We start from the raw sequence: 144179 nt of genomic DNA, 5'->3' as shown, positions 1-144179 counted from the left end.
TTAGCTGTATTTTAACATTGCCATAAAGCGCGGAGGTTTGGCTAGCCACAAAACCAGGTTCAACCCACCATTTTTTTCTTAAAATGTGCTGTTCCAAGTCAGAAATATGGCAGTTGTTATTTAATAGTTCGTTTCTATGAATGTTGCATTGTTGTTTGTTTTTTGTTGCACTTCTGTGTTCTGTTATTTCGTTGTTTTCCTCTTATAGTTGATGTGTTTCCCTCGGTTTTAGTTTGTAACACGGATTTGTTTTTTCTCTCAATCGATTTATGACTTTTGAACAGCGGTATACTACTGTTGCCTTTATTGAACATAAATATTCGCATTCTGACTTTTAAACGCCCATTTAATTAGGTGTGTGAATTTTTTTCTAGTAAGAATATGAGGCAAAGTGGTATATAGGGTAGAAAAATCGAAACTTTGAACAGATACAAAATCACCAATAAAAGCATGCAATTTATCAAGTACTTCCAACGAATTTTTGACACTCCAAAAGTAATTAATTCCACTATTTTCAAAGACCTTATTTGAACAATTCATTATCAGGTTTTTAATTGTACCAAGAGTACTAGTAAGTAGAATAGACAGTTTAGTAGTGGAACAATGGCTTGAAGACGAAATAAATCTATTTTCGTAAGATGTTTTGTGCAGCTTCAGAAGCCAGTACATAGTTTGAACTTTCATTGTATCTTGTTCTGCTTGTAAAGAAGTAGCTAAAAGTTTTTAAAATTGAGAACGGAAATGGGGAATGTGAGTGAGAAAACAACCCGACCAAAGAGCGGAAAACAGCCAAAGTCCACCACTGGGTCTTCAATACAGCGAGAAAATCCCGCACCCGGAGGCGTGCTTCAGGTGGCCCCTAAACAAAAATGTGTACTAGTTCAGTGATAATGGAAGTCATACTAAACTCCGAAATATATAAAAGAAACTAAAATTAAAAATCATACAAGACTAACAAAGGCCAGAGGCTCCTGACTTGGGACAGGCGCAAAAATGCGGCGGGGTTAAACATGTTTGTTACAGATATCATTTTCCTTTTCCAAAAATAGAGTCAGTTGGAATGTTGGTGAATTTGTGATTTCCTTTTGCAGAACCTCAATGTAAAATGTACATCAAACAATCATGATATTATTAGCAGCCTTATCAGCCACGACAAAAACAAATTCCTTGGCAAGTTCTTTTAGCTTATAGATATAAGAAGATGTGGTATGAGTGCCAATGAGACAACTCTCCATCCAAGTCAAATTTTATAAAAGTAAACCATTATAGGTCAGAGTACGGTCTTCAACACGGAGCCTTGGCTCACACCGAACAGCAAGTTATAAAGGGCTCCAAAAATTACTAGTGTAAAACCATTCAAACGGGAAAACCAACGGTATAATTTATATAAAAAACGAGAAACGAGAAACACTTATGAACCACATCAACAAACGACAACTACTGAACATCAGATTCCTGATTTAGAACAGGTGCAAACAATTGCAGTGGGTTTAAACGTTCAAACCTTCACCCTTATCTGAAACAATAGTGTAACATCACAACATAGAAAGACACACTATAAAATATCAATTGAAATGGCTTAACTCAATCAAAGACAATATTAACACAAATGAACATACACTGAACAAATAAATTTGATCTATGATACAATGCAAATACAAATGTTTGATACGAGAAAAAGGGTTATAATGGTTGTTGTTAGGAGTAAAATAATCCATTTCGAGCAGTAAGTACGGGATGAGTCGTGGATGATGTTTCGACACTCATTCCAATTGATAATTGACGGGGGACGATATTTAGGCCCTTTACTGAGGAATGATTTAAACTCTCGGTCACGAACGATGTTAAGGTCTCCAGTTATAACATGGGAAATGGGGCCATACATGTATTCGGAATTACTGCAGTTTCATGACGTAGGTGTATTGTCACTGATATTGACATCTTTACACACTTGGCTATAATTAAACACATATTTCCGGGTAGATTTGTTTGTAAACATAACAAAGAAGAGGGAGTTCAGAATTATCAAAATATCCAGGAAATTGTTCTTTAACAGAATGATCATAAAAAATACCGGCAATATTTACAAAATCAAAACCTTTATTGACATATTCAATTTGAATAAAATGTTTTTATGATCTTCAGGGCGATCAATTTTGGGAAACAGTTTAGAATAACAGTGTGCAATTATAATTTGAACGATTTCGTACTTACATGACTTAGGACTGCAATATGGAATCGTATTGCAATCCTCTAAAATTTTATGTAATTTATTTACAGGTAAAGAATATGGCTTGGTTAACAGATAATGTCTGTCGTTGTTTTTTGAAATAGAAATTAGGTCCGAAATATTTGAATTGTTGGTACGAAATTTTCTTTGAGTGCGATTTATTCTACGCTCATGAGAATGGTTTTTACGAACAGTTTTAGAAACTATATCAAAATATTAACAGACTCGGTTCTTGATATATTACCACTTCCCATGATATTATCTTGAAGACCGAGAGGATAGACTGTCTGTAATTTTTAATCCAATTTAATTCAATTATTTTCCGTGATCGTACAAACTTTGAATGAGATTCCATCATAGCATAGGTTCGCGTAATGTATTAGTCTATTGTTTTCGTTTTTTGGTTGTATTAGTATCACTTTGCTATGTAGTATGTTTGTTCTTTTGTCTAGAATATAATACTTTATATGTTCTTTTATCCATATCATTGTCATATTGCATGTTATGTTCATGAAATTGTTAATTTAAGATACTATTTCAAGAAATCCGAATATTACTTACGAATTGCTTGTTTATTAAACCTATTATCTACGGAATTGTATTTCTTTGTTGGTTGGTTTGGCAGTTAGTTTCCAAAGGCAGAAGCTAAATACAACAGACACATTAACTTGTAACTTTTACTTGTTAGGTTTTGTGTTTCTTTCATTGGTATACAACACTGATATTTGATGCAATATTTTGGGCAAAATATAAATTATTTGATATAAGTCTCTGTGATTGTGGGGGCCTCGGTGGCCGAGTGGTCTAAGAAGTCGAACAACTATATCACTAGCCTGTCAACACTGAAGTAGTAAGTTTGATCCCTCACGGGGCAGGTGCACACACATTTTAATTGACTAGGATTGTAAGTTTTCCTACAGAAGGTCGCTGGTTCTCTCTGGGCACTCTGGCTTCCTCTACCAATAAAAAGTGAACGTCTTGAAATAGCACGATATTGTTGATTGCGATGGTAAGTGTTTCTACCTTAGTTCTGATGTCTATAGACCGTGATTTGGTAAAAGTTCACCCAATTACATCAATACACATAAGAACCTTTCAAAATGTTAGCCTTTACGTTGTTTTTGCATGGCTTATTATATCTGTATACATCTAATCTCCCGGTATTCTTTTAATTCTATGTAATAGAAGATGAGTTGCATGGAACATGAACTTCCACGTTCCAAAGAAATAACAAGTTTAGACAAAGGAGAAGCAAAAGATACCAGAGGGACATTCAAGCTCATAAGTGGAAAATAAACTGATAACGTCATGGCTAAAAAAGAAAAAAAAACCAACAGGCAAACAATAGTACACAAAACACAACATAAAAAATGTAAAAGACTGAGCAATACAAACCCCACCAAAAACTTGGGATGCTCTCATGTGCTCCGGAAGTGTAAGAAGATCTTGCTCCACATGTAGCACCAAGAATTATACATAGAAGCCTTTGTAGAGTAGATATTTTAACAGAAAACAAGAAGGGTGTTTTAGACTAGCTTCGTGCAAACTCTGTATAACATAAATAAAGTACACTCATTGGCTTTTAAAATCAGCCTATTCTTTGTCTTATGATTTGTTCATACCTTAAACGTTTATAGCAGCTGTAGTTGGCATACATGAGTCGTAATTTGCATTGAGTTTAAAGAAGTCATATAACTTTGTGTTCACACGAAATGTCTTCATCATGGCCATGTTTTCTGCAATTTGTCTGTTTATATACAAATTTTCTACATAGGAATATGACAGTTGTTATCCATTCTATTGATGTTTTGAGCTTTTGATTTTGCCATTTGATTACGGACTTTCCGTTTTGAATTTTCCTCGGAGTTCAATATTTTTGTGATTTTAATTTTTGATATGAGTAAAAGAGTAAGGGGTTTCTACACGTAAACATAGATGACCGTAGTGTTCATAGTACATTTTTTTTGGAAATTTAAAGTTTGCATAAGGCGTCAACTTCATGTTCAACTATTTTTATTCGTCTACTCAGTCTAATGTAGACGAAACGCGCGTATAGTGAGCTTTGCATGTCTTATGAGATTTTATAGCAAGCTGTTTAGTGGTAATTCCACTTTTGGAGTGTGTGGGTTCCTGGTTTCTTTACGTATACCCCGCATCCCTTGTTGTTATTTTTAAAATCATCAATTAAAACCAGATGTATAAACATATATTTAAAAGACAAACTTGTTTTAATAGATTTAATTTTAATTTTCTTTCTGATGCTTCAACATCTATGGTTAACTGCATATGAGACTTTTCTGTTCACATTATATCATCAGATATTCTGAAAATAAAAACGAAAAATTAAATAAAAAAACGTAAAGTAACCTCCGTAAAATATGTAAAATAAATAAAAACAGACACACAGTAAAATGTATTTGACATAAAATGAGTTAAGATTGTTTTTTACTACCAATTTGCAGTTCTTATTATCATATTTTTAAACATAGAATCACTTCGATACACAAAGCGCATGATAAATTGCAACATAATGAAATATGCAAATGTCCAGAACATTTTTTCATAAATAAATTACATAGAATGCTGTTGAATGTGATATTCAAAGCTTAAAAGCCCAAACTAGATTATACAACTAGCAGTATGTTGAAAAATTATATCCTCGAAATTAAATATGTAATTCAAGATCAATATAGCTAGAAAGATTTGTACAAACATTGACGGTCACAAGAAATTCGGTCCAAACGAAAAATATAAAACACTTTATAAATGTTGTGCGTCCAAGATATATATATAGGAGCATAATGAACATAAGGGACAAATGAATGTTAGTCGAAATTCATCTTAGTATAAAAATATTCAAAACAATTCAAACGAGAAAACAAACGGCCTGATATATGTAAAAAGTAGTGAACGAAATACAAATATGATGTACAGCATGCAATAAAGACAATCACTGAAATACAGGCTCCTGACCTGGGACAAGCACATACATAATTTGACGGGGTTAAACATGTTAGCGGGCGCCCAACCCTCCCCTGACCTTGGACAATGGTGTAAAAGTACAACATATGAACAAACTATAAAAATCAGTTGAAAAGGCTCAACTCATCAGATCGATACAAAGCAGAAAAACAAGTAAAACACACAGACTGGACGGGGCAGGGTATTTATACATCCCTACAACAAAAAAGACACTAAGTACAGATCTGAGGGAACTCACAGTTCCTGACATCTATTTCAAAACCAATAACAACTAATGCAAAATCATATATCTAAGACTAAAATCAACTTTGTCTAAGGTAGTTTGTACATAAATTTTTTTTAAAATGTCCTCATTTTTCAACGTAGACTTTCAGAATAGTATTGTTATAAATCATGTCAATATCGAAACAACACGAGTTAAAATATCATGAACTTGTCAAATCATATACTGAAATGTCCTTGATATTTTATGCCCCACCTACGATAGTAGAGAAGCATAATGTTTTCCAGTCTGTGCGTCCGTTCGTTCGTTCATTCGTCCGTTCATTCGTCCGTCTGTTCATCCGTCCGTTCGCTTGTTCGTCCGTCTGTTCCGATCCAGGTTAAAGTTTTTTGTCAAGGTAGTTTTTGATGAAATTGAAGTCCAATCAACTTGAAACTTAATACACATGTTTCTTATGATACGATCTTTCTAATTTTAATGCCAAATTTGTATTTTTGACCCCAATTCACGGTCCAATGAACATAGAAAATGATAGTGGGAGTTGAGCATCCGTAAACTATGGACACATTCTTGTTTAAATAAGTGTTGTTTCAGTAAAACATATTTTATTTGCTTAAATAGTCAAAGGGATGAGTGTAGTTCACCAAAATCTTGCCACTCAAAGCAACAATGACCTAAATATTTTGACAACTGATCAAGACATTTTGAAAAGATTGCAAAATCAATGTTCGGACATCTTGCGTAAATGCCCCTCCCCCAGAAAATCCCCGGGTAAAGAAATCAGACCAAGTTTCTCCGTTTGAGCTGAGGTTACGACTATATATAAGAAAGCTATAATCTCAACCAGAGAATCAAAGAAGCAACAAGAGTTACACCTCATTGTAGTACACTAATTTATCATGTTTATGTCACCAATTAGGATTTGATACTAGAATCACATGTTGCTAAATTCTCAATTAGTTATCATTATCCAGAATGCTTAACTAGGAAAGAAAAAAAAAAACAGGACAAAAAACAAATGAGAGAAATTTTTATTTAAAGATGTTAAAAAATTCAAAAGCATCAATCGATTTGTGGAAATGTATTCACTCCAAACAAGAAAAAACACATGGTCTTTCAAATGAAGATAGTGTTAGAACTAAAAATGTCAATGACATTTGTAATGTTTTTAATAAGTTTTTTACGTCATGTGCTGATCTGTGAGCAATGATCATGATTTCACAAGAATAACTCAAATTGTACAAACGAAATTTTCTGATTTAAAACAATTCAAATTCTTAATTCCACCGGTCACAATACATGAGATTATTAGGGCCCCAGCGAATGGCGGTCGCCCTATAGTGATCAGTCTGTCCGTTCGTCCGTCCGTCCGTAACAAATTGTGTCCGTTCTATATCTAGAGAACCGTTATTATTTCATATTCTATACTTGACATGTTATTAACACCAGAGGGTGTGTCATAATGTATGTACAACTTTCTAAGTCAAAGATCAAGGTCAAAAACTTTGGTTTCAGTTGACAACCCCATGTCCTATGGTAAAGATTGTGTCCGCTCTATACCTTGAGAACCGTTATGATTTCAAAGTTTATACTTGACATGTATATTAACCAACACCAGAGGGTGTGTCATAATGTATGTAAATGTACAACTTCCTAGGTAAGAGGTCAAGGGCAAAAACTTTGGTTTCAGTTGACAACCCCATGTCCTATGCTAAAGATACAAATTTTTACCACACGTTATTCACAGCGGGACCCACAGAGATGGCTCCCATCTCAATGATGTCTAGTTAAACATGACATTAATAAATTCAACCGATCTGATAACATTTGACCCACATTTTTTTAAATTATGTGCTCCTTTCATAACTTGAATTTTTGATAGAATGATAGATACTAGTACATTGCCTTCTGTTCTAAAGAATGCAAGAGTAACCCATACTTTTTAAGCTGGGGGGAAATTCATGGCAATAAAATCATAGACCAATTTCTGTACTTCCTGTTATATCAAACGTTTTAGGAAAGCATGTTTCAAAACATTTGTATGAATATCTAAAAAGACTTAACCTTGTACACCCATCACAATCTGTGTTTAGACAAGAACAGTCTTGCCAAACTGCCCTTATCAATATCATCTATTAGATAAATAGATACAAGACATGAATAACGGTAACACCAACTTAGATTTTAAGAAAGCTTTTAATGAAGAAGATCATGATATTATCTGTTAAAAACTTAAAATCTATGGGTGTGATAATGCTGCTGTTTCTTTTTTTCAAGTCGTATTTGAACGAAAGAACTCAACAAGTACAAATTGGTAATGCTCATTCTAAAAATAGTTAATATCTAGTATGGTGTCCCCAAAGTTCCATATATTCTGTTTATTTTATACCTAAATGGCAATATTTGTGTGGAAAGAGTTAAGGTATCTCAAATAAATCATTTTCTGTATTTTGAAATAAAAGAAATTAATACTGATATAAAAACATTTAAAACTTGACGACATAAAACTATTCTATGATGGTTACATCTTACCACTAATTTATTATTGTTGTATAGTTTGGAATAGTTGTAGCAGTGAGGGTTTAATAGGATATTACAATTACAAAAGAGAGCTGGTAGAATAGTACTAGAAACAGACCCTTTCAATCCTTCTGATATAAAAAATGAAGATGTGGTATAATTGCCAATGAGACAACTCTCCACAAGAGACCAAATTATGACACAAAAAATTAACAGCTATAGGTCACCGTACGGCCTTCAACAATGAACAAAGCCCATACCGTATTGTCAGTTATAAAAGGCCCCGAAATAACAATTGTAAAACAATTCAAACGAGAAAACTAACGGCCTAATAAATGTAAAAAAACTTTTTTTAACGAAAAACAAATATGTAAAACAGCAACAAACGACAACCACTGAATTCCAGGCTCCTGACTTGGGACAGGCACATACATACAGAATGTGGCGGGGTTAAACCTGTTAGCATGATCCCAAACCTCCCCTTACATTGGACAGTGGTGTAACAGTACTTCTGAACCCTTATTCAAACGCTTAATAAACTGGATGACAGATAAACAGAAAACAAATTATCATAAGTTTGAGATGACATTTAAGTGCAACAAAAATGATGCCCCATCATATCTTAGTAGCAAGTTTCATTATATTTCAGACAGAAATTCATACCCATTTAGAAATGCTGTTCAAGGAAACCTCATACTCCCAAAACCAAAACATTGAAATGTTCAAGAAATCTTTTATTACTTATTAATCCAGAATATATATTATTTTCACCCCAAATGTTAACATGTTTTAGCCATTAACCAGTTCATCGAACGTATATGTCAAGAAAAGTTATCATGATTGTTTGAATTGTCGGTTGCAAGATTTTGTCTTTTGATAATTATTTATCTAGATTTCAATGCTACAAACATTTCTAGAATACTGCGGTAATGACTTAATTTTAACTATCAATGTAATAGTGATTTGAAGAATATGTCGATGAGACAGTGATCTATTACCACAACAAACCCAAAAGACGTATTGCTATAGAAATCTTCATATCTATACGTATAAGTAGTGTTATCGTTGGAAAGATTCCTGCGGCAAAAAGCCCTAGACTGTCTGTTTCCATTTATATAGAGTTTTTTTTCTGCTTTCCGTAGCTTTCAATAAATTCCCATCTTGAGTCGAGTCTACGTGTTTGAAAATTTTTCAAAAAAATCTCTATTACACATGTATATCTGTGACTAAGATAATGACAAGGGTATTTTACTGTTAATACTTTGTTTTGACAAATCAAAGGAGATTGGGTATACACCAATGAAATAGCAAACCAACAACATTATAAAACCAGAAAAGAAATCTAGACTCCAATATAAGTATTAGATAATATAGATACATTTGCTTTGTGTCGAGCATGAAAAAGTTCGTACTAACGTCCGAGTTTAAACAAATTGACAATTTGCAACACCATAGAACTGCTATTAAACTTACCACCGAGTTCCATTAGACCGTTGTTATTTCTGTCAAATCCACGCTCTGTGATCTGAACCTCAAATGCATATATCCACCAATTATAACTATATTTTGGTAAACGTTCATCGTCCATTGTACTGTAGACAAGTGCCCATTCGTGAGGTGAAATGGATCCGTTTCCATCCAAATCAGTCAAGTAGAATCCCTGAATAGATGGTTCAAGTTTAGACATTTCTCGTTTGTATGCCCCTCTTTTGTTAATGTCCTGCAAAGTACAAAGTAAGTGTATCTATTTAGTTTTAGCCCATTGTTTTCTATTCTGTAAACCCTATCCATAACCTCGTATTCCTTTTTTCTGTCCCAAGTCTGTGACCTTATCAGTTGTTGTCTTGTGTCAGATCTAAATTTGTTCTTATGTTTAATTTATTTCAATTTAAATATTATACGATCGTAATTAATTTATTCGTTCTGAATATGAACAATTTATTGGCTTGGTACCTCCAAGCTTAAACCCTCCTTAAATAACTCTTTATTAAACAATCATGTAATATGTCCCTATAAACAATCATATACTATAAAATATAAGCACAAACTGTATAAGCAATAAAAACAGTAAACAATATGTCCCGGTGAACCCTCAGTAATGCTACTGGAAGGGTGGCAAAAGCGAAGCGAAAAACATGACTTGCTGCCATGATGCGAATAAGCACCTGTAAGTATTATGGAATAGAGGGTGTCGGTACGTGGAGTTAAGAACACGTGCAGTTGGCACAAGGGAAGCGGTGATGTGGCGGAGTGGGCGGAGCTAAGACACGTGTATGAATGGAAAACATCGTGTGCTTTTTAAAAATGAAGGAATTTCAGACATTTAAGCATTAGATTTTACCTGAAGCAAAAACAAAAAAAAATTTTGAACAATTTATCCTTTTTGTCCTCATCAAAATATCTCACTGCTTTTTCATTCCATCTGTTGAAATATGTATGAATTTTGTGTTGAAATGGACACCATCGTAAGTGCACTCTATATTACAATTTCAAGACAATTGTACACGTCTCGGACCAGGAGATAAAGCTCATGTTTCGAGCATACAAGACTCAACCATGTTTATGGGTGATAATTATCGACACCGAAAAAAAAATCCATACTCAAATGATTCCCAAGATCTCTATAAAAATTGCATAAAAAAACAATTTTGAACTCGGTTGTCATTTCTTAATTTGAAAAGACAGATAGTAAAATTTTCAATTATTCTTACAATTTATTCGGTGTCGGTGTAAGTGTCTGTGTAGACGACATTCAAAAATTTCTAATACTAACTACATTTACATGATTAATGTTGAAATTAATTCGATGACATGTTTAAATCAACCCATTCAAAATAGACAATTGCATTGTAGTTTTCTATATCACTTGGTGTCCGTCCTCCTACAAAAAATCTTCTCTGAAAGTACTAGACCAAATTTAACCAAACTTGGCCACAGTCATTGTTTAGGTATTTAGTTTAAAAACTGTGTCCCATGAATCCACCTGTCAACCAAGATGGCCGACATGGGTATAAACAGAACATAGGGGGTAGAAAGCAAGTTTTGTCTAATAATTTGAAGACCGTTATAAATAGAGAAAATCTGAATTGAACAAAAATGTTCACAATGTTGAGCTGTACAAATTGTTCATTTACGTCAAAACTTTCAGGTGATCCCTTATAGGAGTAATTGCCCTTAAATGACAAATTTTACCTTTTTTTCATTTTTGCCTATTATCTTGATATCTAAAATAGATACAGAGAAACTTTAAATTTCAAAAATTACCAGCAACACAAGATCTAAAAATAAGACTAATTACAGAAATCGTCAGTCGACTCCTTATTAGAGTAATTGCCCTTTGATGATTATGTTTACCAATCATTTACCTTATATCTTAAAAATTAAAGTTGATAGATAGAAACTTAAATAAGCAAAAATGATCAGCAAGACAAGATCTACAATTAAGACAAGATAGAGGAAATCGTCCGACGATTCCTTATTGGAGTTATTGCCCTTTAATGACGAGTTTTACCATTTTATTTTTTGCGTTTTGCCTTATATGATAAAGTTATAAGAGATGAATAGAAACTTTAAATAACAAAAATGATTAGCAAGGCAAGATCTACAAATGAGTCAAATTTTGACGATATAGTTAGTAGTCACTCTTTATAAGAGTGATTTCCCCTTAAATGAATATTTTTTATACCATATCTTGTGTTTTAAGCAAAAACTAAAGAAGATAGGGAGAAACTAAACAGACAAAACGATCAGCAATACAAGGTTAATAAAAAAGAGATGTTTGTCATAAATTCTATTCTCGGTTACAATGTTGGAGAGTGTCCTTTGTTAAATATGCACATAGACCTAGGTGAGCCACACAGGCTCTTTAAGAGACTCTAGTTTCATTTTCTTACCTCTAAGCGTTAGAGACCAAAATTTCCTGTTCAACATCTGTTATTATGCCAATTAAATTCAATCCATGATTCATATTTGAAGGACAGTGAGTGGTAAATATATTATAGAAGGTAACCTAACCTCGTAAGTGTGATATATTTTTAAGTTTTTGGCTTTTTTGAAAATTAAATATTTGATGAATATCTTTGATTGTTTCTGTTTGATTTTTTAAACATTTTCATAGAATCGGGATGATTTAGAGCTGGACATGTTGTATAAATTGCTGAAGACATTAAGTTGCCCTCAGTCATATGTGCTTTGAATAATTTTGTCGTTGAATTGCTGACTTATTAAAACACGTGACATAACAAATAAATTAAAGGTGGTACCTTTATGGTGTGTTTGACTGTTTCAGATAAACTCATATCGGATATCTTCTTCGCACCAGGAAACGCAAAACAAGATGTCAATGAAATACAAACTACTATGAACTGTGTTGTAACCATTCTTAATTACCTGGAATATAATAGGTATAAAAATGGTAAACAAAATGAAAACGATTAGACGACGGATCTTGTAACTCAAAATTTGCCTTTGTTATAGATTGAAATCGTACAATATAAAGACCATTTGGTATTATGAGGAAGGAGGAACACTTTTACAAGACGATATATCTATAGTTATTTAGGCTAACATATGTTACCTTTTTTACATTTTGTTCATTGTCATCCTGTCTTTGGTGATATATGTTTTCAGTTATTTCCAGGCCAGAATATTTGTTTCCAAAATCATCCCCCGCCCCGGAATAGCGATTGGTTTTCCCCTTCTGCAAAGCGTTGTCTACAGACATTTATACTGGCTATTTTTGTATATATATAGACCACCAGTTTAATACTATACAAATCGTAGGCCAGGCAAATGCCATATCAACCTATATTTATATCAGAAAAGATCCAAGTTTCACATATTCGCGAGAATTAAACTTATTTGCGAAATGTGTTATCCCAAGGCCCGAAAAGAAGTTAGCAGTGTCCTTTAACTTAACTTTCGGCTGTATAGATGATGGTCTATCACTAAATAATTCAAAATTTGGTGACCATGTTGAACGCATCTATCCCATCGAACTTGAGATAAAGGATACAATAGATACAGTTAAGTCTGCCTCATATCTAGACTTACATGTAGAAATTGACAATGAGGGTTCGGTTGAAACCCAAACTTTACGACAAAGAGATGACTTCAGCTTCCAAATTGTGAACTTTCCATTTCTATGTTGATACAATATTTCAGGGCTTGTATTTCCTATCATGATTTCCTTGATAGAGGGTTGCTGTTTACAAGGAAGCTTTTAAACCAAGTGTTTCAAGAGGTGAAGTTGAAATCATCCTTTTGTAAATTTTACGGACTTCATCACGAGTTGGTTGACCGTTATGGAATATCTGTTTTACAGATGACGACGGATATGTTCCAATTGTCGTAACTACAATCATGTCCCCTTTTCCCCGAATGTGACCTATCGAATAAGAATTATCACCGGGTTAATACTTACATGAGCAATACGACGGGTGCCACATGCGGATCAGGATCTGCTTACCTTTCCTAAGCACCTGAGATCATTCCCAGTTTGTGGTGGGGTTCGTATTGCTCCGTATTTGTTTTTTTATGTTGTGTTTTGTGTACTGTTGTTCATCTTTTTTTCTTTTTTAGTCATGGAATTTTCAGTTTGTTTTCGACTTATGAGTTTGAATGTTCCCTTTGGTATCTGTCGCCTCTCTTTTGCATTATTTTTTCTATTCGCGAAAATTGCGAAAATAAGTCAATCGCAAATAGTATCTGGTTGGCAGTATATATGTCTGTTTATAGCAGAGAGAATTTAAGGAACAATAAAAACGAACATCAGAGAACAATATGCACCTATCAATAAATCTAGATATTAATCTATTAATTGTATTTCGGATCAGTTAGGACCGGTAATTGTTTAAGAACTTTTATTAAAAAAAAAAAAAAAAAAAATACAAAAAAAAAAAAAAAACCCGCTAAAACCTCGTTGTATTAACTCTATTGGATAACTTAAGATTTCATTTTTAAAAAAGGCATTAGTGTATCGGTAACCATAAGGATTATTGTTAATTTTGAAACCAAAATTATACAGTTTTGAACAAAATATATAATTATGGTGATCATGTTGCCGATAATAGATAAGTCTTTTACGGTAAATATTACACGTATACCAGGACGAGAACATTTTAATGAACACTAAAGTTTGTGACAGTGATATCATGACGAATAGTGTTTAAGAATAGAAAATAAATAAGCCTATTTTATATACTGTGCAAAGCAACGTCAAAGTCTTCTATTGAAAAATTCAGTATAACACTGAGTTTTGAAATCGATCAAACTTTAGATTTTAAATTGTATATAGACATAATGCATCTTCTTCACGTTATTGTAAAGTATAACGGTGTAGCACCTGATCTTATCCACAAATTCAGTTATACAAATCATAAACTAAGCTTACCAATATACAACGTGTCCTTTTTCCAAATTTTTTTATAACAATTGTAATATATGACATTTACAATTTTATAGTTAAAACTAATAAGGATAATTATGAAGAAGATTATTCACGGATTTGAACACGTTTAAACTATTAAAAGCTATTATCAATGCTCTACAACTTCGAAATTGTTTCTACCTTTCACATATGGCTGTTTCACGCTAACTGCACCTTTCAAATCAATATCAGAGCTTTGTGGTATCAAATATGATTTGGCCTGAATAACTTACCATATACGTCATTGTTTTTGCTCTATTAGTCGTGTTCCCTAGTCGTAAGGCTGCATATAAACTCAACATAGATACCAGTGTAACTGGTTATTCTGTCATGAAATTTCCTTCATAATATACGTTCCAAGTCGAAGATATATTCTATAATATTATTTCCTCTGGAACAAATATTACAGTATTTGTTCCTTACGGAACAAAGGGTATAGAATATGTGTTTCAACAGGAACAGATATTATGACATTGTTTATAACAAAGTTTCCAGGGGAACATCTGTTAGGCGGAACAGGTATACGTATTTCTTGTCTTGGGGAGGGATAAATCCTACTTTGTAAAGAATCACTCTGATTCAAACAAAAAATTCTCTGAAACTGACATTATCAAGATGCTTGATTTCTTGATTGACAACATATTTGTTACGTTTGGAGGACGTGTTTTTCAACAGACTGTCGGAATTCCAATGGGAACCAATTGTGCCCCTCTTCTTGCCGACTTGTTTCTTTATTATTATGAGGCTGACTTCATACAGGAACTTCTTAGGAAGAAAGATAAGAAGTTAGCAATATCCTTTAACTCTACGTTCCGCTATATAGATGATGTTCTCTCACTAAATAATACAAAATTTGGTGACTATGTTGAACGAATCTACCCCATCGAACTACAGATAAAGGATACTACAGATACAGTTAAGTCTGCCTCATATCTTGACTTACATCTAGAAATTGACAATGAGGGTCGGTTGAAAACAAAACTTTACGACAAAAGAGATGATTTCAGCTTTCCAATTGTGAACTTTCCATTTCTATGTAGCAACATTCCAGCAGCGCCTACATACGGAGTATATATCTCCCAATTGATACGATATTCCCGGGCTTGTGTTTCTTATCATGATTTCCTTGATAGAGGATTGCTGCTCACAAGGAAGCTAATAAGCCAAGAGTTCCAAATGGTGAAGTTGAAATCATCCCTTCGTAAATTTTACGGACGCCATCACGAGTTGGTTGACCGTTATGGAATTACCGTTTCACAGATGATATCGGATATGTTCCTTAAGTCGTAACTACTATACCCTTCCCTTTTCACGAATGTGACTTACCGAATTAGACTATTTACCGGATTTGTAATAACATAAGCAACACGACGGGTGCCACATGTGGAGCAGGATGTGCTTACCCTTCCGGAGCACCTGAGATCACCCCCAGTTTTTGGTGGGGTTCGTGTTGCTTAGGCTTTAGTTTTCTATGTTGTGTCATCTGTACTATTATTTGTCTGTTTGTCTTTTTATTTTTGGCCATGGCGTTGTCAGTTTGTTTTCGATCTATGAGTTTGACTGTCCCTCTGGTATCTTTCGTCCCTTTTTTTGACAGTTCAAGCCAACAGAGTTGATTGACAACATTTATAAATTTTTTAACTAATTGAATTATTTTTGGTTTATATATATATATAATAACTATACTTTATTTTTCCTGTTTACAATGAAGAAATAAAGGTTCAACAGGACCACAGTCGAATGTTAAAGCATAAGTACACAAAGTCTAGTGACTAGTTGAACGCATCTATCCCCTCTAACTTGAAATAAAGGATACAACATCTATAGTTATGTCTGCCACATTTATTGACTTATATCTAGAAATTGACAATGAGGGTTTGTTGAGAACAACACATCAAAAGAGATGATTTCAGCTACCTAATTGTTAATTGATCCATTTCTATGAAGCAAAATTCCAAAGGCACTTGTAAATAGATTGATTGATTGATTGTTGGTTGCTTAACGTCCAGTGGCAAATATTTCATGCATATTCAGGACGAGAACAAGTTCACAATAAATACAATAGGTAGGTTCTGTAATAGGTTAAGGGATTAAGGTCGGAGAAATTTAGACTGCCACGGGAAATGAGGGTATATTGGATAGGGACAGAAATTTTGCCTTGCAACAGGTCACCTACGGACCCCTCAAAGAGTTGTTGCAAGGGTTCTTAACGTGCAAAGAGCGTGGCACTCTCTTTACACGAGGCATCGGATTTAACGTCCCCATTCTGACCGGACGTGGCTGCAAATTTGTACATCCCGCACAGCCAAACGGACGCCCCACTTTAGCACGGGTTTTACTGCCGGTCGGAGGAAGACCAATGGTGACCATACTTCTATTCCCCAGTCACCCTTGGGGGCCTTGTAAATAGAGTATATATCTCAAAATTGTGACGATATTCAAGAGCTTGCATTTCCTATCAGGTTATATTGCTGCTCACAAGGAAGATTTTGAACCAAGCGTTCTAAGTGTTGAAGTTGAAGTCATCTCTTCGAAATGTTACGGACGCAATCACCAGTTTGTTGACCGTTAAAGAATATCTGTTCCACAGATGACGACGGATATGTTCCAATTGTCGTCAACTGTCCTTCGCATGTTACTTACCGAATTAGATTTACCACATTATTTGTACTGACATCACCATCACGATGGGTGTCATATGTGCAGAAGAATCTGCTTACCCTTGTGGAGCACCTGCGACCACCCCCTGTTTTGTTTGGGTTCATTTTGCTTAGTCTTTAGTTTTCTATATTGTGGTTTTTAGACTGCTGTTTGTCTTTTGGTCGTTTTTCGCCTTTTACAATGGCATTGTCAGTTGTTTATCGACTTATGAGTTTGAATATCCCTTGGCTATCTTCCGCCTCTCTTTTTCCAAATAAAAATTAAAAATCATCATAATATTATGTGAATTTTTTACTACTTTTTGGTGTAAAAAATTTGAAAACAAAATCACCGAACTCCACCACTGTGTAGCATCCTCACCGGATATACCAAATGTGAAGTCAGGTAAGGTCAATTTTTTCTTATTTTCATGATATTTTACGTTTTGCTGGCAAGATAAATCTTTTGATACTGATTCTGTATAATATAGCTACTATTTAGGGCTGATTATGATACTTAATTGGCTCTATCTTCAAATCGAAAAAAAAGGATAATGGTAGCCTGTTGAAAGAAGCCTGTGACGAGTTCAAACTTTTTAAAAAGAGATTCCTTCAAATATTCATCTGACGGTTTCGTGTAACAAAGTTATATCATATTTAAGCTTGAACAGCACTGTATTTCGAGATAAACACTTTCATGTAAATAAAGCGGTTCTATTGTACCGCAAATAGTTTTTTTAATACTGTACGGGGAATAGCATAGATACTTTTTCCTTTATTGTTTCTTTCCTCGGGGGTATCTATATCCGGTGGTGATGCTACAAAGTGTCCATGGTAAATTGAAAAGGGTGGAGTCCATTAAAACTGACAAAACCATAAGGCATGTAAATGACGGCACATATGTCTGTTTCATTTATTGGAGTTTTCTTATGGATTCTGCAATTTCAAAAATACTACTTTTACGTTAGATTTTACAGACAGCTCAAGCATTGGAATTTGTAACGTGAAAACATTGAAAAAGAATATCATGTAACTTGGTCTATGTTGGGCAAAAAAAAGCCAAACTGGCTTTTTGTATGCTCCAGTAAAAGATAAGAGGGGAACAAGTGATTGTTTAAAAACACCAAATAAGTAGAGCCATCCACTGTCATTCACCAAAATTCGTTACTTTATTACAACCAGAAATGAATAGAAAAGGAAAAGCTGCATTGCAACAATTTCGCGAAATCTAATTTGAGATGGACCTTTAAAAACAGCAAAAAACTACGCTCCTCAAGTATTGCTGTAGATGAAAAACATCTACGTTGTCGATTTTTTAACTGATAACGTAATAGGTGAATCAGCATTTTACAGAATTTTGCAAACACATCCTTGATCAAGCAATTCTTTTCTATGACAAATAACTTATTGATATGCAACGAATTCAACGGCTTTGTAATTCTTAATGGTTTCACTAAGCATCACTAATAGACAAAAGCAGAATATAATTAGTTCCATAGTGTGTTAGTGACCTAATATATATCATGGTAGGTCACTAGCACATTGAGTAGCGAACTTAACTTACCGACTATCTTAAAATGTGGCATTTAAACTACTTGCATGTCAAAGTGATCAAGGCTTCAATATTAAGAATCTACTTCAATTGGTCTATCCAAAAAGAAATGCAAACAATAACAACTTTTAGCTTTTAATGTGTTTTCTGCATTTATTTTCGATCGATCAGTAGGTCACTAGCACTCTGTGTAACATTTTGTCATGTCGAGGCCTTTTATAGCTGAGTATAGCGTATGGTTTTTGCTCACTATTGAAGGCCGTACAGTGATATGTAGTTGATTAAATTCGCTTCATTTTGGACTCTGTCGGATAGTTGTCTCAACTGAAATCCTACCACATCTCCTTATTTTATATAAGCTGTTTGATCTTAAAAATGCTCAAGTTCCAATTTAAGATAAAAATGTGTGCATCTGTGGCTTTAAGGTGGCTGGGGCGTCTTAACTAAAATCCATAGAATTTTTTAATAATTTGTCAAAATGAAGTTTTTATCATGCTTTTTCCAAAAATATAATAAAAAGTATGGTTTACCGGCCTTTTTTACGCTACAGGTTGTGCAAAATTGTTAGATTTTGTATAGATTATGCATGGAAAATCCAATTTTGTGTCATAAAAAGAAAACTGCATGATAGAATTTTAAGATAAAATGTGAGAAGATAGCTCTCACAACATGCTTTCAGATACGAAAAAGAAAAAATGGGGTCACCGAACTTGTTTTCTTGCTACATATCAACATAGGTAAATTCACAACACTTTCTTTTATATAATTACTTTACCTCAGTTATCTCCCCTACTATCTGAGTTAACTCCCCTTATTTTGCAAAGTTGAAAAAAATGATTCAAACACAAATATGGTGCTTTTTGGAAATTACAGCCGTAAATATGATAAAACACATAATTTTCTATATTTACATAAAAAGTCTTAAACATGAATTACATACTACTCTCAAAATTTGCACATTTCATTAAAGATCTAGACCAACTGTTATCTGCTACCTCAAAATCCAAGATGGAGGAAAACACCCGAGCCACCTTAAGTAATTACCTTCTGTAAATTTCTAGTCTACCTTTAACAACAAAATCAAAAAGGAATGAACAAACAAGCTAACAAGTTTATAACTTTATTGGTTTCCTGAACAATGAAAAACTATAATTTGGTTGTACTACATTTGATAAAGACACACACCGTAAAAAAGTACAAACATTTTGGTTAACATAAATTTTGTTAGTATAAAAATTAAAAAAAAAGATGTTGTATGATTGCCAGAGAGGCAACTATTCACCAGAGAGCAAATGATAAGCAACTTTAAAAATGTAAGCAGGCTTTAGATTCTGAAACGCGAAAAAAAGGCAAATTTCACATTGATGAGTAAAATAATTGTTGAAAATGAATTTTGTATTTGGGAAGTGTATTCTCCGTTAAAACGGACAAATGATTGAAAAACAAACACAAATTGTGTTTAAAGTCAGAACTGAAAATAGTCAATTTGGAATCAGACTTTTAAGTAAATGTCACTGTAATGACGGATGGAACGTTGTCACACTTTGCTTCTAATACCCTCTTAGTCTCATTACACGTTCTGCTAACGCACAGAATTCTGCAAAAGAAATACAAATGAATAAATATAAGCCGTAAGTATAATGGATTTTTCACAATCAAATAGAGAGTAGTCAAAAAAGTGATCAATCTATGGTTGCTTATAGTCGTAATTTAACATTCGGCTAAGCTATAGTATTATTTTCATTCACATAACTAGTTGACTTTTGTAATTATTGGTATGTTAAAAATGAAAGAAAAACCGAACACTGCTGTAAAGAAACGTGACAATGGTGAACCATGGATGATAAAGATTTTAATTTACTTTCAGCCTTTCTTATTCTTATCATCAATTACATTATTTTATCAATATTATCATTATAATGGCTTCGGAGATGTTATTTATCAGTAAAAGGAAACATTTGGTATACGCAAGAAGTCAGCACCTCAACCGAACAAATTAATACAGCCGAAGATCGCCTCCAGGTGCGAAATTTTCTAGTTGTGTAGAAGAACCATTGGTGGCCTTGGGCTGTTTTCTGCTCTTGGCCGGGTTGTTGTCTCTGACATATTCCTTGTTGCCATTCTCAATTTTTATTCTATAGTAGTATCTGTTAAATGAACTTACTTGGGCTGGGGACAATTTAGACGACATGAGTCTGTTGTTCAGTGGTTGCCGTTTGTTGGTGTGGTTCATAGGTGTTTCTCGTTACTCGTTTTTTATATAGATTAGACTGTTGGTTTTCCTGTTTGAATTGTCTTACACTAGTCATTTTGGGCCCCTTTTATACATAGTGACTTAGATGGAGAGTTGTCTCATTGGCACTCATACCACATCTTCTTATTTACATTGACTTATCTTTTGACGTTTCATCGACGTATGAATTCTGATGGCTACCACGGTATCTTCATTGTTTCAATGATTTACAAATGTCAAAACTGTATGGTAGACTCTAATTGCCTTTAATTTAAAAAACTACTTGTAACTAATTTAACCCTTTCAAAATTTAATACATTCCAAGTAATGTTTTCAAAAACGTATACCAAAGCATCGTGATCGGTAAACAATGTCATAAACAACGTTATACCAACTAATGGCGTCATGTTATATCTTTTTTGGGGTACGGACATTGAAATTAATTACCCAAAATCTTTTCGATTTGAATCGATAATTTTAAGAGATACCTCATATCTAAGATTAACACCAAATTTTAAATAGGCTTATAACTTAAAAAAACGGCGCTATCTTATTCATTAAGCATGATCAATTAACGACATATTTCAGCGGCAGATTCAGGCGGAAAAAGGGGGCGGGGGGGGGGGGGGGGGGGGGGGGTAAAATATATCACTATTTAATATAAAATCGTCAACAACCTTTTTTGCCTCGCTACGTTCGACAGTATTTCTATTCCCTGGACCCGCCCCTGGACTTAAATAGATCAACATTCTGTAAATTTCATTTTCGAAAAGTTTACAGACAAAATATTTTGGACTTATTGAATGCTTTGACAGAATTGCTAAAGTAATTTGCATAATGCCTTACAATGCCACTGTACAAGAAAACTGTGAATTAAAAAATTTCTACTTGAAAATTTGTATAACACATATCTCAATTATCAATTAAAAGAGCAAATATTTTGCTAGATTGTTTAACTCGAAACGTTGATACTACGCAAACCTAAATGACGTCATAACATGATACACGTTTTCCTTTTGGTAAGATGTCAGTATGAGTAGATCAGCATATCATAAAACTTGATTTAGTTAAACTCTCTATAAAGAAATGATGTTCAAATCCTGGATGTAACATGGAAGTAATATCAATGATATGTATTTATTTAACGTTAATACACTACTGTCCTAACTTATGTGAGCAGTTTGATCTAACAAACATTTTGACCCACCATACTCTTTGTGTGCCTGTCTAAAATCAAGAGCCTTTTATCCAATGGCTGTCGTTGGTTGCTGCCTGCCATAATTGTTTTCGTTTATTGCTTCATTGATAATCAGGGCTTTGGTTATCTTTTATGATTTTTTTTTCAAATTTTATTATGCCAGTGCTTTTAATATTTACTATTCTTTATTTTTATATAAGGATAGCATCAAGCTTACCGCCAATCTCTAGCTCTTCATTCCCGTTTGTGTCAGCTTGAGGCATGGCTAAGTAGAACAATTGTCTCCATCGAGTCCTGCTGTAGTCCAGTCCAGGTATGTTTGCATTTGCATAATATGAGGCATACTCATTACCATCAATGTGGTCATCCCTATTTGTATCAATCCATCTAAAAGCCATGGCAATGGCATCTCTCTTTACAGTGTCTCTCTTTTGTACCATCTGTTTTGAAAATTTGTATCATTTAGTATTTTATTGTGGCATTAGCAAAAAATTATGAATCATATATGAATTGGATATAAATGGCGTAAAGATTTAAGATCGGAATAAACTACTGGTTTTATCATTTGAGAAAAATCTTGACTGATAAATTCAACTGATGGTATAAATCGATTATACATTTAAAAAAAATCACTTTGGAGGATTTAACTTTCAACGGTAGGATAAGGGAGAGTGGATACAGGTTAGAATTGAATAGTTCCTTTTTTGATAACACGAAACCTGTTGTAGGCGAGATGAAACAAAATCACAAACAAAACAATGTAGATTTTGTTATCATTATAATTTGTTTTGAGAAAATACTTTTTTGTTGTTAATTTCGTTGCATTTTTTCGAGGAAAATATATATACAAAATACATACCAACAAATTGTATATTTGTTAGCAATTTTATATGGTTCTTGCATTGTCACTTTTAAATAATTTCATACATGATTTGGCTCTCATTGTGCATTTGAAATACATAAAAGTTATTAGTCACTTTGCTTATTTTTGGAAAAATAAAAAAATGCAACTTAAAATGTGATTCCCTAGTTTTCAGAAAATTCACTTTCAACGCTCGGTAAAGTTCAACTTGTCCCCCGCGGATTTTGAAGTTTAGTTCAAATGTGGACAACACCTCTGCAAAAAAAAAAAAACTGTCGTCTGTTCATATGAAGCAGCAAACAGGCTTAGTCCAAATATTTATGGATAAATTTATTCAGTTGTCTCATTTCAAGTCCAATGATTGAGTCTTTTTTTTTATGTTATAGAAAAAGTCCAAGAAACTATCTATTTCTGGAAAATAATGGAGCGCAGGCCCGTAGTCATACATATAATTGTTAACTAAGGGGCGTTGATAGTTTGTGTTGTCGGTTAGATCCCATGAAAATGTATATACTCCTCTCCAACGGAATTATTTTTTAACTCTCATCGTTGATCGCAGAATATCATTTATCATTATTTTTCAAACGACAGCAATTAACACAAACATATTACTACTATATGATCAGTAGATTTAGTTACATTTTAAGTGTATCAATTTGATCTAGATGGGCGTTGTTTAAGCAGCTTCATAAAAAAAGTATGTTCTATTTGTAAAGATCGGTAAATTGTTATTCTATTCGTTATCTCAAAATACATGTTTTAACTAGACAAATGTGAGAACTAAATATTTGCCTACCTGGTGATATTAGTTTATTTTATGTAGCATGAAATGAATTTATTAAGGGGAGTTTTCGGGGAGATAACTCTAAACGCGAAAAGTTTTTTTTCTTTGATGAAACTGTAATATCTGAAACTCCTTACCGGGCCAAAATCTGGACAATAATTCAATCCTGAAAATAACCCATTGATTGTTAATGAAACCGAAAACAAACATTTGATTTGTCAGAATTGAAGGCTTATTTTGAACTGCATCTGGATATAGGTGGGAGACGCCATTAAAATTGACGAACGTACGAAAATTATATCTAGACATATTATAGGAGTAGTCACAAAGCATTGACTTAAAACTTTGAATTTCAAATTGACAATATGAGTTGACATTCGGGGAAACATATTTTCAGAGTTTAAATAACAGAAGCATATTCACAAGAGTTTTTAGATAAATCTAACTGACTCTTTCGTTGATAAAATTACAAATCTTAGATCTTTAAATTGCCAGGAAATTAAATGAAGCTACCAAAATTCAAATTTTGAACCTAATTATTTTCGAAACAAGCACGGCAATTTGTTTTATTTTATGATTTTTCAAATATCTCAAATTAATTTACAATATACATTATTGGTAACACAGTTAAAGTATTAATTTAAAACTATTCGTTATTCCATTCTGAACTTTAATGATATGATGAAACTATTCGTTTTACTTCTATCGTCGTTAAAACTATCTCTTTATGAATCTAATTTATTTTAAATTTCTGCTAAATTGTCAGCAATTTTTAATATCCAGTATATGTTCTACTTACCGATGTTGTTTTGGCAATTGCCTCATAAATGGCAGATCCTTGCTTAAATCTAAATTTAAAAGGAGAAGCAAAACTTGCAGCCACAAGGCAACATAATACTATCAGGGTTTTCATCTTCCGAAAATTGGAGTGCAATCAATCAATGCTGGAAAAGAAAAACAAATGTTTTTGAAACTAACAATCATAAGTACATTATTTTTCTTGTTTTGAGAAACATTAGAATTAGAGGTTTTTTTAAACTACTGATCCTTGTTTTACTCTAATATGATAACAGTAAGCACAACACATGTTTTTTTTATCGAGTAACCTCTATCAAATACGCAATATACCAACATTTGCGATATTCCGCTTGAGCCATGCTGCATGTTCAGATTAAAAGTTTTTAAACATTGCAAACTTGATAGCTTGATAAATTGATCGCTAGGATGAAATAAAATGTTAACTGATTGATTGATTAGTTTGACACAACTTGGCAACGAACCTATGACCTCCCGCACTCAATGCGAGCACCCTCCAACAAAACTATTGAGATGAGTGAAAATAATATTTGAAGAATGTAACAAGACTAATTTGTTATATCCTAGTCCTGCAGACTAAATACTGCTATTATCAGAAATATTGTTCAAACAGTCAATGTTTCTTGCATCATTATCGCCTGTAGAATATTTCCGTCACTACAGGCATTATATTTTTGATTTTCAATATTTGTTATTCCTTGATCAACAAGGATCCGGCAGTTGATCATCTTCTCTCAAGAAAATAAAGAAATGAAACGAATGTCTGTTTTGATAATGCGATTGTACTATGCAATTTATTACATTACGATTGAAAAAGTTTGAAGCTGTCATTATGGCACACTATTGATGTTTTGTGGGTTTAATACTTTTAGCCTGTCTATGTAAAACATGATATTTTTCATTATTGAATCTACTGTCTTGGTCGAAAACAGTTATGCAAGTATAAAAACAATTTGGCTGTTGTTTGTAAACAACTTGTGCAATTCTGCCATGCATCAATTCATTGTATTTTTCCCTTACCGCAAAGTTCTTGTAAGGTTCATAAATTATGCATTCAGATTTACAGAATTAATATTAGAATTGAGTAAATGTAGGAAATCCTGTTAAGACTTATTTGCAAGTAAAGGTTAGTATCAAAGCACTGATAGGTGAAACTACTTTAAAAATTTAGTTAATTTCATTAGAAAAAAATTGATTATAAAGATAAAATTATAAATTCAGATATCAGGTAACATTCATTTATAAGCACCGTCAACAGTTCCTTTTAAAATGTAGTACACAATTTTATTATAAAAACCTTATCTTTCTCTGAATAAACCGCTGATCTATTCAACTCTCATGCAGCAAATTAAACGCGCATTTCTATGAAGGAGTAAGTAAAATAGCCGGCCACGAACCAATCATATTACTTCGGCAATTTTCGTTTCAACGTCGGGAACAGTCGAATATTTACGATTTATATCATTCGTCACACAACTCGGCTGATACGAACGGAGAGAAGCGGAATCAGCCGAGGCTAGAAGATTGATATTTTTATATAATCAAATTGACACTTTCAAGGACGTATATTAGACGTCCTTGACACTTTATAGATTTGGTGCATCCAAAACACTTTTCTGGGATGACCTACGAGAGAATCCCCCCCCCCCCCCACCACCAAAACAAAAGTAAAGCGGATGGTGTGTAATTAATTTAGGAGCTTAATGACCAAAAGTGACATAAAAAAAATAACATAACTATTTCAAAATTTAATTTGCTTGAAGTAGTTTGAACTTTACTATATTATAAAACTTTTTAATTCATTAACGGAAAGTTTAAGAAATGTCTCTTTTAAATCAGGTTCATGACGTAACACACTTACTATGTGGTTATTGATACTATCGACAACTAACAATCAACCTGCAGCGGCGGTATTGACCCAGTGCTAGTATATAAGAATAACTATTTATCAATTACGGACTTTTGACGAGGTCAATACGTAATATATGCACATGTTCAGATTATTTTGACCCTGGACGAAGTCTAAGTGTCAATTTAATCTTTATATATAAATTGACGTATTGACTGAGTGAAAAGTCATTAATTTATATATTACATATGTAAATAGTGTATTATGGAAATGGACTTCAATGTTCTTTCTGTGTATTTTACATTGTAATTTGCAAGATTTTTAATATTGACCGTCATTATATATATAAATATAAACATATATAGCGTCCATATACTTAAAAATAGTAACACGGCCTCAGGTACATGGAATACCCTTTGAAACAAGTGATCGTAATAACCAATGAAAAAGAAGAATGCTACACCATATGTAATATTGAAAGAAATTGTGCTTCCGGAACGCTTTTTCTAAATTTACCTTCATCAAGAATGCTAAATGACCCCCAATAAAATCAATTATGTATACATGTAAATATTTGAGGAGCTTAACGACAAAAAAAAAAGAATTTAAATTCAAGTATACACTATTGAGATTGTTTCATATCCAAAGAGATACTTCATGACCGCAATTCTAACAATGTTTTGACGTTTGGATACAGTTTCAATAGATTTGTACTTTCGGTCGGGAATTTCCATTTACAAACATTGTACTTATAAATAAAAATGACAGTAGTATTCATACGTGTATTCACATAGGCAGACCATGGGAGTTGTGGCAGAGGGGGCAATTGCGTAATTTTGTATCCCCCTTTTCAAATTAAAAAAAAAATTATAAACATGTAGAGAAGAAATGTAAGTACTTCTGTAAGCTGTAGTGAGGTTTTATACAAACTTCGATGAAAGCATCATTCACATATAGCTTCTTAATTCTTTGAAATAAACTACCAAATGATTTAATTTAGAGTCTTTAAAAAAAAGTGCCACAAATATATACACAAGGATTTGATTAGACGAAGAAGAAAAAATGATTCCTTATTCATTTGTCAAACTACCATTTATAACAAAAACGACTTGATCATTATTACATAAAAACTCTTTCAATGAATATACAAACTTTCTGATTACTACAAGCAACGACCGCACACTTGATCTACTGTGCATGACACATCCATCTCTAGTGAATAGAATAAAAACAGAACCACCACTAGGAGACCATGATATAATGTTTAGTGAAATAAACATTTCCCTGTCAATAGCAACTCAATGTATTCATCTGCGACAGAGCAGACTGGGAAAATATTGGAAAAAAACTTAAAGGAAACGTACACACATATGAAAGAACACCAGTCAGAAGATATAGACAATATGATGAATTAATTCAAATAAAAAACAACAGAAAGTTTACAAAAGCATATACCAATCAGGCTAAGAGGTAACAAAACTCATCTACCATGGATAGAGTTAAACAAATTATATGGAAAGAAAAAACATGATGGTAAACACACAAAAAAAAACCAAATTAAAACACAGTTACAGAAAGAAATGCGAAATGCCAACTGGAAATAGATTGAAAACATAATATATGACATTGAAGTACTTTTATTCAGGGGTATCAATTTTCGTGGTTTCGGCAAAAGTTACATGTTCGTGGGATTTTAAATTCGTGGATTTTAGTTGTCTGAAAAAAAAATCGAGTGACGAATTTGAAGACTTCAGAAACGAATATTCGTGATATTGATCATATGTTGTTTTATAATGATTGTGGGACATTGTAAAATAAGGTGTTCATTTTCACTCACTTGTTCGTCTTTCATTACTAACAAAATTCATAACATTTTTAATAAAATAACTGCTTTTTGGAAATAAGCTGATTCATCTATGCTTACAAATTGTCTCGATTGAAAGAAAATGCAGAGTAAACATTTTAGTTGTTGCACACGTGTAATCAGAAGTTCTGACACTTATTAACCTGAGACCAATCAATCAACAGATCACCAAAGTGTTAATTGGGCAATAAACATGCCACTTAACTAAAACGGTTACATATCAGAAAATGCTACAAATGTACTTTGAGTTGAAGAATTAATCATTATGAAATAAAAAAGCAAGCCCCAAACGAAATCATTTTATTTTTTCGTTTGAGAATTATGAAAAAAATGAACACTTCATTACCGCATATCATCACCGAAAATCTGACTTTCATCGATCAGAACTTATTTCTCATGAGAATTAAAAGGTTAACAGTCGTACATTTTAGATTTTTCACAGATTAAATGATTAAAATCTGGTCTGAATTTGTACAAAAAATGTATATTTAGTTATAGTGCGTTAGCTTATATGACCGTATCCATGTAGTCAAACCTACATGGGGATCTTTCCATGTCTGGAATTGGACAGCAGTTGTTATATTTCGCTAGACACTTAAATTCGTGTATAACTGTTACCCCACGAATAAAAGTACTTTCACAGTACAAGATCCCGAAAATCAGATTCAATAAACAAACACAATAGCTCTTTTCGTACACAACAGGTCAATAACAATAAAACCACTGGTATTGCACCCTTAGAAGTGAAGGTTTACTCTATGCAGATGCCTTAGAAAAAGCAATTATCTTAACGAATAGTTTAAATCAGCATTTACATCTGAGACTAATACAATAATCACTGACAAAGGTCCATCAACACACCCAACAATTGATTGATTGATTGATTGATTGATTGGTGTTTAACGCCACATTTAGAACTATTGTGCTATTTCGTGGCGTTCAGTTTTATTGGTTGAGGAAGCCAGAGTACCCGGAGAGAACTACCGACATTCGGTAGGAAAACTGACAATCCTAGTCTATGAAGATTGGAGTCGAACGCACCTGCCTAGTGCAGGATTTAAACCCACAACCTCAGTGTTGACAGGCTAGTGATACAGTAGTTCGACTACTTAGACCCCTCGGCCACCGAGTCCTCTCCAACAACGAAGAACATAGACATCAACAGAGAAGGTATATATAAATTAATGAACAAATATAAATCAAAAAACAAAAAGCAACAGGACCAAATAACTTTACTGGAATAGTGCTAAAAGAAAACATTAGCACATGCACAAAATACTTATTTTAACTTTTACAAAATCAATACAAACAAGAGAAGTACCTCATGATTGCATTAACGCAAGCGTAATAATCGAAGGTCTAGATGGGAGGGTCCTTAAATTTTATATTCTTATTTTTTTAGCCATTTTTCTCTATTCATTGTAAATGTTGCCCATTATTCTCTATTCTTTATTTTTTTTTTGCCTATTTTTCTCTATTCTTTATTTTTGAAGCCATTTATTCTGCCCTTTTTGTTCATTATTCCCTATCCTATAAACCCCATCTAAACCTTTATAGTTGAGTGACAAACAAGTTGCTTTCTTTAAAACAAGAAAAGCAATACGTTAACCCGAGACCACTGACTGGACATCAAACAATTGTCTCTATTAGGTATTGTGATGATGATGTTAAAACACCTTTATTGAAAAATATGTAATTGTGTGCAGATTCGTGCACAAGTCAATTGAAAGCAACGTTGGATTTTAGTTGTGAATAGAAAAGTGTATAGATATAGCTACTATTTGAAATTTACCTTTTAAGGCTTGATTATTTTATTTATTACTTGGGAGTGTACATAATTTTTTCTTAACCTTATTGCAAATCCCAGTTTCTGCAAACCGGATGTCTAATGCAAATTGCACAAACCAATCGCAATATAAATATAGGACTCAGTTTGCTTTATAATCTGGTTACATTTGTTTAATCTTTCATATCTTCTTATTTTTGTTTCATGAATGCCTTTTATTATTCTTATACTTGTTATTGAATTTGTCTGTACTCATGATAAATGTTGTTTAGATAATTTTAAAGTCAAATTTCCACGTGAAGTGACACCCTGTTTTTTGTAACTTATAAAAAATGAAAACAACACGTTATAAATTTCATGCGTCCGAAGCGCTTTTCTGGATTTACCTTCATCAGGAACGCTCAAAGCCGAATATTTGAAAGCCAAGGATGTATAAGAACCGAAACAGTTGAAGAGCTATATAACCAAAAAGGACCTAAATAAAAAATATCCAAATCCATCTAAAGTCAACTTTGCCTAAGCTTAGCCTAAGGTTTCATATATGTTCTTCAGAGTAACGGATAGGCTTCATTATATACAGTCACCGAAAATTTAAAATATAATATCAATAAACACAAACGACATGTATTTTCTGGTGAACATTCTTTTTATCAAATTAATATCTTCTTAAAGTCTAACTTTCCATTGTATGAATATATTGATATACAAAATATAAGCAGAGACTTATAAAATCATACTTAACAGTATAAAAAAATTAACGTTGTAATAAAAAGTAGTTATAATTATTGTAAAATATTAATTACGTTTTTTTGTGAGATGCAAGAATTAAAATTCATTGTGAATTGAAACTACGAAAGTATTTTTTTCATTCAATACCGTTTAAAATTTAGATACTAACTTATGTGTACGCATCTCTACTCATTGGTGCTCATATGTTGCATATAATTTTCATAAATGTATTCACTGTTGAAACCTCTTCGACCTATTACACGCATAACAATATTAATCAAATTGTATTAAGGATAAATTTCGTCTCAGTTTAAACTCAATAATTTTGATGAATATTCTCTTGGTCTGTTAGTATGTATTAATGAAATTGAATTTTTTACAGAAAAATCCTTTTGTTAGAGTATCTGTCTGCTTTCCGACCACTGTGTTTTCGACCTAATATAAATATTTATAACTGAAATATCATTTTTTAATTTTTTTCATGCATTCCGACATCTTCATAGGCTATGCTTGAAATACAAAATATCACGTGATAAACGTCCAGAAATAATCAGTTTATTCTGGGACATTATATATATATTAATAAACGATTCCACGGTTTATTGTCACTGCAAAACAGCACGCTGTATTAAAACTACACACACAACACGTACAGGGACCGTCTCAAAGCGCGCATTATATATTTGAATTATCATTATATTTGATATTTAATAAACATTCGCATTATTAAAAACACTTATGTTTTGTCAAAAGGCAAATAGGCTCCGTGTTGAAGGCCGTACTTTCACCTATAATTGTTTACTTTTTATACATTGTGACTTGGATGGAGAGTCTCATTGGCACTCATACCACATCTTCTTATTTATATCTAACATATAAATGTTTTTTGACTGCAATCTATATATAGCTAGTCTTTATTTCTTTACTATCCGATCTACAAATGAACTTTGATTGTTGAAATGTAAAATATCACGTGGTAGCCTATCCATATATAGAAGGACCGTATCAAAGACATAGATAACTACCTGTATAAATGATCGAAAATTTTCGAGAAGTTCCGAGAATCTTGTTTCCGGAAATATCCGAATGGCCCATAGAAACTACCAAAACTCACAAATATATAGGCGTGAACCCCTAAGGGGGTTCACGCGTAAATAATCAAAAGTAAGAAAAATCTCTGACGTTAGCCTTGAACTAGATGGGAAGTACTCGATAAACTTATTGTAGATGAATCCAGTGTTCCCCGGCAGAAGTCAAAAATGATATTTTCATAATCTATATTGCATTTACAGTATCTTTTAAAAACTAAATGTTATTATTAAGTGTTTATTCATTACAATGTAGATATTAAGAATTATAATAGACAACAGTGTGACAAGCTGATTTTTTTTTGTTAGAAAAAAGGAAAATTTTAAACGAACAAAATGTTTATGTTAGTTGGGGAAAAAAATTGAAAGTGGCGAAACATCTATTGTTTCGGCAAAAGAGGTGGCGAAAAAACATTTGACCCAGGGGAAACCCTGGATATGTGCTTTGAATATTTTCATCATTGACTTGCTGACTTATTAAAATTCATGACATGATAAATAGATTAAAGGTGGTTCCTTTACGGTATGTTTGACTGTTTCAGACAAATTCATATCGGATATCTTCTTCGCACCAGGAAACGTAAAACAAAATGAAATACAAACTACTATCAACTGTGTTGTAACCTTTCCTAATTACCTGGACATAGGTATAAAAATGGTTAACAAAATGAAAACGATTAGACGACGAATTTTTGAACTAGCAAATTGCCTTTGTTTTGGATTGAAATCATACAATATAAAGACTTAGAGGGCGACCATTTGGTATTCTGAGGAAAGAGGAACACTTTTACCGGACGAAATATCTATAGGTAGTTCGGCTTACCTATTTTACCATTGTACAAAATTCACTGTATCTTAACTACCCCGGCGAAAAATGTTTGGACTCAATAGTATCTAATGTCCGGTACGGTGACGGACAATCAACAGACAGAGAAATGTAGAAATTCTGTTTATTTATTTGTTGTTTTAAGTATATTGAAGAATATACATACACATATAACTATTTTCGATAGTGTGATGTAATATTTTCTACCACCGTTCTAGATTTATGGAGAAATAAGTAAAAAGGCACATCAAAATGGTGAATTGAGTGAACCTTGCCTCGAATTTGTTTGATTTCTCTTTAAATTGAGCACATTGTATGGAAAGAAAGGTACGGAAAGAAAGATATTAACACGGAGATGTCAAGACTTTTCACTATGATCGCCTCAATGTTTGCATGTCTGTGCATGGAAAGAAAGAAGTGGATCATGTCAAAATTGAAGCACCCGGTTTTGTCAATGTGTACGACCCGGTTTTGTCCTTAAATTTCACAAAGCACACCCGGTTTTGTCATAGAAAATAATGCATAATCGCATGACGAAAATAAAAATATGGCGTTCAACAGCAGTTTGAGGGATCGTTGAAAAACATTTTCTTTCAGAGGATAACTTATAACCTTTTTGAATCCGTAAACACTTGAATTCCTGCTATATTAGAACAAAGCAAATTTCAATTTTGTTTTGTATAAAAAAAAAAGGAAAAATTAAAAAGAAATGAAGGTTTTGAAACGGAATTAGATTTTTTTATATCATCTATACAAATTTAAGTGTTCAAACTTAATTAGTGAACGGCTTTGAAAATTTAAGGACGCACATTTGATATGGGATTTTCTTGGACAACAAGATGGTTATCTTAGTGTCCGCTCTACTTAAAGGAAAGACAGTATAATCGGTTGAAAATAAATATTCTGAAACTAAACGTTCATTATAAAGCAAGAGAATAAGACAAATGTATGTGCATGCAGAATCGCCCAAGAAAAGGAATTTCCATGCGGCGCAAAGGATCACAATAATAGTGCGTTAAAAATCTGTTTACCCTCTTTGTTACAATAATACTAAGTATAAATTAGTATAAAAGTCTTAGGCCATCCGGAAATTGCAATAATGATTATTTGATTAGTAATTTTTATAAATAAACGATGTTTTATCTCTCTTTTTTTTCTTTTTTTTTTTAACATTAACAAATTCTTTAAATGCACTAGTATCAAGTTGTTAACAACTGCCCTATATAGTACAACTATTATATATAGGTTTATCTCTTCATTGTATAATGATCATCGTACATTGACAAATGTTCTACAATTTAACCAATTTGGTCAAGTTTTAAATTGTCAATATGCAAGGGCGGACCGAGGCCATGACTTTTAAAAAGGGGCGTATTCATAAACGGATTTTATACCGCCGAGCGTTGCAAGGGGAACTTTTTTTTAACGATTTTATGCTAAATAAAAAATCATATATAAATCGTAAAAAACATGATAAAATAATTATTTCTAGCCACCAAAAGGGGGGAGGGGTCGGCGTTCTTCCTCTACTCCCCTGGATCCGCCACTGATATAATGTAACTATATCGTATACCATCATAGAATTTTATAAAAGACGAAAAAACAGAGACAGCCGCCAATCGCATATTTACTATAGGGGCTCTGTAATCAAATGAGTTAAGCCTTTTTCAACTCACTGAATTTTATAGTTTGTTCATATGTTGTGCTGTTATACCAGTTTTTTTCTTGTTTTTTTTGGAGGGGGAGCTGGGGGGGCTTACACGTTCAACCCCGTCATTCTGTATGTGCCAGTACCGAATCTAGGAGCCTGTAAATCGGTTGTTGTCTTTTTTTGCTGTATATCATACATGTATTTGTTATTCGTTTTTTATTTTGTACATAAATCTAGGTCGTTAGTTTTCACATTAGTTTTTTTTTTTACAGTTTTCATTTCGGGGCCTTTTTTAGCTTTCTATGCCGTATGGGCGTTTCTCATTGTTGGATGCCATACGGTGTTCTATATTTGTTAACTTTTACATCATTTGGTCTCTGATGGAAAGCTGTCTCATCGTCATTTTCACGGGCTAAATTGCCAATTAGGTTGTTCTACGAAGACGAAGACGAAGATATTGGACGTTATAATGTTGCAAACCAACTTTTATTTATAAAAAGAAATAATTCTTTCATGCCATGCTCAATGCTCATTTTAACATAGGAAGGCATTATATTTGTTAAAATTTTTAAACCAAGCGTTAGCCAGGTATAAAATATTGACAAATATAATGCCTACCTATGTTAAAATGAGCGTAGAGCATGGCATGATAGAATTATTTTGTTTCTAATGGGGAAGTTTAGAACTTGTGTATTTCGAAGCGGACATAAAATACACGTTCGAAAGGCAACCATATTGATTTGAGATATCCAAAACGTTCTAATAGATGTGGTATGAGTGCCAATGAGACAACTCTCCATCCAAGTCACAATTTGTAAAAGTAAACCATTATAGGTCAAAGTACGGCCTTCAAAACGGAGCTTTTTCTCTCACTGTCCGTCAATGGATGAACGAATGAGAAAATATATTGTAAACATAGCGTATAGTGTAGTAAAGCATACTATCCTTACTCTTTTGATAAATTGATATGGTAACACAATCATTCCACATCTTCTTATTTTTACATCATTACAGTAGTATAGAAAACAAACAAACATTTTTGAGATGTATTTCTATTTGTATCCATCTGATGACTTAAGCCTTTTTCAACTGATTTTTATAGTTTGTTCTTATGTTGTACTGTTACACCAATTTCCCAGGTAAGGGGGAGGGTTGGGATCCCGCTAAGATGTTTAACCCCGTCACATTCTGTATATATTTACCTGTCCCAAGCCAGGAGCCTGTATTTCAGTGGTTGTCTTTGTTGCTGTGTTACATATTTGTTTTTCGTTCATTTTTTTTTGTACATAAACTAGGCCGTTAGTTTCCTCGTTTGAATTGTTTTACACTTGTCATTTCGGGGCCTTTTATAGCTGACTATGTTGTATGAGCTTTGTTCATTGTTGAAGGACGTACGGCGACCTACAGTTGTTAATTTCTGTGTCATTTGATCTCTTGTGACGAGTTGTCTCATTGGCAATCACACCACATCTTCTTTTTTCTATCATAAGGAATTAATGTAAGTACATGATATAAAGTATTTATTTCCATTTAAACTTAGTTCGAAGATAAGATCAATAAGGTATACGTATAGCATTCAAAAATGTCTACTCCCTATTTCGAAAAGTTCCCGTTTGAAATATATTTTAACACATGTTTGTATTGCAATAACATCTGTATAACATCTTTTTGACTCAAATATTTAATTTCTTCCGATGGGCAATGTCCAGATCCGTGCTAAAGTAGCTTTTCATATATTTGTGGTTTCAAAACAAAACAAAACCGGGTCCTATACTGAGACAAAACAGGGTCCTTGTGTAATAAACAACATTGACGAAACAGGGTCCTTCCATTTTGACATGACCCATTTCTTCCGTTCCATGCACAGAAATGCAAATATTGAGGTGCTGATAGTGACTAGCCATGCAATCTCTGTGTTAATATCTTTCTTTCCGTACTTTTCTTTCCGTACAATGTGCACAATTTAAAAAGAAATTAAACAAATTCGTAGCAAGGTTCACTCAATTCACCATTTTCATGTGCCTTTTTACTTATTTCTCCATTAATCTAGAACGGTTGTAGAAAATATTACATCACACAATCGAAAATAGTTATATGTGTATGTTTATTCTTCAATGTCATTAAAAAACAAATAAATAAATAGAAATTCTACCTTTTCTCTGTCTGTTGATTGTCCGTCACCGTACCGGACATTAGATACTATCGAGTCCAAACATTTTTTGCCGGGGTAGTTAAGACACAGTGAAATTATATCCGGCATTTGTTCATTTTCATCCTGTATTGGGTGAGATATGTTTTCAGTTATTACCAGGCCAGAATATTCGTTTCCAAATCCTCCCCCGCCTCAGAAAATCGATTGGTTGTCCCCTAGTGCAAAGTGTTGTCTACGGACATTTCTACTGGCTAACGGTATATATATATATATATAAACGCCTAAAAAGTGTACACAACAACACCAATAACAAAAAAAGGAACTATAAATGTAATTATTTATAAATATTTCGGATAACAGATATATAAGGATATCTGTTATCCGAAATATTTATAAATAATTACATTTATAGTTCCTTTTTTTGTTATTGGTGTTGTTGTGTACACTTTTTAGGCGTTTATATAATTTATTTATTGTGTACGTGTATCGTTACTCGTAACGATCCAGCGCCCTCGTGGGAAAAATCGTTGACTATTATTCAGACGTTTTATATATATATATATATATATATATAGACCACCAGTTTAATACTACATAAATCGTAGGTCAGGCAAAGGCCATATCAACCTAAAATCAATGTCTGGGGGGATTCGGATACTTCTTAGACACGATGACGTAATTATGTGTATGCTATTTTTCTGTTAAGATAATGATTCCGTTCTATTCCATGCAATGGATCATATTCCGTTCTATTCCATGCATTTACTTATCTGAGTAGGATCATGTCGTTTCTTACCATGAAATTAATACAGTGTGAATGAATAATGCATAAATTGCGCATTCTTGCATCTTTAAGTTATTAAAACAATCGATATAATCACTTTTCTCTTGAAATTCAAATCTTAACACATAACCACTTTATATTGAAGCAAACTTAATTGTTATTTGCCATTTTCGAATTATGTTGTCTCCTTTTTAGAAATTTAAACATAGAAAAAATTATCGTATGTATAGATGTACGCTACAATTAATTCATTCCTGAATGTTTTAACACATTAAGTCTGTAAGGAGTGAATAGCTCAAAACTGCTCCATTATAGGTAATGAGGGCGGAATCGTAAATCTGATGGTAGAATAGAAGAGTAAAGTAATCGTTTCTTATGTCTGAAAAAGGACCAGTCCAAATAAATTTCGACATAAAAAAGTACGAATAGAACATTAAAATTAGGGGTAACTTTCAATTTTACATGCAGTTTTTGTTGTTTGCTTTAATGTTCTTATACATCCTTTAATTTCAAATATTTGGTATTGAGCGATCCAGAAAAGCGCATCGGACGCAGGAAATCTATAAAATGTTTTTTTTCCCTCTTTTTAAAGAAAAATGTATTAAACATTCTATTTTTAGGTAAGAACACAGATACATGATACCATGTTCCTTTTTGTATAAAGCTATGAGATTCAAATTTCCAGATAAAGATAAAATGTGATTATAGGTGTTAAGTTTTCACTACGGTAAACTGTAATCAACAGTCTTCGCAGATACTTTTTTCGCGTTTCGTACTTTCTAATTGATTTTGCGATTTTCAAACTTGGTTATTATATTCATATCAGAGAAGATCCAAGTTTGACATATTAGCGACGATTAAAACAAATTTGCGAAATGTGTTATCCAAAGGCCCGAAATATCGTCGGCCTTAATCCACCAATTGGAAACACAACTTCAAAATACTGATGAATTCAGTCGATGATTATGCCAGGCAATGGGCTAAACGCAAGAAAAAAGACGTAGATACTTTTTCCGAATGGATTAAGGCTGTGATACAAATTAGAATTTTAAAACTGAATGGGTCTATCAGTACAATTGCTATATCAATTTTTAAAAACCCAAATGTTGCAAAACATTTGTCCTACCTCCATGACGAATATGTTATTGTCACCGCAGATAAAGCCCCAAACAACATCGCTTTTGTGTGTAAATCACATTACATAATCTGCTTAATAAATGCAGATATTGACAATTCACTCAACATATAACTCCACGACACTTACAAAGGAGAAAATCCTGGATAATTATAGATCTGTTCTATGTTCCGTTGAAATTTCAACCAAAAATGAAGAACTGGATCTTCTTTCGATGTATTGTATACCTAAACTACAAAAGTGTCCTTACAAACAACGTTATATTGCTGGGTCTTCCGCCATGAATCTCTTTCAAAATTATTAACATCACTTTTATCAGCAATCAAAGCCGGACTTCAAAGTTATTTTGAAACTACCTACGGTGGCGTGAACCAGATGTGGATACTAAAAAATTCTTAAGATCTTTTGAGTACATACAATCTAAGACACTTTCATATTTGACTTTTCTACAAGTATTCCCCATTCCAAACTAAAAGACAAATGGAAAGAGTTGGTCCTGCGTTGTTTCATAAAAAAAATGGCCAACAAGTATCTTGTCCTAGGGAGGGATAAATCGTACTTTGTAAAAAATCACTCTGATTCAAACAAAAAATTCTCTGAAAATGACATTATCAAGATGCTTCATTTTTTGATTGACAACATATTTGTAACGTTTGGAGGACGTGTTTTTCAACAAACAATCGGCATTTACGTTGTCGTAACTACAATCATGTCCCTTTTCCCCGAATGTGACTTACCGAATAAGAATTATCACCGGGTTAATACTTACATGAGCAATATGACGGGTGCCAAATTTGGATATAAAAAAAAATACAAAAAGAAAACCCACCAAATCCTTGTTGTATTGGATAACTAAAGATTCGAAGAATAGTAATGGCGATTTAAGTTTAAAAAAGTATCAGTGTATCGGTAACCATAAGGATAATTGGTTATTTCGAAACCAAAATTATACATTTTTGAAAAATATATAATTATGTTGATCATGTTGACGATGATAGATTGGTGTTTTACGATAACTATTACACTTATACCAGGAGGGGAACATTTTAATGAACATTAGAGTTTGTGGCAGTGATATCATGCCGAGTAGTGTTAAAATAAAAAAAAAGCCTTTTTTATATACTGTGCAAAGCAACGTCAAAGTCTTCAATTGAAAAATTCACTAACGCTAAGTTTTAAAATCGATCAAACATTAGACTTTAGACTGTGCATATACATAACACATGTATTACACATTATTGTAAAGTACGCCAATTGTTGTGCCTGCTTTCTCTTTAATAAGTGTTACTTTGTCTCAATAGAGTTCAACCATTTCCGTGAATTTTCCAACAGAAAACAGAAATGACTTCCCTATCTATAACGTCGTACCACCTTATCTCATCCACAAATTCAGTTGTACTAATCATAAACTAAGCTTACCAATATGCAACGTGTCCTCTTCCCAAAAATGTTATAAAAAATTGTAATGTATGACAATTACAATTTTATTGTTAAAACTAATAAGGTTAATTTTGAAGAAAATTAGTATTGTTATTCACGGAGTTGAACACGTTTAAACCATTAACAGCTATCATCAATGCTCTACAACTTCGAAATTGTTTCTACCTTTCACATATGGCTGTTTCACGCTAACTGCACCTTTCAAATCAATATCAAAGCTTTGTAGTATCAAATGTGATTTGTCCTGAATAACTTTCCATTTTAAATAATTGTGTTCCCTAGTCGTAAGACTGCATATAAACGCATCATAAACACCAGGATGACTGGTTATTTAAGACAACACAGTTGATAGTCAGCATCTATATTTTTGTTATTAATCGAATCTATTTTTGGTTTATATATATTATAAATATACGTTATTTTTTCCTGTTTACAATGAAAAAATATAAGCTCAACAGGGTCACAGTTGAATGTTAAAGCACAAGTACACAAAGTCTACAAATGACTATGTTGAACGCATCTATCCCCGCTAACTTGAAGTAAAGGATACTACATATATAGTTACAATGTATGTCTGGCACATTTATTTATTGACTCACATCTAGAAATTGACAATGAGTGTGTTGAGAAGAAAACATCAAAAGAGATGATTTTCAGCAATTGATAATTGTTCCATTTCTATGTAGCAAAATTCCAAAGGCACCTGTATATATAGTATATATCTCCCAGTCTCACGATATTCAAGAGCTTGCATTTCCTGTCATGTTATACTGTTGTTCACAAGGAAGATATTAAACCCAGCAATCCAAGTGTTGAAAATGAAGTCATCTCTTCTAAATTATACGGACGTATTCGCGAGTTGGTTGACCGTTAAAGAATATCTGTTTCACAGATGACAACAGATATGTTCCAATTGTCGTAACCTCAATCCCGTCCACTTTTCTTCGAATGTTACCTACGGAATTAGACTTACCACATGATTTGTACTTACAGGAGCATCACAACGGGTGTCATATATGGAGCAGGATCTGCTTACCCTTGTGGAGCACCTGCGATCATTCCCTGTTTTGTGGGGTTCATTTGCTCAGTCTTAAGTTTCTATATTGTGTTTTGTAGACTTCTGTTTGTCTTTTGGTCGTTTTCCGCCTTTTACAATGGCATTGTTAGTTCGTTTTCAAATTATGAGTTTGAATATCCCTTGGCTATCTTCCGCCCCTCTTTTTCCAATTAAAAATCAAAATCATCATAATATCGAGTGAAATGTTAACTATTTTTTAGTGTAAAACTTGAAAACAAAACTCCAACAATGTGTAGCATCCTTACCGGATATACCAAATGTGAAGTAGGTAAGGTCAATTTTTCTTATTTTCATTATATTTTACATTTTGCTGACAAGTAAAGTCTTGTGATACTGATTCTTAAGAGTGTAGCTACTATATAGGGCTGATTATGATCCTTAATTGCCTTTCTCTCTCTTCAAATCGTTAGAATCGGACAAGGGGTACCTCTTCAAAGAAGCATATGACGAGTTCAAACTTGTTAAATAACATTTTTCCTTCAACTATTCATTTGACGTTTTCCCATAACAAAGTTATATCATATTTAAACTTGAACAACACAGTATTTCGAGATAAACACATTCATGTGAATAAAGTGGTTAATTTGTACCTGCAAATAGTTTTTTTTTGTACGGGGGACATAATAGATACAGTTTGCTTTATTGTTTTTTTTGCTTCGGGGGAACTTATATCCGGTAGTGATGCTACACAGTAACTAAGGTAAACTAAAAAAGGGGGAGTCCATAAAAACTGACAAAACCATAAGGTATGTAAATGACGTCACTTTATGACGGTCTGTTTTATTTACTGGAGTTTTTTTTATGGATTCTGCATATTCAAAAACAATACTTAACTTTAGATTTTACAGACAAATGTGTACAAAGGCATTGGAATTTGTAACGTGAAAACATTGAAGAATAATATCATGTTAATTGGTCTATGTTGGGCAATAAAAAGCCAAAATAACTTTTTGTATGCTCCAGTAAATGATAAGAGGGGAAAAGGTGATTGTTTAGAAACCCCAAATAAGAAAAACCATCCACTGTCATACACCAAAATTCGTTACTTTATTGTTACCAGAAAAACATAGAAAAGCTGCATTTGTAACAATTTAGAGCAATTTAATTTGAGATGGACCTTTAACTCTCTTGTGGAGAGTTGTCTCATTGGCAATCATACCACATCTTCTTTTTATCTTTAACAACAGCAACAAATTACGTCCTTCAAGTATTACTGTAGATGGAAAAAAGCTACGTGGTCGATTCTTTAACTGATAACCCAATAGGTTAATCAGCATTCTACAGAACTTTTCAAACACATCCTCGATCAGGCAAATATTTTCTATGACAGATAACTCATTCATATGCAACGAGTTCAACGACTATGTAATTCTTAATAGTGTCGCTAAGCATCACTAATAGACATAATACGATATATATTTATATTGTTAGTTGCACAGTGTGCTAGTGGCCTAATATATATCGTATTAGGTCACTAGCACACTGTGTAACGAATTTATCTTACCGACTACCTTAACATGCGGCATTTAGACTAGTGGCATGTCAAAGTGATACAGTCTTCAATATTAAGAACCTACTGCCATTGGTCTATACAAAAACAAATGCCATCAATAACAAGTTGTTAGCTTGTAATGTGTTCCTGCATTTATTTTCAATCGTTCATCATCAATTTCTTCATCTTATGTCCGTGAGAAACGTTTTAGATTTTCCCTCAACGCCGTATTGTTTTTATAAATTTCATAAAAGGGACGTAACACCACTAATAACCGTATATTAAAACAAAACACACACACTAAACCCATATCAAATATACAGGGTCTCCATGTGTTCGATAATCAATAATCAGCTGATTCCATTTTATAGCTATCGGCAACAATGGACTAATTAATAAAGGTGTTGATTGTATTGTTTAATGAAATGATGTGGTTAACTGGCGTCACATGTCACATAAAGGATTTATTTACAACTTTGATAAAAATCATTGTTTTGAAGTTGGTACTACACAGTCGTTTAAGCGACGCACGTGTTTGAAGTATACTTAGAAAACTGTTATGACGAAAAATGTTCAAAGGTAAATAACATTTCTGACTTTAAACTTTATCTATCCTTTAACTTGATAAAAGTTACTGTTTTGAAGTGGGTACTTTACAATCGTTTTAGCGACGCACGTGTTTGAAGCTTAGTTTTACGTCTCGACTTTTTCTTTTGATGATGGTCTGGAAAACAAAACTGTTGAAGAAATATATTTAAAAGTAATAAAAATCTCTGACTTTAGTCTTTATTCTATAACTAGACGGGAAGTATCCGATGAACTTATTGAAGATGAATCATGTGTTCGCAGAAGTCAAAAATGATGATTTCATCATCTATATTGCAATTTTACAGTATCTTTCAAATTGAAATGTTTGTTATTATTGGGTGTTTATTTATTGCAATGTAGATTAAAAAATAGATATGTGGAATTATAATAGACAACAATGTAGCAAACAGATTTTTGTTTGTTTTTTGGAAAGAATATTATAGGAAAATATGTTTATATTAGTTTGCGAAAAAAAATTGATAGTGGCGAATAATGTATTAATTTGGCGAAAGAGGTAGCGAAAAAGAAAATTGACCCAGGGGAAACCCTGGTCATGATTAAGATGTAAAAATATTTATATAGTAATTTTATGACTGCCCATATTATGAATAATGCATTTTACAGTCATGGATAATCTTTAACGTATATTTCTGGCATTAAAGATCGATTCAGAAGGATGAAATGAATACGGTGATTTTAATGAATTTGGGGAATGTACTATTTGATTTAATCTTATGTAAGACAAACTCATATTAGTTTGAAGTACAAGACGTAAACTGTAAATTGATGTTTCATTTCTGTCTATCACTGTTGATATTTTTCATAAGAATACATTTAAATGTATAGTCGCAAAAAGTTGTGTAACCATTAATCGTCTCTGATTTCTTTAAACAATAAATTTTAATTGTAAATGAATATAATATTTTATAAATTTCGCGCGTCCGGAGCACTTGTTATAGATTTCCCTTCATTATCTGGAATGTCTTTTTTATATGTATCTAAAAAATGATTTTCAAAAATAAAAGAAAACTTAAAACACCAGCAGAAAATAAAGTTTACAAAGCACTTAGAAAAAGGATGATACTATGTTTTCCTATGGACCTTAATTACGCCCCTTTTATAGCAGACATGTTCTTGTATTGTTATGAATCACTCACAGGTTATTGCAAAACTCCAATTAATCAATAAATTTGATAACATTTACCGTTACCTAGATGGATGGTGTTTTTGCTGTCAATAATCAAGAAATCAACAACTTTCTAATCATACTGCAGAAATAAACCTAAAAAACTCAATCTAATATGAACGGCCATAATTGTACTTTTCTAGACTTTATATTTTAGTTTCACACGGGGGAAAACACTTTTACTAATCTTTATTCATAGATGTAAAGATTCGATTTTGAATTGTACTTGTAGAAGCCAGATAAAAAAACGGGATAACATATACTAATTTTTACAGTAATGTTGTTTATAAAGCACGTAAATGTAGATGCGATCCAGATAAACTCATTGTTGATTTGACACCATATTAAGATCTTTGAATATTGTTTTTATCGGAACCAATATTGATTTTGTTTTTGATAAATTGAAACAAAACTAAATATGCTTCGCTATACAATAATAAAAACGTATGGTCCTACATTCTGGCGATATTATGTACTTATATTTTGGCATTGCACAAGGTCATGCTTTTGTCAGACTGTTTATGATGTCTTTACACCAAATCCGTTGGATGTGTACTGATTGATCATTTAGTCTAGAGAACATGATTATTTCATTAGTTGTTATTGGCTTTGAACTAGCCTTTGCAAGTACTCCTACATCGGTAATTTGTGTTTCTTGTCTAAATGTAGGGTTTTTTTTTTGTGGTTCGTGCCGACCTGATGAGTCAAACAATTTCACACTTTTTTTTACAGTTCACTTTTCATGTTGTGCTGTTGCACCGCTGTCCCTGTTTAAAGAGATGATTGAGCACTCACCAACATTTTTAATCCCGCCAATTCTTTATTTGCTTGTCTCAACTTGTAATTCAATGGTTGTTGTTGGTTGCTGTCTGTCGCATTATTTATCGTTTTTTGTTTATTTTTTATAAATCGGACCGTTGTTTTTTTTATCGTTTGAATTGTTTCTCATTTTGTCTTGTCGGGGCTTTTTATAGCTGAGTATAGAGTTTTGAAGGCCGTACTGTGACATGAAGTTGGTAAAAATCGCTTCATTTTGGACATGTTGGATAGTTGTTTCATTTGCAATCATACCACATCACCTTATTTTACATTAGCTGTTTTATCTTGAAAATGCATAAGTTCCAATTTAAGATAAAATGTCTTTAAGTCATTAATTTATTGAAAAGTTTTTGAAAAATAAAATGAAAATCCAACGGCCTGATTTATTAAAAACAATAAAAAAACCGATAAATAATACGACAGACAGCAACCAACAACAACCACTGAATTACAGGTTGGGACAAGCACACAAAGAATTGGCAAGATTAACAAAATACAACAAAAACAAAAAGGGATGAACTACGATGCCCCATTAAACCAGCTGCCGAAACGAAAAAAAAAAAACAAACAAGCAGGCACACACGTTTATAATTTGATTGGTTTCTGAAACAATAAGAAACTATAATTTGCTTGTACTTTATTTGATAAAGACACCGTCAACAAATAACACAGTTTTGGTTAACACTCTTTAAATTTTGTTAATATCAAAATTAATAAAAAGATGTTGTATGATTGCCAGCGAGGCAACTATCCACAAGAGAGCAAATGATAAGCAACTTTAAAAAAAAATGTAAGCAGGCTTTAGATTTTGAAACGGGTAAATAAATAGGCCAATTTCACATTCGTGTGTTAAAAAATTTGTTGAAAATTAAATTTTTTATTTCGGGAAGTGCAGCTTCCGTTAAAACGGACAAATGACTTGTTAAGCATTTTTTAAAAATAAACACAAGTTTTGTTTAAAGTCAGAACTGAAAATAGTCAATTTGGAATCAGACTTTTAAGTCAATTTCACTGTAATGACTGTGAGAATAACGGGTGGAACGTTGTCACATTCTGTCTTTAATATCCTCTCCTTCCACGTTCTGCTAACGAACGGAATTCTGCAAAAGAAATACAAATGAATAAATATAAGCCGTAAGTGTAATGGATTTTTAACAATGTTGGCTAGAGAGTATTGAAAAAAAGGATCAATCTATGGTTGCTGATTATCGTAATTTAACCTTCGGCTAAAATATAGTATTGTTTCACTCACATAACTAGTGATTTTTGATTGTGTAATTACTGGTAGGTAAACAAAAAGAAAAACACCAAACACAATCCAACACTGCTGTAGAGAAACGTGACAATGGTGAACCATGGATGATAAGGATTTTAATTAACTTTCAGTCTATCTTATTTTTATTATTAATTTCCTTATTTTTATTATCTATTTCATTATTTTTTTTATCATCTATTTCATTATTTTTTATCATCTATTTCATTATTTTTATTAATATCATCATTATAATGGCTTTTCAGATGTTATTTATCAGAAAAAGGAAACATTTGGTAAACGCAAGGAGTCAGAAACTCTACTGAACAAATTAGTACAGCTGAAGCCCGCCGCCGGGTGCGGGATTTTCTCGTTCTGTAGAAGACCCATTGGTGGCATTGTGCTGTTGTCTGTTCTTTGGTCGGTTTGTTGTCTCTTTGACACATTCCCCCTTTCCATTCTCAATTTATTCTGTAGTAATATCTGTTAAATGAACTTACATACTTGGGCTGGGGACAATTTTAACTGACATATCTTTTGGGCTGGGGACAATTTTGACTGACATATCTTTTGACGTGTCTTCGACTTATGGTTTTTGATTGCATCCTCGGTATCTTCATTGTTTCAATGATTTACAAATGACAACACTGTATGGACTTTAATTGCCTTTTGTCTAAACAACTTACTTATTTTCCCTTTAAAAATTTAAAAGTAATGTTTTCAAAATCGTATACCAAAGCATCGTGATCTGTAAATAGTGGTTACCAACCAATGGCGTTATGGTATATTAATTTTGGGGTACCTTTAATGAAATTAATTACCCGCAATCTTTTCGATTCGAATCGATAATACTAAGAGATGACCTCATATCTAAGATTAACACCAAATTCTCAATAGGCTTATAACTTAAATAAATAACGCAATCTTATTTATCATGCATGATCAATTAGCGACAGACTTCAGTGGCAGATTAAAGCGGGGGCGTAGAGTGTGTACAACCCCTCCTTGGTTGGAAAATATATCATTATTTAACATAAAATCGTACAAAACTTTTTTGGCCTCGCGAAATTCGGCAATATTTCTTTAATTTAAATCCTGGATCCGCCCCTGAACTTAAATAGATCAACAGTCTGTAAATGCAAAAGAAAATTTCATTTTCGAAAAGTTTACACACAAATTATTTAGGACCTATTGAATGCTTTTGACAGAATTGCTCAAGTCATTTGCATAATGCCTAACAATGCCACTGTACAAGAAAAAAGTTAATTTAAAGATGTTTACTTAGAATTGTATAACACATATCGCAATGATCAATAAATACAGCAAATATTTAGCAAATATTTTCATGCTTACAATATGCCAGATTTTTAACTCGAAAAGATGATATTACGCAAACCTCAATGACGTCATAACATAATACACGTTTTCATTTTTGCAAGGTGTCAGTATGAGCAGATCTGCATATCATGAAATATGATTTAGTAAGACTCTCTATAAAGAAATGCTGTTCAAATCCTGGATGTAACATGGAAGTAATATCAATGATATGTATTTATTTAACGTTAATACACTACTATCCAAACATATGTGAGCGGTTTGTGCTAACAAACATTTTGACCCACCATACTCTTTGTGTGCCTGTCTAAAATCAGGAACCTGTAATCCAATGGCTGTCGTTGGTTGCTGCCTGCCATAATTGTTTTTCGTTTATTGCTTGGTTGATAATCAGGGCTTTGGTTATCTTGTATGATTTTTTTTTCAAATTTTATTATGCCAGTGCTTTTAAGTTTACTTTTTTTCATTTTTATATAAGGATAGCATCAAACTTACCTCCAATTTCTACCTCTTCATTCCCGTTTGTGTCAACTTGAGGTATGGCTAAGTTGAATATTTGTCTCCATCGATTCTTGCTGTAGTCCAGTCCAGGTATGTTTGCATTTGCATAAAATGTGGCAAATTCATTACCATCAATGTGGTTATCCCTATTTGTATCAATCCATCTAAAAGCCATGGCAACGGCATCTCTCTTTACAGTGTCTCTCTTTTGTACCATCTGTTTTAAAAATTTGTACAATTTACTTTTTCATAGGGTTTACAGCCAATGATATGGATATATGAATAGGATATACATGGCGTGAAGATTTAAGATCGGAACAAACTACTGTGTTAATCAATTGAAAAAAAAATCATTTTAATAACAAGGATATTGACTGAAAAATTCAATGGTATAAATCGATTATACATTAAAAAATCACTTTGGAGGATTTAACGTTTAAAAGTAGGATTAAGGAGAGTCGATACAGGTTGAACTTGAATTGTTCCTTTTTTGATAACTCGAAACCTGTTGTAGGCGAGATTAGACCAGGCCACAAACAAAACAATGTAGATTTTGTTATCATTATAATTTGTTTTGAGAAATTATTATTTTTTTTGTAAATTTCATTGCATTTTTTCGTCAACTTTAAATTTACAAAAAAGTGTTTCTTCGGTAATAACCAAATTATTTTTATTATAATCGTATTTTATCGATAAATGCGTATAGAAGAAAATAAATTCACATGTCAGCATCTTTGTATATACAAAATACATACCAACAAATTGTATATTTGTTAGCAATTTTATATGGTTCTTGTATTATCACTTTTAAGTAATTTCATACATGATTTCTCAATGTGCATTTTAAATACATAAAAATTATTAGTAACTTTGCTTATTTTTGGGAAAATTTTAAAAATGCATCTTAAAATGTGAATCCCTAATGTTCAGAAAATTCACTTCCAACGCTCGGTAATTTTCAACTTGTCCCCCGCGGATTTCGAAATGTAGTTCAAATGTGGGCAACACCTCTGCAAAAAAAAAAAAACAAATGTCGTCTGTTCATATGAAGCAGCAAACCATTGCTAATGCAGGCTATTCGATGGATAATTTTATTCAGTTGTCTCATTTCAAGTCCAATGATTGGTTTCTGTTTTTACGTTATAGAGAATGACCAAATAATGTCTAATAATGGAGCGGAGGCCCGTAGTCATACACAAAACTGTTAACTTAAGGGTGTTGATAGTTTGTGTTGTCAGTTAGATCACATGAAAATGTATATACTTCTCTCCAACGCAAATATTTTTAACTCTCATCGTTGATGTTCGTTCAATAGAATATCATTTATCATCAGTTTTCAAACGTCAGCAATTAACACAAACAAATGTTACTACTATATGATCGGTAGATGTAGTTATATTTTATGTGTATCAATTTGATCTAGATGGGCGTTGTTTAAGCAGCTTCGTTAATAAAGTTTGCAACTTATTCGTTCTCTCAAAATACATGTTTTAACTAGACAAATGTGGGAACTAAATATTTGCTTACCTGGTGATATTAGTTTATTTTATGTAGCATCAAAGGAATTAATTAAAGGGAGTTTCCGTGGAGATAACTCTAAACTCGAAAAGTTTTTTTCTTTGATGAAATTGTAATATCTGAAACTCCTTACCAGGCCAAAATCTGGACAATAATTCAATCCTCAAAATAACCCATTGATGGTTAATGAAACCGAAAACAAACATTTGATTTGTCAGAATTAAAGGCTTATTATGAACTGCATCTGGATATTGGTGGGAGACGTCATTAAAATTGACGAACGTACGAAAATGATATCTAGACATGTTGAAGGAGTAGTCACAATAGCATTGACTTAAAACTTTGAATTTCAAATTGACAATATGAGTCGACATTTGGGGAAACATATTTTCAGAGTTTAAATAAAAGAAGCATATTCACAAGAGTTTTTAGATAAATCTAATTGACTCTTTCATTGATAAAATTATCAATTTTAGATAATCTTAAAATTGTCAGGAAATTAAATGAAGCCAACAAAATTCAAATTTTGAACCTAATTATTTTCGAAACAAGCACTGCATTTTGTTTTATTTTATGATCTTTCAAATATCTCATATTAATCTACAATATACATTATCTCAAAAACATTAAAAAAAATAAGAATACAACTACATCGACTTCCCTTTAAGTAATCATTACTGGTAAAACAGTTAAATGTTAACTTTAAGGGGGAAAAAAAGTCCCAGAAACGTTGACATTGTTTCTGTTTCTGCTAGATTGTCAGCAATTTTCAATATCCAGTATAAATTCATCTTACCGATGTAGTTTTGGCAATTGCCTCATAAATAGCAGATCCTTGCTTAAATTTAAATTTAAAAGGAGAAGCAAAACTTGCAGCCACAAGGCAACATAATACTATCAGGGTTTTCATCTTCCGAAAATTGGAGTGCAATCAATCAATGCTGGAAAAGAAAAACAAATGTTTTTGAAACTATCAATCCTAAGTACATTATATTTCTTGTTTTGAGAAACATTAGAATTAGAGGTTTTTTTAAACTATTGGTCCTTGTTTTACTCGAACACCTCTAATATCATAACAGTAAGCATTACACATGTTTTTTTTTATCGAGTAACCTCTATCAGATACGCAATATACCAACATTTGCGATATTCCGCTTGAGCCATGCTGGATGTTCAGATTAAAAGTTTTTAAACATTGCAAACGTGATAGCTTGATAGATTGATTGCTAGGATGAAGTAAAATGTTAACTGATCGATGATTGCGATCAGCGGCAAATTTTATATGCATTTACAGTACGAAAATATGTTAATGATATATAAATACACCCTGCTTTGTACTAGACAGCCAAGCGGTGTGAATCTTGGCGACGAAGTAGCTAAGGCCAGTTCTGAAGACCTTAGTTTGACACAACTTGGCAACGAACCTATTGAATCTACTGTCTTGGTCGAAAACAGTTATGCAAGTATAAAAACAATTTGGCTGTTGCTTGTTAACAGCTTGTGCAATTCTGCCATGCATCAATTCATTGTATTTTTCCCTTACCGCAAAGTTTTTGTAAACTTCATAAATTATGCATTCAGCTTTATAGAATTAATATTAGAATTGAGTAAATGTAAGAAATCGTGTTAAGACTTATTTGCAAGTAAAGGTTAGTATCAAAGCACTGATGGGCGAAACTACTTTAAAAATTTAGTATATTTCATTAGAAAAAAAATGATTATAAAGATAAAATTATAAATTCAGATATCAGGTAACATTCATTTATAAGCACCGTCAACATTTCCTTTTAAAATGTAGTACACACTTTTATTATACAAACCTTACCTTTCTCTGAATAAACCACTGATCTATTCAACTCTCATGCAGCAAATTAAACGCGCATTTCTATGAAGGAGTAAGTAAAATAGTCGGCCAAGAACCAATCATATAACTTCGACAATTTTCGTTTCAACGTCGGGAACAGTCGAATATTTACGATTTATATCATTTGTCACACAACTCGGCTGATTCGAACGGAGAGAAGCGGAATCAGCCGAGGTTAGAAGATTGATATTTTTATATAATCAAATTGACACTTTCAAGGACTTATATTAGACGTCCTTGACACTTTATAGATTTGGTGCATCCAAAATGCTTTTCTTGGATGACCTACGAGAGAATCCCCCCCACAAAAAAAGGAAAACGGATGGTGTGTAATTAATTTAGGAGTTTAATGACGAAAAGTGACCTAAAATAAAATAACAAAACTATTTCAAAATTGAATTTGCTTGAACAAGTTTGAACTTTACTGTACTATAAAACGTTTTAAGTCATTAACGGAAAGTTTAAAAAATGTCTCTTTTAAATCAGGTCCATGACGTAGCACACTTACTATGTGGTTATTGATACTATCGACAACTAACAATCAACCTGCAGAGGCGGTATTGACCCAGTGCTAGTATACAAAAATAACTATTTACAATTATGGACTTTTGATGCAGATTATTTTGACCCTGGACGAAGTCCAAGTGTCTATTTAATCTATATATATAAATTGACGTATTGACTGAGTGAAAAGTCCTTAATTTATATATTACATAATTGTGTAAATAGTGTATTATGTAAATGGATTTCAATGTTCTTTCTGTGTATTTTACATTGTAATTTGCAAGATTTTTAATATTGACCGTCATTATATATATTTATATATATAAACATATATCGCGTCCATATACTTGAAAATAGTAACACGGCCTCAGGTACATGGAATACCCTTTGAAACAAGTGATCGTAATAACCAATGAAAAAAGAAGAATGCTACACCATATGTAATATTGATAGAAATTGTTCTTCCGGAACGCTTTTTCTAAATTTACCTTCATCAAGAATGCTAAATGACCCCACAAAATTTCGAATATGTGTACATGTACATATTTGAGGAGCTTAACGACAAAAAAAAAGAATTTAAAAGAATAATGAAAATTTTCTTAAACTAAATTGGAACCTTAGTTTAACATAAAAATTTCTAAATTCATCAACGTGATACGTTTCAACAGAGACATATAATACAATCATTTATTATTATATGTACAAAGAATAAGTTCTTCCTTAAACGTGGAACTCCGAACCGTCATTTTAAGTGTTCGAAAGCAAATTCAAGTATACACTGTTGAGATTGTTTCATATCCAAAGAGATACTTCATGACCGCAATTCTAACAATGTTTTGATGTTTGGATACAGTTTCAATTGATTTGTACTTTCGGTCGGGAATTTCCATTAACAAACATTGTACTTATAAATAACAATGACAGTAGTATTCATACGTGCAATCACAAAGGCAGACCATGGGAGTTGTGGCAGAGGGGGCAATTGCGTAATTTTGTATCCCCCTTTTCAAATTTAAAAAAAATTATAAAAATGTAGAGAATAAATGTAAGAACTTCTGTAAGCTGTAGTGAGGATTTATACAAACTTCGATGAAAACATCATTCACATATAGCTTCTTAATTCTTTGAAATGAACTACCAAATGATTTAATTTAGAGTCTTTGAAATAAAAGTGCCACAAATATATACACAATGATTTGATTAGACGAAGAAGAAAAAATGATTCCTTATTCATTTGTCAAACTACCATTTATAACAAAAACGACTTGATCATTATTACATAAAAACTCTTACAATGAATATACAAACTTTCTGATTACTACAAGAAACGACCGCACACTTGATCTACTGTGCATGACACATCCATCTCTAGTAAATAGATTTAAAACAGAACCACCACTAGGAGACCATGATATAATGTTCAGTGAAATAAACATTTCCCTGTCAATAGCCACTCAAAGTATTCATCTGCGACAGAGCAGACTGGGAAAATATTGGAAACGTACACACATATGAAAGAAAGAACACCAGTCAGAAGATATAGACAATATGTTGAATTAATTCAAATAAAAAACAACATAAAGTTTACAAAAGCATATACCAATCAGGCTAAGAGGTAACAAAACTCATCTACCATGGATAGAGTTAAACAAATTATATGGACAGAAAAAAACATGATGGTAAACACACAAAAAAAAAAAAACAAATTAAAACACAGTTACAGAAAGAAATGCGAAATGCCAACTAGAAATAGATTGAAAACATAATATATGACATTGAAGTACTTTTATTCGTTGGTATCAATTTTCGTGGTTTCAGCAAAAGTAACATGTTCGTGGGATTTTAAATTCTTTTATTTTAGTTGTCTGGAAAAAAAATCGAGTGACGAATTTGAAGACTACAGAAACGAATATTCGTGATATTAACCATATGTTGTTTTATAATGATTGTGGGATATTGTAAAATAAGGTGTTCATTTTCACTCACTTGTTCGTCTTTCATTACTAACAAAGTTCATAACATTTTTAATAAAATAACTGCTTTTTGGAAATAAGCTGATTCATCTATGCTTACAAATTGTCTCGATTGAAAGAAAATGCAGAGTAAACATTTTAGTTGTTGCACACGTGTAATCAGAATTTCTGACACTTATTAACCTGAGACCAATTAATCAACAGATCACCAAAGTGTTAATTGGGCAATAAACATGACACTTAACGAAAACGGTTACATATCAGTAAATACAACAAATGTACTTCGAGTTGAAGAATTAATCATTATGAAATAAAAAAGCATCCCCAAACGAAATCATTATTATTTTTTCGTTTGAGAATTATGAAAAAAAAATGAACACTTCATTACCGCATATCATCACCGGAAATCTGACTTTCATCGATCATAACTTATTTCTCATGAGAATTAAAAGGTTTACAGTCGTACGTTTTAGATTTTTCACAGATTAAATGGTTAAAATCTGGTCTGAATTTGTACAAAAAATGTATATTTAGTTATAGTGCGTTAGCTTATATGACCGTATCCATGTAGTCAAACCTACATGGGAATCTTTCCATGTCTGGAATTGGACAACAGTTGTTATATTTCGCTGGACACTTAAATTCGTGTATAACACAATCCACGAAAATCACGAAAACTGTTACCCCACGAATTAAAGTACTTTCACAGTCCAAGATCCCGAAAACCAAATTCAATAAACAAACACAATAGCTCTTTTCGTACACAACAGGTCAATAACAATAAAACCACTGGTATTGCACCCTTAGAAGTGAAGGTTTACTCTCCGCAGATGCCGTAGAAAAAGCAATTATCTTAACGAATAGTTTAAATCAGCATTTACATCTAAGGCTAATACAATAATCACTGACAAAGGTCCATCAACACACCCAACAATTGATTGATTGATTGATTGATTGATTGGTGTTTAACGCCACATTTAGAACTATTGTGCTATTTCGTGGCGTTTAGTTTTTATTGGTTGAGGAAGCCAGAGTACCCGGAGAGAACTACCGACATTCGGTAGGAAAACTGACAATCCTAGTCTATTAAGATTGGAGTCGAGCGCACCTGCCTAGTGCAGGATTCGAACTCACAACCTCAGTGTTGACAGTCTAGTGATACAGTTGTTCGACTACTTAGACCCCTCGGCCACCGAGTCCTCTCCAACAACGAACAAGAGAGACATCAACAGAGAAGGTATATATAAATTAATGAACAAATATAAATCAAAAAACAAAAAGCAACAGGACCAAATAACCTTACTGGAATAGTGATAAAAGAAAACATTAGCACATGCATATAATACTTACTTTAACTTTTACAAAATCAATACAAACAAGAGAAGTACCTCATGATTGCATTAACGCAAGCGTATTAATCGAAGGTCTAGATGGGAGGGTCCTTCAATTTTATATTATTATTTTTTTAGCCATTTTTCTCTATTCATTGTAAATGTTGCCCATTATTCTCTATTCTTTATTTTTTTTGCCTATTTTTCTCGAGCTCTATTCTTTATTTTTGAAGCCATTTATTCTGCCCTTTTTGTCCATTACTCCCTATCCAATAAACCCCATCCAGACCTTAATAGCTGAGTGACAAACAAGTTGCTTTCTTTAAAACAAGAAAAGCAATACGTAAACCCGAGATCACTGACTGGTCACCAAACAATTGTCTCTGATTGTTTTTGCTTTTGATTTGAAATAAATGACTGTGAATAGAATAAGGCATTGTGATGATGATGTTAAAACACCTTTATTGAAAAATATGTAATTGTGTGCAGATTCGTGCACAAGTCAATCGAAAGCAAAGTTGGATTTTAGTTGTGGATAGAGTATAGATATAGCTACTATTTGAATTTACCTTTTAAGGATTGATTATTTTATTTATTACTTGGGAGTGTACATCATTTTTTCTTAACCTTATTGCAAATCCCAGTTTCTGCAAACCGGATGTCTAATGCAATTTGCACAAACCAATCGCAATATAAATTTAGGACTCAGTTTGCTTTATAATCTGGTTACATTTGTTTAATCTTTCATATCTTCTTATTTTGTTTCCTGAATGCCTTTAATTATTCTTATACTTGTTATTGAATCTGTCTGTACGCATGATAAATGTTGTTTAGATAATTTTAAAGTCAAATTTCTACGTGAAGTGACACCCTGTTTTTTGCAACTTATAAAAAATGAAAACAACACGTTATAAATGTCATGCGTCCGGAGCGCTTTTTCTAGATTTACCTTCATCAGGAACGCTCAAAGCCGAATATTTGAAAGCCAAGGATGTATAAGAACCGAAACAGCTGAAGAGCTATATAACCAAAAAGGACCTGAATAAATATCCAAATCCATCTAAAGTCAACTTTGCCTAAGCTTAGCCTAAGGTTTCATAAATGTTTCTTCAGAGTAACACATAGGCTTCATAATATACAGTCACCGAAAATTTAAAATATAATATCAATAAACACAAACGACATGTATTTTCTGGTGAACATTCTATTTATCAAATTAATATCTTCTTAAAGTCTAACTTTCCATTCTATGAATATATTGATATACAAAATATAAGCAGAGACTTATAAAATCATATTTAACAGTATAAAAAAATTAACGTTGTAATAAAAAGTAGTTATGATTATTGTAAAATATTAATTACGTTTTTTTGTGAGATGCAAGAATTTAAATTCATTGTGAATTGAAACTATGAAAGTATTTTTTCATTCAATACCGTTTGAAATTTAGATACTAACTTGTGTGTACGCATCTCTACTCATTGGTGCTCATATGTTGCATATAATTTTCATAAAATTCTGTTAGTCTGTTAGTATGTATTAATGAAATTGAAATTTTTACAGAAAAATCCTTTTGTTAGAGTATCTGTCTGCTTTCCGACCACTGTGTGTCCGACCTGTTATAAATATTTATAACTGAAATATCATTTTTTAATTTTTTTCATGCATTCCGACATCTTCATAGGCTATGCTTGAAATACAAAATATCACGTGATAAAGGTCCAGAAATAATCAGTTTATTCTGGGACATTATATATATTAATAAACGATTCCACGGTTTATTGTCACTGCAAAACAGCACACTGTATTAAAACTACACACACAACACGTACAGGGACCGTCTCAAAGCGAGCATTATATAATTGCGTTATCATTATATTTGATATTTAATGAACATTCGTATTATTAAAAACACTTATGTTTTGTCAAAAGGCAAATAGGCTCCGTGTTGAAGGCCGTACTTTCACCTATAATTGTTTACTTTTTATACATTGTGACTTGGATGGAGAGTCTCATTGGCACTCATACCACATCTTCTTATTTATATCTAACATATAAATGTTTTTTGACTGCAACCTATATATAGCTAGTCTTTATTTCTTTACTATACGATCTACAAATGAACTTTGATTGTTGAAATGTAAAATATCACGTTGTAGCCTATCCATATATAGAAGGACCATATCAAAGACATAGATAACTACCTGTATAAATGATCGAAAGTTTTCGAGAAGTTCCGAGAATCTTGTTTCCGAATGGCCCATAGAAACTACCAAAAACTCACAAATATATAGGCGTGAACCCCTAAGGGGGTTCACGCGTAAATATTCAAAAGTAAGAAAAATCTCTGACGTAAACCTTGAACTAGACGGGAAGTACCCGATAAAATTATTGTAGATGAATCCCGTGTTCCCCGGCAAGAGCCAAAAATGATGATTTCATGATCTATACTGCATTTACAGTATCTTTTAAAAACTAAATATTATTATTGAGAGTTTATTAATTACAATGTAGATATTAAGAATTATAATCATATAGACAACAGTGTGACAAACTGATTTTTTTTGTTAGAAAAAAGGAAAATTTTAAACGAAAAAAATATTTATGTTAGTTGGGGAAAAAATCGAAAGTGGCGAAACACATATTGTTTCGGCGAAAGAGGTGGCGAAAAAAATTTGACCCAGGGGAAACTCTGGATATGTGCTTTGAATATTTTCATCATTGACTTGCTGACTTATTAAAAATCATGACATGACAGAAAGATTAAAGGTGGTTCCTTTACGGTGTGTTTGACTGTTTCAGACAAATTCATATCGGATATCTTCTTCGCACCAGGAAACGTAAAACAAAATGAAATACAAACTACTATCAACTGTGTTGTAACCTTTCTTAATTACCTGGACATAGGTATAAAAATGATAAACAAAATGAAAACGATTAGACGACGGATTTTTGAACTAGCAAATTGCCTTTGTTTTGGATTGAAATCATACAATATAAAGACTTAGAGGGCGACCATTTGGTATTCTGAGGAAGAGGGAACGCTTTTACCGGACGAAATATCTATAGGTAGTTCGGCTTACCTATTTTACCATTGAACAAAATTATATCCGGCATTTGTTCATTTTCATCCTGTATTGGGTGCGATATGTTTTCAGTTATTACCAGGCCAGAATATTCGTTTCCAAATCCTCCCTCGCCTCAGAAAATCGATTGGTTGTCCCCTAGTACAAAGTGTTGTCTACAGACATTTCTACTGGCTAACGGTGTATATATATATATATATATATATATATATATATATATATATATATATATATATAGACCACCAGTTTAATACTACATAAATCGTAGGTCAGGCAAAGGCCATATCAACCTAAAATCAATGTCTGGGGGGATTCGGATACTTCTTAGACACGATGACGTTATTATGTGTATGCTATTTTTCTGTTAAGATAATGATTCCGTTCTATTCCATGCAATGGATCATATTCCGTTCTATTCCATGCATTTACTTATCTGAGTAGGATAATGTCGTTTCCATGAAATTAATACAGTGTGAATGAATAATGCATAAATTGCGCATTCACGCATCTTTAAGTTATTGTAAAAAACAATAGATATAAACACTTTTCTCTTGAAATTCAAATCTTGACACATAACCACTTTATATTGAAGCAAACTTAATTGTTATTTGCCATTTTCGAATTGTGTTGTCTCCTTTTTAGAAATTTAAACATAGAAAAATTATCGTATGCATAGATGTACGCTACAATCAATATATTTCCTGAATGTTTTAACACATTAAGTCTGTAAGGAGTGAATAGCTCAAAACTGCTCCATTAAAGGTAATGAGGGCAGAATCGTAAATCTGATGGTAGAATAGAAAAGTAAAGTAATCATTTCTCATGTCTGAAAAAGGACCAGTCCAAATAAATTTCGACATAAAAAAGTACGAATAGAACATTGAGCGATCCAGAAAAGCGCATCGGACGCAGGAAATCTATAAAATGTTTTTTTCCCTCTTTTTAAAGAAAAATGTATTAAAGCATCTATTTTTAGGTAAGAACACAGATACATGATACCATGTTCCTTTTTGTATAAAGCTATGAGATTCAAATTTTTAGATAAAGATAAAATGTGATTATAGGTGTTAAGTTTTCACTACGGTAAACTGTAAATCAATAGTCTTCGCAGATACTTTTTTCGCGCTTAGTACTGTCTAATCGATTTTGCGATTTTAAAACTTGGTTTTTATATTCATATCAGAGACGATCCAAGTTTGACATATTAGCGACGATTAAAACAAATTTGCGAAATGTGTTATCCAAAGGCCCGAAATATCGTCGGCCTTAATCCACCAATTGGAAACACAACTTCAAAATACCGATAGATTCAGTCGATGATTATGCCAGGCAATGGGCTAAACGCAAGAAAAAAGACGTAGATACTTTTTCCGAATGGATTAAGGCTGTGATACAAATTAGAATTTTAAAACTGAATGGGTCTATCAATTCAATTGCTATATCAATTTTTAAAGACCCAAATGTTGCAAAACATTTGTCCTACCTCCATGAAGAATATGTTATTGTCACCGCAGATAAAGCCCCAAACAACATCGCTTTTGTGTGTAAATCACATTACATAATCTGCTTAATAAACGCAGATATTGACAATTCACTCAACATATAACTCCACGACACTAACAAAGGAGAAAATCCTGGATAATTATAGATCTGTTCTATGTTCCTTTGAAATTTCAACCAAAAATGAAGAACTGGATCTTCTTTCGATGTATTGTATACCTAAACTACAAAAGTGTCCTTACAAACAACGTTATATTGCTGGGTCTTCCTTCATGAAATCTCTTTCAAAATTATTAATATCACTTTTATCAGCAATCAAAGCCGGAATTCAAAGTTATTTTGAAACAACCTACGGTGGCGTGAATCAGATGTGGATACTAAAAAATTCTTAAGATCTTTTGAGTACATACAATCTAAGACTCTTTCATATTTGACTTTTCTACAAGTATTCCCCATTCCAAACTAAAAGAAAAATGGAAAGAGTTGGTCCTGCGTTGTTTCATAAAAAAAAAAGACCAACGTAGATACAAGTATCTTGTCTTAGGGAGGGACAAATCGTACAATGTAAAAAATCAATCTGATTCAAACAAAAAATTCTCTGAAAATGACATTATCAAGATGCTTCATTTCTTGATTGACAACATATTTGTTACGTTTGGAGGACGTGTTTTTCAACAAACAATCGGCATTCACGTGAAAAACAATAGTACTCCTCTTCTTGCCAACTTGTTCGTTTATGCATATGAGGCTGACTTTATACAGAAATTTCTTAGGAAGAAAGAAAAAAGTTAGCAGTGTTCTTTAACTTCACTTTCCGCTATATAGATGATGTTCTCTTCATGTTGAACGCATCTATCTTATCGAACTGAAAATAAAGGATACAACAGACACAGTTAAGTCTGCCTCATATCTTGACTTACATCTAGAAATTGACAATGAAGTTGGTTGAAAACAAAAACTTTACGACACAAGAGATGAGTTCAGCTTCACAATTGTGAAATTTCCATTTCTATGTAGCAAAATTCCAGCAGCACCTGCATAAGGAATATATCTGCTTGTTGATACTATATTCCAGGGCTTGTATTTCCTATCATGATTTCCTTGATAGGGTCGGTACTCACAAGGAAGCTATTAAACCAAGAGTTCCAAGTGGTGAAGTTGAAATCATCAAACAAGTTGTTTGACCGTTAAGGAATATCTGTTTCACAGATGACGACGGATATGTTCCAATTGTCGTAACTACAATCATGTCCCTTTTCCCCGAATGTGACTTACCGAATAAGAATTATCACCGGGTTAATACTTACATGAGCAATATGACGGGTGCCAAATTTGGATATAAAAAAATACAAAAAAAAAAAAACCCACCAAAACCTTGTTGTATTGGATAACTAAAGATTCGAAGAATAGTAATGGCGATTTAAGTTTAAAAAAGTATCAGTGTATCGGTAACCATAAGGATTATTAGTTATTTCGAAACCAAAATTATACATTTTTGAAAAATATATAATTATGTTGATCATGTTGACGATGATAGATTGGTGTTTTACGATAACTATTACACTCATACCAGGAGGGGAACATTTTAATGAACATAAGAGTTTGTGGCAGTGATAACATGCCGAATAATGTTTAAATAGAAAAAAAAATGCCTTTTTTATATACTGTGCAAAGCAACGTTAAAGTCTTCAATTGAAAAATTCACTAACGCTAAGTTTTAAAATCGATCAAACATTAGACTTTAAACTGTGCATATACATGACGCATGTATTACACATTATTGTGAAGTACGCCAGTTGTTGTGCCTGCTTTCTCTTTAATAAGTGTTACTTTGTCTCAGTAGAGTTCAACCATTTCCGTGAATTTTCCAACAGAAAACAGAAATGACTTCCCTATCTATAACGTCGTAGCACCTTATCTTATCCACAAATTCAGTTGTACAAATCATAAACTAAGCTTACCAATATGCAACGTGTCCTCTTTCCAAAAATGTTATAAAAAATTGTAATGTATGACATTTACAATTTTATTGTTAAAACTAATAAGGATAACTTTGAAGAAAATTAGTATGATTATTCACGGAGTTGAACACGTTTAAACTATTAACAGCTATCATCAATGCTCTACAACTTCGAAATTGTTTCTACCTTTCACAAATGGCTGTTTCACACTAACTGCACCTTTCAAATCAATATCAAAGCTTTGTAGTATCAAATGTGATTTGGCCTGCATAACTTACCATAGACGTCATTATTTTTGTTTAAATAATTGTGTTCCCTAGTCGTAAGACTGCATATAAACTCATCATAAACACCAGGATGACTGGTTATTTAAGACAACACAGTTGATAGTCAGCATCTATATTTTTGTTATTAATCGAATCTATTTTTGGTTTATATATATTATAAATATACGTTATTTTTTCCTGTTTACAATGAAGAAATATAAGCTCAACAGGGTCACAGTTGAATGTTAAAGCACAAGTACACAAAGTCTACAAATGACTATGTTGAACGCATCTATCCCCGCTAACTTGAAGTAAAGGATACTACATATATAGATACAATATATGTCTGGCACATTTATTTATTGACTCACATCTAGAAATTGACAATGAGTGTGCTGAGAAGAAAACAACAAAAGAGATGATTTCAGCTATCTAATTGATAATTGTTCCATTTCTATGTAGCAAAATTCCAAAGGCACCTGTATATAGAATATATATCTCCCAGTTGTGACGATATTCAAGAGCTTGCGTTTCCTGTCATGTTATACTGTTGCTCACAAGGAAGATATTAAATCCAGCGTTCTAAGTGTTGAAGATGAAGTCATCTCTTCTAAATTATACGGACGTATTCACGAGTTGGTTGACCGTTAAAGAATATCTGTTTCATAGATGACAACAGATATGTTCCAATTGTCGTAACCCCAATCCCGTCCACTTTTCTTCGAATGTTACCTACGGAATGAGACTTACCACATGATTTGTACTTACACGAGCATCACAACGGGTGTCATATATGGAGCAGGATCTGCTTACCCTTGTGGAGCACCTGCGATCATTCCCTGTTTTGTGGGGTTCATTTGCTCAGTCTTAAGTTTTCTATATTGTGTTTTGTAGACTTCTGTTTGTCTTTTGGTCGTTTTCCGCCTTTTACAATGGCATTGTTAGTTCGTTTTCGACTTATGAGTTTGAATATCCCTTGGCTATCTTCCGCCCCTCTTTTTCCAATTAAAATTCAAAATCATCATACTATCGAGTGAAATGTTTACTATTTTTTAGTGTAAAACTTGAAAACAAGACTCCAACAATGCGTAGCATCCTTACCGGATATACCAAATGTGAAGTCAGGTAAGGTCAAATTTTTCTTATTTTCATTATATTTTACATTTAACTGACAAGTAAAGTATTGTGATACTGATTCTTAAGAATGTAGCTACTATATAGGGCTGATTATGATCCTTAATTGCCTTTCTCTCTCTTCAAATCGTTAGAATCGGACAAGGGGTACCTGTTCAAAGAAGCATATGACGAGTTCAAACTTGTTAAATAACATATATCCTTCAACTATTCATTTGACGTTTTCCCATAACAAAGTTATATCATATTTAAGCTTGAACAACACAGTATTTTGAGATAAACACATTCATGAGAATAAAGTGGTTAAATTGTACCTGCAAATAGTTTTTTTACTGTACGGGGGACATAATAGATACGGTTTGCTTTATTGTTTTTTTGTTTCGGGGGTACTTATATCCGGTAGTGATGCTACACAGTAACTAAGGTAAATTGAAAAAAGGGGGAGTCCATAAAAACTGACAAAACCATAAGGTATGTAAATGACGTCACTTTATGACGGTCTGTTTTATTTACTGGAGTTTTTTTTTATGGATTCTGGATATTCAAAAACAATACTTTAACTTTGTATTTTACAGACAAATGTGTACAAAGGCATTGGAATTTGTAACGTGAAAACATTGAAGAATAATATCATGTAAATTGGTCTATGTTGGGCAATAAAAAGCCAAAATAACTTTTTGTATGCTCCAGTAAAAGATAAGAGGGGGAAAAGGTGATTGTTTAGAAACCCCAAATAAGAAAAACCATCCACTGTCATTCACCAAAATTCGTTACTTTATTGTTACCAGAAATAAATAGAAAAGCTGCATTTGTAACAATTTAGAGCAATTTAATTTGAGATGGACCTTCAACTCTCTTGTGGAGAGTTGTCTCATTGGCAATCATACCACATCTTCTTTTTATCTTTAACAACAGCAACAAATTACGTCCTTTAAGTATTACTGTAGATGGAAAAAAGCTACGTGGTCAATTCTTTAACTGATAACGCAATAGGTAAATCAGCATTCTACAGAACTTTTCAAACACATCCTCGATCAAGCAATTATTTTCTATGACAGATAACTCATTTATATGCAACGAGTTCAACGACTATGTAATTCTTTATGGTGTCGCTAAGCATCACTAATAGACATAATACGATATATATTTATATTGTTAGTTGCACAGTGTGCTAGTGACCTAATATATTACGTATTAGGTCACTAGCAGACTGTGTATCGAATTTATCTTACCGACTACCTTAACATGCGGCATTTAGACTAGTGGCATGTCAAAGTGATACAGTTTTCAATATTAAGAACCTACTGTCATTGGTCTATACAAAAACAAATGCCATCAATAACAAGTTGTTAGCTTGTAATGTGTTTCTGCATTTATTTTCAATCGTTCATCATCAATTTCTTCATCTTATGTCCGTGGGAAACGTTTCAGATTTTCCCTCAACGCCGTATTGTTTTTATAAATTTTTTAAAAGGGACGTAACACCACTAATAACCGTATATTAAAACAAAACACGCACACTAAACCCATATCAAATATACAGGGTCTCCATGTGTTCGATAATGAATAATCAGCTGATTGCATTTTATAGCTATCGGCAACAATGGACTAATTGATAAAAGTGTTGATTGTATTGTTTAATGAAATGATGTGGTTAACTGGCATCACATGTCACATAAAGGATTTATTTACAACTTTGATTAAAATCATTGTTTTGAAGTGGGTACTACACAATCGTTTAAGCGACGCACGTATTTGAAGTATAGTTTTACGTCTCCTCTTTTTCTTCTAACGATGGTCCGGAAAAGAAAACTGTTATGACGAAAAATGTTCAAAGGTAAGAAAAATTTCTGACTTTAAACTTTATCTATCCTTTAACTTTGATAAAAGTTACTGTTTTGAAGTGGGTACTTTACAATCGTTTTAGCGACGCACGTGTTTGAAGCTTAGTTTTACGTCTCGACTTTTTCTTTTGATGACGGTCTGGAAAACAAAACTGTTGAAGAAATATATTTAAAAGTAATAAAAATCTCTGACTTAAGTCTTTATTCTTTAACTAGACGGGAAGTAACCGATGAACTTATTGAAGATGAATCATGTGTTCGCAGAAGTCAAAAATGATTATTTCATCACCTATATTGCAATTTTACAGTATCTTTCAAAATGGAAATGTTTGTTATTATTGGGTGTTTATTTATTGCAATGTAGATTAAAAAATAGAAATGTAGAATTATAATAGACAACAATGTAGCAAACAGATTTTTGTTTGTTTTTTGGAAAGAATTTTAAAGGAAAATATGTTTATATTTGTTTGCGAAAAAAAAAATTGATAGTGGCGAATAATGTATTAATTTGGCGAAAGAGGTAGCGAAAAAGAAAATTGACCCAGGGAAAACCCTGGTCATGATGCAGATGTAAAAATATTTATATAGTAATTTTATGACTGCCCATATTATGAATAATGCATTTTACAGTCATGGATAATCTTTAACGTATATTTCTGGCATTAAAGATCGATTCAGAAGGATGAAATGAATACCGTAACGGTGATTTTAATGAATTTGGGGAATGTACTATTTGATTAAATCTTATGTAAGACAAACTCATATTAGTTTGAAGTACAAGACGTATCTTCTATATTAAAAACTGTAAATTGATGTTTCATCTCTGTCTATCACTGTTTATATTTTTCATTAGAATACATTTAAATGTATAGTCGCAATAAGTTGTGTAACCATTAATCGTCTCTGATTTCTTTAAACAATAAATTTTAATTGTAAATGAATATAATGTTTTATAAATTTCGTACGTCCGGAGCACTTGTTATGAATTTCCCTTCATTATCTGGAATGTCTTTTTTTTATATGTATCTAAAATGATTTTCAAAAATAAAAGCAAACTTAAAACACCAGCCGAAATAAAGTTTACAAAGCACTTAGAAAAAGGATGTTAGTATGTTTTCCTATGGACCTTAATTACCCCCCTTTTATAGCAGACATGTTCTTGTATTGTTATGAATCACTCACAGGTTATTGCAAAACTCCAATCAATCAATAAATTTGATAACATTTACCGTTACCTAGATGGATGGTGTTTTTGGTGTGAATAATCAAGAACTTTCTAATCATACTGCAGAAATAAACCTAAAAAACTCAATCTAATATGAACGGCCATAATTGTATTTTTCTAGATTTTATATTTTAGTTTCACACGGGGGAAAACACTTTTACTAATCTTTATTCATAGATGTAAAGATTCGATTTTGAATTGTACTTGTAGAAGCCATATTAAAAAAACGGGATAACATATCCTAATATTTACGGTAATGTTGTTTATAAAGCACGTAAATTGAGATGCGATCCAGATAAACTCATTGTTGATTTGACACCATATTAAGATATTTGAATATTGTTTTTATCGGAACCAATATTGATTTTGTTTTTGATAAATTGAAACAAAACTAAATATGCTTCCCTATACAATAATGAAAACGTATGGTCCTACATTCTGGCGATATTATGTACTTATATTTTGGCATTTCACAAGGTCATGCTTTTGTCAGACTGTTTATGATGTCTTTACACCAAATCCGTTGGATGTGTACTGATTGATTATTTAGTCTAGAGAACATGATTATATCATTAGTTGTTATTGGCTTTGAACTAGCCTTTGCAAGTACTCCTACATCGGTAATTTGTGCTTCTTGTCTAAATGTAGGTTTTTTTTTGTGGTTCGTGCCGACCTGATGAGTCAAACAATTTCAAACTTTTTTTTACAGTTCACTTTTCATGTTGTGCTGTTGCACCGCTGTCCCTGTTTAAAGAGATGATTGAGCACTCACCAACATTTTTAATCCCGCCAATTCTTTATTTGCTTGTCCCAACCTGTAATTCAATGGTTGTTGTTGGTTGCTGTCTGCCGCATTATTTATCGTTTTTTGTTTGTTTTTTATAAATCAGGCCGTTGTTTTTTTTACGTTTGAATTGTTTCTCATTTTGTCTTGTCGAGGCCTTTTATAGATGAGTATAGAGTTTTGAAGGCCGTACTGTGACATGAAGTTGGTAAAAATCGCTTTATTTTGGACTCTGTTGGATAGTTATCTCATTTGCAATCATACCACATCACCTTATTTTACATTAGCTGTTTTATCTTGAAAATGCATAACTTCCAATTTAAGATAAAATGTCTTTAAGTCATTAATTTCTGAAAAGTTTTTGAAAAATAAAATGAAAAACCAACGGCCTGATTTATTAAAAACAATAAAAAAACCGATAAATAATACGACAGACAGCAACTAACAATAACCACTGTATTACAGGTTGGGACAAGCACACTTAGAATTGGCGGGATTAACAAAATACAACAAAAATAAAAAGGGATGAACTACGATGCCCCATTAAACCAGCTGCCTAAACGAAAAAACAAACAAACAGGCACACACGTTTATAATTTTATTGGTTCCTGAAACAATAAGAAACTATAATTTGCTTGTACTTTATTTGATAAAGACACCGTCAACAATTAACACAGTTTTGGTTAACACTCTTTAAATTTTGTTAATATAAAAATTAAAAAAAAGATGTTGTATGATTGCCAGCGAGGCAACTATCCACAAGAGAGCAAATGATAAGCAACTTTAAAAAAAAATGTAAGCAGGCTTTAGATTTTGAAACGGGTAAATAAATAGGCCAATTTCACATTCGTGTGTTAAAAAATTTGTTGAAAATTAATTTTGATTTCGGGAAGTGCAGCTTTCGTTAAAACGGACAAATGACTTGTTAAGCATTTTTGAAAAATAAACACAAGTTTTGTTTAAAGTCAGAACTGAAAATAGTCAATTTGGAATCAGACTTTTAAGTCAATTTCACTGTAATGACTGTGAGAATAACGGGTGGAACGTTGTCACATTCTGTCTTTAATATCCTCTCATTCCACGTTCTGCTAACGAACGGAATTCTGCAAAAGAAATACAAATGAATAAATATAAGCCGTAAGTATAATGGATTTTTCACAATGTCGGCTAGAGAGTATTGAAAAAAAGAATCAATCTATGGTTGTTGATAATCGTAATTTAACCTTCGGCTAAGACATAGTATTGTTTCACTCACATAACTAGTGATTTTGAATTGTGTAATTACTGGTAGGTAAACAAAAAGAAAAACACCAAACATAATCCAACACTGCTGTAGAGAAACGTGACAATGGTGAACCATGGATGATAAGGATTTTAATTAACTTTCAGTCTATCTTATTTTTATTATTAATTTCATTATTTTTATTATCTATTTCATTATTTTTTTATCATCTATTTCATTATTTTTTATCATCTAATTCATTATTTTTATTAATATTATCATTATAATGGCTTTTCAGATGTTATTTATCAGAAAAAGGAAACATTTGGTAAACACAAGGAGTCAGAACCTCAACTGAACAAATTAATACAGCTGAAACCCGCCTCCGGGTGCGGGATTTTCTCGTTCTGTAGAAGATCCATTGGTGGCATTGGGCTGTTGTCTGTTCTTTGGTCGGGTTGTTGTCTCTTTGACACATTCCTCCTTTCCATTCTCAATTTTATACTGTAGTAATATCTGTTAAATGAACTTACATACTTGGGCTGGGGACAATTTTAACTGACATATCTTTTGGGCTGGGGACAATTTTGACTGACATATCTTTTGACGTGTCTTCGACTTATGGTTTCTGATTGCATCCTCGGTATCTTCATTGTTTCAATGATTCACAAATGACAACACTGTATGGACTCTAATTGCCTTTTGTCTAAACAAGTATTTTATTTTCCCTTTAAAAATTTAATGCATTCTAAGTAATGTTTTCAAAATTGTATACCAAAGGATCGTGATCTGTAAACAATGGTTACCAACCAATGGCGTTATATTATATTAATTTTGGGGTACCTATATTGAAATTAATTACCCACAATCTTTTCGATTCGAATAGATAATATTAAGAGATGACCTCATATCTAAGATTAACACCAAATTCTCAAGAGGCTTATACCTTAAATAAATAACGCAATCTTATTTATCATGCATGTTCAATTAGCGACAGACTTCAGTGGCAGATTCAGGCGGGGGCGTAGGGTGTGTACACCCCCTCCTTGGTTGGAAAATATATCATTATTTAACATAAAATCGTACAAAACTTTTTTGGCCTCGCGAAGTTCGGCAATATTTCTTTAATTTAAATCCTGGATCCGCCCCTGAACTTAAATAGATCAACAGTCTGTAAATGCAAAAGAAAATTTCATTTTCGAAAAGTTTACACACGAATTATTTAGGACCTATTGAATGCTTTTGACAGAATTGCGCAAGTCATTTGCATTATGCCTAACAATGCCACTGTACAAGAAAAAAGTTAATTTATGTTTACTTATAGAATTGTATAACACATATCGCAATGCTCAATAAATAGAGCAAATATTTTCATGCTTACAATATGCCAGTCTTTTAAATCGAAAAGTTGATATTACGCAAACCTCAATGATGTCATAACATAATACACGTTTTCATTTTTGCAAGGTGTCAGTATGAGTAGATCTGCATATCATGAAACTTGATTATGTAAGACTCTTTATAAAGAAATGATGTTCAAATCCTGGATGTAACATGGAAGTAATATCAATGATATGTATATATTTAACGTTAATACACTACTGTCCCAACTTATGTGAGCAGTTTGTGCTAACAAACATTTTGACCCACCATACTCTTTGTGTGCCTGTCTAAAATCAGGAACCTGTAATCCAATGGCTGTCGTTGGTTGCTGCCTGCCATAATTGTTTTTCGTTTATTGCTTGGTTGATAATCAGGGCTTTGGTTATCTTGTATGATTTTTTTTTCAAATTTTATTATGCCAGTGCTTTTAATATTTACTATTCTTTATTTTTATATAAGGATAGCATCAAGCTTACCGCCAATCTCTAGCTCTTCATTCCCGTTTGTGTCAGCTTGAGGCATGGCTAAGTAGAACAATTGTCTCCATCGAGTCCTGCTGTAGTCCAGTCCAGGTATGTTTGCATTTGCATAAAATGTGGCAAATTCATTACCATCAATGTGGTCATCCCTATTTGTATCAATCCATCTAAAAGCCATGGCAATGGCATCTCTCTTTACAGTGTCTCTCTTTTGTACCATCTGTTTTGAAAATTTGTACAATTTACTTTTTCATAGAGTTAACAGCCAATGATATGGGTATATGAATAGGATATACATGGCGTGAAGATTTAAGATCGGAACAAACTACTGTGTTAATTAATTGAAAAAAACTCATTTTAATAACAAGTATATTGACTGATAAATTCAATGGTATAAATCGATTATACATTAAAAAATCACTTTGGAGGATTTAACGTTTAAAAGTAGGATTAAGGAGAGTCGATACAGGTTGAACTTGAATTGTTCCTTTTTTGATAACACGAAAACTGTTGTAGGCGAGATTAGACCAGGTCACAAACAAAACAATGCAGATTTTGTTATCATTATAATTTGTTTTGAGAAATTATTATTTTTTTGTAAATTTTAGGATATACATGGCGTGAAGATTTAAGATCGGAACAAACTACTGTGTTAATTAATTGAAAAAAAATCATTTTAATAACAAGTATATTGACTGATAAATTCAATGGTATAAATCGATTATACATTAACAAATCACTTTGGAGGATTTAACGTTTAAAAGTAGGATTAAGGAGAATCGATACAGGTTGAACTTGAATTGTTCCTTTTTTGATAACACGAAAACTGTTGTAGGCGAGATTAGACCAGGTCACAAACAAAACAATGCAGATTTTGTTATCATTATAATTTGTTTTGAGAAATTATTATTTTTTTTTGTAAATTTCATTGCATTTTTTCGTCAACTTTAAATTTACAAAGTAATGTTTCTTCGGTAATAACCAAATTATTTTTATTATAATCGTATTTTATCGATAAATGCGTATAAAAGAAAATAAATTCACATGTCAGCATCTTTGTATATACAAAATACATACCAACAAATTGTATATTTGTTAGCAATTTTATATGGTTCTTGTATTATTACTTTTAAGTCATTTCATACATGATTTCTCATTGTGCATTTTAAATACATAAAAATTATTAGTAACTTTGCTTATTTTTGGGAAAATTTTAAAAATGCAACTTAAAATGTGAATCGCTAATTTTCAGAAAATTCACCTCCAACGCTCGGTAATTTTCAACTTGTCCCCCGCGGATTTCGAAATGTAGTTCAAATGTGGGCAACACGTCTGCAAAAAAAAAAATGTCGTCTGTTCATATGAAGCAGCAAACCATTGCTAATGCAGGCTATTCGATGGATAATTTTATTCAGTTGTCTCATTTCAAGTCCAATGATTGATTTCTGTTTTTACGTTATACAGAATGTCCAAATAACTGTCCATTCCTGGGAAATAATGGAGCGGAGGCCCGTAGTCATACACAAAACTGTTAACTTAAGGGTGTTGATAGTTTGTGTTGTCAGTTAGATCACATGAAAATGTATATACTCCTCTCCAACGCAAATATGTTTAACTCTCATCGTTGATGTTCGTTCAATAGAATATCATTTATCATCAGTTTTCAAACGACAGCATTTAACACAAACAAATGTTACTACTATATGATCAGTAGATGTAGTTATATTTTAAGTGTATCAATTTGATCTAGATATGCGTTGTTTAAGCAGCTTCGTTAATAAAGTTTGCAACTTATTTTTCTATTCGTTATCTCAAAATACATGTTTTAACTAGACAAATGTGGGAACTAAATATTTGCTTACCTGGTGATATTAGTTTATTTTATGTAGCATCAAAGGAATTAATTAAGGGGAGTTTCCGTGGAGATAACTCTAAACGCGAAATTTTTTTTCTTTGATGAAATTGTAATATCTGAAACTCCTTACCGGGCCAAAATCTGGACAATAATTCAATCCTCAAAATAACCCATTGATGGTTGATGAAACCGAAAACAAACATTTGATTTGTCAGAATTGAAGGCTTATTATGAACTGCATCTGGATATTGGTGGGAGACGTCATTAAAATTGACGAGCGTACGAAAATGATATCAAGACATGTTAAAGGAGTAGTCACAATAGCATTGACTTAAAACTTTGAATTTCAAATTGACAATATGAGTCGACATTTGGGGAAACATATTTTCAGAGTTTAAATAAAAGAAGCATATTCACAAGAGTTTTTAGATAAATCTAATTGACTCTTTCATTGATAAAATTACCAATTTTAAATAATCTTAAAATTGTCAGGAAATCAAATGAAGCCAACAAAATTCAAATTTTGAACCTAATTATTTTCGAAACAAGCACTGCAGTTTGTTTTATTTTATGATCTTTCAAATATCGCATATCAATCTACAATATACATTATCTCAAAAACATAAAAAAAAATAACAATACAAATACATCGACTTCCCTTTAAGTAATCATTACCGGTAAAACAGTTAAATGTTAACTTTAAGGGGGAAAAAAAGTCCCAGAAACGTAGTATTTATCTTACATTGGCATTGTTGCTGTTTTTGAAAACTATTCGTTAGTCCGTTCTGGACTTTAATGATATGATGAAACTATTCGATTTACTTCTATCGTCGTTAAAACCATCTGTTTATGATTCTGTTTTTTTTTCTTCAAATCTCTGTTAGATTGTCAGCAATTTTCAATATCCAGTATATATTCTACTTACCGATGTAGTTTTGGCAATTGCCTCATAAATGGCAGATCCTTGCTTAAATTTAAATTTAAAAGGAGAAGCAAAACTTGCAGCCACAAGGCAACAAAATACTATCAGGGTTTTCATCTTCCGAAAATTGGAGTTCAATCTGACAATCAATGCTGGAAAAGAAAAACAAATGTTTTTTGAAACAAACAATCCTAAGTACATTATTTTTCTTGTGTTGTGAAAAATTAGAATTAGAGTTTTTTTTTAAACTATTGATCCTTGTTTTACTCTATCGAAAACTAATATGATAACAGTAGGCACAACACATGTTTTTTTTTTTCATCGAGTAACCTCTATCAGATATGCAAGATACCAACATTTTCGATATTCCGCTTGAGCCATGCTGCATGTTTAGATTAAAAGTTTTGAAAAATTGCAAACTTGATAGCTTGATAGAATGATTGCTAGAATGAAATAAAATGTTAACTTATTGATGATTGCGATCAACGGCAAATTTTATATGTATTTACAGCACGAAAATCTGTTAATGATATATAAATACACCCTAGCTGCTTTGTTCTAGACAGCCAAGCGGTGTGTTCAATCTTGGCGACGAAGTAGCAAAGGCCAGTTCTGTAGACCATAAGTTTGACACAACTGGGCAACGAACCAATGACCATCCGCACTCAATGCGAGCACCCTCCAAAAAAACTATTGAGGTGAGTGAAAATAATATTTGAAGAATGTAACAAGACTAAATCGCTATACTTCGGTAATCATCGGCACATTTCGGAAATCAATCTTTCGTTTATTTCGATATGGTTTACGTTTGTATTAGACTTATATCATAGTGCTGCAGACTAAATACTGCTATTATCAGAAATATTGTTCTAAACAATCAATGTTTCTTGTATCATTATCGCCTGTAGAATATTTCCGTCACTACAGGCATTATATTTTTGATTTTCCATATTTGTTATTCCTTGACCAACAAGGACCCGGCAGTTGATCATCTTCTCTCAATAAAAAAAAAAGAAATTAAACGAATGCCTGTTTTATAATGCTATCGTACTATGCAATTTATTACATTACGATTGAAAAGGTTTGAAGCTGTCATCATGGCACACTATTGACGATGTTTTGTGGGTTTAATACTTGGTGCCTCCGTAAATCATAATATTTTTCATTATTGAAATGGTCGATAACAGTTATGCAAGTATAAAAACAATTTGGCTGTTTTTTGTGTACAACTTGTGCAATTCTGCCATGCATCAATTCATTGTATTTTTCCTTTACCGCAAAGTTCTTGTAAAGTTCATAAAATATGCGTTCTGATTTACAGAATTAATATTAGAATTGAGTAAATGTAGGAAATGGTGTTAAGACTTATTTGCAAGTAAAGGTTAGTATCAAAGCACAGATGGTTGAAACTACTTTAAACATTTAGTATATTTCATTAGCAAAAAATTGATTATAAAGATAAAATTATAAATTCACATATCAGGTAACATTCATTTATAAGCACCGCATTTCCTTTTAAAATGTAGTACACACTTTTATCATAAAAACCTTACCTTTCTCTGAATAAACCGCCGATCTATTCAATTCTCATGCAGCAAATTAAATGTGCATTTCTATGTAGGAGTAAGTAAAATAGTCGGGCAAGAACCAATCATATTACTTCGGCAATTTTCGTTTCAACGTCGGGAACAGTCGAATATTTACTATTTATATCATTCGTCACACACCTCGGCTGATTCGAACGGAGAGAAGCGGAATCACCCGAGGTTAGAAGATTGATATTTTTATATAATTAAGTTGACACTTTCAAGGACGTATATTAGACGTCCTTGACACTTTATAGATTTGGTGCATTCAAAACGCTTTTCTGGGATGACCTACGAGAGAATCCCCCACCACCCCTAAAAGGAAAGCGGATTGTGTGTAATTAATTGAGGAGCTAAATGACCAAAAGGGACCTAAAAAAATAACAAAACTATATCAAAATTAAATTTATATAAAAATAACTTTTTATAAATTATGGACTTTTGACGAGGTCAATACATAATATATGCACATTGTTCAGATTATTTTGACCCTGGACGAAGTCCGAGTGTCAATTTAATCTAACAGGTCTATATATATATAACGTATTGGCAGAGTGAAAATTCCTTAATTTATATATTACATATGTAAATAGTGTATTATGGAAATGGACTTCAATATTCTTTCTGTGTATTTTACATTGTATTTTGTAAGATTTTTAATATTGACCGTCATTATATATATAAATATAAACATATATAGCGTCCATATACTTAAAAATAATAACACGGCCTCAGGTACATGGAATACCCTTTGAAACAAGTGATCGTAATAACCAATGAAAAAAGAAGAATGCTACACCATATGTAATATTGATAGAAATTGTGCTTCCGGAACGCTTTTTTAAAATTTACCTTCATCAAGGATGCTAAATGACCCCCCAAAAATCGAATATGTATACATGTGAATATTTGAATAGCTTAACGACAAAAAAAAAAAGAAAAGAATTTAAAAGAATAATGAAAATTTTCTTAAACCAAATTGGAACCTTAGTTAAACATAATTTCTAAATTCATCAACGTGATAAGTTTCAACAGAGACATATAATACAATCATTATATTATTATATGTCTCTGGTTTCAATTACAAAGAATAAGTACTTCCGTCAAAATACTTCCTTATACGTGGAACTCCGAAACGTCACTTTAAGTGTTCGAAAACAAATTGAAGTATACACTATTGAGATTGTTTCATATCCAAAGAGATACTTCATGACCGCAATTCTAATAATGTTTTGATGTTTGGATACAGTTTCAATTGATTTGTACTTTCGGTCGGGAATTTCCATTTACAAACATTGTACTTATAAATAAAAATGACAGTAGTATTCATACGTGTAATCACATAGGCAGAAGGGGCAATTGCGTAATTTTGCATCCCCCTTTTCAATTTAAAAAAAATATAAACATGTAGAGAAGAAATGTAAGAACTTCTGTACGCTGTAGTGAGGTTTTATACAAACTTCGATGAAAAAATCATTTACATATAGCTTCTTAATTCTTTGAATAAAACTACCAAATGATTTAATTTAGAGTCATAAAAATAAAAGTCCCACAAATATAGACACAAGAATTTGATTAGACGAAGAAGAAAAAATGATTCCTTATTCATTTATCAAACTATCATTTATAACAAAAACGACTTGATCATTACTACATAAAAACTCTTTCAATGAATATACAAACTTTCTGATTACTACAAGAAACGACCGCACACTTGATCTACTGTGCATGATAAGTCCATCTCTAGTAAATAGAATAAAAACAGAACCACCAATAGGAGACCATGATATAATGTTCAGTAAAATAAACATTTCCCTGTCAATAGCCACTCAAAGTATTCATCTGCGACAGAGCAGACTGGGAAAATATTGGAAAAAAACTTAGAGGATACGTACACAATATGAAAGAACACCAGTCAGAAGATATATGTTGAATTAATTCAAATAAAAAACAAAAGAAAGTTTACAAAAGCATATACCAATCAGGCTAAGAGGTAACAAAACTCATCTACCATGGATAGAGTTAAACAAATTATATGGAAAGAAAAAACATGATGGTAAACACAAAAAAAAATCAAACAAATTAAAACACAATTACAGAAAGAAATGCGAAATGCCAACTGGAAATATATTGAAAACATGATATATGACATTGAAGTACTTTAATCGTGGGTATCAATTTTTGTGGTTTTATACTGATTGTGAGACATTGTAAAATAAGGTGTTCATTTACACTCACTTGTTCGTCTTTCATTATTAACAAAATTCTTAACATTTTTAATAAAACAGTGGTGGATCCAGAAATCTTCGTAAAAGGGGGGAGGGGGAGGGGGGGGGGGGGGGGGGGGGCCACTGACTGCATAAGAGGGGCCCGCTCCAATCATGTTTCAGTGATTCCCTACATAATCAACAAAATTTTTCCCACAAAAGGGGGCCCGGGCACCCCCCAAAATCCGCCTCTGTAAAATAACTGCTTTTTTGAAATAAGCTGATTCATCTATGCTTACAAATTGTCTCGATTGAAGGAAAATGCAGAGTAAACATTAAAGATATTGCACACGTGTAATCAGAAGTTCTGACACTTATTAACCTGAGACCAATCAATCAACAGATCACCAAAGTATTAATTGGGCAATTAACATGTCACTTAACGAAAACGGTTACATATAAGAAAATGCTACAAATGTACTTTGAGTTGGAGAATTAATCATTATGAAATAAAAAAGAAAGCCCCAAATGAAATCATTATTTTTTTTCGTATGAGAATTATTAAAAAAAATGAACACTTCAATATCGCATATCATCACCGGAAATCTGACTTTCATCGATCAGAACTTATTTCTCATGATAATTAAAAGGTTAACAGTCGTACATTTTAGATTTTTCACAGATTAAATGGTTAAAATCCAGTTTGAATTTGTACAAACCATGTATATTTAGTTCATAGTGCGTTGGCTTATATTACTGTATCCATGTAGTCAGACCTACATGGGGATCTTTCCATGTCTGGAATTGGAAAACAGTTGTTATATTTCGCTAAACACTTAGATTCATGTATAAAGCCATCCACAAAAACCACGAAAACTGTTACCCCACGAATAAAAGTACTTTTACAGTACATGATCCCGAAAATCAGATTCAATACACAAAAAGACCAAAAACAATAAAAACATTGGAATTGCACCCTTATACAGATGCCTTAGAAAAAAGCAAACATCTTAACGAACAGTTTAAATCAGCATTTACATCTGAGACTAATACAATAATAACTGACAAAGGTCTATCAACACACCCAACAATTGATTGATTGATTGGTTGATTGATATTTAACGCCAAATTTGGCACTATTCTGCTATTTCGTGGCGTTCAGTTTTTATTGGATGAGAAAGCCAGAGTACCCGGGGAGAACTACCTACCTTAAGTAGGAAAACTGTCAATCCTAGTCTATTAAGATTGGAGTCGGGTGCACCTGTCTAGTGCGGGATTCGAACTCACAACCTCAGTGTTCACTGGCTAGTGATACAGTAGTTCGGCTATTTGACCCCTCGGCCACCGAGTCCCCTCCAACAATGGACAACATAGACATCAACAGAGAAGGTATATATAAAATAATGAAAAAATATGAATAAAAAAAAGCAACAGGATCAAAATAACCTAACTGGAATAGTGCTAAAAGAAAACATTAGCACATGCACATAATACTTACTTTAACTTTTACAAAATCAATATGTAATGATGATGTTAAAACACTTTTATTGAAAAATATGTAATTGTGTGTAGATTCTTGCACAAGTCAATTGAAAGCAATGTTTGATTTTAGTTGTGAATAGAAAAGTGTATAGATACAGCTACTATTTGAATTTACCTTTTAAGGCTTGATTATCTTATTTATTACTTGAGAGTGTACATCCTTTTTTCTTAATCTTATTGCAAATCCCAGTTTATGCAAACTGGATGTCTAATAGAAATTGCACAAACCAATCTCAATATAAATTTAGGACTCAGTTTGCTTTATAATCTGAATGCATTTGTTTAATCTTTCAAATCTTCTTATTTTGTTTCCTGGATACCTTTTATTATTCTTAATTATACTTGTTATTGAAACTGTCTGTACTCATGGTAAATGTTGTTTAGATAATTTTAAAGTCAAATTTCCATGTGAAGTGAAACCCTTCCATTTCTCCTTGCAACTGTCTTCTGATTTTTCGGCTTTATTGTATAAGCGTTGTTTTTTACGGATTAGCTGTTTGATTTCAGTAGTCATCCATGGTAGATTCCATATAGTTGATGTCACACCCCTTCATTAAAATATCAATATAAACATAACCTCCAGAAATACTAATAGACGTCAAAATTTCAGTGATGACAGCAAGTAACTGATACCTTGCTTGACTTATTCCCAGGACTTCGTTCTACGCAACATCTCTTATATAATGATTCTGATTCCTCATTTTTACAAGACTGCAATGTCCATCAGCAACCTGTTAATGTAGTTACCACGAATTCAAAAACGTTTTAAAGATCATGTTAGATGTAACAGCTGATGGATGCATACAAATGTGATTGAAATGACGAAGTGAAAGACTAAGACTATTGAAAAAAAAAACAATTTACAAAATAAATAAAAAAATTAAAGGCAGGTGAGTAACACATCTAGATTTAAATAATCAAAGCAGAAGACCTATTTACGTGGATGTTTAAGGGATTTTAAAGCATAAACATTCCGAACTGGGTTTTAATCTGTTCATTAAATAATAAGTGCACCCTTCACATCAGTATTGTTAATTTTTACATACTTTTCCAGCCGACAAAACTTTTGCTCATTTTTTGTGATTGTGGAATAATCAAAATTAAGGTCAGTGCGAAAATTTCCAAGTTTGAATTATTACAATTTTGATACTGTAAATAGTTTCAATTTGAATTATGGAGTGTGCATATACATGAATACAAACAGGATTATATTATGCATAACAAATGTGAACTTTTAAATTCAAATAATTGGTCAGAAATCAGGCCTCATAAAATACTTCACAAATATTTGAATATCACATAAAGTTTTCAACAAAAGTTGTATGGTGAACTTTTCAAACTTAAGGATTATTTTGGAACAAAAGATGTTGCGATATACATGTACATAAAAAAAAAATACGAAGAAAAAAGACATCTTGACTTTATCATTTTCATTTATCTTACTTAAATATTTAAAGCAGATTTGTAATAAAACACTATAGGTTGTTAGTATATATCCTGATAAGGGGTTATATATATGAGGGAGAAAGCATACTAGATATAAATGATGTACTGGTATGTATGTTTTAATGACTATACATCTATAGCAAAAACAAAATAGTATCTGTTAGAAAAAACAAATATTTATTATACTTAAGAATGTTTTATCAAGTTTCCATTCTTCTCAGTTTCATAATACTTCTTAAATACATTTTTATACCTTACTGCGTTATATGTGTTTTATTTTACAAACTTCCATAAGTATATCAAATGTAGCAACACATTTCCAAATACTTTTGAATTTTGTTTACCAAGTAAAAATGTACTTAAAAATATTGTGATGAAAACATCATATAGTTTATTTGTAACAAGTTCAGCATGAAAAGTATAAACAGCCTTTAAGGAAAGAACAAACTCCCTACTAATTTTCAGGATATTATATTTCGTCTATTTCTTTATTGTTATTGTTTAGATATACTTATATTTTCTTAGAATTTTATGAAAAAGAAAGCATTTGATCATCATTACATTGGATTTTTTCCATATGAAAACAAACTGTGTGAATTTAGCTCATTTTTTACATTAAAATAAGAAGTAAGTATTAAACCAGTTCAATTCTCACGAATTTTTTTAACTATTAGTTACACATAAAAACAGTACTTAATTCATGTACATGTTTACATGATCTGACATTCTGTGACATTTGTATGTGTGTTTATATGTTCAACCACCATTGTTTTACGGGATCTTGTTTAGAAGTCATACATATGCCGAGTCAACCAAACAAATATAGAATTCTGTAGAAGAATAAACATTGCCTATGTTCCCTTGAACCTTGTGAACTTAGCAAGATATATAGCCTTCTTATCTGCTAGACTACAATTTAAATTAATAATTACAAACAGGGGTTACATCCCCATTAGATTCACATTTTATGGAATCTGTACTCAAGGGTTCGAAGCGTGTATATCAAACCACCTATGATGCCAACGATTTTAAAAGAAATATTTTCTTAGTTGTCACTTAGCAGTAGTAAGGACTTATGTTTTTGGGCAGCATGCTTAGTTGCCTTCTTTTCCTTTTTAAGGAAGTCAAACATGTTTGCTCCTTCACTGTCAGTTTTTGATCCTTTGCGTCATTTATCTAGCGAGGATACCACCTTTCATTCTGATGGTGTCCAATTAAGAGTAAGGAAAATCAAAACTATTCAATTTTCAGACCGTGTGTTAGAAATCCCTCTTCCCAGAGTGAACAAGTCTCATTTATGGCCCTCAAAAGCTCTACTCCCTAATTTTTAAGCAGGCTCCAGCCATTACCTCCGCCTCACCTGTTTCTAGTATTTAGTGGACGGCAAGGTAACTCCTCTTACCTATGTCGATTTTATAAGAATGTTTAAATATTACTTAGCCTTGTTGAAGTATAACGGCACTAAATATTCGAGACATAGTTTTCGCCGAGGGGGATCCTCCTTTGTCTTAGAATGCGGGGTTCCAGCAAATTTTATTCAGTCACAGGGTGATTGGAAAAGAGATGCATATAAGATATATTTGGATCCTTCCTTTGCTCATCGGCAGAGTCATGAATAAATTTGCTGCAGCCCTTGGGAAATGATTAACTACTGAAGGCCTAACCTTACTGGTTCCACTATGCATGTTTGAGAAGTTTGAAATAACACATATTGTTAATTAATTAATTTGTGTATTGTTTGAAAACTGTATAGTTGTTTATGGTTTTATTAATATGAATAATCTGTTGACACATAGATATGTCTCGCCTTTTTGTTATTTTGATAGTAAAATGTAAATGTTGAAATTAAGATAGCAATACTTCACCCTGCAATGTATGCAAACTATTCAAAATGAAAGTACTTTGAACGACAAACGACAAATTTATTTTACTCGCGTAGTGGTATTTACCATATGTGGATTCTTAAAAATTCTAAAGAACTTCTGGACAATTTTAAATCTCGGTCTATTTCTGAAATTAATTCTAACATAACTTTTGATTTTTTAATCCTGTATACCAACATTCCCCATGTGAAATTATAAAATTGTTTTGAATAAACTTTGAATGACAAACTTTTTTCTTATGTGACGTTTACATTTTCTGACGTCAGACACGCAAAGCAATGAATGTGGTTTTTAATTTGATAGATGCTTTTGGACTTTTTTTGTAAATAATTGTTTGTTTTGATATTGTAACACAGTGATGACTGCTGTACCCATATTTTGACTATTTTATTTATAATGTCTGTTTTGTTCACGCATCGTTGTAAATATAACGGAATTTATTAAGACTGTCGTACAAGTGAGAGGTTTAGCGCTATAAAACCAGGTTCAATCCACCATTTTCTACATTTGAAAATGCCTGTACCAAGTCAGGAATATGACAGTTGTTGTCCATTCGTTTGATGTGTTTTGTCATTTGATTTTGTCATGTGATTAGGGACTTTCCGATTGAATTTTCCTCGGAGTTCAGTATTTTTGTGATTTTACTTTTTTTTTCAATGAACAATGACTGAAGGTACAAGGCCATAAATTCTCCATGGAAATAAGATGTGCCAGTGCTAATACACATGCATACCAAATATCATTGACCTACCACTGGTGGTATCCCATAAACCGACCTAATCACAAACTAATACATGTAAACTAAGCAAAAGTTTTAAAGTCAATAGACCATGATTGAGAGGACGGGGTAAAATAATCTCCATGGAAATGAGATGTGCCAATGCTAATACATCTGTATACCAAATATCATTGACATACCACAAGTGGTTCCCAATAAACTGACCTAATCACAAATAATATCAAAATAAGAAGATGTGGTATGATTGCCAATGAGACAACTCCCCACAAGAGACCAAATGACACTAAAACTATAGGTCACCATCCGACCTTCATCAAAGAGCACAACCCATACCGCATAGTCAGCTATAAAAGGCCCCGAAATGAAAAATGTCAAACAATTCAAACGAGGAAAATAACGGCCTAATTTATGTACAAAATAATGAACGAAAAACAGATATGTTACACAGCAACAAACAACCACGTGGCAGGATACTTATACATCCCCACAACAAAAAGACACTAAGTGCAGATCTGAGAGTACTGGCAGTTACTGACACCTAGATCACAGCCAATAACAAGTAATAAAAAAATCATGCATATAAAACTAAATATCAATCAGTACACATCCAACATCAGATGGATTTAGTGTAAAGACATCCTAAACAAACAGAGAAAAACATGACCTTGTGCAATGCCAAGATACCGGTAGCGACAGATTGTAGAGCCATGAATGTGCATAAGTATATAAAAATAACATTCAGTTTGATTTTAATTTACTTAAAACAAAATCAATATTGATATCAATAAAAACAATATTCAAAGATCTAATTACAGTGTTGAATTGATAAACTTTTAGAATAAGTTTATTAAAAGTATCGATAAGTTTATACGGATCGTTTCTAAATTCCCGGGCTTGGTAAACAAGATCTCCGTAAAAATTAGGATGTGCTATCCCGTTTGAAATAAGTTTTCTATGGGTACAACCAAATTTCAATACCAAATCTTTATATATATGGAAGAATTTAGTAAAGGTTCTAAGTAATTTTTGGTAACGAAATCCCTGACTTTATAATTCACCAATAATACAACATACATGGGCATAGCGAACGATTTGTGATATATAAACACCGTAAGATGGTTCCAAAGGAACATCACCGTCCAAAAAAGGAAAATTAACAATAGGGAACGAAAAATTGTCCCTTTTGTATATACATGTAAACTAAGCAAAAGTTTCAAAGTCGATATGACTAGATTGCTTTGAACCTGAAGGCCTAACCTTACTGGTTCCACTATGCATGTTTGAGAAGTTTGAAATAACACATATTGTTAATTAATTAATTTGTGTATTGTTTGAAAACAGTATAGTTGTTTATGGTTTTATTAATATGAATAATCTGTTGACACATAGATATGTCTCGTCTTTTTGTTATTTTGATAGTAAAATGTATATGTTGAAATTAAGATAGCAATACTTCACCCTGCAATGTATGCAAACTATTCAAAATCAATGAACAATGACTGAAGGTACAGGGTACATGTAAACTAAGCAAAAGTTTCAAAGTCGATATGACTAAGGGGGCAGGGTCATATAATCTCCATGGAAATGAGATGTGCCAGTACTACTATAACTGCAAACAAATTCTCATTAACCTACTACTAGTGGTTCTCCATAAACTGACCTAATCACAAACTAATACACTTAAACTAAGCAAAAGTTTCAAAGTCAATAAACCGTGACTAAGGGGGCGGGGTCATATTATCTCCATGGAACATATATATCTTTAAAAGTATCAGAGAAGATCATATAACAAGCAAAAGTCAAATTCAGAACATAACCTTGACCTTTGACCTTGACCTCATTTTCTAAGTTAGCAGTCAAGGACCTCAAATTAAAAGACTATGTTCATACGGCTTACGGTTTATGAGTTACAAAAACATAACTACAAATTAAATTGGTAAAGGAAGATAACTCCTATAAGATTTCACTGGATTGCTTTGATCCTGAACAGTCAAAAATATCTGGGTATGTAACGAACAATTAGGAAAAATAATTTTGTCGTTATCTTTTTTGGATACTGAGGAGACACAATAACAAAACCAAAAAAACAGTGTTTGGGGTGATAACTCTTACAATAAAAAGTCTTCAGCTAAACAAGGTGATTTTGAAAAGCGCAGTAACTGTTCGATATAATATCCAAAATATCTAAGCAAGATCTTGCGAAACCAAATTATTCCGCAAGAAAAGGGTTTGGCGAAATAAGAAAAAAAAAAAATAATCAGAACAAAATCAAAACATTTTTCCACAAAAAAGCGGAAAGACCTAAGTATCAACAAATATATACACTTATGAATTATATCAAGAAATGTTTTTCACATATGTAAATTTATTTCTAAGTTAACGAGGGAAAATCCTTTAAATAGTTTGAAAGGAAAATAATTGGTAGACATTTCTTCAAAATGAAAAACCAAGAGTAAAGCAGAAAACAAGAACCAATCTTGATAGGTACAAAATGGTACTTAACACTTAAATATCAATGTAAACATAACCTCCATAAATTAGAATAGCATTACTTTAAAATATAAATTATGCAAAAAACTCAAAGTCAATGAACCATTACTGTAGGAACAGGCCCAAATGATTTCGGATATATAAGATATGTTTACTAGATATCACTGGCTTATTATCATAGAATGGTTCCCCTTTAACTGACCTAATCACAAACATTAACATGTAAACTATACAAAAGTTTCAAAGTCAATAGACCTTGACTCAGGGGGAGGGGAAAAATAATATCATGGAAATAATATGTGCAAATGCTTATACTACTGCATACCAAATATCATAGATCAAAAGTTTACAAGGTAACAGTCCACAGGAAGCCCATGTCACCCTACTGGGACACATTATTCTATATACTCGAAATCGACCATTCTTAATCTTTAATACCGTTGCTAAGCGGAGAAGCAGCAAACACCATTTTAAAGTCTTTTGTTGGACATGGCCGTGTTAGAACCCATTACCGCCTGTAATCAAGGAAAACACGCTACCTAAAACGGTACATAAAAAGTGAGTATTTCACATGACAAAAAAACTTTTTTTAGCCATTCGCTGAACCATGGAAATAAGGTCAAATCAAAATGAAAAACAAACCTCCTAATAGTCAACTGACTTTTTTTTTCATTTTTAAGCTTTTATCTATAATAGTTTTCAAAATGGTATGCAAATATGATGTCAACTGAAATATAGATGATGTCAGCACAAACATAGATGATCATCACCGAAGGCCAGGTTTTTATTTTGAAATATTGAAGGTTTGTGCATCTCTCGAAAATATATTCAATTTCTAGACTTTAGTAGTATAATAAATGTTTACTTTCCACTAAAAATCATTTTTTTTAAGAAAAAAAAAACAACAACACGAACCATAGCTTTAAAGGGGCATTAGCTGTCAAATTCATGTTCACTGATTTGACTCAAATTCTCATATTTGATTTATAACATACTAAAACGTATAACCAAGTTAAAAAAACAATTTATAATACATGGGCTCGATAATATGTATCATCTTTTCGTTTGTATTTTAGTCTAGACACCATCTAATTAACCATCGATGTGACCTCCGAAGACTGCCGACGGTCATATAACCCGATAAAAACATACAAATAGATATAAATAGATAGCGAACTCGTTGCAATTTGATTTTTCTAGGTCTGTTTGATTTCATGTTATAGGAAATATACAAATACAAATAAATGTTAATCATTATTTTTACCTGTATAAGAATAAGGGTTTTTTTGTGGATCGAATCAGTCAATCAAATGGGTTACCCTTGTTTCACTTTCAATGTTGACATTCTTTTTCTTTTAAGGTAGTTCGGGGGTTAAAATTTTCGCGCCGTCTGCGTATGAAGCAGTTTCACCCTTGTCTTACACTAAAAAGGTCCTGCAAATATGCAAAAGATGGATGTAAACAAAACATGAAAAGGGGAAAAACTGTAAAGTAAGTATTTTAAATCGTCTGCGAATGAATTGAACATAAGTGCTCAAAGAGCAATTTATGACCCCTGAAAAATCATTTGCAGGCGTAAAATTAGCGATATTGATTTCACAGCAAACTGCGTGAACAACAAAACAATGACCCCCACGAGTCTGAAATATACATGTAAACATAGCTCATGGTACTTCACTCCTTGTAATTTATTTGATAATTTGTGGTCCTTAGAGTTCAGGTGGGTTTACATCTCCATAGGGGGAGGACCATTTCGGTTTCTCGGAGAGAAGGCAATGAATGTAGGAGGGTTTTGGCAAACATACTTTTCATTTTATCTTGTTGCAAACCTGAAATATTCGAATGCGGGTGATTTTGCCAAGATTCCTTTTGTCACATGGATTTGTCTGTCAAATAATGTTGTTTTTTTTCGCACCAATTCCTGTTTACTGGGTCACTTCACATTGATTTTATATAATGAAATTAAAAAAGTACAAAATGTATGTTAATTGGCCAAGAACATGAACTTGTCAACATACATTTTATGGAAGCACCATTTAGTCGAGCCATTTTTGGTTAAGCATGCACACTGTTAAAGTTTAGAACATTTCCCTATATAGGTCCTTCATTTCTTTCTCCTCTAATTTTTTATACCATTTTTCTCTATTCTTTATTTTGTTTTTCCCATTTTTCTGTATTTCTTATAATTTAACACCCAATTATTCTTTATTGTTTTTTTTTTTTTTTTCTATTTTCTTTATTTATTTTGCAAATTACATGCATTATTCTCTTTTCTTTAAAACTCATCCAAACCCTCCTATTTGATCCTGCAGAATCTTCATGAGGGAAAAACAAAACTGTTTTACTTCCAAGCTGGAAAACCGGTCTTGTCATAAAATGTTTTTTTTTTTAATTTTCATAGTTTAATAGGTCTCTTTTCATGATATTGCTGTTGACTGGTCAGCATTTGCTTTTAATCCTTGGAAACAAGTATAAATTGTTAATTATAATTAGTCGTTTAAAACTAGACCATATCAAGCGGTGTAGAATATTATAATGTAGGTTGAAGTTTCATACTAAACATGAATTTTAAACAATTTACTATTTGATTGAAATTGTATTCACTTTGCAGGAATAATTATAATAAATAAAGTTAAACATGTACCATTATGTGTTTTACTAGCAGAGTACACTTTTCATGGACAGAATTAAAAAGTCTACAATGAAGATTATTTCAAATCAAGTTATGCTAAAACAATTCAGATTGACAAATAGTTCTTATACAATTAAAGTTATATTTTTACCATAAATGGAAAAATGTTATTTGATACAAAAATTTCTTCTTCACACAATGAATGTACTTTTAACATAACAAATAGCCAATTTGAGCATGCAGCAACAGAGCATTATGTGGTAAACCAGTCAATAAAGGCCATTATACAGGATTCATAAAAATGTTGAAAATATATAAACATACATCATGGGAAGTGAAAGTTTGTGCTATTTCTACATTTAAATACATATACCATTTGACATAAAACGTACATGCATATTGTTTGGGGCCAGCTGAAGCCCGCCTTTGATTGCAGGATTCTCTCGCTGTTTTGAAGACCCATTGGTGGCCTTGGGATGTTTTCGTTCTCGTTTCATTATTCGTGTGTTTCTTTGTTCTATATGTTCTCCCATTTATTTGTATTGTAGTCATGTCATGTAATGTTGTCATTTTAATGTTATATCTAACATTGCCATAAAAGTGGGAGGTTTGGCATGCCACAAAACCAGGTTCAACCCACCATTTTTTTCTTAAAATGTCCTGTACCAAGTCAGGAAAATGGCCATTGTTACATTATAGTTCGTTTCTGTGTGTGTTACATTTTAATGTTGTGTTTTTGTTGTGTCGTTGTTCTCCTCTTATATTTAATGCGTTTCCCTCAGTTTTAGTTTGTAACCCGGATTTGTTTTTATCTCTATCGATTTATGAGTTTCGAACAGCGGTATACAACTGTTGCCTTTATTCTGCACTTTGGTCGGGTTGTTGTCTCTCTGACACATTCCCCGTTTCCATTCTCAATTTTATTATGGATCTGCATAATGTAGGATACTTATGTCACTAATTTAGCAAAAACAAACAGTATAGAACACACCATACACATATCATTCTTTTTTGATAGATTAATGTTAAACAAACAATAAAAAAACTGTTATCTCAAATCTCCCAATTAAAGAAATAAGATACCAATTGTTTTTAAGTTTAAAATGGCATGTCGACTGAAATACAAAATGTATCTGACAATTGGACTTAAATAAATATCTCATTGAGTGGACCTAAATATATGCAATGTCCTCTTAAATGTAAGAAGTGTTAAACAGTTTCCTTTTTTTTTACCTGTTTACTTTAAATATCCACTAGAGACCAAAGAACAATGCTGTTATACACTACAAGTCACCCTTTGATAGGACTTCAACAATTAGCAATGTCCATACTGTAAAGTCAGCTAAACAAGGCTTGTTCATGACACAATGTTTAGCATTTAAAAAAAATAAACAAATGGCCTGAAATCTCATTGGAATAGGTTTACTCTGTGGAATTTTAGGAAAATCCAGGTACTACATTGTTTATGTTGTAAAAACGCATGCACCTGTTCTAAGTCAGAAGCCTGTTGTTCAGTGGTTGTCGTTTGTTGGTGTGGTTCATAAGTGTTTCTCGTTTCTCGTTTTTTATATAGATTAGACCGTTGGTTTTCCTGTTTGAATTGTTTTACACTAGTCTTTTTGAGGTCTTTCATAGCTTGCTGTTCGATGTGAGCCAATGCTCCGTGTTGAAGGCCGTACTTTGACCTATAATTGTTTACTTTTTACACATTGTGAATTGGAAGGATAGTTGTCTCATTGGCACTCATACCACATCTTCTTATTTATATTGTAAAAAAAAATAGATTCTGCCAGCTATATGTATAAGTAGTTACGTCTGTTACGAAGACGTATAAATATATATATTATATATAAAGACATTTCTTTGAATCAATTTTGGTAGCAAATATTTACTAGTGAATCAAAAATTCACATTTAATATACAAGTATACTCTTTAGGAGAATTTAACATCTGAGATATTACTGATGCACATATCTCTATGGTAAAGGTTTTTGTCTCGCCTTGACGGATTCAAAAAGCGAGACATAGGTATGCTGTTTCAGGCGTCGGCGTCAACAATATATTAGTTTATGTTTAAGTCTAGTTTAAGGTGAACTGCTAGTGGTAGGTCAATGATATTTAATATGCAGTTGTATTAGCATTGGATCATCTTATTTCCATGGAGATTATTCGAACCTACCCCCTAAGTCATGATCTATTTACTTTAAAACTTGTCCTTAGTTTACATGTATTAGTTTGTAATTAGATCAGTCTAAGATGAACCACTTATGTTAAGTCAATGTATTTGGTTTGCAAACGTATAGACATTTGCAAGTCTCATTTCCATGGAGATTATATAGCCCCAACCCCTCATCATGGTTCACTGACTTTGAAACTTTTACATAGTTTACAAGTTAATGTTTGTGTTTAAGTTTGTTTAAAGGGAACGACTTATGATAAGTTTAAGTTTCAACATTTGCATTTAATTTATCGAAATAACAAAAAGGCAAGACATATCTCTGCGTTAACAGTTTATTTAGACTTAAACTTGTGGTACTTCATATCTATAAATGGAAAATGTCTATCATTCATTTCTTCCTAAATATATTACTGGTAGAGAAACAGGAGTAATTGTACCTCTATATTTTAACAAACAAAGATAAAAAATGATTTTTTCTGGAGTTAATAATTTTTTTAAATAGCACATAACATACATAACGCATGGTTTACACATTCTTGTAAGGTACGTCAATTGCTGTGCCCGCTATCGTTTTTGCTTTAATAAGTGTTACTTTGTTTCAATACAGTGCAACCATTTCCGTGAATTTTCCAACAGAAAACAGAAAAGACTTCCCTAGCTATAACATCGTAGAACCCTGAATAACTTACCTTAGACGTCATTAATTTTTGTTTTATTAATTGTGTTTCCTAGTTGTACGACTGCATATAAACTCATCATAGACATCAGGATGACTGGTTATTTAAGCTAACAGAGTTGATTTACAGCATCTATATATTTTTATAATTAATTGAATCAATTTTTGGTTTACATATATTATAAACATACTTTATTTTACCTGTTTACAATAAAGAAATATATTAGGTTCAACAGTGTCACAGTTGAATGTTAAAGCACAAGTACACAATGTATGTCCAGTCTAACTTGAAATAAAGTATACAACATATATACTTATGTCTGCCACATTTATTGACTTACATCCAGAAATTGACAACGAGGGTTTGTTAATTGTTCCATTTCTATGAAGCAAAACTCCAAAGGCACTTGTATATAGAGTATATATCTACCAGTTGTGAGCATATACAAGAGCTTGCATTTCCTATCATGTTATATTGCTGCTCACAAGGAAGATATAAAACCAAGCGTTCTAAGTGTTGAAGTTGAAGTCATCCCTTCGAAATTTTACGGAGGCAATCACGAGTTGGTTGACTGTTATCGAATATCTGTTTCACAGATGACGACGAATGTTACCTACAAAATTAGACTTACCACAAGATTTGTACCTACAGGAGCATCACGACGATCAGGTGTCATATGTAGAGCAGGATTTGCTAACCCTTGTGGAATACCTGAGATCATCCCCTGTTTTTGGTGGTGTTTATCTTGCTCAGTCTTAAGTTTTCTATAAGGGATTGGTAGACTACTGTTTGTCTTTTGGTCTTTTTCGCCTTTTACAATGGCAATGTCAGTTTGTTTTTGACTTATGAGTTTGATTATCCCTTGGCTATTTACCGCCTCTCTTGAATTAAAATTCAAAATCATCATAATATCGAGTGAAATTTTTACTATTTTTTGGTGTAAAAAATTTGAAAACTAAATCACCGGACTCCAAAAGTGTGTAGCATCCTCACCATATATAACAATTGTGAAGTTAGGTAAGGCCACACCAATTTAATTTCTTGTTCTTCGGATTTTTCCACTCCAGAAATTGGGGCGAGCGAGCGATTTGAAAATTTTAATAGAAAATAAATTTATTTGCAAATTTTTGAGGCGAAGCTTGAAAATTAAAGTAAAGGCGAGCGATTATATATTTTTTTTGGAAAACATAAAATCATAGGTTCTGACAATATTGATCAAAACAAGATGGTATGAAACTTGATTTAACACTTGTACTTTGACATGTTTTTTATTTATCAACTGCTGAATTGTTTTTTTTTCCTGTTCACCAAGACATGTAATGCCTATTTTAAATTTCAGCATATTTATGACTTCTTGTATTACTGTTACTTTATGAGGTCATCAGATCTTGAACTGGATAATTGAATAGTTATTTCAACTGCCTTAAACGATCTCCATTGAATTGTCATAGACGTCTTTCCTCCTTCACCGGACATGACTTATAACTAGCAACAAGGACGGTGTCTTGAAAGAAGCAGAAACTGCTCATCCTTCCGAAACACCTGAGTTCAACCCCAGTTTTTAGGGGTTCGTGCTGTTCATTGATGTGTGTACGTTTTAGTTTTTTGGGTTATATGTTTGTTGCCTGTGTCTCCGTCGTTTTGGTGTTTTCATTTTTGTTCTTTGTCTTTTGGGCACTTTGTATTTAAATAAGATGTGGTATGAGTGCCAATGAGAAAACTCTCCATCCAAGTCACAATGTATTTAAAGTTAACAATTTTAGGTCAAAGTACGGCCTTCAACACGGAGCCTTGCCTCACACCAAACAGCAAGCTATAAAGGGTCCAAAATGACTAGTGTAATACAATTCAAACAGGAAAACCAACGGTCTTATCGAAATACAAAACGAGAAACACCTATGAACCACACCAACAAACGACAACTACTGAACAACAGGCTCCTGACTTAGGACAGGTGCATAAAAATGCTGCGGGTATGGATAGTTTTGCTTAAAGGTGTCTGTATTAGCACATACATCTCCTTCTAATTTGTAAGTCTTTTATTCTAACAACGAAAACCAGCATGATTTTGTGAATAATCGTCCTTGACTTTGATAAGAAATCTGTATTATTGCTCGAAACAGTTTAAATGGTTGCGATTTGAAGTTGACTAAAACGCTCTGGCGATCGCTTTTTTTTAATGTTTACACAAATACCGGCGCGGGAAATAGACATGATTACTTTTCCGTATGTTGGAAGCGGGAATATTTAAAAATATTTTTTTTCCGTATAGAAAAAAATATGTGCGGGCGGGTCCGTCGAACAAGGATTTAAATTGGCGTGGCCTAAGGTCAAATTCTTCTTATTTTCATTATATTTTACGTTTTGCTGAAAAGATAAATCTTGTGATACTGATTCTTAATAATGTAGCTACTATTTAGGGCTGATTATGATCCTTAATTGGCGTTCTCTCTTTTCAATTCGTTAGAATTGAACAAGGGGTTCCTGTTCAAAGAAGCATGTAACGAGTTCAAACTTGTTAAAACAGATTTATCCTTCGACTATTCATTTGACGTTTTCGTATAACAAAGGTATATCATATTTAAGCTTGAACAACACTGTATTTCGAAATAAACAAATTCATGTAAATAAAGTGGTTAAATTGTACCGCAAATAGTTTTGTACTGTACGGGGATATAATATATACTTTTTGATTTATTGTTTTTTTTGCTTCGGGGGTACCTTTATTCGGTGGTGATGCTACACAGTGTCCAAGGTAAATTAAAAAGGGGGAGTCCATAAAAACTGACAAAACCATAAGGCATGTAAATGACTGCACTTATGTCTGTTTTATTTATTGGACTTTTCTTATGGATTCTGCAAATTCAAAAATACTACTTTTGCGTTAGATTTTACAGACAGCTCAAGCATTGGAATTTGTAACATGAAAACATTGAAAAAGAATATCATGTAACTTGGTCTATGTTGGGCAATAAAAAGCCAAAATAACTTTTTGTATGCTTTGGTAAAAGATAAGAGCGGAAAGGGTGATTATTTAAAAACACCATATAAGAAGAACTATCCACCGTCATTCACCAAAATTCGTTACTTTATTATAACCAGAAATGAATAGAAAGGAAAAGCTGCATTGTAACAATCTAACGCAATTTAATTTGAGATAGACCTTTAACAACAGCAACACACTACGTCCTTCGAGTATTACTGAATTTACTGTAGATGGAAACAATCTACGTTGTCGATTCTTTAACTCATAACGCAATAGGTGAATCAGCATTTGACAGAACATCCTTGATCAATCAAGTATTTTCTATGACAGATAATTTATTGATATGCAACGAATTCAACGGCTATGCAATACTTAATGGTGTCACTAAGCATCACTGATAGACAAAAGCTGTATATTATTAGTTACGCAGTGTGCTAGTGATCTTATATATATCGTATTAGGTCACTAGCACACTGTGTAACGAATTTATCTTACCGAATATCTTTACATGTGGCATTTATACTACTGGCCTGTCAAAATGATCAAGTCTTCAATATTAAGAACCTACTTCCATTGGTCTATCCAAAAAGAAATGCCAACAATAACAACTTTAAGCTTTTAATGAGTTTTCTGCATTTATTTTCAATCGTTCAGTAGGTCACTAGCACTCTGTGTAACATTTTGTCATGTCAGGGCCTTTTATAGCTGAGTATAGAGTATGGTTTTTGCTCACTATTGAAGGCCATACGGTGACATTTAGTTGATGAAATTCGCTTCATTTTGGACTCTTTAGGATAGTTGTGTCATTTGCAATCATACCACATCTCCTTATTTATATAAGCTGTTCGATCTTAAGAATACATAAGTTCCAATTTAAGAAAAATGTATGCATCTGGGGCTTTAAGTCATTAACTTCTGAAAATTTCTAGTCTTCCTTTAACAACAAACAACAAAAAGGAATGAACAAACAAGCAAACAAGTTAATAATTTTATTGGTTCCTGAACAATTAGAAGCTATAATTTGCTTGTACGTTATTCGATAAAGACACACACCGTCAACAAATACCAACGTTTTGGTTAACACTCTTTATATTTTGTTAGTATAAAAATTAAAAAAAAAGATCTTGTATGATTGCCAGCGAGGCAATTATTCACCAGAGAGCAAATGATAAGCAACTTAAAAAAAATGTAAGCAGACTTTAGATTCTGAAACGCGAAAATAAAAAGGAAAATTTCACATTCATGTGTAAAAAAAATTGTTGAAAATGAATTTTTTATTTGGGAAGTTTAGCTTCCGTTGAAACGGACAAATGACGTGTTAAGCATTTTTGAAAAACAAACACAAATTTTGTTTAAAGTCGGAACTGAAAATAGTCATTTTGGAATCAGACTTTTAAGTAATTGTCACTGTATTAACGGGTGGAATGTTGTCCCATTTTGCTTCTAATACCTTCTTATATCTCATTGCACGTTCTGCTAACGAACGGAATTCTGCAAAAGAAATACAAATGAAAAAAGTACAATGGATTTTTCACAATGTCAACTAGAGAGTAGTGAAAAAAAAATGTCCAACCTATGGTTGCTTACAGTCATATTTTAACATTCGGTTTAGCTATAGTATTGTTTTCACTCATATATCTAGTGATTTTTTACTTGTGTAATTATGTTTATTAATATAATGATTATAATGACTTTGTAGATGTTATTTATCAGAAAAAGGAAACATTTGGTAAACGCAAGGAGTCAGAACCTCAACTGAACAAATTAATACAGCTGAAGCCCGCCTCCGGGTGCGGGATTTTCTCGCTGTGTAGAAGACCCATTGGTGGCCTTTTGCTGTTTTCTGCTCTTTGGTTGGGTTGTTCTCTTTGACCCATTCCCTGTTTCCATTCTCAATTTTTTTCTCTAGTAGTATCTGTTAAATGAACTTACGTTGTAATGTTACACTACTGTCTTAGGTTAGGGTGAAGGTTGTAGCCTGTTAAAACGTTTAAACCCGCTGCATTTTTATGCACCTGTCATAAGTCAAAGCGGGGATGGGGGCGTACAGGGCGTACGCCCCCCTTGGTTGGAAAATATATCATTATTTAACATAAAATCGTCTTAAACTTTTTTCGCATTGTACGTTCGGCAGTCTTTCTTTAGTTTAAATCCCGTATCCGCCCCTGGACTTAAATAGATCAACATTCTGTAAATTTCATTTTCGAAAAGTTTACAGACAAATTATTTAGGACCTATATTACGTAAATCTCAATGACGTCATAACATAATACACTTTTTTCATTTTTGTAAGATGTCAGTATGAGAAGATATGCATACTAGTATCATGAAACTTGATTTAGTAAGACTCTCTATTAAGAAATGATGTTCAAATCCTGGATGTAACATTGAAGTAATATCAATCATATGTATTCATTTAACGTTAATACATTACTGTCCCAAATTAGGGGAGGATTTTGCGCTAACAAACATTTTAACCGACCATACTCTTTGTGCCTGTCTAAATTCAGGAGCCTGTTATCCAATGGCTGTCGTTGGTTGCTGCCTGCAATAATTGTTTTTCGTTTATTGCTTGATTGATAATCGGAGCTTTGGTTATCTTTTATGAATTTCTTTCACATTTTGTCATGCAAGTGCTTTTAATAAAGTTTACTATTCTTTATTTTATATAACTTAAAGGATACCATCAAACTTACCGCCAATTTCTAGCTCTTCATTCCCGTTTGTGTCAATTTGAGGCATGGCTGAGTAGAACAATTGTCTCCATCGAGTCCTGCTGTAGTCCAGTCCAGGTATGTTTTTATTTACATAATATGAGGCATACTCATTACCATCAATGTGCCCATCACTATTTGTATCAATCCGCCTAAAAGTCACGGCAACGGCATCTCTCTTTACAGTGTCTCTCTTTTGTACCATCTGATTCGAAAATTTGTATCATTTACTATTTGATTGTGTAAACAGCAAATGTAATCAATATATGAATAGAAAAATAAATGGCGTGAAGATTTATGATCGGAACAAACTACTGGGGTTATTAATCTAAAAAAATCATTTTAATAACAAGTATATTGACTGATAAATTCAAAGTGTGTTATGGTATAAATTGATTATACATTAAATGTCAGTCTTTGTAAGAATAAGTTATATTTTGAATTACGAGATCAGGGTGAGAAAACCATTATACATTTTGAACGTAAATTAATGTAAAGTTGAGCGGGTTTTTGTATGTAATGTTTTCACCACTGTCTGATTCTTAGGCAGATTGGCACTTAAAAATCACTTTGGATGATTTAACTTTCAACGGTAGGATTACGGAGAGTCGATACAGTATAAAACTGAATTATTTCTTTTTTTATATAACACAAAACATGTTGTAGATAGATATAAGAAGATGTGGTATGAGTGCCAATGAGACAACTCTCCATGCAAGTCAAAATTTATAAAAGTAACCATTATAGGTCACAGTACGGTCTTCAACACGGAACCTTGGCTCACACCGACAGTAAGTTATAAAGGGCGAGATGAGACCAGATCACAAGCAAAACAATGCAGATATCATTATAATTTGTTTTGAGAAAATTTCGTTGCAGTTTTTCGTCAACTTAAAAAAAAAAAATTAATGTTTCTTCGGTATTGATATAACCAATTATTTTTATTTTTGTCGTATTTTATCGATAAATGCGTATAGAAGAAAATAAAATCACATGTCAGCATCTTTATATACAAAATACATGTAAAAAAATTTATATTTGTTAACGATTTTATATGGTTCTTGTATTGTCAATTTTAAATATTTTTAAACATGATTTGGCTCGCATTGTGCATTAGAAATACTTATGAAAAACATAAAAATTATAAGTCGCCTTGCTTATTTTTGGGAAAATTCTAAAAATGCAACTTAAAATGTGATTCCCTAATTTTCAGAAAATTTACACTCAACGCTCGGTTGAGTTCAACTTGTCCCCCGCGGATTTCGAAGTGTAGTTCAAATGTGGGCAACACCTCTGCAAAAAAAGATGTCGTCTGTTCATACGAAGCAGCAAACCATTGCTAATGGAGGCTATTCGATGGATAAGTTTATTTAGTTGTCTCATTTCAGGTCCAATGATTTAGTTCTGTTTTTATGTTATAGAAAAAGTCCAAATAACTGTCCATTCCTGGAAAATAATGGAGCGGAGGCCCGTAGTCATACACAAAACTGTTAACTCAGGGTCGTTGATAGTTTGTGTTGTCAGTTAGATCCCATGAAAATGTATATACTCCTCTCCAAAGCTAATATTTTTAACTCTCATCGTTGATGTTCGTTCAATAGAATATCATTTATCATCAGTTTTCAAACGACATCAATTAACACAAACAAATGTTACTACTATATGATCAGTAGATGTAGTTATATTTTAAGTGTATCAATTTGATCTAGATTGGCGTTGTTTAAGCAGCTTCGTAAATAAAGTATGTTCTATTTGTAAAGATCGGTAAATTGTTCAACTTATTTTTCTATTCGTTATCTTAAAATACATGTTTTAACTAGACAAATGTGAGACCTAAATCCTTGCTTACCTGGTGATATTAGTTCATTTTATGGAGCATCAAAGGAATTAATTAAGGGGAGTTTCCGGGGAGATAACTCTAAACGCGAAAGTTTTTTTTTCTTTGACGAAATTGTAATAACTGAAACTCCTTACCGGGCCAAAATCTGGACAATAATTCAATCCTCAAAATAACCCATTGATGGTTAATGAAACCGAAAACAAACATTTGATTTGTCAGAATTGAAGGCTTAATATGAACTGCATCTGGATATTGGAAAGACGTCATTAAAATTGACAAACGTACGAAAATGATATCTAGACATGTTAAAGGAGTAGTCACAATAGCATTGACTTAAAACTTTGAATTTCAAATAGACAATATAAGTCGACATTTGGGGAAACATATTTTCAGAGTTAAGATAAAAGAAGCATATTCACAAGAGTTTTTAGATAAATCTAATTGACTCTTTCATTGATAAAATTACCAATTTTAGATAATCTTAAAATTGTCAGGAAATTAAATGAAGCCACCAAAATTCAAATTTTGAACCTTATTATTTTCGAAACAAGCACTGCAGTTTGTTTTATTTTATGATCTTTCAAATATCTCATATTAATCTACAATATACATTATCTCAAAAACATTACAAAAATAACAATACAACTACATCGACTTCCCTTCGAAGTAATCATTACTGGTAATACAGTTAAATGTTAACTTTAAGGGTGAAAAAATATTCCCAGAAACGTAGTATTTATCTTACATTGGCATTGTTGCTGTTTTTGAAAATTATTCGTTAGTCCATTCTGGACTTTAATGATATGATGAAACTATTCGATTTACTTCTATCGTCGTTAAAACTATCTGTTTATGACTCTAATTTTATTTTCAAATCTCTGCTAGATTGTCAGCAATTTTCAATATCCAGTATATATTCTACTTACCGATGTAGTTTTGGCAATTGCCTCATAAATGGCAGATCCTTGCTTAAATTTAAATTTAAAAGGAGAAGCAAAACTTGCAGCCACAAGGCAACATAATACAATCAGGGTTTTCATCTTCCGAAAATTGGAGTTCAATCAATCAATGCTGGAAAAGAAAAACAAATGTTTTTGAAACTAACAATCCTAAGTACATTATATTTCTTGTTTTGAGATACATTAGAATTAGAGGTTTTTTTAAACTATTGATTCTTGTTTTACTCGAACACCTCTAATATCATAACAGTAAGCACAACACATGTTTTTTTATCGAGTAAGCTCTATCAGATACGCAATATACCAACATTTGCGATATTCCGCTTGATCCATGCTGCATGTTCAGATTAAAAGTTTTTGAACATTGCAAACTTGATAGCTTGATAGATTGATTGCTAGGATGAAATAAAATGTTAACTGATTGATGATTGCGATCAGCGGCAAATTTTATATGCATTTACAGTAGGAACATATGTTAATGATATATAAATACACCCTGCTTTGTACTAGACAGCCAAGCGGTGTGAATCTTGGCGACGAAGTAGTTAAGGCCAGTTCTGAAGACCTTAGTTTGACACAACTTGGCAACGAACCTATGACCTACCACACTCAATGCAAGCACCATCCAACAAAAGAATGTAACAAGACTAATTCGCTATACTTCGGTAATCATCGGCCAATTTCGGAAATCAATCTTTCGTTTATTTTGATGTGGTTTACGTTTGTGTAAGACTTATATCCTAGTGCTGCTATTATAAGAAATATTGTTCTAAACAATCAATGTTTTTGCATCATTATCGCCTGTAGAATATTTCTGTCACTACAGGCATTATATTTTTGATTTTCAATATTTGTTATTCCTTGACCAATAAGGACCCGGAAGTTGATCATCTTATCTCAATAAAATAAAGAAATTTAACGAATGCCTGTTTTGATAATGCGATTGTACTATGCAATTTATTACATTACGATTGAAAAGGTTTGAAGCTGTCATCATGGCACACTATTGACGATGTTTTGTGGGTTTAATACTTGGTGCTTGCCTATGTAAATCATAATATTTTTCATTATTGAATCTACTGTCTTGGTCGAAAACAGTTATGCAAGTATAAAAACAATTTGGCTGTTGCTTGTAAACAACTTGTGGAATTCTGCCATGCATCAATTCATTGTATTTTTCCCTTACCGCAAAGTTCTTGTAAACTTCATAAATTATGCATTCAGATTTACAGAATTAATATTAGAATTTAGTAAATGTAGGAAATCGTGTTAAGACTTATTTGCAAGTAAAGGTTAGTATCAAAGCACTGATTGGTGAAACTACTTTAAACATTTAGTATATTTCATTAGAAAAAAATTGATTATAAAGATAAAATTATAAATTCAGATATCAGGTAACATTCATTTATAAGCACCGTCAACATTTCCTTTTAAAATGTATACAAATCTTACCTTTCTCTGAATAAACCGCTGATCTATTCAACTCTCAAGCAGCAAATTAAACGTGCATTTCTATGAAGGAGTAAGTAAAATAGTCGGCCAAGAACCAATCATATTACTTCGGCAATTTTCGTTTCAACGTCGGGAACAGTCGAATATTTACGATTTATGTCATTTGTCACACAACTCGGCTGATTCGAAAAGAGAGAAGCGGAATCAGCCGAGGTTAGAAGATTGATATTTTTAAATAATCAAATTGACACTTTCAAGGACTTATATTAGACGTCCTTGACACTTTATAGATTTGGTGCATCCAGAATGCTTTTTTGGGATGACCTACGAGAGAACCCCCCCCCCCCCCCAAAAAAAAAAAGGAAAACGGATGGTGTGTAATTAATTTAGGAGCTAAATGACCAAAGTGACAAAAAAAAAAAAAAAATAACAAAACTATTTCAAAATTGAATTTGCTTGAAAAAGTTTGAACTTTACTATACTATAAAACGTTTAAATTCATTAACGGAAAGTTTTTGAAATGTCTCTTTTAAATTAGGTCCATGACGTAGCACACTTACTATGTGGTTATTGATACTATCGACAACTAACAATCAACCTGCAGCGGCGGTATTGACCCAGTGCTAGTATATTAAAATAACTATTTATCAATTATGGACTTTTGATGCAGATTATTTTGACCCTGGACGAAGTCCAAGTGTCAATTTAATCTATATATATAAACTGACGTATTGACTGAGTGAAAAGTCCTTAATTTATATGTTACATAATTATGTAAATAGTGTATTATGGAAATGGACTTCAATATTCTTTCTGTGTATTTTACATTGTAATTTGTAAGATTTTTAATATTGACCGTCATTATATATATTCATATTTATAAACATATATCGCGTCCATATACTTAAAAATAGTAACACGGCCTCAGGTACATGGAATACCCTTTGAAACAAGTGATCGTAATAACCAATGAAAAAAGAAGAATGCTACATCGTATGTAATATTGATAGAAATTGTGCTTCCGGAACGCTTTTTCTAAATTTACCTTCATCAAGAATGCTAAATGACCCCACAAAAATTTGAATATGTATACATGTACATATTTGAGGAGCTTAACGACAAAAAAAGAAAGAATTTAAAAGAATAATGAAAATTTTCTTAAACTAAATTGGAACCTTAGTTTAACATAAAAATTTCTAAATTCATCAACGTGATACGTTTCAACAGAGACATATAATACAATCATTTATTATTATATGTACAAAGAATAAGTACTTCTTTAAACGTGGAACTCCGAACCGTCACTTTAAGTGTTCGAAAGCAAATTCAAGTATACAATATTGAGATTGTTTCATATCCAAAGAGATACTTCATGACCGCAATTCTAACAATGTTTTGATGTTTGGATACAGTTTCAATTGATTTGTACTTTCGGTCGGGAATTTCCATTAAGAAACATTGTACTTATAAATAACAATGACAGTAGTATTCATACGTGCAATCACAAAGGCAGACCATGGGAGTTGTAGCAGAGGGGGCAAATGCGTAATTTTGTATCCCCCTTTTCAAATTTAAAAAAAAATATAAAAATGTAGAGAATAAATGTAAGAACTTCTGTAAGCTGTAGTGAGGATTTATACAAACTTCGATGAAAACATCATTCACATATAGCTTCTTAATTCTTTGAAATGAACTACCAAATGATTTAATTTAGAGTCTTTAAAATAAAAGTGCCACAAATATATACACAAGGATTTGATTAGACGAAGTAGAAAAAATGGTTCCTTATTCATTTGTCAAACTACCATTTATAACAAAAACGACTTGATCATTATTACATAAAAACTCTTTCAATGAATATACAAACTTTCTGATTACTACAAGAAACGACCGCACACTTGATCTACTGTGCATGACACATCCATCTCTAGTAAATAGAATTAAAACAGAACCACCACTAGGAGACCATGATATAATGTTCAGTGAAATAAACATTTCCCTGTCAATAGCCACTCAAAGTATTCATCTGCGACAGAGCAGACTGGGAAAATATTGGAAAAAAACTTGAAGGAAACGTACACACATATGAAAGAACACCAGTCAGAAGATATAGACAATATGTTGAATTAATTCAAATAAAAAACAACAGAAAGTTTACAAAAGCATATACCAATCAGGCTAAGAGGTAACAAAACTCATCTACCATGGATAGAGTTAAACAAATTATATGGAAAGAAAAAAACATGATGGTAAACACACACAAAAAAACCAAATTAAAAGACAGTTACAGAAATAAATGCGAAATGCCAACTAGAAATAGATTGAAAACATGATATATGACATTGAAGTACTTTTATTCGTGGGTATCAATGTTCGTGGTTTCAGCAAAAGTTACATGTTCGTGGGATTTTAAATTCTTGAATTTTAGTTGTCTGGAAAAAAAATCGAGTGACGAATTTAAAGACTACAGAAACGAATATTCGTGATATTAATCATATGTTGTTTTATAATGATTGTGGGATATTGTAAAATAAGGTGTTCATTTTCACTCACTTGTTCGTCTTTCATTACTAACAAAATTCATAACATTTTTAATAAAATAACTGCTTTTTGGAAATAAGCTGATTCATCTATGCTTACAAATTGTCTCGATTGAAAGAAAATGCAGAGTAAACATTTTAGTTGTTGCACACGTGTAATCAGAAGTTCTGACACTTATTAACCTGAGACCAATCAATCAACAGATCACCAAAGTGTTAATTGGGCAATAAACATGCCACTTAACGAAAACGGTTACATATCAGAAAATACTACAAATGTACTTTGAATTGAAGAATTAATCATTATGAAATAAAAAAGCATCCCCAAACGAAATCATTATTATTTTTTCGTTTGAGAATTATGAAAAAAAAATGAACACTTCATTACCGCATATGATCACCGGAAATCTGACTTTCATCGATCAGAACTTATTTCTCATGAGAATTAAAAGGTTTACAGTCGTACGTTTTAGATTTTTCACAGATTAAATGGTTAAAATCTGGTCTGAATTTGTACAAAAAATGTATATTTAGTAATAGTGCGTTAGCTTATATGACCGTATCCATGTAGTCAAACCTACATGGGGATCTTTCCATGTCTGGAATTGGACAACAGTTATTATATTTCGCTGGACACTTAAATTCGTGTATAACACAATCCACGAAAATCACGAAAACTGTTACCCCACGAATTAAAGTACTTTTACATCTAAGACTAATACAATAATCACTGACAAAGGTCCATCAACACACCCAACAATTGATTGATTGATTGGTGTTTAACGCCACATTTAGAACTATTGTGCTATTTCGTGGCATTTAGTTTTTATTGGTTGAGGAAGCCAGAGTACCCGGAGAGAACTACCGACATTCGGTAGGAAAACTGACAATCCTAGTCTATTAAGATTGGAGTCGAGCGCACCTGCCTAGTGCAGGATTCGAACTCACAACCTCAGTGTTGACAGTCTAGTGATACAGTTGTTCGACTACTTAGACCCCTCGGCCACCGAGTCCTCTCCAACAACGAACAAGAGAGACATCAACAGAGAAGGTATATATAAATTAATGAACAAATATAAATCAAAAAACAAAAAGCAACAGGACCAAATAACCTTACTGGAATAGTGCTAAAAGAAAACATTAGCACATGCATATAATACTTACTTTTACCTTTACAAAATCAATACAAACAAGAGAAGTACCTCATGATTGCATAAAAGCAAGCGTATTAATCGAAGGTCTAGATGGGAGGGTCCTTCAATTTTATATTATTATTTTTTTAGCCATTTTTCTCTATTCATTGTAAATGTTGCCTATTATTCTCTATTCTTTATTTTTTTTTTGCCTATTTTTCTCGAGCTCTATTCTTTATTTTTGAAGCCATTTATTCTGCCCTTTTTGTCCATTATTCCCTATCCTATAAACCCCATCCAGACCTTTATAGCTGAGTGACAAACAAGTTGCTTTCTTTAAAACAAGAAAAGCAATACGTAAACCCGAGATCACTGACTGGTCACCAAACAATTGTCTCTGATTGTTTTTGCTTTTGATTTGAAATAAATGACTGTGAATAGAATAAGGCATTGTGATGATGATGTTAAAACACCTTTATTGAAAAATATTTAATTGTGTGCAGATTCGTGCACAAGTCAATCGAAAGCAACGTTGGATTTTAGTTGTGGATAGTGTATAGATAAAGCTACTATTTGAATTTACCTTTTTAGGATTGATTATTTTATTTATTACTTGGGAGTGTACATCATTTTTTCTTAACCTTATTGCAAATCCCAGTTTCTGCAAACCGGATGTCTAATGCAAATTGCACAAACCAATCGCAATATAAATTTAGGACTCAGTTTGCTTTATAATCTGGTTACATTTGTTTAATCTTTCATATCTTCTTATTTTGTTTCCTGAATGCCTTTAATTATTCTCATACTTGTTATTGAATCGGTCTGTACGCATGATAAATGTTGTTTAGATAATTTTAAAGTCAAATTTCTACGTGAAGTGACACCCTGTTTTTTGCAACTTATAAAAAATGAAAACAACACGTTATAAATTTCATGCGTCCGAAGCGCTTTTCTGGATTTACCTTCATCAGGAACGCTCAAAGCCGAATATTTGAAAGCCAAGGATGTATAAGAACCGAAACAGTTGAAGAGCTATATAACCAAAAAGGACCTGAATAAATATCCAAATCCATCTAAAGTCAACTTTGCCTAAGCTTAGCCTAAGGTTTCATAAATGTTTCTTCAGAGTAACACATAGGCTTCATAATATACAGTCACCGAAAATTTAAAATATAATATCAATAAACACAAACGACATGTATTTTCTGGTGAACATTCTATTTATCAAATTAATATCTTCTTAAAGTCTAACTTTCCATTCTATGAATATATTGATATACAAAATATAAGCAGAGACTTATAAAATCATATTTAACAGTATACAAAAATTAACGTTGTAATAAAAAGTAGTTATGATTATTGTAAAATATTAATTACGTTTTTTTGTGAGATGCAAGAATTTAAATTCATTGTGAATTGAAACTATGAAAGTATTTTTTCATTCAATACCGTTTAAAATTTAGATACTAACTTATGTGTACGCATCTCTACTCATTGGTGCTCATATGTTGCATATAATTTTCATAAAATTCTGTTAGTCTGTAAGTATGTATTAATGAAATTGAAATTTTTACAGAAAAATCCTTTTGTTAGAGTATCTGTCTGCTTTCCGACCACTGTGTGTCCGACCTATTATAAATATTTATAACTGAAATATCATTTTTTAATTTTTTTCATGCATTCCGACATCTTCATAGGCTATGCTTGAAATACAAAATATCACGTGATAAAGTCCAGGAATAATCAGTTTATTCATGGACATTATATATATTAATAAACGATTCCACGGTTTATTGTCATTGCAAAACAGCACGCTGTATTAAAACTACATACACAACACGTACAGGGACCGTCTCAAAGCGCGCATTATATAATTGCGTTATCATTATATTTGATATTTAATGAACATTCGCATTATTAAAAACACTTATGTTTTGTCAAAAGGCAAATAGGCTCTGTGTTGAAGGCCGTACTTTCACCTATAATTGTTTACTTTTTATACATTGTGACATGGATGGAGAGTCTCATTGGCACTCATACCACATCTTCTTATTTATATCTAACATATAAATGTTATTTGACTGCAACCTATATATAGCTAGTCTTTATTTCTTTACTATCCGATCTACAAATGAACTTTGATTGTTGAAATGTAAAATATCACGTTGTAGCCTATCCATATATAGAAGGACCGTATCAAAGACATAGATAACTACCTGTATAAATGATCGAAAATTTTCGAGAAGTTCCGAGAATCTTGTTTCCGAATGGCCCATAGAAACTACCAAAAATTCATAAAATATATAGGCGTGAACCCCTCAGGGGGTTCACGCGTAAATATTCAAAAGTAAGAAAAATCTCTGACGTTAGCCTTGAACTAGACGGGAAGTACCCGATAAACTTATTGTAGATGAATCCCGTGTTCCCCGGCAGAAGTCAAAAATGATGTTTTCATGATCTATACTGCATTTACAGTATCTTTTAAAAACTAAATGTTATTATTGAGTGTTTATTCATTACAATGTAGATATTAAGAATTATAATAGACAACAGTGTGACAAACTGATTTTTTTTTGTTAGAAAAAAGGAAAATTTTAAACGAAAAAAATATTTATGTCAGTTGGGGAAAAAATTGAAAGTGGCGAAACACATATTGTTTCGGCGAAAGAGGTGGCGAAAAAAATTTGACCCAGGGGAAACCCTGGATATGTGCTTTGAATTTTTTCATCATTGACTTGCTGACTTATTAAAAATCATGACATGACAGAAAGATTAAAGGGGGTTCCTTTACGGTGTGTTTGACTGTTTCAGACAAATTCATATCGGATATCTTCTTCGCACCAGGAAACGTAAAACAAGATGAAATACAAACTACTATCAACTGTGTTGTAACCTTTCTTAATTACCAGGACATAGGTATAAAAATGGTAAAAAAAATAAAAACGATTAGACGACGGATTTTTGAACTAGCAAATTGCCTTTGTTTTGGATTGAAATCATACAATATAAAGACTTAGAGGGCGACCATTTGGTATTCTGAGGAAGGAGGAACGCTTTTACCGGACGAAATATCTATAGGTAGTTCGGCTTACCTATTTTACCATTGTACAAAATTATATCCGGCATTTGCTCATTTTCATCCTGTATTATGTGCGATATGTTTTCAGTTATTACCAGGCCAGAATATTCGTTTCCAAATCCTCCCCCGCCCCAGAAAATTGATTGGTTGTCTCCTAGTACAAAGTGTTGTCTACAGACATTTCTACTGGCTAACGGTGTATATATATATATATATGTAGACCACCAGTTTAATACTACATAAATCGTAGGTCAGGCAAAGGCCATATCAACCTAAAATCAATGTCTGGGGGATTCGGATACTTCTTAGACACGATGACGTAATTATGTGTATGCTATTTTTCTGTTAAGATAATGATTCCGTTCTATTCCATGCAATGGATCATATTCCGTTCTATTCCATGCATTTACTTATCTGAGTAGGATTATGTCGTGTCCATGAAATTAATACAGTGTGAATGAATAATGCATAAATTGCGCATTCACCCATCTTTCAGTTATTTTAAAAAACAATCGATATAAACACTTTTCTCTTGAAATTCAAATCTTGACACATTACCACTTTATATTGAAGCAAACTTAATTGTTATTTGCCATTTTCGAATTGTGTTGTCTCCTTTTTAGAAATTTAAACATAGAAAAAATTATCGTATGCATAGATGTACGCTACAATCAATATATTTCCTGAATGTTTTAACACATTAAGTCTGTAAAGAGTAAATAGCTCCAAACTGCTCCATTATAGGTAATGAGGGCGGAATCGTAAATCTGAAGGTAGAATAGAAAAGTAAAGTAATCGTTTCTCATGTCTGAAAAAGGACCAGTCCAAATAAATTTCGACATAAAAAAGTACGAATAGAACATTGAGCGATCCAGAAAAGCGCATCGGACGCAGGAAATCTATAAAATGTTTTTTTCCCTGTTTTTAAAGAAAAATTTATTAAAGCATCTATTTTTAGGTAAGAACACAGATACATGATACCATGTTCCTTTTTGTATAAAGCTATGAGATTCAAATTTTTAGATAAAGATAAAATGTGATTATAGGTGTTAAGTTTTCACTACGGTAAACTGTAAATCAAAAGTCTTCGCAGAACTTTTTTCGCGCTTAGTACTTTCTAATCGATTTTGCGATTTTCAAACTTGATTTTTATATTCATATCAGAGACGATCCAAGTTTGACATATTAGCGACGATTAAAACAAATTTGCGAAATGTGTTATCCAAAGGCCCGAAATCTCGTCGGCCTTAATCCACCAGTTGGAAACACAACTTCAAAATACCGATAAATTCAGTCGATGATTATGCCAGGCAATGGGTTAAACGCAAGAAAAAAGACGTAGATACTTTTTCCGAATGGATTAAGGCTGTGATACAAATTAGAATTTTAAAACTGAATGGGTCTATCAATTCAATTGCTATATCAATTTTTAAAGACCCAAAATGTTGCAAAACATTTGTCCTACCTCCATGAAGAATATGTTATTGTCACCGCAGATAAAGCCCCAAACAACATCGCTTTTGTGTGTAAATCACATTACATAATCTGCTTAATAAACGCAGATATTGACAATTCACTCAACATATAACTCCACGACACTAACAAAGGAGAAAATCCTGGATAATTATAGATCTGTTCTATGTTCCTTTGAAATTTCAACCAAAAATGAAGAACTGGATCTTCTTTCGATGTATTGTATACCTAAACTACAAAAGTGTCCTTACAAACAACGTTATATTGCTGGGTCTTCCTTCATGAAATCTCTTTCAAAATTATTAATATCACTTTTATCAGCAATCAAAGCCGGACTTCAAAGTTATTTTGAAACTACCTACGGTGGCGTGAATCAGATGTGGATACTAAAACATTCTTAAGATCTTTTGAGTACATACAATCTAAGACTCTTTCATATTTGACTTTTCTACAAGTATTCCCCATTCCAAACTAAAAGACAAATGGAAAGAGTTGGTCCTGCGTTGTTTCATAAAAAAAAAGACCAACGTAGATACAAGTATCTTGTCTGAGGGAGGGACAAATCGTACTATGTAAAAAATCACTCTGATTCAAACAAAAAATTCTCTGAAAATGACATTATCAAGATGCTTCATTTCTTGATTGACAACATATTTGTTACGTTTGGAGGACGTGTTTTTCAACAAACAATCGGCATTCACGTGAAAAACAATAGTACTCCTCTTCTTGCCAACTTGTTCGTTTATGCATATGAGGCTGACTTTATACAGAAATTTCTTAGGAAGAAAGAAAAAGGTTAGCAGTGTTCTTTAACTTCACTTTCCGCTATATAGATGATGTTCTCTTCATGTTGAACGCATCTATCTTATCGAACTGGAAATAAAGGATACAACAGAAACAGTTAAGTCTGCCTCATATCTTGACTTACATCAAGAAATTGACAATGAAGTTGGTTGAAAACAAAAACTTTACGACACAAGAGATGAGTTCAGCTTCACAATTGTGAAATTTCCATTTCTATGTAGCTAAATTCCAGCAGCACCTGCATAAGGAATATATCTCCTTGTTGATACTATATTCCAGGGCTTGTATTTCCTATCATGATTTCCTTGATAGGGTCGGTACTCACAAGGAAGCTATTAAACCAAGAGTTCCAAGTGGTGAAGTTGAAATCATCCCTTCGTAAATTTTACGGACGCCACCACAAGTTGTTTGACCGTTAAGGAATATCTGTTTCACAGATGACGACGGATATGTTCCAATTGTCGTAACTACAATCATGTCCCTTTTCCCCGAATGTGACTTACCGAATAAGAATTATCACCGGGTTAATACTTACATGAGCAATGTGACGGGTGCCAAATTTGGATATAAAAAAAATACAAAAAAAAAAACCCACCAAAACCTTGTTGTATTGGATAACTAAAGATTCGAAGAATAGTAATGGCGATTTAAGTTTAAAAAAGTATCAGTGTATCGGTAACCATAAGGATTATTAGTTATTTCGAAACCAAAATTATACATTTTTGAAAAATATATAATTATGTTGATCATATTGACGATGATAGATTGGTGTTTTACGATAACTATTACACTCATACCAGGAAGGGAACATTTTAATGAACATAAGAGTTTGTGGCAGTGATAACATGCCGAATTATGTTTAAATAGAAAAAAAATGCCATTTTTTATATACTGTGCAAAGCAACGTCAAAGTCTTCAATTGAAAAATTCACTAACGCTAAGTTTTAAAATCGATCAAACATTAGACTTTAGACTGTGCATATGCATGACGCATGTATTACACATTATTGTAAAGTACGCCAGTTGTTGTGCCTGCTTTCTCTTTAATAAGTGTTACTTTGTCTCAATAGAGTTCAACCATTTCCGTGATTTTTCCAACAGAAAACAGAAATGACTTCCCTATCTATAACGTCGTAGCACCTTATCTCATCCACAAATTCAGTTGTACAAATCATAAACTAAGCTTACCAATATGCAACGTGTCCTCTTCCCAAAAATGTTATAAAAAATTGTAATGTATGACAATTACAATTTTATTGTTAAAACTAATAAGGATAATTTTGAAGAAAATTAGTATGATTTTTCACGGAGTTGAACACGTTAAAACTATTAACAGCTATCATCAATGCTCTACAACTTCGAAATTGTTTCTACCTTTCACAAATGGCTGTTTCACGCTAACTGCACCTTTCAAATCAATATCAAAGCTTTGTAGTATCAAATGTGATTTGGCCTGAATAACTTACCATAGACGTCATTTTTTTTGTTTAAATAATTGTGTTCCCTAGTCGTAAGACTGCATATAGACTCATCATAAACACCAGGATGACTGGTTATTTAAGACAACAGAGTTGATAGTCAGCATCTATATTTTTGTTATTAATCGAATCTATTTTTGGTTTATATATATTATAAATATACGTTATTTTTTCCTATTTACAATGAAAAATATAAGCTCAACAGGGTCACAGTTGAATGTTAAAGCACAAGAGCACAAAGTCCACAAATGACTATGTTGAACGCATCTATCCCCGCTAACTTGAAGTAAAGGATACTACATACTAGTATATAGTTACAATGTATGTCTGGCACATTTATTTATTGACTCACATTTAGAAATTGACAATGAGTGTGTTGAGAAGAAAACATCAAAAGAGATGATTTCAGCTATCTAATTGATAATTGTTCCATTTCTATGTAGCAAAATTCCAAAGGCACCTGTATATAGAATATATATCTCCCAGTTGTGACGATATTCAAGAGCTTGCATTTCCTGTCATGTTATACTGTTGCTCACAAGGAAGATATTAAACCCAGCGTTCCATGGGTTGAAGATGGAAGTCATCTCTTCTGAATTATACGGACGTATTCACGAGTTGGTTGACCGTTAAAGAATATCTGTTTCACAGATGACAACAGATATGTTCCAATTGTCGTAACCCTAATCCCGTCCACTTTTCTTCGAATGTTACCTACGGAATTAGACTTACCACATGATTTGTACTTACACGAGCATCACAACGGGTGTCATATATTGAGCAGGATCTGCTTACCCTTGTGGAGCACCTGCGATCATTCCCTGTTTTGTGGGGTTCATTTGCTCAGTCTTAAGTTTTCTATATTGTGTTTTGTAGACTTCTGTTTGTCTTTTGGTCGTTTTCCGCCTTTTACAATGGCATTGTTAGTTCGTTTTCGACTTATGAGTTTGAATATCCCTTGGCTATCTTCCGCCCCTCTTTTTTCAATTAAAATTCAAAATCATCATAATATCGAGTGAAATGTTTACTATTTTTTGGTGTAAAACTTGAAAACAAAACTCCAACAATTTGTAGCATCCTTACCGGATATACCAAATGTGAAGTCAGGTAAGGCCAAATTTTTCTTATTTTCATTATATTTTACATTTTGCTGACAAGTAAAGTCTTGTGATACTGATTCTTAAGAATGTAGCTACTATATAGGGCTGATTATGATCCTTAATTGCCTTTCTCTCTCTTCAAATCGTTAGAATCGGACAAGGGGTACCTGTTCAAAGAAGCATATGACGAGTTCAAACTTGTTAAATAACATTTATCCTTCAACTATTCATTTGACGTTTTCCCATAACAAAGTTATATCATATTTAAGCTTGAACAACACAGTATTTCGAGATAAACACATTCATGTGAATAAAAGAGGTTAAATTGTACCTGCAAATAGTTATTTTACTGTACGGGGGACATAATAGATACGGTTTGCTTTATTGTTTTTTTGCTTCGGGGGTACTTATATCCGGTAGTGATGCTACACAGTAACTAAGGTAAATTAAAAAAGGGGGAGTCCATTAAAACTGACAAAACCATAAGGTATGTAAATGACGTCACTTTATGACGGTCTGTTTTATTTACTGGAGTTTTTTTTTATGGATTCTGCATATTCAAAAACAATACTTTAACTTTAGATTCTACAGACAAATGTGTCCAAAGGCATTGGGATTTGTAACGTAGAAACATTGAAGAATAATATCATGTAAATTGGTCTATGTTGGGCTATAAAAAGCCAAAATAACTTTTTGTATGCTCCAGTAAAAGAAAAGAGGGGAAAAGGTGATTGTTTGGCAACCCTAAAAAAGAAAAATCATCCACTGTCATTCTCCAAAATTCGTTACTTTATTGTTACCAGAAATAAATAGAAAAGCTGCATTTGTAACAATTTAGAGCAATTTAATTTGAGATGGACCTTTAACTCTCTTGTGGAGAGTTTTCTCATTGGCAATCATACCACATCTTCTTTTTATCTTGAACAACAGCAACAAATTACGTCCTTCAAGTATTACTGTAAATGGAAATTAGGCTACGTGGTCGATTCGTTAACTGATAACGCAATAGGTAAATCAGCATTCTACAGAACTTTTCAAACACATCCTCGATCAAGCAATTATTGTCTATGACAGATAACTCATTCATATGCAACGAGTTCAACGACTATGTAATTCTTAATAGTGTCGCTAAGCATCACTAATAGACATAATACGATATATATTTATATTGTTAGTTGCACAGTGTGCTAGTGACCTAATATATATCGTATTAGGTCACTAGCACACTGTGTAACGAATTTATCTTACCGACTACCTTAACATGCGGCATTTAGACTAGTGGCATCTCAAAGTGATACAGTCTTCAATATTAAGAACCTACTGCCATTGGTCTATACAAAAACAAATGCCATCAATAACAAGTTGTTAGCTGGTAATGTGTTTCTGCATTTATTTTCAATCGTTCATCATCAATTTCTTCATCTTATGTCCGTGGGAAACGTTTCAGATTTTCCCTCAACGCCGTATTGTTTTTATAAATTTTATAAAAGGGAAATAACACCACTAATAACCGTATATTAAAACAAAACACGCACACTAAACCCATATCAAATATACAGGGTCTCCATGTGTTCGATAATCAATAATCAGCTGATTGCATTTTATAGCTATCGGCAACAATGGACTAATTAATAAAGGTGTTGATTGTATTGTTTAATGAAATGATGTGGTTAACTGGCGTCACATGTCACATAAAGGATTTATTTACAACTTTAATAAAAATCATTGTTTTGAAGTGGGTACTACACAATCGTTTAAGCGACGCACGTGTTTGAAGTATAGTTATATTTTGGCATTGCACAAGGTCATGCTTTTGTCAGACTGTTTATGATGTCTTTACACCAAATCCGTTGGATGTGTACTGATTGATTATTTAGTCTAGAGAACATGATTATTTCATTAGTTGTTATTGGCTTTGAACTAGCCTTTGCAAGTACTCCTACATCGGTAATTTGTGTTTCTTGTCTAAATGTAGGGTTTTTTTTGTGCTTCGTGCCGACCTGATGAGTCAAACTATTTCAAACTTTTTTTTACAGTTCACTTTTCATGTTGTGCTGTTGCACCGCTGTCCCTGTTTAAAGAGATGATTGAGCACTCACCAACATTTTTAATCCCGCCAATTCTTTATTTGCTTGTCCCAACCTGTAATTCAGTGGTTGTTGTTGGTTGCTGTCTGTCGCATTATTTATCGTTTTTTGTTTGTTTTTTATAAATCAGGTGCCCCATTAAACCAGCTGCCCAAACGAAAAAACAAACAAATAGGCATACACGTTTATAATTTGATTGGTTCCTGAAACAATAAGAAACTATAATTTGCTTGTACTTTATTTGATAAAGACACCGTCAACAAATAACACAGTTTTGGTTAACATTCTTTAAATTTTGTTAATATAAAAATTAAAAAAAAAGATTTTGTATGATTGCCAGCGAGGCAACTATCCACAAGAGAGCAAATGATAAGCAACTTTAAACAAAAATGTAAGCAGGCTTTAGATTTTGAAACGGGAAAATAAATAGGCCAATTTCACATTCGTGTGTTAAAAAATTTGTTGAAAATTAATTTTGATTTCGGGAAGTGCTGCTTCCGTTAAAACGGACAAATGACTTGTTAAGCATTTTTGAAAAATAAAAGTTTTGTTTAAAGTCAGAACTGAAAATAGTCAATTTGGAATCAGACTTTTAAGTCAATTTCACTGTAATGACTGTGAGAATAACGGGTGGAACGTTCTCACATTCTGTCTTTAATATCCTCTCATTCCACGTTCTGTTAACGAACGGAATTCTGCAAAAGAAATACAAATGAATAAATATAAGCCGTAAGTATAATGGATTTTTCACAATGTCGGCTAGAGAGTATTGAAAAAAAGGATCAATCTATGGTTGCTGATAATCGTAATTTAACCTTCGGCTAAGATATAGTATTGTTTCACTCACATAACTAGTGATTTTTGATTGTGTAATTACTGGAAGGTAAACAAAAAGAAAACACCAAACACAATCCAACACTGCTGTAGAGAAACGTGACAATGGTGAATCATGGATGATAAGGATTTTAATTAACTTTCAGTCAATCTTATTTTTATTATTAATTTCATTATTTTTATTATCTATTTCATTATTTTTTTATCATCTATTTCATTATTTTTTATCATCTATTTCATTATTTTTATTAATATTATCATTATAATGGCTTTTCAGATGTTATTTATCAGAAAAAGGAAACATTTGGTTAACGCAAGGAGTCAGAACCTCAACTGAACAAATTAATACAGCTGAAGCCCGCCTCCGAGTGCGGAATTTTCTCGTTCTGTAGAAGACCCATTGGTGGCATTGGGCTGTTGTCTGTTCTTTGGTCGGGTTGTTGTCTCTTTGACACATTCCCTCTTTCCATTCTCAATTTTATTCTGTAGTAATATCTGTTAAATGAACTTACATACTTGGGCTGGGGACAATTTTAACTGACATATCTTTTGGGCTGGGGACAGTTTTGACTGACATATCTTTTGACGTGTCTTCGACCTATGGTTTCTGATTGCATCCTCGGTATCTTCATTGTTTCAATGATTTACAAATGACAACACTGTATGGACTCTAATTGCCTTTTGTCTAAACAACTAACTTATTTTCCCTTTAAAAATTTAATGCATTCTAAGTAATGTTTTCAAAATCGTATACCAACGCATCGTGATTTGTAAACAATGGTTACCAACCAATGGCGTTATGTCATATTAATTTTGGGGTACCTATATTGAAATTAATTACCCACAATCTTTTCGATTCGAATCGATAAAATTAAGAGATGACCTCATATCTAAGATTAACACCAAATTCTCAATAGGCTTGTAACTTAAATAAATAACGCAATCTTATTTATCATGCATGATCAATAAGCGACATACTTCAGTGGCAGATTCAGGCGGGGGCGTATAGTGTGTACACCCCCTCCTTGGTTTGATAATATATCATTATTTAACATAAAATCGTACAAAACTTTTTTGGCCTCGCGAAGTTCGGCAATATTTTTTTAATTTAAATACTGGATCCGCCCCAGAACTTAAATAAATCAACAGTCTGTAAATGCAAAAGAAAATTTCATTTTCGAAAAGTTTACACACAAATTATTTAGGACCTATTGAATGCTTTTGACAGAATTGCTCAAGTCATTTGCATAATGCCTAACAATGCCACTGTACAAAAAAAAAGTTTATTTAAAAATGTTTACTTACAATAAGCCTTTTTTTTTACCCGAAAAGTTGATATTACGCAAATCTCAATGACGTCATAACATAATACACGTTTTCATTTTTGCAAGGTGTCAGTATGATTAGATCTGCATATCATGAAACTTGATTTAGTAAGACTCTCTATAAAGAAATGATGTTCAAATCCTGGATGTAACATGGAAGTAATAGCAATGATATGTATTTATTTAACGTTAATACACTACTGTCCCAACTTATGTGAGCAGTTTGTGCTAACAAACATTTTGACCCACCATACTCTGTGTGCCTGTCTAAAATCAGGAGCCTGTTATCCAATGACTGTCGTTGGTTGCTGCCTGCCATAAATGTTTTTCGTTTATTGCTTGATTGATAATCAGGGCTTTGGTTATCTTGTATGATTTTTTTTTCAAATTTTATTATGCCAGTGCTTTTAATGTTTACTATTTTTTATTTTTATATAAGGATAGCATCAAACTTACCTCCAATTTCTAGCTCTTCATTCCCTTTTGTGTCAACTTGAGGTATGGCTAAGTTGAATATTTGTCTCCATCGATTCTTGCTGTAGTCCAGTCCAGGTATGTTTGCATTTGCATAAAATGTGGAAAATTCATTACCATCAATGTGGTCATCCCTATTTGTATCAATCCATCTAAAAGCCATGGCAATGGCATCTCTCTTTACAGTGTCTCTCTTTTGTACCATCTGTTTTGAAAATTTGTACAATTTACTTTTTCATAGGGTTAACAGCCAATGATATGGATATATGAATAGGATATACATGGCGTGAAGATTTAAGATCGGAACAAACTACTGTGCTAATTAATTGAAAAAAATCATTTTAATAACAAGTATATTGACTGATAAATTCAATGGTATAAATCGATGATACATTAAAAAATCACTTTGGAGGATTTAACGTTTAAAAGTAGGATTAAGGAGAGTCGATACAGGTTGAACTTGAATTGTTCCTTTTTTGATAACACGAAACCTGTTGTAGGCGAGATTAGACCAGGTCACAAACAAAACAATGTAGATTTTGTTATCATTAAAATTTGTTTTGAGAAATTATTATTTTTTTTGTAAATTTCATTGCATGTTTTCGTCAACTTTAAATTTACAAAAAAATGTTTCTTCGGTAATAACCAAATTATTTTTATTATAATCGTATTTTATCGATAAATGCGTATAGAAGAAAATAAATTCAGCATCTTTGTATATGCAAAATACATACCAACAAATTGTATATTTGTTAGCAATTTTATATGGTTCTTGTATTATTAATTTTAAGTAATTTTATACATGATTTCTCATTGTGCATTTTAAATACATAAAAATTATTAGTAACTTATTTTTTTGAAAATTTTAAAAATGCATCTTAAAATGTGAATCCCTCATTTTCAGAAAATTCACTTCCAACGCTCGGTAATTTTCAATTTGTCCCCCGCGAATTTCGAAATGTAGTTCAAATGTGGGCAACACCTATGCAAAAAAAGATGTCGTCTGTTCATACGAAGCAGCAAACCATTGCTAATGGAGGCTATTCGATGGATAAGTTTATTTAGTTGTCTCATTTCAGGTCCAATGATTTAGTTCTGTTTTTATGTTATAGAAAAAGTCCAAATAACTGTCCATTCCTGGAAAATAATGGAGCGGAGGCCCGTAGTCATACACAAAACTGTTAACTCAGGGTCGTTGATAGTTTGTGTTGTCAGTTAGATCCCATGAAAATGTATATACTCCTCTCCAAAGCTAATATTTTTAACTCTCATCGTTGATGTTCGTTCAATAGAATATCATTTATCATCAGTTTTCAAACGACATCAATTAACACAAACAAATGTTACTACTATATGATCAGTAGATGTAGTTATATTTTAAGTGTATCAATTTGATCTAGATGGGCGTTGTTTAAGCAGCTTCGTAAATGAAGTATGTTCTATTTGTAAAGATCGGTAAATTGTTCAACTTATTTTTCTATTCGTTATCTTAAAATACATGTTTTAACTAGACAAATGTGAGACCTAAATCCTTGCTTACCTGGTGATATTTGTTCATTTTATGGAGCATCAAAGGAATTAATAAAGGGGAGTTTCCGGGGAGATAACTCTAAACGCGAAAGTTTTTTTTTCTTTGATGAAATTGTAATAACTGAAACTCCTTACCGGGCCAAAATCTGGACAATAATTCAATCCTCAAAAAACCCATTGATGGTTAATGAAACCGAAAACAAACATTTGATTTGTCAGAATTGAAGGCTTAATATGAACTGCATCTGGATATTGGTGGGAGACGTCATTAAAATTGACAAACGTACGAAAATGATATCTAGACATGTTAAAGGAGTAGTCACAATAGCATTGACTTAAAACTTTGAATTTCAAATAGACAATATAAGTCGACATTTGGGGAAACATATTTTCAGAGTTTAGATAAAAGAAGCATATTCACAAGAGTTTTTAGATAAATCTAATTGACTAAACAAATGTCGTCTGTTCATATGAAGCAGCAAACCATTGCTAATGCAGGCTATTCGATGGATAATTTTATTCAGTTGTCTCATTTCAAGTCCAATGATTGATTTCTGTTTTTACGTTATAGAGAATGTCCAAATAACTGTCCATTCCTGGGAAATAATGGAGCGGAGGCCCGTAGTCATACACAAAACTGTTAACTTAAGGGTGTTGATAGTTTGTGTTGTCAGTTAGATCACATGAAAATGTATATACTTCTTTCCAACGCAAATATTTTTAACTCTCATCGTTGATGTTCGTTCAATAGAATATCATTTATCATCAGTTTTCAAACGACAGCAATTAACACAAACAAATGTTACTACTATATGATCAGTAGATGTAGTTATAGTTCAAGTGTATCAGTTTGATCTAGATGGACCGTTGTTTAAGCAGCTTCGTTAATGAAGTTTCCAACTTATTTTTTCTATTCGTTATCTCATCATACATGTTTTAACTAGACAAATGTGGGAACTGAATATTTGCTTATCTGGTGATATTAGTTTATTTTATGTAGCATCAAATGAATTAGTTAAGGGGAGTTTCCGTGGAGAGTGGAGATAACTCTCAACGCGAAAATTTTTTTTCTTTGATGAAATTGTAATAACTGAAACTCCTCACCAGGCCAAAATCTGGACAATAATTCAATCCTCAAAATAATCCATTGATGGTTAATGAAACCGAAAACAAACATTTGATTTGTCAGAATTGAAGGCTTATTATGAACTGCATCTGGATATTGGTGGGAGACGTCATTAAAATTGACGAACGTACGAAAATGATATCTAGACATGTTAAAGGAGTAGTCACAATAGCATTGACTAAAAACTTTGAATTTGAAATTGACAATATGAGTTGACACTTGGGGAAACATATTTTCAGAGTTTAAATAAAAGAAGCATATTTACAAGAGTCTTTAGATAAATCTAATTGACTCTTTCATTGATAAAATTACCAATTTTAGATAATCTTAAAATTGTCAGGAAATTAAATGAAGCCACCAAAATTCAAATTTTGAACCTAATTATTTTCGAAACAAGCACTGCAGTTTGTTTTATTTGATGATCTTTCAAATATCTCATATTAATCTACAATATACATTATCTCAAAAACATTAAAAAAGATAACAATACAACTACATCGACTTCCCTTTAAGTAATCATTACCGGTAAAACAGTTAAATGTAGTATTTATCTTACATTGACATTGTTGCTGTTTTTGAAAATTATTCGTTTGTCCATTCTGGACTTTAATGATATGATGAAACTATTCGATTTACTTCTATCGTCGTTAAAACCATCTGTTTATGATTCTATTTTTTTTCTTCAAATCTCTGCTAGATTGTCAGCAATTTTCAATATCCAGTATATATTCTACTTACCGATGTAGTTTTGGCAATTGCCTCATAAATGGCAGATCCTTGCTTAAATTTAAATTTAAAAGGAGAAGCAAAACTTGCAGCCACAAGGCAACATAATACTATCAGGGTTTTCATCTTCCGAAAATTGGAGTTCAATCTGACAATCAATGCTGGAAAAGAAAAACAAATGTTTTTTGAAACTAACAATCCTAAGTACATTATTTTTCTTGTGTTGTGAAAAATTAGAATTAGAGGTTTTTTTAAACTATTGATCCCTGTTTTACTCTATCGAAAATCTCGAATACGATAACAGTAGGCACAACACATGTTTTTTTTTTATCGAGTAACCTCCATCAGATACGCAAGATACCATCATTTGCGATATTCTGCTTGAGCAATGCTGCATGTTTGTATTAAAACTTTTGAAAAATTGCAAACTTGATAGCTTGATAGAATGATTGTTAGGATGAAATAAAATGTTAACTGATTGATGATTGCGATCAGCGGCAAATTCTATATGCATTTACAGCACGAAAATCTGTTAATGATATATAAATACACCCTAGCTGCTTTGTACTAGACATTCAAGCGGTGTGTTCAATCTTGGCGACGAAGTAGCAAATGCCAGTTCTGTAGACCTTAGTTTGACACAACTGGGCAACGAACCAATGACCATCCGCATTCAATGCGAGCACCCTCCAAAAAAGCTATTGAGGTGAGTGAGATAATATTTGAAGAATGTAACAAGACTAAATCGCTATACTTCGGTAATCATCGGCAAATTTCGGAAATCAATCTTTCGTTTATTTCGATATGGTTTACGTTTGTATTAGACTTATATCATAGTGCTGCAGACTAAATACTGCTATTATCAGAAATATTGTTCTAAACAATCAATGTTGCTTGTATCTTTATCGCCTGTAGAATATTTCCTTCACTACATTCATTATGTTTTTGATTTTCAATATTTGTTATTCCTTGACCAACAAGGACCCGGCAGTTGATCATCTTCTCTCAATAAAAAAAAGAAATTAAACGAATGCCTGTTTTATAATGCTATCGTACTATGCAATTTATTACATTACGATTGAAAAGGTTTGAAGCTGTCATCATGGCACACTATTGACGATGTTTTGTGGGTTTAATACTTGTTGCCTTTGTAAATCATAATATTTTTCATTATTGAATTGGTCGAAAACAGTTATGCAAGTATAAAAACAATTTGGCTGTTTTTGTGAACAACTTGTGCAATTCTGCCATGCATCAATTCATTGTATTTTTCCTTTACCGCAAACTTCTTGTAAAGTTCCTAAAATATGCGTTCTGATTTACAGAATTAATATTAGAATTGAGTAAATGTAGGAAATGGTGTTAAGACTTATTTGCAAGTAAAGGTTAGTATCAAAGCACTGATGGGTGAAACTACTTTAAACATTTAGTATATTGCATTAGAAAAAAATTGATTATAAAGATAAAATTATAAATTCATATATCAGGTAACATTCATTTATAAGCACCGTCAACATTTCCTTTTAAAACGTAGCACACACTTTTATTTGTAAAAACCTTACCTTTCTCTGAATAAACCGCCGATCTATTCAACTCTCATGCAGCAAATTAAACGTGCATTTCTATGAAGGAGTAAGTAAAATAGTCGGGCAAGAACCAATCATATTACTTCGGCAATTTTCGTTTCAACGTCGGGAACAGTCGAATATTTACTATTTATATAATTCGTCACACAACTCGGCTGATTCGAACGGAGAGAAGCGGAATCAGCCGAGATTAGAAGATTGATATTTTTTATATAATCAAATTGACACTTTCAAGGACGTATATTAGACGTCCTTGACACTTTATAGATTTGGTGCATCCAAAACGCTTTTCTGGGATGACCTACGAGAGAATCCCCCACCCCCCAAAAAAAGGAAAGCGGATGGTGTGTAATTAATTGAGGAGCTAAATGACCAAAAGGGACCTAAAAAAATAACAAAACTATATCAAAATTAAATTTATATAAAAATAACTTTTTATAAATTATGGACTTTTGACGAGGTCAATACGTAATATATACACATTATTCAGATTATTTTGACCCTGGACGAAGTCCGAGTGTCAATTCAATCTAACTGGTCTATATATATATATAACGTATTGGCTTAGTGAACAGTCCTTAATTTATATATTACATATGTAAATAGTGTATTATGGAAATGGACTTCAATGTTCTTTCTGTGTATTTTACATTGTAATTTGCAAGATTTTTAATATTGACCGTCATTATATATATAAATATAAACATATATAGCGTCCATATACTTAAAAATAGTAACACGGCCTCAGGTACATGGAATACCCTTTGAAACAAGTGATCGTAATAACCAATGAAAAAAGAAGAATGCTACACCATATGTAATATTGATAGAAATTGTGCTTCCGGAACGCTTTTTTAAAATTTACCTTCATCAAGAATGCTAAATGACCCCACAAAAAATCGAATATGTATACATGTAAATATTTGAGGAGCTTAACGACAAAAAAAAAAAAAAAAATTAAAAGAATAATGAAAATTTTCTTAAGCCAAATTGGAACCTTAGGTTAACATAATTTCTAAATTCATCAACGTGATACGTTTCAACAGAGACATATAATACAATCATTATATTATAATATGTCTCTGGTTTCAATAACAAAAAATAAGTACTTCTGTCAAAATACTTCCTTATACGTGGAACTCCGAAACGTCACTTTAAGTGTTCGAAAACAAATTGAAGTATACACTATTGAGATTGTTTCATATCCAAAGAGATACTTCATGACCGCAATTCTAATAATGTTTTGATGTTTGGATACAGTTTCAATTGATTTGTACTTTCGGTCGGCAATTTCCATTTACAAACATTGTACTTATAAATAAAAATGACAGTAGTATTCATACGTGTAATCACATAGGCAGACCATGGGTGTTGTGGCAGAGGGGGCAATTGCGTAATTTTACATCCTCCTTTTCAATCTAAAAAAAAATATAAACATGTAGAGAAGAAATGTAAGAACTTCTGTAAGCTGTAGTGAGGTTTTATACAAACTTCGATGAAAAAATCATTAACATATAGCTTCTTAATTCTTTGAAATAAACTACCAAATGATTTAATTTATAGTCATTAAAACAAAAGTCCCACAAATATAGACACAAGGATTTGATTAGACGAAGAAGAAAAAATGATTCCTTATTCATTTATCAAACTACCATTTATAACAAAAACGACTTGATCATTATAACATAAAAACTCTTTCAATGAATATACAAACTTTCTGATTACTACAAGAAACGACCGCACACTTGATCTACTGTGCATGATAATCCATCTCTAGTAAATAGAATAAAAACAGAACCACCACTAGGAGACCATGATATAATGTTCAGTGAAATAAACATTTCCCTGTCAATAGCCACTCAAAGTATTCATCTGCGACAGAGTAGACTTGGAAAATATTGGAAAAAAACTTGAAGGATACGTACACAATATGAAAAAACACCAGTCAGAAGATATAGACAATATGTTGAATTAATTCAAATAAAAAACAACAGAAAGTTTACAAAAGCATATACCAATCAGGCTAAGAGGTAACTCATTTACCATAGATAGAGTTAAACAAATTATATGGAAAGAAAAAAACATGATGGTAAACACACACAAAAAAATCAAATAAATTAAAACACAATTACAGAAAGAAATGCGAAATGCCAACTGGATATATATTGAAAACATGATATATGACACTGAAGTACTTTAATCGTGGGTATCAATTTTCGTGGTTTCAGCAAAAGTTACATGTTTGTGGGTTCTTAAAATCGTGGATTTTAGTTGTCTGCATAAGAGGGGGCCGCTCCAGTCATGCTTCAGTGATTCCCTATATAGTCAACATAATTTTTCCCACAAAAGGGGGGCCCGGGCACCTTGGGCCCCCTAAATCCGCCCCTGTAAAATAACTGCTTTTTGGAAATAAGCTGATTCATCTATGAGTACAAATTGTCTCGATTGAAGGAAATTGCAGAGTTAACATTTTAGTTGTAACACACGTGTAATCAGAAGTTCTGACACTTATTAACTCGAGATTGAATGATCAACAGATCATCAATGGTGTGAGTTGGGTCATAAACATGTCACTTAACGAAAACGGTTACATATAAGAAAATGCTACAAATGTACTTTGAGTTGTAGAATTAATCATTATGAAATAAAAAAGAAAGCCCCAAATGAAATCATTATTTTTTTTCGTATGAGAATTATTAAAAAAAGAATGAACACTTCATTATCGCATATCATCACCGGAAATCTTACTTTCATCGATCAGAACTTATTTCTCATGAGAATTAAAAGATTAGCAGTCGTACATTTTAGATTTTTCACAGATTAAATGGTTAAAATCCAGTCTGAATTTGTACAAACAATGTATATTTAGTTCATAATGCGTTGGCTAATATGACTGTATCCATGTAGTCAGACCTACATGGGGATCTTTCCATGTCTGGAATTGGACAACAGTTGTTATATTTCGCTGAACACTAAGATTCTTGTATAAAGCCATCCACGAAAACCACGAAAACTGTTACCCCACGAATAAAAGTACTTTCACAGTACATGATCACGAAAATCAGATTCAATACACAAACAAAATAGCTCTTTTCGTACACAAAAGGCCAAAAACAATAAAAACACTGGAATTACACCCTTATACAGATGCCTTAGAAAAAAGGAAATATATTAACGAATAGTTTAAAACAGCATTTAGATCTGAGGCTAATACATTATAATAACTGACAAAGGTCTATCAACAATTGATTAATTAATTGGTTGATTGATATTTAACGCCAAATTTAGCACTATTGTGCTATTTCGTGGCGTTCAGTTTTTATTGGTTGAGGAAGCCAGAGTACACGGGGAGGACTACCTACCTTAAGTAGGAAAACTGTCAATCCTAGTCTATTAAGATTGGAGTCGGGCGCACCTGCCTAGTGCGAGATTCGAACTCACAACCTCATTGTTGACTGGCTAGTGATACAGTAGTTCGGCTATTTGACCCCTCGGCCACCGAGTCCCCTCCAACAATGGACAACATAGACATCAACAGAGAAGGTATATATAAATTAATGAACAAATATGAATAAAAAAAAAAGCAACAGGATCAAAATAACCTAACTGGAACAGTGCTAAAAGAAAACATTAGCACATGCACATAATACTTACTTTAACTTTTACAAAATCAATGATGTTATGATGATGTTAAAGCACTTTTATTGAAACATATGTAATTGTGTGTAGAGTCTTGCACAAGTTAATTGAAAGCAATGTTTGATTTTAGTTGTGAATAGAAAAGTGTATAGATACAGCTACAATTTGAATTTACCTTTTAAGGCTTGATTATTTTATTTATTACTTGGGAGTGTACATCCTTTTTTCTTAATCTTATTGCAAATCCCAGTTTCTGCAAAATGGATGTCTAATGCAAATTGCACAAACCAATCGCAATATAAATTTAGGACTCAGTTTGCTTTATAATCTGGATGCATTTGTTTAATCTTTCAAAACTTCTTATTTTTTTTCCTGGATACCTTTAATTAGGTCTTTCCACTTTTCTGTGGAAAGACCTATTGGTTTTCTTCTGATTATTATTATTATTATTAGGTCTTTCCACTTTTCTGTGGAAAGACCTATTGGTTTTCTTCTGATTATTATTTTTTTCTTCTTCCGCCACTTTGTTCTGACGGTGCTTTTTTGTTTCGCAAGATGTCGCTTAGATTTTTTGCATATGATATCGAACAGTTATTACGATTTTGAAACTGACCCTGTTAAGCCGAACACTTTTTATTGTAAGAGTTTTTCTTGTGTACAAATCTCCTTCGCAACCGTAAAAGATTATGACAAAATTATTTCACCAATTTGCTTGTTATATTCTCAGGATCTTAAGAATAATTTTGACCGAAGCGGTCCGGAGACTCAATATGAGAGTTATTTCCCCTTCTGTATTTAAAATAAGTAAAATGTAATTGTAATTGGTAAACCATAAGTGATAGGGACCTAGGGTCTTTTGATTTGAGGTCCTTGGTCCAAAAAAAAAGAAAATAGGGTCAAGGTCAAAGGTCAAGGTCATTTCTAAATTTGGATTTTGGCTTATTTTCACCACTTTTCAAACAAGATATAAGATATCGACAACATATTTTTACAGAATTGTTAGTTGCGATATGTCGTAACACGTAAATTTTAGTTGAAAGGGTACGTAGACATTTAATGGGAGTTTTCGCCCCTTTTATATCTAATATTAGCTGTATGGTAATATAACTCATTAACAATATATAGTAGAGACCTAGAGTGTTTTGATTTGAGGCCCTTCTTTCATGACCTTGAAATTAGGGTCAAGGTCATGTACAAAGAGGCAAATTATGTGTTTTTGGCACTATTTAAAGAGTTTGATTGTGTTTTAATGCTTTTGTAGGTTGACATTGACCTTTAACCTTACTACTTGTTAAGTGATCTCTAAAAAGACAAACCCCATGTGTTTAGATATAGTATCTACGCTTTCAATTCCGTTTTTGCTGGATCCGAGTGGATCCGTTCTCTGTGTTAATCAACTAACCAACTAACCAACTAACCAACCAACAAACCAATCAATCAACCAACCAACAAACCAATCAATCAGTCAATCAATCAATCAATCAGTCAGTCATGGCATGCATGTTTTTGTCTCATGTGTTTAATATGGGGTCCAAGATCTCATTTGTTTCTATTTCGCTTGTTTCAAGGGACCATATCCCACGTGTTTAATTAATTTACTAATTGATCGATCAATCAATTAATCAACCAACTAACCAACCAACCAACCAATCAATCAATCAACCAACCAATCAATCATTTCATGCATGCATGTTTCCGTCTCATGTGTTTAATATGGGGTCCAAGATCTCATTTGTTTTTTTTCGCTTCTTTCAAGAGACCATATCCCACATGTTAAATTTATTAACCAAACAACCAACCAACCAATCAATCAACAAACAATCAAACAACCAACCAACCAATCCATCAACAAACCAATCAATAAACCAACCAACCAATCAATCAATAAACCAACAAACCAATTAACCAATCAATCATTCATTGTATACATGTTTCCGTCTTATGTGTTTAATACGGGGTCCAAGATCTTCTTTGTTTCTTTTTCGCTTGTTTCAAGAGACCCTATCCCACGTGTTTAATTAATCAATCAATCAATCAATCACTCAATCAACCATCCAACCAACCAACCAATCAATCAATCATTGCATGCCTGCATGTTTCCGTCTCATGTGTTTAATATGGGGTCCAAGATCTTTTCGCTTGTTTCAAGAGACCATATCCCACATGTTAAATCAACCAACCAACCAACCAACCAACCAACCAATCAATCAACTAACCAATCAATCCATAAACCAACCAACCAAGCAATCATTCATTGTATGCATGTTTCCGTCTCGTGTTTAATACGGGGTCCAAGATCTCCTTTGTTTCTTTTTCGCTTGTTTCAAGAGACCCGATCCCACGTGTTTAATTAATTAATTAATCAATGAATCAATCACTCAATCAATCAATCAAGCAACCAATCAATCATTGCATGCCTGCATGTTTCCGTCTCATGTGTTTAATATGGGGTCCAAGATCTTTTCGCTTGTTTCAAGAGACCATATCCCACATGTTAAATTAATCAACCAACCAACCAATCAATCCATAAACCAACCAACCAAGCAATCATTCATTGTATGCATGTTTCCGTCTCATGTGTTTAATACCGAGTCCAAGATCTCCTTTGTTTCTTTTTCGCTTGTTTCAAGAGACCCTATCCCACGTGTTTAATTAATTAATTAATTAATCAATCAATCAACCAACCAACCAATCAATCATTGAATGCCTGCATGTTTCCGTCTCATGTGTTTAATATGGGGTCCAAGATCTTTTCGCTTGTTTCAAGAGACCATATCCCACATGATGAATTAATCAACCAACCAACCAATCAATCTATAAACCAACCAACCAAGCAATCATTCATTGTATGCATGTTTCCGTCTCATGTGTTTAATACCGGGTCCAAGATTTCCTTTGTTTCTTTTTTCGCTTGTTTCAAGAGACCCTATCCCACGTGTTTAATCAACCAACCAACCAATCAACAAATCAATCAACCAACCAATGAATTAATCAATCAATCAATCAATAAACCTACCAACTAACCAATCAATCATTTAGTGTATGCATGTTTCCGTCTCATGTCAAAAAATCCACATGCTTGTTATCAGATGTTCTCAGAAACTACATGTCAATTGACCCCAAATTTTGCAGTCAGCAGGGTATACATGTATTAAATCTTCATAAAACAACGTGGTGCAGATATCTCTCAAGAATTTTCCTAGAGAATAGAAATTGCAATGCCGTAAAAATCGCTTGCTAGTTCCGTAAATCTCAGTGAAATCCTACAATAAAATGTCCGCTCCTAGATTGAAATACAAATCTGTGTTACAAACTGCTGCTGAAAAATGTACATTGTATGAAAATAATCGATAAACGTGTTTTAAAGTTACACAGGATCAATTAAATCCAAAGCATGCACTGCTCGTGAAATGTGATCGAAACGTCAATTACCTACAATGACAAAAGAAATACATTGTGTGTATTCCGTCGCTACACATGTTGTCTGTCCAACGTCTCCACCTAAAAAGAAATAAAAATGCTAAAGTTTTCGCTATTATAAAGCGTCGTCACGTGACGCCACAATCTGGCGCGAGACAAAGACGCGCGCGGGACCTAAAATAGAATAAAAACTTTCCAAACTAAATATAGAAACTTAACCAACACAATAATATGGACTCTGATCAGAAAATGAGGACTTGGGTCCCTCCCCTCTTTTTATTTAGGGGGGGGGGCTATTAAACCGGTTTCTTTCTATTACTTTATATAATATAAATATTTGAATATCACATACAGTTTTCAACAAAAGTTGTATGGTGAACTTTACAAACTTAAGGATTATTTTGGAACAAAAGATGTTGCGATATACATGTACATAAAAAAAAAAAATACGAAGAAAAAAGACATCTTGACTTTATCATTTTCATTCATCTTACTTATTTAAAGCAGATTTGTAATAAAACACTATAGGTTGTTAGTATATATATATCCTGATAAGGGGTTATATATATGAGGGAGAAAGCATACTATATATAAATGATGTACTGGTATGTATGTTTTAATGACTATACATCTATAGCAAAAACAAAATAGTATCTGTTAGAAAAAACAAATATTTATTATACATAAGAATGTTTTATCAAATTTCAATTCTTCTCAGTTTCATAATACTTCTTAAATACATTTTTATACCTTACTGCGTTATATGTGTTTTTTTTTACAAACTTCCATAAGTATATCAAATGTAGCAACACATTTCCAAATACTTTTGAATTTTGTTTACCAAGTAAAAATGTACTTTAAATATTGTGATGAAAACATCACATAGTTTATTTGTAACAAGTTCAGCATGAAAATTATAAACAGCCTTTAAGGAAAGAACCAACTCCCTACTAATTGTCAGGATATTATATTTCTTCTATTTCTTTATTGTTATTGTTTAGATATACTTATATTTTCTTAGAATTTTATGAAAAAGAAAGCATTTGATCATCATTACATTGGATTTTTTCCATATGAAAACAAATTGTGTGAATTTAGCTCATTTTTTACATTAAAATAAGAAGTAAGTATTAAACCAGTTCAATTCTCACGAATTGTTTTGACTACTAGTTACCCATAAAAGCAGTACTAAATTCATGTACATGTTTACATGATCTGACTTTCTGTGACATTTGTATGTGTGTTTATATGTTCAACCATCATTGTTTTTACAGGATCTTGTTTAGAAGTCATACATATGCCGAGTCAACCAAACATACGTATCAGAACTTTTTTAAAATCCTATATAGAATTCTGTAGAAGAATAAACATTGCCTTTGTTCCCTTGAACCTTGTGAACTTAGCAAGATATATAGCCTACTTATCTGCTAGACTACAATTTTAATTAATAATTACTTATCAATTGTCCGTTTGTTACATTTACAAACAGGGGTTACATCCCCATTAGATTCACATTTTATGGAATCTGTACTCAAGGGTTCGAAGCGTGTATATCAAACCACCTATGATGCCAACGATTTTAAAAGAAATATTTTCTTAGTTGTCACTTAGCAGTAGTAAGGACTTATGTTTTTGGGCAGCATGCTTAGTTGCCTTCTTTTCCTTTTTAAGGAAGTCAAATCTGTTTGCTCCTTCACTGTCAGTTTTTGATCCTTTGCGTCATTTATCTAACGAGGATACCACCTTTCATTCTGATGGTGTCCAATTAAGAGTAAGGAAAATCAAAACTATTCAATTTTCAGACCGTATGTTAGAAATCCCCCTTCCCAGAGTGAACAACTCTCATTTATGGCCCTCAAAAGCTCTACTCCCTAATTTTTAGCAGGCTCCAGCCATTACCTCCGCCTCACCTGTTTCTAGTATTTAGTGGACGGCAAGGTAACTCCTCTTACCTATGTCGCTTTTATAAGAATGCTTAAATATTACTTAGCCTCGTTGAAGTATAACGGCAATAAATATTCGGGACATAGTTTTCGCCGACGGGGATCCTCCTTTGTCTTAGAATGCGGGGTTCCAGCAAATTTTATTCAGTAACAGGGTGATTGGAAAAGAGATGCATATAAGTTATATTTGGATCCTTCCTTTGCTCATCGGCAGAGTCATGAATAAATTTGCTGCAGCCCTTGGGAAATGATTAACTAACCTTACTGGTTCCACTATGCATGTTTGAGAAGTTTGAAATACCACATATTGTTAATTAATTAATTTGTGTATTGTTTGAAAACTGTATAGTTGTTTATGGTTTTATTAATATGAATAATCTGTTGACACATAGATATGTCTCGCCTTTTTGTTATTTTGATAGTAAAATGTAAATGTTGAAATTAAGATAGCAATACTTCACCCTGCAATGTATGCAAACTATTCAAAATCAATGAACAATGACTGAAGGTACAGGGCCATAAATTCTCCATGGAAATAAGATGTGCCTATGCTAATACACATGCATACCAAATATCATTGACCTACCACTAGTGGTTTCCCATAAACCGACCTAATCACAAACTAATACATGTAAACTAAGCAAAAGTTTTAAAGTCAATAGACCATGATTGAGAGGGCGGGGTAAAATAATCTCCATGGAAATGAGATGTGCCAATGCTAATACATCTGTATACCAAATATCATTGACATACCACAAGTGGTTCCCCATAAACTGACCTAATCACAAACTAATATAAAAATAAGAAGATGTGGTATGATTGCCAATGAGACAACTCCCCACAAGAGGCCAAATGACACTTAAACTATAGGTCACCATCCGACCTTCATCAAAGAGCACAGCCCATACCGCATAGTCAGCTATAAAAGGCCCTGAAATGAAAATGTAAAACAATTCAAACGAGGAAAATAACTGCCTAATTTATGTACAAAATAATGAACGAAAAACAAATATGTTACACAGCAACAAACAACCACGTGGCAGGATACTTATACATCCCCACAACAAAAAGACACTAAGTGCAGATCTGAGAGTACTCGCAGTTACTGACACCTAGATCATAGCCAATAACAAGTAATAAAAAAATCATGCATATAAGACTAAATATCAATCAGTACACATCCAACATCAGATGGATTTAGTGTAAAGACATCCTAAACAATCAGAGAAAAACATGACCTTGTGCAATGCCAGGATACCGGTAGCGACAGATTGTAGAGCCATGAATGGGCATAAGTATATAAAAATGAAATTCAGTTTGATTTTAATTTACTTAAAACAAAATCAATATTGATATCAATAAAAACAATAATCAAAGATCTAATTACAGTGTTGAATTGATAAACTTTTAGAATAAGTTTATTCAAAGTATCGATAAGTTTATACGGATCGTTTCTAAATTCCCGGGCTTGGTAAACAAGATCTCCGTAAAAATTAGGATGTGCTATCCCGTTTGAAATAAGTTTTCTATGGGTACAACCAAATTTCAATACCAAATCTTTATATATATGGAAGAATTTAGTAAAGGTTCTAAGAAATTTTTGGTAACGAAATCCCTGACTTTATAATTCACCAATAATACAACATACATGGGCATAGCGAACGATTTGTGATATATAAACACCGTAAGATGGTTCCAAAGGAACATCACCGTCCAAAAAAAGAAAATTAACAATAGGGAACGAAAAATTGTCCGTTTTGTATATACATGTAAACTAAGCAAAAGTTTCAAAGTCGATATGACTAAGGGGCGGGGTCATATAATCTCCATGGAAATGAGATGTGCCAGTACTACTATAACTGCAAACCAATTATCATTAAGCTACTACTAGTGGTTCTCCATAAACTGACCTAATCACAAACTAATACACTTAAACTAAGCAAAAGTTTCAAAGTCAATAAACCGTGACTAAGGGGGCGGGGTCATATAATCTCCATGGAAATGAGATGTGCCAGTAATACTACAACTGCAAACCAATTATCATTAACCTACTACTAGTGCTTCCCCATACTCTGACCTAATCACAAACTAATACATTGTTGACGACGTCGCTGCCGCCGCGAACAATTTCTAGATAATTGATAAGAAGCTACTTCTGTTTTTCTCAAAGTTACTATTGGCGTCCAATCATAAGTTTCCTCATTCTGATTCAAAATATATATTGTTTCTATTTTTACTTTTGTCTAAAATAAGGTGAAAATTTATTACTTCCGCTTCAAAAAATTCACTTCCGGTTTCAAATAATAGCTCAACTCACACTGATTCCCCAAAAATATGGTTTTTATACATTTTTGCCTAAAATAAGGGAGATAATTAGCTACTTCCGGTTTATAGAAGGTCACTTCCGGTCTCTTTTAATGGATTTATATATGCCTATCAAAATAATATATGGTTTTTCGGCTCTTTTCCATGATAAAGTGCAAAAATTGCTGCTACCGGTTTACTCAAGGGTACTTCCAGTTGACATTTGTCAAGGTGATATGTCACCCAACATTTTGCAAAAGCCCTTATGGCTTTATCATGTACCAATATGAAGTAATAATCAATTAACCTTAAAATAAAATATTTCAGGGGTAATAACTCCTATAAGATGCGAAAGGATTGTTTCATACCAAATGTATCATATCTTCATCACAATAAAGCCAACATTTTGCACTAGTTCTTTAATATACATATATATCTTTAAAAGTATCAGAGAAGATCATAAAACAAGCAAAAGTCAAATTCTGAACATAACCTTGACCTTTGACCTTGACCTCATTTTCTAAGTTAGCAGTCAAGGACCTCAAATTAAAAGACTATGTTCATACGGCTTACGGTTTATGAGTTACAAAAACATAACTACAAATTAAATTGGTAAAGGTAGATAACTTCTATAAGATTTCACTGGATTGCTTTGATCCTGAACAGTAAAAAATATCTGGGTATGTAACGAACAATTAGGAAAAATAATTTTGTCGTTATCTTTTTTGGATACTGAGGAGACACAATAACAAAAAAAAAAAAAAAACAGTGTTTGGGGTGATAACTCTTACGATAAAAAGTCTTCAGCTAAACATTGTGATTTTGAAAAGCGCAGTAACTGTTCGATATAATATCCAAAATATCTAAGCAAGATCTTGCGAACCAAATTATACCGCAAGAAAAGGGTTTGGCGGAATAAGAAAAAACAAATAATAATCAGAACAAAATCAAAACATCTTTCCACAGAAAAGCGGAAAGACCTAAGTATCAACAAATATATACACTTATGAATCATATCAAGAAATGTTTTTCACATATGTAAATTTATTTCTAAGTTAACGAGGGAAATCCTTTAAATAGTTTGAAAGGAAAACAATTGGTAGACATTTCCTCAAAATGAAAAACCAAGAGTAAAGCAGAAAACAAGAACCAATCTTGATAGGTACAAAATGGTACTTCACACTTAAATATCAATGTAAACATAACCTCCATAAATTAGAATAGCATTACTTTAAGATATAAATTATGCAAAAAACTCAAAGTCAATGAACCATTACTGTAGGAACAGGCCCAAATGATTTCGGATATATAAGATATGTTTACTAGATATCACTGGCTTATTATCATAGAATGGTTCCCCTTTAACTGACCTAATCACAAACATTAACATGTAAACTATACAAAAGTTTCAAAGTCAATAGACCTTGACTCAGGGGGCGGGGAAAAATAATATCATGGAAATAATATGTGCAAATGCTTATACTACTGCATACCAAATATCATAGATCAAAAGTTTACAAGGTAACAGTCCACAGGAAGCCCATGTCACCCTACTGGGACACATTATTCTATATACTCGAAATCGACCAGTCTTAATCTTTATTACCGTTGCTTAGCGGAGAAGCAGCAAACACCATTTTAAAGTCTTTTGTTTGACATGGCCGTGTTAGAACCCATGACCGCCTGTAATCAAGGAAAACACGCTACCTAAAACGGTACATAAAAAGTGAGTATTTCACATGACAAAAAAACTTTTTTTAACCATTCGCTGAACCATGGAAATAAGGTCAAATCAAAATGAAAAAAAATACCTCCTAATAGTCAACTGACTTTTTTTTTCATTTTTAAGCTTTTATCTATAATAGTTTTCAAAATGGTATGCAAATATGATGTCAACTGAAATATAGATGATGTCAGCACAAACATAGATGATCATCACCGAAGGCCAGGTTTTTATTTTGAAATATTGAAGGTTTGTGCATCTCTCGAAAATATATTCAATTTCTAGACTTTAGTAGTATAATAAATGTTTACTTTCCAATAAAAATCTTTTTTTTAAGAAAAAAAACAACAACACGAACCATAACTTTAAAGGGGCATTAGCTGTCAAATTCATGTTCACTGATTTGACTCAAATTCTCATATTTGATTTATAACATACTAAAACGTATATCCAAGTTAAAAAAAGTCTAAAAAAACAATTTATAATACATGGGCTCGATAATATGTATTATCTTTTCGTTTGTATTTTAGTCTAGACACCTTCTAATTAACCATCAATGTGACCTCCGAAGACTGCCGACGGTCATATAACCCGATAAAAACATACAAATAGATATAAATAGATAGCGAACTCGTGCAATTTGATTTTTCTAGGTCTGTTTGATTTCATATTATAGGAAATATACAAATACAAATATATGTTAATCATTATTTTTACCTGTATAAGAATAAGGTTTTTTTTTGTGGATCGAATCAGTCAATCAAATGGTTTACCCTTGTTTCACTTTCAATGTTGACATCCTTTTTCTTTTAAGGTATTCGGGGGTTTAAATTTTCGCGCCGTCTGCGTATGAAGCAGTTTCACCCTTGTCTTACACTAAAAAGGTCCTGCAAATATGCGAAAGATGGATGTAAACAAAACATGAAAAGGGGAAAAACTGTAAAGTAAGTATTTTAAATCGTCTGCGAATGAATTGAACATAAGTGCTCAAAGAGCAATTTATGACCCCTGAAAAATCATTTGCAGGCGTAAAATTAGCGATATTGATTTCACAGCAAACTGCGTGAACAACAAAACAATGACCCCCACGAGTCTGAAATATACATGTAAACATAGCTCATGGTACTTCACTCCTTGTAATTTATTTGATAATTTGTGGTCCTTAGAGTTCAGGTGGGTTTACATCTCCATAGGGGAGGACCATTTCGGTTTCTGGGAGAGAAGGCAATGAATGTAGGAGGGTTTTGGCAAACAGAGTTTTCATTTTATCTTGTTGCAAACCTGGAATATTCGAATGCGGGTGATTTTGCCAAGATTCCTTTTGTCACATGGATTTGTTTTTCAAATAATGTTGTTTTTTTTCGCACCAATTCCTGTTTACTGGGTCACTTCACAGTGATTTTATATAATGAAATTAAAAAAGTACAAAATGTATGTTAATTGGCCAAGAACATGAACTTGTCAACATACATTTTATGGAAGCACCATTTAGTCGAGCCATTTTTGGTTAAGCATACACACTGTTAAAGTTTAGAACATTTCCCTATATAGGTCCTTCATTTCTTTCTTCTCTAATTTTTTATACCATTTTTCTCTATTCTTTATTTTGTTTTTCCCATTTTTCTCGTTTCTTATAATCTAACACCCAATTATTCTTTATTGTTTTTTTTTTTTCTTTCTATTTTCTTTATTTATTGTGCAAATTACATGCATTATTCTCTTTTCTTTAAAACTCATCCAAACCCTCCTATTTGATCCTGCAGAATCTTCATGAGGGAAAAACAAAACTGTTTTACTTCCAAACTGGAAAACCGGTCATAAAATGTTTTTTTTTTTTAATTTTCATAGTTTAATAGGTCTCTTTTCATGATATTGCTGTTGACTGGTCAGCATTTGGTTTTAATCCTTGGAAACAAGTATAAATTGTTAATTATAATTAGTCGTTTAAAACTAGACCATACATCATGGGAAGTGAAAGTTTGTGCTATTTCTACATTTAAATACATATACCATTTGACATAAAACGTACATGCATATTGTTTGGGGCCAGCTGAAGCCCGCCTTTGATTGCAGGATTCTCTCGCTGTTTTGAAGACCCATTGGTGGCCTTGGGATGTTTTCGTTCTCGTTTCATTATTCGTGTGTTTCTTTGTCCTATATGTTCTCCCATTTATTTGTATTGTAGTCATGTCATGTAATGTTGTCATTTTAATGTTATATTTAACATTGCCATAAAAGTGTGAGGTTTGGCATGCCACAAAACCAGGTTCAACCCACCATTGTGTTCTTAAAATGTCCTGTACCAAGTCAGGAAAATGGCCATTGTTAAATTATAGTTCGTTTCTGTGTGTGTTACATTTTAATGTTGTGTTTTTGTTGTGTCGTTGTTCTCCTCTTATATTTAATGCGTTTCCCTCAGTTTTAGTTTGTAACCCGGATTTGTTTTTATCTCTATCGATTTATGAGTTTCGAACAGCGGTATACAACTGTTGCCTTTATTCTGCACTTTGGTCGGGTTGTTGTCCCTCTGACACATTCCCCGTTTCAATTCTCAATTTTATTATGGATCTGCATAATGTAGGATACTTATGTCACTAATTTAGCAAAAACAAACAGCATGGAACACACCATACACATATCATTCTATTTTGATAGATTAATGTTTAACAAACAATAAAAAAACTGTTATCTCAAAATCTCCCAATTATAGAAATAAGATACCAATTGTTTTTAAGTTTAATATGGCATGTCGACTGAAATATCTGACAATTGGACTTAAATAAATATCTCATTGAGTGGATCTAAATATATGCAATGTCCTCTTAAATGTAAGAAGTGTTAAACAGTTTCCTTTTTTTTACCTGTTTACTTTAAATATCCACTAGAGACCAAAGAACAATGCTGTTATACACTACAAGTCACCCTGTGACAGGACTTCAACAATTAGCAATGTCCATACTGTAAAGTCAGCTAAACAAGGCCTGTTCATGACACAATGTTTAGCATTTAAAAAGAATAAACAAATGGCCTGAAATCTCATTGGAATAGGTTCACTCTGTGGAATTTTAGGAAAATCCAGGTACTACATTGTTTATGTTGTAAAAAAGCATGCACCAGTTCTAAGTCAGAAGCCTGTTGTTCAGTGGTTGTCGTTTGTTGGTGTGGTTCATAAGTGTTTCTCGTTTCTCGTTTTTTATATAGATTAGACCGTTGGTTTTCCTGTTTGAATTGTTTTACACTAGTCTTTTTGAGGCCTTTCTTAGCTTGCTGTTCGATGTGAGCCAAGGCTCCGTGTTGAAGGCCGTACTTTGACCTATAATTGTTTACTTTTTACACATTGTGAATTGGATGGATAGTTGTCTCATTGGCACTCATACCACATCTTCTTATTTATATTGTGAAAAAAATAGATTCTGCCAGCTATATGTATAAGTAGTTACGTCTGTTACGAAGACGTATAAATATATATATTATATATAAAGACATTTCTTTGAATCAATTTTGGTAGCAAATATTTACTAGTAATCAAAAATTCACATTTAATGTACAAGTATACTCTTTAGGAGAATTTAACATCTGAGATATTACTGATGCACATATCTCTATGGCAAAGGTTTTTGTCTCGCCTTGACGGATTCAAAAAGCGAGACATAGGTATGCTGTTTCAGGCGTCGGCGTCAACAATATATTAGTATATGTTTAAATCTAGTTTAAGGTGAACTGCTAGTGGTAGGTCAATGATATTTAGTATGCAGTTGTATTAGCATTGGATCATCTTATTTCCATGGAGATTATTCGAACCTACCCCCTCAGTCATGATCTATTAACTTTAAAACTTTTCCTTAGTTTACATGTATTAGTTTGTGATTAGATCAGTCTAAGATGAACCACTTATGTTAAGTCAATGTATTTGGTTTGCAAACGTATAGGCATTTGCAAGTCTCATTTCCATGGAGATTGTATAGCCCCAACCCCTCATCATGGTTCACTGACTTTGAAACTTTAACATAGTTTACAAGTTAATGTTTGTGTTGAGGTTTGTTTAAAGGGAACGACTTATGATAAGTTTAAGTTTCAACATTTGCATTTAATTTATCGAAATAACAAAAAGGCAAGACATATCTCTGTGTTAACAGTTTATTAAGACTTAAACTTGTGGTACTTCATATCTATAAATGAGAAATGTCTATCATTCATTTCTTCCTAAATATATTACTGGTAGAGAAACAGGAGTAATTGTACCTCTATATTTTAACAAACAAAGCTAAACAATGATTTTTTCTGGAGTTAATAATTTTTTTAAATAGCACATAACATACATAACGCATGGTTTACACATTATTGTAAGGAACGTCAATTGCTGTGCCCGCTTTCGCTTTTGCTTTAATAAGTGTTACTTTGTTTCAATACAGTGCAACCATTTCCGTGAATTTTCCAACAGAAGCAGAAAAGACTTCCCTAGCTATAACATCGTAGAACCCTGAATAACTTACCTTAGACGTCATTAATTTTTGTTTTATTAATTGTGTTTCCTAGTTGTACGACTGCATATAAACTCATCATAGACATCAGGATGACTGGTTATTTAAGCTAACAGAGTTGATTTACAGCATCTATATATTTTTATAATTAATTGAATCAATTTTTGGTTTACATATATTATAAACATACTTTATTTTACCTGTTTACAATAAAGAAAAATATTAGGTTCAACAGCGTCACAGTTGAATGTTAAAGCACAAGTACACAATGTATGTCCACTCTAACTTGAAATAAAGTATACAACATATATACTTATGTCTGCCACATTTATTGACTTACATCCAGAAATTGACAACGAGGGTTTGTTAATTGTTCCATTTCTATGAAGCAAAACTCCAAAGGCACTTGTATATAGAGTATATATCTACCAGTTGTGAGCATATACAAGAGCTTGCATTTCCTATCATGTTATATTGCTGCTCACAAGGAAGATATAAAACCAAGCGTTCTAAGTGTTGAAGTTGAAGTCATCCCTTCGAAATTTTACGGGGGCAATCACGAGTTGGTTGACTGTTATCGAATATATGTTTCACAGATGACGACGAATGTTACCTACAAAATAAGACTTACCACAAGATTTGTACCTACAGGAGCATCACAACGATCAGGTGTCATATGTAGAGCAGGATCTGCTAACCCTTGTGGAGTACATGAGATCACCCCCTGTTTTTGTTGGTTTTTATCTTGCTCAGTCTTAAGTTTTCTATAAGGGATTGGTAGACTACTGTTTGTCTTTTGGTCTTTTTCGCCTTTTACAATGGCATTGTCAGTTTGTTTTTGACTGATGAGTTTGATTATCCCTTGGCTATCTACCGCCTCTCTTGAATTAAAATTCAAAATCATCATAATATCGAGTGAAATTTTTACTATTTTTTGGTGTAAACAATTTGAAAACTAAATTACCGGACTCCAATAGTGTGTAGCATCCTCACCATATATAACAATTGTGAAGTTAGGTAAGGCCACACCAATTTAATTTCTTGTTCTACGGATTTTTCCACTCCAGAAATTGGGGCGAGCGAGCGATTTGAAAATTTTAATAGAAAAAAAATTTATTTGCAAAATTTTTGAGGCGAATCTTTAAAAGTAAAGGCGAGCGATTATATATATTTTTTTTGGAAAACATAAAATCATAGGTTCTGACAATATTGATCAAAACAAGATGGTATGAAACTTGATTTAACACTTGTACTTTGACATGTCTTTTAATTATCAACTGCTGAAGTGTTTTTTTTTCTTTTCCTGTTCACCAAGACATGTAATGCCTATTTTAAATTTCAGCATATTTATGACTTCTTGTATTACTGTTACTTTCTGAGGTCATCAGATCTTGAACTGGATAATTGAATAGTTATTTCAACTGCCTTAAACGATCTCCATTGAATTGTCATAGACGTCTTTCCTCCTTCACCGGACTAGCAACAAGGCGGGTGTCTTGAAAGAAGCAGGAACTGCTCATCCTTCCGAAACACTTGAGTTCACCCCCAGTTTTTAGGGGTTCGTGCTGTTCAATGATGTGTGTACGTTTTAGTTTTTTGGGTTATATGTTTGTTGTCTGTGTCTCCGTCGTTTTGGTGTTTTCATTTTTGTTCTTTGTCTTTTGGGCACTTTGTATATAAATAAGATGTGGTATGAGTGCCAATGAGACAACTCTCCATCCAAGTCACAATGTATTTAAAATTAACAATTTTAGGTCAAAGTACGTATACGGCCTTCAACACGGAGCCTTGCCTCACACCAAACAGCAAGCTATAAAGGGTCCAAAATGACTAGTGTAATACAATTCAAACAGGAAAACCAACAGTCTTATCGATATACAAAACGAGAAACACATATGAACCACACCAACAAACGACAACTACTGAACAACAGGCTCCTGACTTAGGACAGGTGCATAAAAATGCTGCGGGTATGGATAGTTTTGCTTAAAGGTGTCTGTATTAGCACATACATCTCCTTCTAATTTGTAAGTCTTTTATTCTAACAACGAAAACCAGCATGATTTTGTGAATAATCGTCTTTGACTTTGATAAGAAATCTGTATTATTGCTCGAAACAGTTTAAATGGTTGCGATTTGACGTTGACTAAAACGCTCTGGCGATCGCTTTTTTTAATGTTTACACAAATACCGGCGCGGGAAATAGACATGATGACTTTTCCGGATGTTGGAAGCGGGAATATTTAAAAATATTTTTTTTCCGTTTAGAAAAAAATATGTCCGGGCGGGTCCGTCGAACAAGGAATTTAATTGGCGTGGCCTAAGGTCAAATTCTTCTTATTTTCATTATATTTTACGTTTTGCTGAAAAGATAAATCTTGTGATACTGATTCTTAATAATGTAGCTACTATTTAGGGCTGATTATGATCCTTAATTGGCGTTCTCTCTTTTCAATTCGTTAGAATTGAACAAGGGGTTCCTGTTCAAAGAAGCATGTAACGAGTTCAAACTTGTTAAAACAGATTTATCCTTCGACTATTCATTTGACGTTTTCGTATAACAAAGGTATATCATATTTAAGCTTGAACAATACTGTATTTCGAAATAAACAAATTCATGTAAATAAAGTGGTTAAATTGTACCGCAAATAGTTTTGTACTGTACGGGGAATATAATATATACTTTTTGATTTATTGTTTTTTTGCTTCGGGGGTACCTATATTCGGTGGTGAAGCTACACAGTGTCCTAGGTAAATTAAAAAGGGGGAGTCCATAAAAACTGACAAAACCATAAGTCATGTAAATGACTGCACTTATGTCTGTTTTATTTATTGGAGTTTTCTTATGGATTCCGCAAATTCAAAAATACTACTTTTGCTTTAAATTTTACAGACTGCTCAAGCATTGGAATTTGTAACATGAAAACATTGAAAAAGAATATCATGTAACTTGGTCTATGTTGGGCAATAAAAAGCCAAAATAACTTTTTGTATGCTTTGGTAAAAGATAAGAGCGGAAAGGGTGATTATTTAAAAACACCATATAAGAAGAACTATCCACCGTCATTCACCAAAATTCGTTACTTTATTCTAACCAGAAATGAATAGAAAGGAAAAGCTTCATTATAACAATCTAACGCAATTTAATTTGAGATAGACCTTTAACAACAGCAACAAACTACGTCCTTCGAGTATTACTGAATTTACTGTAGATGGAAACAATCTACGTTGTCAATTCTTTAACTCATAACGCAATAGGTGAATCAGCATTTGACAGAACATCCTTGATCAATTTTCTATGACAGATAATTTATTGATATGCAACGAATTCAACGGCTATGCAATTCTTAATGGTGTCATTAAGCATCACTGATAGACAAAAGCTGTATATTGTTAGTTACGCAGTGTGCTAGTGATCTTATATATATCGTATTAGGTCACTAGCACACTGTGTAACGAATTTATCTTACCGAATATCTTTACATGTGGCATTTATACTAATGGCCTGTCAAAATGATCAAGTCTTCAATATTAAGAACCTACTTCCATTGGTCTATCCAAAAAGAAATGCCAACAATAATAACTTTAAGCTTTTAATGAGTTTTCTGCATTTATTTTCGATCGTTCAGTAGGTCACTAGCACCCTGTGTAACATTTTGTCATGTCAGGGCCTTTTATAGCTGAGTATAGAGTATGGTTTTTTCTCACTATTGAAGGCCATACGGTGACATTTGGTTGATGGAATTCGCTTCATTTTGGACTCTTTTGGATAGTTGTCTCATTTGCAATCATACCACATCTCCTTATTTATATAAGCTGTTCGATCTTAAGAATACATAAGTTTCAATTTAAAAAAAATGTATGCATCTGTGGCTTTAAGTCATTAACTTCTGAAAATTTCTAGTCTACCTTTAACATTAAACAACAAAAAGGAATGAACAAACAAGCAAACAAGTTTATAATTTAATTGGTTCCTGAACAATTAGAAGCTATAATTTGCTTGTACTTTATTTGATAAAGACACACACCGTCAACAAATACCAACGTTTTGGTTAACACTTTTTAAATTTTGTTAGTATAAAAATTAAAAAAAAAGATCTTGTATGATTGCCAGCGAGGCAATTATTCACCAGAGAACAAATGATAAGCAACTTAAAAAAAATGTAAGCAGGCTTTAGATTCTGAAACGCGAAAATAAAAAGGCAAATTTCACATTGATTTTTTTTATTTGGGAAGTGTAGCTTCCGTTTAAAAGGAACAAATGACGCGTTAAGCAATTGTGAAAAACAAACACAAATTTTGTTTAAAGTCGGAACTGAAAATAGTAAATTTGGAATCGGACTTTTAAGTAAATTTCACTTTAATAACGGGTGGAATGTCGTCACATTTTGCTTCTAATACCCTCTAATATCTCATTGCACGTTCTGCTAACGAACGGAATTCTGCAAAAGAAATACAAATTAGTAAATATAAGCTGTAAGTATAATGGATGTTTCACAATGTCAACTAGAGAGTAGTGAAAAAAAAATCAATCTATGGTTGCTTGTAGTCGTAATTTAACATTCGGCTAAGATATAGTATTGTTTTCACTCACATAACTAGTGATTTTTGACTTGTGTAATTATTTTCATTAATATTATCATTATAATTATTATAATGACTTTGTAGATGTTATTTATCAGAAAAGGGAAACATTGGTTAAACGCAAGGAGTCAGAACCTCAACTGAACAAATTAATACAGCTGAAGCCTGTATCCGGAAGCGGGATTTTCTCGTTGTGTAGAAGACCGATTAGTGGCCTTGGGCTGTTTTCTGCTCTTTGGTCGGGTTGTTGTCTCTTTGACACATTCCCTGTTTCCATTCTCAATTTTATTCTCTAGTAGTATATGTTAAATGAACTTACGTTGTAATTTTACACTACTGTCTCAGGTTAGGGTGAAGGTTGGCGCCTGTTAAAACGTTTAAACCCGCTACATTTTTATACACCAGTCCTAAGTCAAAGAGGGGGTACACCCTGTATCCCCCTGGTCGGAAAATATATCATTATTTAACATAAAATCGTCCAAAACTTTTTTCGCCTTGTACGTTCGGCAGTATTTCTTAGTTGAAATCCCAGATCCGCCCCTGGACTTAAATAGATCAACATTCTGTAAATTTCATTTTCGAAAAG

General features: G+C 32.5%; 3 long non-coding RNA genes across 7 annotated transcripts in view; all 3 read right to left on the bottom strand.

The window, feature by feature from the left end:
* Positions 1-4420: 4420 nt before the first annotated feature.
* Positions 4421-14380, bottom strand: LOC127706888 (uncharacterized). The gene is made up of 4 exons (XR_007984613.1): positions 14347-14380; positions 12218-12344; positions 9429-9675; positions 4421-4553 (listed from the first exon to the last, which is right to left on the bottom strand). It is a non-coding gene; the product is annotated as an uncharacterized LOC127706888 (long non-coding RNA).
* Positions 14381-45555: 31175 nt separating this feature from the next.
* Positions 45556-121524, bottom strand: LOC127706883 (uncharacterized). Of its 5 annotated transcripts, none has more exons than XR_007984605.1 (4): positions 74426-74524; positions 72876-73024; positions 70093-70315; positions 45556-46033 (listed from the first exon to the last, which is right to left on the bottom strand). It is a non-coding gene; the product is annotated as an uncharacterized LOC127706883 (long non-coding RNA). The 5 variants fall into 5 exon arrangements; XR_007984603.1 differs by lacking the exons at positions 45556-46033; positions 72876-73024; positions 74426-74524 and adding exons at positions 67597-68114; positions 119926-120074; positions 121476-121524; XR_007984604.1 differs by lacking the exons at positions 45556-46033; positions 74426-74524 and adding exons at positions 67597-68114; positions 121476-121524.
* A 21477-nt stretch (positions 121525-143001) lies between these two features.
* The window catches only part of LOC127706892 (uncharacterized), a 3044-nt gene continuing 1866 nt past the window's right edge, over positions 143002-144179 (bottom strand). Inside the window, exon 2 of the long non-coding RNA XR_007984617.1 lies at positions 143002-143451. This is a non-coding gene — a long non-coding RNA (uncharacterized LOC127706892). The remainder of the gene's footprint in view (positions 143452-144179) is intronic.

This window comes from Mytilus californianus, unplaced genomic scaffold (assembly GCF_021869535.1).
Source record: "Mytilus californianus isolate M0D057914Y unplaced genomic scaffold, xbMytCali1.0.p SCAF_6, whole genome shotgun sequence".
NCBI classification, from domain to species: Eukaryota; Metazoa; Mollusca; class Bivalvia; order Mytilida; family Mytilidae; genus Mytilus; species Mytilus californianus.
Note: the sequence above shows the minus strand (reverse complement) of the source record. Positions and strands in the feature narration are given on the sequence as shown.